Here is a 137559-nt window from a genome sequence, read left to right on the forward strand (position 1 = left end):
CCTCCTCCTGGGTTGGGCTCTGCTCGCTACTGGGTGAGTCTGCACCAGCCTCCCCCTGGGTGGGCTCTGCTCGCTACTGGGGGAGTCTGTGCCCACCTCTCCCTGGGTTGGGCTCTGCTTGCTACTGGGTGAGTCTGTGCCTGCCTCCCTCTGGGTTGAGTTCTGCTTGCTACTGGGTGAGTCTGTGCCAGCTTCCCTCTGGGTTCGGCTCTGCTTGCTACTGGGTGAGTCTGTGCCAGATTCCCCCTGAGTTGGGCTCTGCTTGCTTCTGGGTGAGACAGTGCATGACTTACTCTGGGTTGAGCTCTGCTTGCTACTGGGTGAGTCTGTGCCAGCTTCCCCCTGGGTTGGGCTCTGCTTGCTACTGGGTGAGTCTGTGCCAGTTTTACCCTGAGTTGGGCTTTGCTTGCTTCTAGGTGAGACAGTGCCTGACACCCTCTGGGTTGGGCTCTGCTCACTACTGGGTGAGTCTGTGCCTTCCTCTACGTGATTTGGGATCTGCTCACTGCTGGGCGATTATGCGGCTGCCTCCCACTGGGTTGCGCTTTTCTCGGTGCTGGGTGAGTCTGCCCTTGCCTCCTCCTGGGTTGGGCTCTGCTCGCTACTGGGTGAGTCTGCACCAGCCTCCCCCTGGGTGGGCTCTGCTCGCTACTGGGGGAGTCTGTGCCCACCTCCACCTGGTTGGGGAATCGCTCACCTCTAGGTGAGAGAGCGCCTGCCTCCCTCTGGGTTGGGCTCTGCTCACTACTGGGTGAGTCTGTGCCTTCCTCTACGTGATTTGGGCTCTGCTCACTGCTGGGCGATTATGCGGCTGCCTCCCACTGGGTTGGGCTTTTCTCGGTGCTGGGTGAGTCTGCGCTTGCCTCCTCCTGGGTTGGGCTCTGCTCGCTACTGGGTGAGTCTGCACCTGCATCCCCCTAGTTTTGGCTTTGCTTGCTACTGGGTGAGTCTGCGCCTGCCTCCCCCTGGGTTGTGCTCTGCTCGCTACTGGGTGAGTAAGCGCCTGCCTCCCTCTGGTTTGGGCTCTGCTCATTACTGGGTGAGTCTGCGCCTGCATCCCCCTAGTTTTGGTTGTGCTTGCTACTGGGTGAGTCTATGCCAGCTTCCCCCTGGGTTGGGTTCTGCTCGCTAATCGGTGAGTCTGTGCAGCCTACCCCTGTGTTGGGCTCTGTTCGCTTCTGGGTGAATCAGCGTCTGCCTCCCTCTGGGATGAGCTCTGCTTGCTACTGGGTGAGTCTGTGCCAGCTTCCCCCTGGGTTGGGCTCTGCTTGCTACCTGGTGAGTCTGGTGCCAGCTTTCCCCTGAGTTGGGCTTTGCTCGCTACTGGGTGGGTCTGTGCCAGCCTACCCCTGTGTTGGGCTCTGTTTGCTTCTGGGTGAGACAGTGCATGACTTCCTCTGGGTTGGGCTCTGCTTGCTACTGGGTGAGTCTGCGCCTGCCTCCCTCTGGGTGGGCTCTGCTCGCTACTGGGTGAGTAAGCGCCAGCCTCCCCCTGGGTGGGCTCTGCTCGCTACTGGGGGAGTCTGCGCCTGCCTCCCTCTGGGTTGAGTTCTGCTTGCTACTGGGTGAGTCTGTTCCAGCTTCCCCCTGGGTTGGGCTCTGCTCACTAATCGGTGAGTCTGTGCAGCCTACCCCTGTGTTGGGCTCTGTTTGCTTCTGGGTGAGACAGGGCATGACTTCCTCTGGGTTTGGCTCTGCTTGCTACTGGGTGAGTCTGCGCCTGCCTCCCTCTGGGTGGGCTCTGCTCGCTACTGGGTGAGTAAGCGCCAGCCTCCCCCTGGGTGGGCTCTGCTCGCTACTGGAGGAGTCTGTGCCCCCCTCTCCCTGGGTGGGGCTCTGCTCACTTCGAGATGAGACAGCGCCTTCCTCCCTCTGGGCTGGGCTCTGCTCATTACTGGCTGAGTCTGCGCCTGCATCCCCCTAGTTTTGGCTTTGCTTGCTACTGGGTGAGTCTGTGCCAGCCTCCCCTTGGGTTGGGCTCTGCTCGCTGCTGGGTGAGTCTACGCCTACCTTCCCCTGGGTTTGGCTCTGTTCGCTTCTGGGTGAGTCAACGTCTGCCTCCCTCTGGGATGAGCTCTGCTTGCTACTGGGTGAGTCTGTGCCAGCTTCCCCCTGGGTTGGGCTCTGCTCGCTACTGGGTGGGTCTGTGCCAGCCTATCCCTGTGTTGGGCTCTGTTTGCTTCTGGGTGAGACAGTGCATGACTTCCTCTGGGTTGGGCTCTGCTTGCTACTGGGTGAGTCTGCGCCTGCCTCCCTCTGGGTGGGCTCTGCTCGCTACTGGGTGAGTAAGCGCCAGCCTCCCCCTGGGTGGGCTCTGCTCGCTACTGGAGGAGTCTGTGCCCCCCTCTCCCTGGGTGGGGCTCTGCTCACTTCTAGATGAGACAGCGCCTTCCTCCCTCTGGGCTGGGCTCTGCTCATTACTGGCTGAGTCTGCGCCTGCATCCCCCTAGTTTTGGCTTTGCTTTCTACTGGGTGAGTCTGTGCCAGCCTCCCCTTGGGTTGGGCTCTGCTCGCTGCTGGGTGAGTCTACGCCTACCTTCCCCTGGGTTTGGCTCTGTTCGCTTCTGGGTGAGTCAGCTACTGCCTCCCTCTGGGTTGAGCTCTGCTTGCTGCTGGGTGAGTCTGTGCCAGCTTCCCCCTGGGTTTGGCTCTGCTCACTACTGGGTGAGTCTGTGCCGTCCTCTACGTGATTTGGGCTCTGCTCACTGCTGGGCGATTATGCGGCTGCCTCCCACTGGGTTGGGCTTTTCTTGGTGCTGGGTGAGTCTGCGCTTGCCTCCTCTTGTGTTGGGCTCTGCTCGCTACTGGGTGAGTCTGCACCAGCCTCCCCCTGGGTGGGCTCTGCTCGCTACTGGGGGAGTCTGTGCCCACCTCTCCCTGGGTGGTGCTCTGCTCACTTCTAGGTGAGACAGCGCCTGCCTCCCTCTGGGCTGGGGTCTGCTCATTACTGGCTGAGTCTGTGCCTGCATCCGCCTAGTTTGGCTTTGCTTGCTACTGGGTGAGTCTGTGCCAGCTTCCCCCTGGGTTGGGCTCTGCTCGCTACTCGGTGAGTCTGTGCAGCCTACCCCTGTGTTGGGCTCTGTTCGCTTCTGGGTGAGTCAGCGTCTGCCTCCCTCTGGGTTGAGCTCTGCTTGCTACTCGGTGAGTCTGTGTCAGCTTCCCCCTGGGTTGAGCTCTGCTTGCTACTCGGTGAGTCTGTGTCAGCTTCCCCCTGGGTTGGGCTCTGCTTGCTACCGGGTGAGTCTGGTGCCAGCTTCCCCCTGAGTTGGGCTCTGCTCGCTACTGGGTGGGTCTGTGCCAGCCTACCCCTGTGTTGGGCTCTGTTTGCTTCTGGGTGAGACAGTGCATGACTTCCTCTGGGTTGGGCTCTGCTTGCTACTGGGTGAGTCTGCACCAGCCTTCCTCTGGGTTGAGCTCTGCTTGCTACTGGGTGAGTCTGTGCCAGCTTCCCCCTAGGTTGGGCTCTGCTAGCTACTCGGTGAGTCTGTGCAGGCAACCCCTGTGTTGGGCTCTGTTCGCTTCTGGGTGAGTCAGCGCCTGCCTCCATCTGGGTTGAGCTCTGCTTGCTACTGGGTGAGTCTGTGCCAGCTTCCCCCTGGGTCGGGCTCTGCTTGCTACCGGGTGAGTCTGGTGCCAACTTCCCCCTGAGTTGGGCTCTGCTTGCTTCTAGGTGAGACATTGCCTGACTCCCTCTGGGTTGGGCTCTGCTTGCTACTGTGGGAGTCTGTGCCCACCTACCTCTGGGTGGGGCTTTGCTCACTTCTAGGTGAGACAGCGCCTGCCTCCCTCTGGGTTGGGCTCTGCTTATTACTGGGTGAATCTGCGCCTGCATCCCCCTGGTTTTGGCTTTGCTTGCTACTGGGTGAGTCTGCACCAGCCTCCCCCTGGGTTGTGTTCTCCTCTCTGCTGGATGAGTCTGTGCCTGCCTTCCCCTGGGTTTGGCTCAGTTCGCTTCTGGGTGAGTCAGCACCTGCCTCCCTCTGGTTCGAGCTCTGCTTGCTACTGGGTGAGTCTGTGCCAGCTTCCCCCTGGGTTGGGCTCTGCTCGCTACTGGGTGAGTCTGTGCCAGCTTCCCCCTGAGTTGGGCTTTGCTTGCTTCTAGGTGAGACAGTGCCTGACACCCTCTGGGTTGGGCTCTGCTCACTACTGGGTGAGTATGTGCCTTCCTCTACGTGATTTGGGCTCTGCTCACTGCTGGGCGATTATGCGGCTGCCTCCCACTGGGTTGGGCTTTTCTCGGTGCTGGGTGAGTCTGCGCTTGCCTCCTCCTGGGTTGGGCTCTGCTCGCTACTGGGTGAGTCTGCACCAGCCTCCCCCTGGGTGGGCTCTGCTTGCTACTGGGGGAGTCTGTGCCCACCTCCCCCTGGTCGGGGAATCGCTCACTTCTAGGTGAGAGAGCGCCTGCCTCCCTCTGGGTTGGGCTCTGCTTATTACTGGGTGAGTCTGCACCTGCATCCCCCTAGTTTTGGCTTTGCTTGCTACTGGGTGAGTCTGCGCCTGCCTCCCCCTGGGTTGGGCTCTGCTCGCTACTGGGTGAGTAAGCGCCTGCCTCCCTCTGGTTTGGGCTCTGCTCATTACTGGGTGAGTCTGCACCTGCATCCCCCTAGTTTTGGCTTTGCTTGCTACTGGGTGAGTCTGTGCCAGCTTCCCCCTGGGTTGGGCTCTGCTCGCTACTCGGTGAGTCTGTGCAGCCTACCCCTGTGTTGGGCTCTGTTCGCTTCTGGGTGAGTCAGCGTCTGCCTCCCTCTGGGATGAGCTCTGCTTGCTACTGGGTGAGTCTGTGCCAGCCTTCCCTTGGGTTGGGCTCTGCTTGCTACCGGGTGAGTCTGGTGCCAGCTTCCCCCTGAGTTGGGCTCTGCTCGCTACTGGGTGGGTCTGTGCCAGCCTACCCCTGTGTTGGGCTCTGTTTGCTTCTGGGTGAGACAGTGCATGACTTCCTCTGGGTTGGGCTCTGCTTGCTACTGGGTGAGTCTGCGCCTGCCTCCCTCTGGGTGGGCTCTGCTCGCTACTGGGTGAGTAAGCGCCAGCCTCCCCCTGGGTGGGCTCTGCTCGCTACTGGAGGAGTCTGTGCCGACCTCTCCCTGGGTGGGGCTCTGCTCACTTCTAGGTGAGACAGCGCCTTCCTCCCTCTGGGCTGGGCTCTGCTCATTACCGGCTGAGTCTGCGCCTGCATCCCCCTAGTTTTGGCTTTGCTTGCTACTGGGTGAGTCTGTGCCAGCCTCCCCTTGAGTTGGGCTCTGCTCGCTGCTGGGTGAGTCTACGCCTACCTTCCCCTGGGTTTGGCTCTGTTCGCTTCTGGTGAGTCAGCGACTGCCTCCCTCTGGGTTGAGCTCTGCTTGCTACTGGGTGAGTCTGTGCCAGCTTCCCCCTGGGTTGGGCTCTGCTTGCTACTGGGTGAGTCTGTGCCAGCTTCACCCTGAGTTGGGCTTTGCTTGCTTCTAGGTGAGACAGTGCCTGACACCCTCTGGGTTCGGCTCTGCTCACTACTGGGTGAGTCTGTGCCGTCCTCTACGTGATTTGGGCTCTGCTCACTGCTGGGCGATTATGCTGCTGCCTCCCACTGGGTTGGGCTTTTCTTGGTGCTGGGTGAGTCTGCGCTTGCCTCCTTCTGGGTTGGGCTCTGCTCGCTACTGGGTGAGTCTGCACCAGCCTCCCCCTGGGTGGGCTCTGCTCGCTACTGGGGGAGTCTGTGCCCACCTCTCCCTTGGTGGGGCTCTGCTCACTTGTAGGTGAGACAGCGCCTGCCTCCCTCTGGGCTGGGCTCTGCTCATTACTGGCTGAGTCTGCGCCTGCATCCCCCTAGTTTTGGCTTTGCTTACTACTGGGTGAGTCTGTGCCAGCCTCCCCCTGGGTTGGGCTCTGCTCGCTACTGGGTGGGTCTGTGCAGCCTACCCCTGTGTTGGGCTCTGTCCGCTTCTGGGTGAGTCAGCGCCTGCCTCCCTCTGGGTTGAGCTCTGCTTGCTACTGGGTGAGTCTGTGCCAGCTTCCCCCTGGGTTGGGCTCTGCTTGCTACTGGGTGAGTCTGGTGCCAGCTTCCCCCTGAGTTGGGCTCTGCTTGCTTCCAGGTGAGACAGTGCCTGACTCCCTCTGGGTTGGGCTCTGCTTGCTACTGGGTGAGTCTGTGCAAGCTTCCACGTGATTTGGACTCTGCTCGCTACTGGGAGAGTCTGTGCCCACCTCTCCCTGGGTGGGGCTCTGCTCACTTCTAGGTGAGACAGCGCCTGCCTCCTCTGGGTTGGGCTCTGCTCATTACTGGGTGAATCTGCGCCTGCATCCCCCTAGTTTTGGCTTTGCTTGCTACTGGGTGAGTCTGTGCCAGTCTCCCCTTGGGTTGGGCTCTGCTCGCTGCTGGGTGAGTCTGCGTCTGCCTTCCCCTGGGTTTGGCTCTGTTCGCTTCTGGGTGAGTCAGCACCTGCCTTCCTCTGGGTTGAGCTCTGCTTGCTACTGGGTGAGTCTGTGCCAGCTTCCCCCTAGGTTGGGCTCTGCTAGCTACTCGGTGAGTCTGTGCAGGCTACCCCTGTGTTGGGCTCTGTTCGCTTCTGGGTGAGTCAGCGCCTGCCTCCCTCTGGGTTAAGCTCTGCTTGCTACTGGGTGAGTCTGTGCCAGCTTCCCCCTGGGTTGGGCTCTGCTTGCTACCGGGTGAGTCTGGTGCCAGCTTCCCCCTGAGTTGGGCTCTGCTTGCTTCTAGGTGAGACATTGCCTGACTCCCTCTGGGTTGGGCTCTGCTTGCTACTGTGGGAGTCTGTGCCCACCTACCTCTGGGTGGGGCTTTGCTCACTTCTAGGTGAGACAGCGCCTGACTCCCTCTGGGTTGGGCTCTGCTTGCTACTGGGTGAGTCTGTGCCAGCTTCCACATGATTTGGGCTCTGCTTGCTACTGGGAGAGTCTGTGCCCACCTCTCCCTAGGTGGGGCTCTGCTCACTTCTAGGTGAGACAGCGCCTTCCTCCCTCTGGGCTGGGCTCTGCTCATTACTGGCTGAGTCTGTGCCTGCATCCCCCTAGTTTTGGCTTTGCTTGCTACTGGGTGAGTCTGTGCCAGCCTCCCCTTGGATTGGGCTCTGCTCACTGCTGGGTGAGTCTGCGTCTGCCTTCCCCTGGGTTTGGCTCTGTTCGCTACTGGGGGAGTCTGTGCCCACCTCTCCCTGGGTGGGGCTCTGCTCACTTCTAGGTGAGACAGCGCCTGCCTCCCTCTGGGCTGGGCTCTGCTCATTACTGGCTGAGTCTGCGCCTGCATCCCCCTAGTTTTGGCTTTGCTTGCTACTGGGTGAGTCTGGTGCCAGCTTCCCCCTGAATTGGGCTCTGCTTGCTTCTAGGTGAGACATTGCCTGACTCCCTCTGGGTTGGGCTCTGCTTGCTACTGTGGGAGTCTTGGCCCACCTACCTCTGGGTGGGGCTTTGCTTGCTTCTAGGTGAGACATTGCCTGACTCCCTCTGGGTTGGGCTCTGCTCACTACTGGGTGAGTCTGTGCCTTCCTCTACGTGATTTGGGCTCTGCTCACTGCTGGGCGATTATGCGGCTGCCTCCCACTGGGTTGGGCTTTTCACGGTGCTGGGTGAGTCTGCGCTTGCCTCCTACTGGGTTGGGCTCTGCTCGCTACTGGGTGAGTCTGCACCAGCCTCCCCCTGGGTGGACTCTGCTCGCTACTGGGGGAGTCTGTGCCCACCTCCCCCTGGTTGGGGAATAGCTCACTTCTAGGTGAGAGAGCGCCTGCCTCCCTCTGGTTTGGGCTCTGCTCATTACTGGGTGAGTCTGCGCCTGCATCCCCCTAGTTTTGGCTTTGCTTGCTACTGGGTGAGTCTGTGCCAGCTTCCCCCTGGGTTGGGCTCTGCTCGCTAATCGGTGAGTCTGTGCAGCCTACCCCTGTGTTGGGCTCTGTTCGCTTCTGGGTGACTCAGCGTCTGCCTCCCTCTGGGATGAGCTCTGCTTGCTACTGGGTGAGTATGTGCCAGCTTCCCCCTGGGTTGGGCTCTGCTTGCTACCGGGTGAGTCTGGTGCCAGCTTCCCCCTGAGTTAGGCTCTGCTCGCTACTGGGTGGGTCTGTGCCAGCCTACCCCTGTGTTGGGCTCTGTTTGCTTCTGGGTGAGACAGTGCATGACTTCCTCTGGGTTGGGCTCTGCTTGCTACTGGGTGAGTCTGCGCCTGCCTCCCTCTGGGTGGGCTCTGCTTGCTACTGGGTGAGTCTGTGCCAGCCTCCCCTTGGGTTGGGCTCTGCTCACTGCTGGGTGAGTCTACGCCTACCTTCCCCTGGGTTTGGCTCTGTTCGCTTCTGGGTGACTCAGCGTCTGCCTCCCTCTGGGATGAGCTCTGCTTGCTACTGGGTGAGTCTGTGCCAGCTTCCCCCTGGGTTGGGCTCTGCTTGCTACTGGGTGAGTCTGTGCCAGCTTCACCCTGAGTTGGGCTTTGCTTGCTTCTAGGTGAGACAGTGCCTGACACCCTCTGGGTTGGGCTCTGCTCACTACTGGGTGAGTCTGTGCCGTCCTCTACGTGATTTGGGCTCTGCTCACTGCTGGGCGATTATGCGGCTGCCTCCCACTGGGTTGGGATTTTCTCGGTGCTGGGTGAGTCTGCACTTGCCTCCTCCTGGGTTGGGCTCTGCTCGCTACTGGGTGAGTCTGCACCAGCCTCCCCCTGGGTGGGCTCTGCTCGCTACTGGGGGAGTCTGTGCCCACCTCTCCCTGGATGGGGCTCTGCTCACTTCTAGGTGAGACAGCGCCTGCCTCCCTCTGGGTTGAGCTCTGCTTGCTACTGGGTGAGTCTGTGCCAGCTTCCCCCTGGGTTGGGTTCTGCTTGCTACTGGGTGAGTCTGGTGCCAGCTTCCCCCTGAGTTGGGCTCTGCTTGCTTCCAGGTGAGACAGTGCCTGACTCCCTCTGGGTTGGGCTCTGCTTGCTACTGGGTGAGTCTGTGCCAGCTTCCACATGATTTGGGCTCTGCTTGCTACTGGGAGAGTCTGTGCCCACCTCTCCCTGCGTGGGGCTCTGCTCACTTCTAGGTGAGACAGCGCCTGCCTCCTCTGGGTTGGGCTCTGCTCATTACTGGGTGAATCTGCGCCTGCATCCCCCTAGTTTTGGCTTTGCTTGCTACTGGGTGAGTCTGTCCCAGCCTCCCCTTGGATTGGGCTCTGCTCACTGCTGGGTGAGTCTGCGTCTGCCTTCCCCTGGGTTTGGCTCTGTTCGCTACTGGGGGAGTCTGTGCCCACCTCTCCCTGGGTGGGGCTCTGCTCACTTCTAGGTGAGACAGCGCCTGCCTCCCTCTGGGCTGGGCTCTGCTCATTACTGGCTGAGTCTGTGCCAGCTTCCCCCTGGGTTGGGCTCTGCTTGCTACTGGGTGAGTCTGGTGCCAGCTTCCCCCTGAGTTGGGCTCTGCTTGCTTCCAGGTGAGACAGTGCCTGACTCCCTCTGGGTTGGGCTCTGCTTGCTACTGGGTGAGTCTGTGCCAGCCTCCCCTTGGATTGGGCTCTGCTCGCTGCTGGGTGAGTCTGCGTCTGCCTTCCCCTGGGATTGGCTCTGTTCGCTTCTGGGTGAGTCAGCACCTGCCTTCCTCTGGGTTGAGCTCTGCTTGCTACTGGGTGAGTCTTTGCCAGCTTCCCCCTAGGTTGGGCTCTGCTCGCTACTCGGTGAGTCTGTGCAGCCTACCCCTGTGTTGGGCTCTGTTCGCTTCTGGGTAAGTCAGCACCTGCCTTCCTCTGGGTTGAGCTCTGCTTGCTACTGGGTGAGTCTCTGCCAGCTTCCCCCTAGGTTGGGCTCTGCTCGCTACTCGGTGAGTCTGTGCAGCCTACCCCTGTGTTGGGCTCTGTTCGCTTCTAGGTGAGACATTGCCTGACTCCCTCTGGGTCTGGGTTGGGCTCTGCTTGCTACTGTGGGAGTCTGTGCCCACCTACCTCTGGGTGGGGCTTTGCTCACTTCTAGGTGAGACAGCGCCTGCCTCCCTCTGGGTTGGGCTCTGCTTATTACTGGGTGAATCTGCGCCTGCATCCCCCTGGTTTGGGCTTTGCTTGCTACTGGGTGAGTCTGCGCCAGCCTCCCCCTGGGTTTGGCTCTGTTCGCTTCTGGGTGAGTTAGCTCCTGCCTCCCTCTGGTTCGAGCTCTGCTTGCTACTTGGTGAGTCTGTGCCAGTTTCCCCCTGGGTGGGCTCTGCTCGCTACTGGGTGAGTCTGTGCCAGCTTCCCCCCTGAGTTGGGCTCTTCTTGCTTCTAGGTGAGACAGTGCATGACTTCCTCTGGGTTGGGCTCCGCTTGCTACTGGGTGAGTCTGCGCCTGCCTCCCTCTGGGTTGAGTTCTGCTTGCTACTGGGTGAGTCTGTGCCAGCTTCCCCCTGGGTTGGGCTCTGCTTGCTACCGGATGAGTCTGGTGCCAGCTTCCCCCTGAGTTGGGCTCTGCTCGCTACTGGGTGGGTCTGTGCCCGCCTACCCCTGTGTTGGGCTCTGTTTGCTTCTGGGTGAGACAGTGCATGACTTCCTCTGGGTTGGGCTCTGCTTGCTACTGGGTGAGTCTGTGCCTGCCTCCCTCTGGGTGGGCTCTGCTCGCTACTGGGTGAGTAAGCGCCAGCCTCCCCCTGGGTGGGCTCTGCTCGCTACTGGAGGAGTCTGTGCCCACTTCTCCCTGGGTGAGGGTCTGCTCACTGCTACGTGAGACAGCGCCTTCCTCCCTCTGGGCTGGGCTCTGCTCATTACTGGCTGAGTCTGTGCCTGCATCCCCCTAGTTTTGGCTTTGCTTGCTACTGGGTGAGTCTGTGCCATCCTCCCCTTGGGTTGGGCTCTGCTCGCTGCTGGGTGAGTCCACGCCTACCTTCCCCTGGGTTTGGCTCTGTTCGCTTCTGGGTGAGTCAGCGACTGCCTCCCTCGGGGTTGAGCTCTGCTTGCTACTGGGTGAGTCTGTGCCAGCTTCCCCCTGGGTTGGGCTCTGCTTGCTACTGGGTGAGTCTGTGCCAGCTTCACCCTGAGTTGGGCTTTGCTTGCTTCTAGGTGAGACAGTGCCTGACACCCTCTGGGTTGGGCTCTGCTCACTACTGGGTGAGTCTGTGCCGTCCTATACGTGATTTGGGCTCTGCTCACGGCTGGGCGATTATGCGGCTGCCTCCCACTGGGTTGTGCTTTTCTCGGTGCTGGGTGAGTCTGTGCTTGTCTCCTCCTGGGTTGGGCTCTGCTCGCTACTGGGTGAGTCTGCACCAGCCTCCCCCTGGGTGGGCTCTGCTCGCTACTGGGGGAGTCTGTGCCCACCTCTCCCTGGGTGGGGCTCTGCTCACTTCTAGGTGAGACAGCACCTGCCTCCCTCTGGGCTGGGCTCTGCTCATTACTGGCTGAGTCTGCGCCTGCATCCCCCTAGTTTTGGCTTTGCTTGCTACTGGGTGAGTCTGTGCCAGCCTCCCCCTGGGTTGGCCTCTGCTCGCTACTGGGTGGGTCTGTGCAGCCTTCCCCTGTGTTGGGCTCTGTTAGCTTCTGGGTGAGTCAGCGCCTGCCTGCCTCCCTCTGGGTTGAGCTCTGCTTGCTACTGGGTGAGTCTGTGCCAGCTTCCCCCTGGGTTGGGCTCTGCTTGCTACTGGGAGAGTCTGGTGCCAGCTTCCCCCTGAGTTGGGCTCTGCTTGCTTCCAGGTGAGACAGTGCCTGACTCCCTCTGGGTTGGGCTCTGTTTGCTACTGGGTGAGTCTGTGCCAGCTTCCACGTGATTTGGGCTCTGCTAGCTACTGGGAGAGTCTGTGCCCACCTCTCCCTGGGTGGGGCTCTGCTCACTTCTAGGTGAGACAGCGCCTGCCTCCTCTGGGTTGGGCTCTGCTCATTACTGGGTGAATCTGCGCCTGCATTCCCCTAGTTTTGGCTCTGCTTGCTACTGGGTGAGTCTGTGCCAGCCTCCCCTTGGATTGGGCTCTGTTCACTGCTGGATGAGTCTGTGCCTGCCTTCCCCTGGGTTTGGCTCTGTTCGCTTCTGGGTGAGTCAGCACCTGCCTCCCTCTGGTTCGAGCTCTGCTTGCTACTGGGTGAGTCTGTGCCAGCTTCCCCCCTGAGTTGGGCTCTGCTTGCTTCTAGGTGAGACAGTGCATGACTTCCTCTGGGTTGGGCTCCGCTTGCTACTGGGTGAGTCTGCGCCTGCCTCCTACTGGGTTGGGCTCTGCTCGCTACTGGGTGAGTCTGCACCAGCCTCCCCCTGGGTGGACTCTGCTCGCTACTGGGGGAGTCTGTGCCCACCTCCCCCTGGTTGGGGAATAGCTCACTTCTAGGTGAGAGAGCGCCTGCCTCCCTCTGGTTTGGGCTCTGCTCATTACTGGGTGAGTCTGCGCCTGCATCCCCCTAGTTTTGGCTTTGCTTGCTACTGGGTGAGTCTGTGCCAGCTTCCCCCTGGGTTGGGCTCTGCTCGCTAATCGGTGAGTCTGTGCAGCCTACCCCTGTGTTGGGCTCTGTTCGCTTCTGGGTGACTCAGCGTCTGCCTCCCTCTGGGATGAGCTCTGCTTGCTACTGGGTGAGTATGTGCCAGCTTCCCCCTGGGTTGGGCTCTGCTTGCTACCGGGTGAGTCTGGTGCCAGCTTCCCCCTGAGTTAGGCTCTGCTCGCTACTGGGTGGGTCTGTGCCAGCCTACCCCTGTGTTGGGCTCTGTTTGCTTCTGGGTGAGACAGTGCATGACTTCCTCTGGGTTGGGCTCTGCTTGCTATTGGGTGAGTCTGCGCCTGCCTCCCTCTGGGTGGGCTCTGCTTGCTACTGGGTGAGTCTGTGCCAGCCTCCCCTTGGGTTGGGCTCTGCTCACTGCTGGGTGAGTCTACGCCTACCTTCCCCTGGGTTTGGCTCTGTTCGCTTCTGGGTGAGTCAGCGACTGCCTCCCTCTGGGTTCAGCTCTGCTTGCTACTGGGTGAGTCTGTGCCAGCTTCCCCCTGGGTTGGGCTCTGCTTGCTACTGGGTGAGTCTGTGCCAGCTTCACCCTGAGTTGGGCTTTGCTTGCTTCTAGGTGAGACAGTGCCTGACACCCTCTGGGTTGGGCTCTGCTCACTACTGGGTGAGTCTGTGCCGTCCTCTACGTGATTTGGGCTCTGCTCACTGCTGGGCGATTATGCGGCTGCCTCCCACTGGGTTGGGATTTTCTCGGTGCTGGGTGAGTCTGCACTTGCCTCCTCCTGGGTTGGGCTCTGCTTGCTACTGGGTGAGTCTGCGCCAGCCTCCCCCTGGTTTTGGCTCTGTTCGCTTCTGGGTGAGTCAGCTCCTGCCTCCCTCTGGTTCGAGCTCTGCTTGCTACTGGGTGAGTCTGTGCCAGTTTCCCCCTGGGTGGGCTCTGCTCGCTACTGGGTGAGTCTGTGCCAGCTTCCCCCCTGAGTTGGGCTCTTCTTGCTTCTAGGTGAGACAGTGCATGACTTCCTCTGGGTTGGGCTCCGCTTGCTACTGGGTGAGCCTGCGCCAGATTCCCCCTGGGTTGGGCTCTGCTTGCTACCGGGTGAGTCTGGTGCCAGCTTCCCCCTGAGTTGGGCTCTGCTCGCTACTGGGTGGGTCTGTGCCAGCCTACCCCTGTGTTGGGCTCTGTTTGCTTCTGGGTGAGACAGTGCATGACTTCCTCTGGGTTGGGCTCTGCTTGCTACTGGGTGAGTCTGTGCCTGCCTCACTCTGGGTGGGCTCTGCTCGCTACTGGGTGAGTAAGCGCCAGCCTCCCCCTGGGTGGGCTCTGCTCGCTACTGGAGGAGTCTGTGCCCACCTCTCCCTGGGTGAGGGTCTGCTCACTGCTACGTTAGACAGCGCCTTCCTCCCTCTGGGCTGGGCTCTGCTCATTACTGGCTGAGTCTGTGCCTGCATCCCCCTAGTTTTGGCTTTGCTTGCTACTGGGTGAGTCTGTGCCATCCTCCCCTTGGGTTGGGCTCTGCTCGCTGCTGGGTGAGTCCACGCCTACCTTCCCCTGGGTTTGAATCTGTTCGCTTCTGGGTGAGTCAGCGACTGCCTCCCTCGGGGTTGAGCTCTGCTTGCTACTGGGTGAGTCTGTGCCAGCTTCCCCCTGGGTTGGGCTCTGCTTGCTACTGGGTGAGTCTGTGCCAGCTTCACCCTGAGTTGGGCTTTGCTTGCTTCTAGGTGAGACAGTGCCTGACACCCTCTGGGTTGGGCTCTGCTCACTACTGGGTGAGTCTGTGCCGTCCTCTACGTGATTTGGGCTCTGCTCACGGCTGGGCGATTATGCGGCTGCCTCCCACTGGGTTGTGCTTTTCTCGGTGCTGGGTGAGTCTGTGCTTGTCTCCTCCTGGGTTGGGCTCTGCTCGCTACTGGGTGAGTCTGCACCAGCCTCCCCCTGGGTGGGCTCTGCTCGCTACTGGGGGAGTCTGTGCCCACCTCTCCCTGGGTGGGGCTCTGCTCACTTCTAGGTGAGACAGCACCTGCCTCCCTCTGGGCTGGGCTCTGCTCATTACTGGCTGAGTCTGCGCCTGCATCCCCCTAGTTTTGGCTTTGCTTGCTACTGGGTGAGTCTGTGCCAGCCTCCCCCTGGGTTGGCCTCTGCTCGCTACTGGGTGGGTCTGTGCAGCCTACCCCTGTGTTGGGCTCTGTTCGCTTCTGGGTGAGTCAGCGCCTGCCTCCCTCTGGGTTGAGCTCTGCTTGCTACTGGGTGAGTCTGTGCCAGCTTCCCCCTGGGTTGGGCTCTGCTTGCTACTGGGAGAGTCTGGTGCCAGCTTCCCCCTGAGTTGGGCTCTGCTTGCTTCCAGGTGAGACAGTGCCTGACTCCCTCTGGGTTGGGCTCTGTTTGCTACTGGGTGAGTCTGTGCCAGCTTCCACGTGATTTGGGCTCTGCTCGCTACTGGGAGAGTCTGTGCCCACCTCTCCCTGGGTGGGGCTCTGCTCACTTCTAGGTGAGACAGCGCCTGCCTCCTCTGGGTTGGGCTCTGCTCATTACTGGGTGAATCTGCGCCTGCATTCCCCTAGTTTTGGCTCTGCTTGCTACTGGGTGAGTCTGTGCCAGCCTCCCCTTGGATTGGGCTCTGTTCACTGCTGGATGAGTCTGTGCCTGCCTTCCCCTGGGTTTGGCTCTGTTCGCTTCTGGGTGAGTCAGCACCTGCCTCCCTCTGGTTCGAGCTCTGCTTGCTACTGGGTGAGTCTGTGCCAGCTTCCCCCCTGAGTTGGGCTCTGCTTGCTTCTAGGTGAGACAGTGCATGACTTCCTCTGGGTTGGGCTCCGCTTGCTACTGGGTGAGTCTGCGCCTGCCTCCCTCTGGGTTAAGTTCTGCTTGCTACTGGGTGAGTCTGTGCCAGCTTCCCCCTGGGTTGGGCTCTGCTTGCTACCGGGTGAGTCTGGTGCCAGCTTCCCCCTGAGCTGGGCTCTGCTCGCTACTGGGTGGGTCTGTGCCAGCCTACCCCTGTGTTGGGCTCTGTTTGCTTCTGGGTGAGACAGTGCATGACTTCCTCTGGGTTGGGCTCTGCTTGCTACTGGGTGAGTCTGTGCCTGCCTCCCTCTGGGTGGGCTCTGCTCGCTACTGGGTGAGTAAGCGCCAGCCTCCCCCTGGGTGGGCTCTGCTCGCTACTGGAGGAGTCTGTGCCCACCTCTTCCTGGGTGAGGCTCTGCTCACTGCTAGGTGAGACAGCGCCTTCCTCTCTCTGGGCTGGGCTCTGCTCATTACTGGCTGAGTCTGTGCCTGCATCCCCCTAGTTTTGGCTTTGCTTGCTACTGGGTGAGTCTGTGCCATCCTCCCCTTGGGTTGGGCCCTGCTCGCTGCTGGGTGAGTCCACGCCTACCTTCCCCTGGGTTTGGCTCTGTTCGCTTCTGGGTGAGTCAGCGACTGCCTCCCTCGGGGGTTGAGCTCTGCTTGCTACTGGGTGAGTCTGTGCCAGCTTTCCCCTGGGTTGGGCTCTGCTTGCTACTGGGTGAGTCTGTGCCAGCTTCACCCTGCGTTGGGCTTTGCTTGCTTCTAGGTGAGACAGTGCCTGACACCCTCTGGGTTGGGCTCTGCTCACTACTGGGTGAGTCTGTGCCGTCCTCTACGTAATTTGGGCTCTGCTCACTGCTGGGCGATTATGCGGCTGCCTCCCACTGGGTTGTGCTTTTCTCGGTGCTGGGTGAGTCTGCGCTTGCCTCCTCCTGGGTTGGGCTCTGCTCGCTACTGGGTGAGTCTGCACCAGCCTCCCCCTGGGTGGGCTCTGCTCGCTACTGGGGGAGTCTGTGCCCACCTCTCCCTGGGTGGGGCTCTGCTCACTTCTAGGTGAGACAGCACCTGCCTCCCTCTGGGCTGGGCTCTGCTCATTACTGGCTGAGTCTGCGCCTGCATCCCCCTAGTTTTGGCTTTGCTTGCTACTGTGTGAGTCTGTGCCAGCCTCCCCCTGGGTTGCCCTCTGCTCGCTACTGGGTGGGTCTGTGCAGCCTACCCCTGTGTTGGGCTCTGTTCGCTTCTGGGTGAGTCAGCGCCTGCCTCCCTCTGGGTTGAGCTCTGCTTGCTACTGGGTGAGTCTGTGCCAGCTTCCCCCTGGGTTGGGCTCTGCTTGCTACTGGGTGAGTCTGGTGCCAGCTTCCCCCTGAGTTGGGCTCTGCTTGCTTCCAGGTGAGACAGTGCCTGACTCCCTCTGGGTTGGGCTCTGTTTGCTACTGGGTGAGTCTGTGCCAGCTTCCACGCGATTTGGGCTCTGCTCGCTACTGGGAGAGTCTGTGCCCACCTCTCCCTGGGTGGGGCTCTGCTCACTTCTAGGTGAGACAGCGCCTGCCTCCTCTGGGTTGGGCTCTGCTCATTACTGGGTGAATCTGCGCCTGCATTCCCCTAGTTTTGACTCTGCTTGCTACTGGGTGAGTCTGTGCCAGCCTCCCCTTGGATTGGGCTCTGCTCACTGCTGGGTGAGTCTGCGTCTGCCTTCCCCTGGGTTTGGCTCTGTTCGCTACTGGGGGAGTCTGTGCCCACCTCTCCCTGGGTGGGGCTCTGCTCACTTCTAGGTGAGACAGCGCCTGCCTCCCTCTGGGCTGGGCTCTGCTCATTACTGGCTGAGTCTGCGCCTGCATCCCCCTAGTTTTGGCTTTGCTTGCTACTGGGTGAGTCTGGTGCCAGCTTCCCCCTGAATTGGGCTCTGCTTGCTTCTAGGTGAGACATTGCCTGACTCCCTCTGGGTTGGGCTCTGCTTGCTACTGTGGGAGTCTGTGCCCACCTACCTCTGGGTGGGGCTTTGCTCACTTCTAGGTGAGACAGCGCCTGCCTCCCTCTGGGTTGGGCTCTGCTTATTACTGGGTGAATCTGCGCCTGCATCCCCCTGGTTTGGGCTTTGCTTGCTACTGGGTGAGTCTGCGCCAGCCTCCCCCTGGGTTGTGTTCTCCTCTCTGCTGGATGAGTCTGTGCCTGCCTTCCTCTGGGTTGGGCTCTGCTTGCTACTGGGTGAGTCTGCGCCTGCCTCCCTCTGGGTTGAGTTCTGCTTGCTACTGGGTGAGTCTGGGCCAGCTTCCCCCTGGGTTGGGCTCTGCTTGCTACTGGGTGAGTCTGTGCCAGATTACCCCTGAGTTGGGCTCTGCTTGCTTCTAGGTGAGACAGTGCATGACTTACTCTGGGTTGAGCTCTGCTTGCTACTGGGTGAGTCTGTACCAGCTTCGCCCTGGGTTGGGCTCTGCTTGCTACTGGGTGAGTCTGTGCCAGCTTCACCCTGAGTTGGGCTTTGCTTGCTTCTAGGTGAGACAGTGCCTGACACCCTCTGGGTTGGGCTCTGCTCACTACTGGGTGAGTCTGTGCCTTCCTCTACGTGATTTGGGCTCTGCTCACTGCTGGGCGATTATGCGGCTGCCTCCCACTGGGTTGGGCTTTTCTCGGTGCTGGGTGAGTCTGTGCCAGCTTCCCCCTGGGTTGGGCTCTGCTTGCTACCGGGTGAGTCTGGTGCCAGCTTCCCCCTGAATTTGGCTCTGCTTGCTTCTAGGTGAGACATTTCCTGACTCCCTCTGGGTTGGGCTCTGCTTGCTACTGTGGGAGTCTGTGCCCACCTACCTCTGGGTGGGGCTTTGCTCACTTCTAGGTGAGACAGCGCCTGCCTCCCTCTGGGTTGGGCTCTGCTTGCTTCTAGGTGAGACAGTGCATGACTTACTCTGGGTTGAGCTCTGCTTGCTACTGGGTGAGTCTGTGCCAGCTTCCCCCTGGGTTGGGCTCTGCTTGCTACTGGGTGAGTCTGTGCCAGCCTCCCCTTGGATTGGGCTTTGCTCGCTGCTGGGTGAGTCTGCGTCTGCCTTCCCCTGGGTTTGGCTCTGTTAGCTTCTGGGTGAGTCAGCACCTGCCTTCCTCTGGGTTGAGCTCTGCTTGCTACTGGGTGAGTCTGTGCCAGCTTCCCCCTAGGTTGGGCTCTGCTCGCTACTCGGGGAGTCTGTGCAGCCTACCCCTGTGTTGGGCTCTGTTCGCTTCTGGGTGAGTCAGCGCCTGCCTCCCTCTGGGTTGAGCTCTGCTTGCTACTGGGTGAGTCTGTGCCAGCTTCCCCCTGGGTTGGGCTCTGCTTGCTACCGGGTGAGTCTGGTGCCAGCTTCCCCCTGAATTGGGCTCTGCTTGCTTCTAGGTGAGACATTGCCTGACTCCCTCTGGGTTGGGCTCTGCTTGCTACTGTGGGAGTCTGTGCCCACCTACCTCTGGGTGGGGCTTTGCTCTCTTCTAGGTGAGACAGCGCCTGCCTCCCTCTGGGTTGGGCTTTGCCTATTACTGGGTGAATCTGCGCCTGCATCCCCCTGGTTTGGGCTATGCTTGCTACTGGGTGGGTCTGCGCCAGCCTCCCCCTGGGTTGTGTTCTCCTCTCTGCTGGATGAGTCTGTGCCTGCCTTCCCCTGGGTTTGGCTCTGTTCGCTTCTGGGTGAGTCAGCACCTGCCTCCCTCTGGTTCGAGCTCTGCTTGCTACTGGGTGAGTCTGTGCCAGTTTATCCCTGGGTTGGGCTCTGCTCGCTACTGGGTGAGTCTGTGCCAGTTTCCCCCCTGAGTTGGGCTCTGCTTGCTTCTAGTTGACAGTGCATGACTTCCTCTGGGTTGGGCTCTGCTTGCTACTGGGTGAGTCTGCGCCTGCCTCCCTCTGGGTTGAGTTCTGCTTGCTACTGGGTGAGTCTGTACCAGCTTCCCCTTGGGTTGGGCTCTGCTCGCTGCTGGGTGAGTCTACGCCTACCTTCCCCTGGGTTTGGCTCTGTTCGCTTCTGGGTGAGTCAGCGACTGCCTCCCTCTGGGTTGAGCTCTGCTTGCTACTGGGTGAGCCTGTGCCAGCTTCCCCCTGGGTTGGGCTCTGCTTGCTACTGGGTGAGTCTGTGCCAGCTTCACCCTGAGTTGGGCTTTGCTTGCTTCTAGGTGAGACAGTGCCTGACACCCTCTGGGTTGGGCTCTGCTCACTACTGGGTGAGTCTGTGCCGTCCTCTACGTGATTTGGGCTCTGCTCACTGCTGGGCGATTATGCGGCTGCCTCCCACTGGATTGGGCTTTTCTCGGTGCTCGGTGAGTCTGCGCTTGCCTCCTCCTGGGTTGGGCTCTGCTCGCTACTGGGTGAGTCTGCACCAGCCTCCCCCTGGGTGGGCTCTGCTCGCTACTGGGGGTGTCTGTGCCCACCTCTCCCTGGGTTGGGCTCTGCTTGCTACTGGGTGAGTCTGCGCCTGCCTCCCTCTGGGTTGAGTTCTGCTTGCTACTGGGTGAGTCTGTGCCAGCTTCCCCCTGGGTTGGGCTCTGCTTGCTACTGGGTGAGTCTGTGCCAGCTTCACCCTGAGTTGGGCTTTGCTTGCTTCTAGGTGAGACAGTGCCTGACACCCTCTGGGTTGGGCTCTGCTCACTACTGGGTGAGTCTGTGCCTTCCGCTATGTGATTTGGGCTCTGCTCACTGCTGGGCGATTATGCGGCTGCCTCCCACTGGGTTGGGCTTTTCTCGGTGCTGGGTGAGTCTGCGCTTGCCTCCTCCTGGGTTGGGCTCTGCTCGCTTCTGGGTGAGTCTGCACCAGCCTCCCCCTGGGTGGGCTCTGCTCGCTACTGGGGGAGTCTGTGCCCACCTCCCCCTGGTTGGGGAATCGCTCACTTCTAGGTGAGAGAGCGCCTGCCTCCCTCTGGGTTGGGCTCTGCTTATTACTGGGTGAGTCTGCACCTGCATCCCCCTAGTTTTGGCTTTGCTTGCTACTGGCTGAGTCTGTGCCAGCCTCCCCCTGGGTTGGGCTCTGCTCGCTACTGGGTGGGTAAGCGCCTGCCTCCCTCTGGTTTGGGCTCTGCTCATTACTGGGTGAGTCTGCGCCTGCATCCGCCTAGTTTTGGCTTTGCTTGCTACTGGGTGAGTCTGTGCCAGCTTCCCCCTGGGTTGGGCTCTGCTCGCTACTCGGTGAGTCTGTGCAGCCTACCCCTGTGTTGGGCTCTGTTCGCTTCTGGGTGAGTCAGCGTCTGCCTCCCTCTGGGTTGAGCTCTGCTTGCTACTGGGTGAGTCTGTGTCAGCTTCCCCCTGGGTTGGGCTCTGCTTGCTACCGGGTGAGTCTGGTGCCAGCTTCCCCCTGAGTTGGGCTCTGCTCGCTACTGGGTGGGTCTGTGCCAGCCTACCCCTGTGTTGGGCTCTGTTTGCTTCTGGGTGAGACAGTGCATGACTTCCTCTGGGTTGGGCTCTGCTTGCTACTGGGTGAGTCTGCACCAGCCTTCCTCTGGGTTGAGCTCTGCTTGCTACTGGGTGAGTCTGTGCCAGCTTCCCCCTAGGTTGGGCTCTGCTAGCTACTCGGTGAGTCTGTGCAGGCAACCCCTGTGTTGGGCTCTGTTCGCTTCTGGGTGAGTCAGCGCCTGCCTCCATCTGGGTTGAGCTCTGCTTGCTACTGGGTGAGTCTGTGCCAGCTTCCCCCTGGGTCGGGCTCTGCTTGCTACCGGGTGAGTCTGGTGCCAACTTCCCCCCGAGTTGGGCTCTGCTTGCTTCTAGGTGAGACATTGCCTGACTCCCTCTGGGTTGGGCTCTGCTTGCTACTGTGGGAGTCTGTGCCCACCTACCTCTGGGTGGGGCTTTGCTCACTTCTAGGTGAGACAGCGCCTGCCTCCCTCTGGGTTGGGCTCTGCTTATTACTGGGTGAATCTGCGCCTGCATCCCCCTTGTTTTGGCTTTGCTTGCTACTGGGTGAGTCTGCACCGGCCTCCCCTGGGTTGTGTTCTCCTCTCTGCTGGATGAGTCTGTGCCTGCCTTCCCCTGGGTTTGGCTCAGTTCGCTTCTGGGTGAGTCAGCACCTGCCTCCCTCTGGTTCGAGCTCTGCTTGCTACTGGGTGAGTCTGTGCCAGCTTCCCCCCTGAGTTGGGCTCTGCTTGCTTCTAGTTGAGACAGTGCATGACTTCCTCTGGGTTGGGCTCTGCTTGCTACTGGGTGAGTCTGCGCCTGCCTCCCTCTGGGTTGAGCTTTGCTTGCTACTGGGTGAGTCTGCACCAGCCTCCCCCTGGATTGTGTTCTCCTCTCTGCTGGATGAGTCTGTGCCTGCCTTCCCCTGGGTTTGGCTCAGTTCGCTTCTGGGTGAGTCAGCACCTGCCTCCCTCTGGTTCGAGCTCTGCTTGCTACTGGGTGAGTCTGTGCCAGCTTCCCCCTGGGTTGGGCTCTGCTCGCTACTGGGTGAGTCTGTGCCAGCTTCCCCCCTGAGTTGGGCTCTGCTTGCTTCTAGGTGAGACACTGCATGACTTCCTCTGGGTTGGGGTCTGCTTGCTACTGGGTGAGTCTGCGCCTGCCTCCTTCTGGGTTGGGCTCTGCTTGCTACTGGGTGAGTCTGTGCCAGCTTCCCCCTGGGTTCGGCTCTGCTTGCTACTGGGTGAGTCTGTGCCAGCTTCACCCTGAGTTGGGCTTTGCTTGCTTCTAGGTGAGACAGTGCCTGACACCCTCTGGGTTGGGCTCTGCTCACTGCTGGGTGAGTATGTGCCTTCCTCTACGTGATTTGGGCTCTGCTCACTGCTGGGCGATTATGCGGCTGCCTCCCACTGGGTTGGGCTTTTCTCGGTGCTGGGTGAGTCTGCGCTTTCCTCCTCCTGGGTTGGGCTCTGCTCGCTACTGGGTGAGTCTGCACCAGCCTCCCCCTGGGTGGGCTCTGCTCGCTACTGGGGGAGTCTGTGCCCACCTCCCCCTGGTTGGGGAATCGCTCACTTCTAGGTGAGAGAGCGCCTGCCTCCCTCTGGGTTGGGCTCTGCTTATTACTGGGTGAGTCTGCACCTGCATCCCCCTAGTTTTGGCTTTGCTTGCTACTGGGTGAGTCTGCGCCTGCCTCCCCCTGGGTTGGGCTCTGCTCGCTACTGGGTGAGTAAGCGCCTGCCTCCCTCTGGTTTGGGCTCTGCTCATTACTAGGTGAGTCTACGCCTGCATCCCCCTAGTTTTGGCTTTGCTTGCTACTGGGTGAGTCTGTGCCAGCTTCCCCCTGGGTTGGGCTCTGCTCGCTACTCGGTGAGTCTGTGCAGCCTACCCCTGTGTTGGGCTCTGTTCGCTTCTGGGTGAGTCAGCGTCTGCCTCCCTCTGGGATGAGCTCTGCTTGCTACTGGGTGAGTCTGTGCCAGCCTTCCCTTGGGTTGGGCTCTGCTTGCTACCGGGTGAGTCTGGTGCCAGCTTCCCCCTGAGTTGGGCTCTGCTCGCTACTGGGTGGGTCTGTGCCAGCCTACCCCTGTGTTGGGCTCTGTTTGCTTCTGGGTGAGACAGTGCATGACTTCCTCTGGGTTGGGCTCTGCTTGCTACTGGGTGAGTCTGCGCCTGCCTCCCTCTGGGTGGGCTCTGCTCGCTACTGGGTGAATAAGCGCCAACCTCCCCCTGGGTGGGCTCTGCTCGCTACTGGAGGAGTCTGTGCCGACCTCTCCCTGGGTGGGGCTCTGCTCACTTCTAGGTGAGACAGCGCCTTTCTCCCTCTGGGCTGGGCTCTGCTCATTACCGGCTGAGTCTGCGCCTGCATCCCCCTAGTTTTGGCTTTGCTTGCTACTGGGTGAGTCTGTGCCAGCCTCCCCTTGGGTTGGGCTCTGCTCGCTGCTGGGTGAGTCTACGCCTACCTTCCCCTGGGTTTGGCTCTGTTCGCTTCTGGGTGAGTCAGCGACTGCCTCCCTCTGGGTTGAGCTCTGCTTGCTACTGGGTGAGTCTGTGCCAGCTTCCCCCTGGGTTGGGCTCTGCTTGCTACTGGGTGAGTCTGTGCCAGCTTCACCCTGAGTTGGGCTTTGCTTGCTTCTAGGTGAGACAGTGCCTGACACCCTCTGGGTTCGGCTCTGCTCACTACTGGGTGAGTCTGTGCCGTCCTCTACGTGATTTGGGCTCTGCTCACTGCTGGGCGATTATGCTGCTGCCTCCCACTGGGTTGGGCTTTTCTTGGTGCTGGGTGAGTCTGCGCTTGCCTCCTTCTGGGTTGGGCTCTGCTCGCTACTGGGTGAGTCTGCACCAGCCTCCCCCTGGGTGGGCTCTGCTCGCTACTGGGGGAGTCTGTGCCCACCTCTCCCTGGGTGGGGCTCTGCTCACTTCTAGGTGAGACAGCGCCTGCCTCCCTCTGGGCTGGGCTCTGCTCATTACTGGCTGAGTCTGTGCCTGCATCCCCCTAGTTTTGGCTTTGCTTACTACTGGGTGAGTCTGTGCCAGCCTCCCCCTGGGTTGGGCTCTGCTCGCTACTGGGTGGGTCTGTGCAGCCTACCCCTGTGTTGGGCTCTGTCCGCTTCTGGGTGAGTCAGTGCCTGCCTCCCTCTGGGTTGAGCTCTGCTTGCTACTGGGTGAGTCTGTGCCAGCTTCCCCCTGGGTTGGGCTCTGCTTGCTACTGGGTGAGTCTGGTGCCAGCTTCCCCCTGAGTTGGGCTCTGCTTGCTTCCAGGTGAGACAGTGCCTGACTCCCTCTGGGTTGGGCTCTGCTTGCTACTGGGTGAGTCTGTGCCAGCTTCCACGTGATTTGGACTCTGCTCGCTACTGGGAGAGTCTGTGCCCACCTCTCCCTGGGTGGGGCTCTGCTCACTTCTAGGTGAGACAGCGCCTGCCTCCTCTGGGTTGGGCTCTGCTCATTACTGGGTGAATCTGCGCCTGCATCCCCCTAGTTTTGGCTTTGCTTGCTACTGGGTGAGTCTCTGCCAGTCTCCCCTTGGATTGGGCTCTGCTCGCTGCTGGGTGAGTCTGCGTCTGCCTTCCCCTGGGTTTGGCTCTGTTCGCTTCTGGGTGAGTCAGCACCTGCCTTCCTCTGGGTTGAGCTCTGCTTGCTACTGGGTGAGTCTGTGCCAGCTTCCCCCTAGGTTGGGCTCTGCTAGCTACTCGGTGAGTCTGTGCAGGCTACCCCTGTGTTGGGCTCTGTTCGCTTCTGGGTGAGTCAGCGCCTGCCTCCCTCTGGGTTAAGCTCTGCTTGCTACTGGGTGAGTCTGTGCCAGCTTCCCCCTGGGTTGGGCTCTGCTTGCTACCGGGTGAGTCTGGTGCCAGCTTCCCCCTGAGTTGGGCTCTGCTTGCTTCTAGGTGAGACATTGCCTGACTCCCTCTGGGTTGGGCTCTGCTTGGTACTGTGGGAGTCTGTGCCCACCTACCTCTGGGTGGGGCTTTGCTCACTTCTAGGTGAGATAGCGCCTGCCTCCCTCTGGGTTGGGCTCTGCTTATTACTGGGTGAATCTGCGCCTGCATCCCCCTTGTTTTGGCTTTGCTTGCTACTGGGTGAGTCTGCACCGGCCTCCCCTGGGTTGTGTTCTCCTCTCTGCTGGATGAGTCTGTGCCTGCCTTCCCCTGGGTTTGGCTCTGTTCGCTTCTGGGTGAGTCAGCAGCTGCCTCCCTCTGGTTCGAGCTCTTCTTGCTACTGGGTGAGTCTGTGCCAGCTTCCCCCTGGGTTGGGCTCTGCTCGCTACTGGGTGAGTCTGTGCCAGCTTTCCCCCTGAGTTGGGCTCTGCCTGCTTCTAGGTGAGACAGTGCATGACTTCCTCTGGGTTGGGCTCTGCTTGCTACTGGGTGAGTCTGCGCCTGCCTCCCTCTGGGTTGGGCTCTGCTTGCTACTGGGTGAGTCTGTGCCAGCTTACCCCTGGGTTGGGCTCTGCTTGCTACTGGGTGAGTCTGTGCCAGCTTCACCCTGAGTTGGGCTTTGCTTGCTTCTAGGTGAGACAGTGCCTGACACCCTCTGGGTTGGGCTCTGCTCACTACTGGGTGAGTCTGTGCCTTCCTCTACGTGATTTGGGCTCTGCACACTGCTGGGCGATTATGCGGCTGCCTCCCACTGGGTTGGGCTTTTCTCGGTTCTGGGTGAGTCTGCGCTTGCCTCCTCCTGGGTTGGGCTCTGCTCGCTACTGGGTGAGTCTGCACCAGCCTCCCCCTGGGTGGGCTCTGCTCGCTAGTGGGGGAGTCTGTGCCCACCTCCCCCTGGTTGGGGAATCGCTCACTTCTAGGTGAGAGAGGGCCTGCCTCCCTCTGGGTTGGGCTCTGCTTATTACTGGGTGAGTCTGCACTTGCATCCCCCTAGTTTTGGCTTTGCTTGCTACTGGGTGAGTCAGCGCCTGCCTCCCTCTGGGTTGTGTTCTCCTCTCTGCTGGATGAGTCTGCGCCTGCCTTCCCCTGGGTTTGGCTCTGTTCGCTTCTGGGTGAGTCTGCACCTGCATCCCCCTAGTTTTGGCTTTGCTTGCTACTGGGTGAGTCTGCGCCTGCCTCCCCCTGGGTTGGGCTCTGCTCGCTACTGGGTGAGTAAGCGGCTCCCTCCCTCTGGTTTGGGCTCTGCTCATTACTGGGTGAGTCTGCGCCTGCATCCCCCTAGTTTTGGCTTTTCCTGGTACTGGTTGAGTCTGTGCCAGCTTCCCCCTGGGTTGGGCTCTGCTCGCTAATCGGTGAGTCTGTGCAGCCTACCCCTGTGTTGGGCTCTGTTCGCTTCTTGGTGAGTCAGCGTCTGCCTCCCTCTGGGATGAGCTCTGCTTGCTACTGGGTGAGTCTGTGCCAGCCTCCCCCTGGGTTGGGCTCTGCTTGCTACCGGGTGAGTCTGGTGCCAGCTTCCCCCTGAGTTGGGCTCTGCTCGCTACTGGGTGGGTCTGTGCCAGCCTACCCCTGTGTTGGGCTCTGTTTGCTTCTGGGTGAGACAGTGCATGACTTCCTCTGGGTTGGGCTCTGTTCGCTTCTGGGTGAGTCAGCGCCTGCTTCCCTCTGGGTGTAGCTCTGCTTGCTACTGGGTGGGTCTGCGCCAGCCTCCCTCTGGGTTGTGTTCTCCTCTCTGCTGGATGAGTCTGTGCCTGCCTTCCCCTGGGTTTGGCTCTGTTCGCTTCTGGGTGAGTCAGCACCTGCCTCCCTCTGGTTCGAGCTCTGCTCATTACTGGGTGAGTCTGCGCCTGCATCCCCCTAGTTTTGGTTTTGCTTGCTACTGGGTGAGTCTGTGCCAGCCTACCCCTGTGTTGGGCTCTGTTTGCTTCTGGGTGAGACAGTGCATGACTTCCTCTGGGTTGGGCTCTGCTTGCTACTGGGTGAGTCTGCGCCTGCCTCCCTCTGGGTGGTCTCTGCTCGCTACTGGGTGAGTAAGCGCCAGCCTCCCCCTGGGTGGGCTCTGCTCGCTACTGGAGGAGTCTGTGCCGACCTCTCCCTGGGTGGGGCTCTGCTCACTTCTAGGTGAGACAGCGCCTTCCTCCCTCTGGGCTGGGCTCTGCTCATTACCGGCTGAGTCTGCGCCTGCATCCCCCTAGTTTTGGCTTTGCTTGCTACTGGGTGAGTCTGTGCCAGCCTCCCCTTGGGTTGGGCCCTGCTCGCTGCTGGGTGAGTCTACGCCTACATTCCCCTGGGTTTGGCTCTGTTCGCTTCTGGGTGAGTCAGCGACTGCCTCCCTCTGGGTTGAGCTCTGCTTGCTACTGGGTGAGTCTGTGCCAGCTTCCCCCTGGGTTGGCCTCTGCTTGCTACTGGGTGAGTCTGTGCCAGCTTCACCCTGAGTTGGGCTTTGCTTGCTTCTAGGTGAGACAGTGCCTGACACCCTCTGGGTTCGGCTCTGCTCACTACTGGGTGAGTCTGTGCCGTCCTCTACGTGATTTGGGCTCTGCTCACTGCTGGGCGATTATGCTGCTGCCTCCCACTGGGTTGGGCTTTTCTTGGTGCTGGGTGAGTCTGCGCTTGCCTCCTTCTGGGTTAGGCTCTGCTCGCTACTGGGTGAGTCTGCACCAACCTCCCCCTGGGTGGGCTCTGCTCGCTACTGGGGGAGTCTGTGCCAGCTTCCCCCTGGGTTGGGCTCTGCTTGCTACTGGGTGAGTCTGGTGCCAGCTTCCCCCTGAGTTGGGCTCTGCTTGCTTCCAGGTGAGACAGTGCCTGACTCCCTCTGGGTTGGGCTCTGCTTGCTACTGGGTGAATCTGTGCCAGCTTCCACATGATTTGCGCTCTGCTCGCTACTGGGGGAGTCTGTGCTCACCTCTCCCTGGGTGGGGCTCTGCTCACTTCTAGAGGAGACAGCGCCTGCCTCCTCTGGGTTGGGCTCTGCTCATTACTGGGTGAATCTGCGCCTGCATCCCCCTAGTTTTGGCTTTGCTTGCTACTGGGTGAGTCTGCCAGTCTCCCCTTGGATTGGGCTCTGCTCGCTGCTGGGTGAGTCTGCGTCTGCCTTCCCCTGGGTTTGGCTCTGTTCGCTTCTGGGTGAGTCAGCACCTGCCTTCCTCTGGGTTGAGCTCTGCTTGCTACTGGGTGAGTCTGTGCCAGCTTCCCCCTAGGTTGGGCTCTGCTAGCTACTCGGTGAGTCTGTGCAGGCTACCCCTGTGTTGGGCTCTGTTCGCTTCTGGGTGAGTCAGCGCCTGCCTCCCTCTGGGTTAAGCTCTGCTTGCTACTGGGTGAGTCTGTGTCAGCTTCCCCCTGGGTTGGGCTCTGCTTGCTACTGGGTGAGTCAGCGCCTGCCTCCCTCTGGGTTGAGCTCTGCTTGCTACTGGGTGAGTCTGTGCCAGCTTCCCCCTGGGTTGGGCTCTGCTTGCTACCGGGTGAGTCTGGTGCCAGCTTCCCCCTGAATTGGGCTCTGCTTGCTTCTAGGTGAGACATTGCCTGACTCCCTCTGGGTTGGGCTCTGCTTGCTACTGTGGGAGTCTGTGCCTGCCTCCCTCTGGGTTGGGCTTTGCTTATTACTGGGTGAATCTGCGCCTGCATCCCCCTGGTTTGGGCTATGCTTGCTACTGGGTGAGTCTGCGCCAGCCTCCCCCTGGGTTGTGTTCTCCTCTCTGCTGGATGAGTCTGTCCCTGCCTTCCCCTGGGTTTGGCTCTGTTCGCTTCTGGGTGAGTCAGCACCTGCCTCCCTCTGGTTCGAGCTCTGCTTGCTACTGGGTGAGTCTGTGCCAGTTTATCCCTGGGTTGGGCTCTGCTCGCTACTGGGTGAGTCTGTGCCAGCTTCCCCCCTGAGTTGGGCTCTGCTTGCTTCTAGTTGAGACAGTGCATGACTTCCTCTGGGTTGGGCTCTGCTTGCTACTGGGTGAGTCTGCGCCTGCCTCCCTCTGGGTTGAGTTCTGCTTGCTACTGGGTGAGTCTGTACCAGCTTCCCCTTGGGTTGGGCTCTGCTCGCTGCTGGGAGAGTCTACGCCTACCTTCCCCTGGGTTTGGCTCTGTTCGCTTCTGGGTGAGTCAGCGACTGCCTGCCCCTAGTTTTGGCTTTGCTTGCGACTGGGTGAGTCTGTGCCAGCCTCCCCTTGGGTTGGGCTCTGCTCGCTGCTGGGTGAGTCTACACCTACCTTCCCCTGGGTTTGGCTCTGTTCGCTTCTGGGTGAGTCAGCGACTGCCTTCCTCTGGGTTGAGCTCTGCTTGCTACTGGGTGAGCCTGTGCCAGCTTCCCCCTGGGTTGGGCTCTGCTTGCTACTGGGTGAGTCTGTGCCAGCTTCACCCTGAGTTGGGCTTTGCTTGCTTCTAGGTGAGACAGTGCCTGACACCCTCTGGGTTGGGCTCTGCTCACTACTGGGTGAGTCTGTGCCGTCCTCTACGTGATTTGGGCTCTGCTCACTGCTGGGCGATTATGCGGCTGCCTCCCACTGGATTGGGCTTTTCTCGGTGCTCGGTGAGTCTGCGCTTGCCTCCTCCTGGGTTGGGCTCTGCTCGCTACTGGGTGAGTCTGCACCAGCCTCCCCCTGGGTGGGCTCTGCTCGCTACTGGGGGTGTCTGTGCCCACCTCTCCCTGGGTTGGGCTCTGCTTGCTACTGGGTGAGTCTGCGCCTGCCTCCCTCTGGGTTGAGTTCTGCTTGCTACTGGGTGAGTCTGTGCCAGCTTCCCCCTGGGTTGGGCTCTGCTTGCTACTGGGTGAGTCTGTGCCAGCTTCACCCTGAGTTGGGCTTTGCTTGCTTCTAGGTGAGACAGTGCCTGACACCCTCTGGGTTGGGCTCTGCTCACTACTGGGTGAGTCTGTGCCTTCCGCTATGTGATTTGGGCTCTGCTCACTGCTGGGCGATTATGCGGCTGCCTCCCACTGGGTTGGGCTTTTCTCGGTGCTGGGTGAGTCTGCGCTTGCCTCCTCCTGGGTTGGGCTCTGCTCGCTTCTGGGTGAGTCTGCACCAGCCTCCCCCTGGGTGGGCTCTGCTCGCTACTGGGGGAGTCTGTGCCCACCTCCCCCTGGTTGGGGAATCGCTCACTTCTAGGTGAGAGAGCGCCTGCCTCCCTCTGGGTTGGGCTCTGCTTATTACTGGGTGAGTCTGCACCTGCATCCCCCTAGTTTTGGCTTTGCTTGCTACTGGGTGAGTCTGCGCCTGCCTCCCCCTGGGTTGGGCTCTGCTCGCTACTGGGTGAGTAAGCGCCTGCCTCCCTCTGGTTTGGGCTCTGCTCATTACTGGGTGAGTCTGTGCCTGCATCCCCCTAGTTTTGGCTTTGCTTGCTACTGGGTGAGTCTGTGTCAGCTTCCCCCTGGGTTGGGCTCTGCTCGCTAATCGGTGAGTCTGTGCAGCCTACCCCTGTGTTGGGCTCTGTTCGCTTCTGGGTGAGTCAGCGTCTGCCTCCCTCTGGGATGAGCTCTGCTTGCTACTGGGTGAGTCTGTGCCAGCTTCCCCCTGGGTTGGGCTCTGCTTGCTACCGGGTGAGTCTGGTGCCAGCTTCCCCCTGAGTTGGGCTCTGCTCGCTACTGGGTGGGTCTTTGCCAGCCTACCCCTGTGTTGGGCTCTGTTTGCTTCTGGGTGAGACAGTGCATGACTTCCTCTGGGTTGGGCTCTGTTCGCTTCTGGGTGAGTCAGCGCCTGCCTCCCTCTGGGTTGAGCTCTGCTTGCTACTGGGTGGGTCTGCGCCAGCCTCCCCCTGGGTTGTGTTCTCCTCTCTGCTGGATGAGTCTGTGCCTGCCTTCCCCTGGGTTTGGCTCTGTTCGCTTCTGGGTGAGTCAGCACCTGCCTCCCTCTGGTTCGAGCTCTGCTTGCTACTGGGTGAGTCTGTGCCAGTTTCCCCCTGGGTTGGGCTCTGCTCGCTACTGGGTGAGTCTGTGTCAGCTTCCCCCCTGAGTTGGGCTCTGCTTGCTTCTAGTTGAGACAGTGCATGACTTCCTCTGGGTTGGGCTCTGCTTGCTACTGGGTGAGTCTGCGCCTGCCTCCATCTGGGTTGAGTTCTGCTTGCTACTGGGTGGGTCTGTACCAGCTTCCCCCTGGGTTGGGCTCTGCTTGCTACTGGGTGAGTCTGTGCCAGATTCCCCCTGAGTTTGGCTCTGCTTGCTTCTAGGTGAGACAGTGCATGACTTACTCTGGGTTGAGCTCTGCTCGCTACTGGGTGAGTAAGCGCCAGCCTCCCCCTGGGTGGGCTCTGCTCGCTACTGGAGGAGTCTGTGCCCACCTCTTCCTGGGTGGGGCTCTGCTCACTTCTAGGTGAGACAGCGCCTTCCTCCCTCTGGGCTGGGCTCTGCTCATTACTGGCTGAGTCTGCGCCTGCATCCCCCTAGTTTTGGCTTTGCTTGCTACTGGGTGAGTCTGTGCCAGCCTCCCCTTGGGTTCGGCTCTGCTCGCTGCTGGGTGAGTCTACGCCTACCTTCCCCTGGGTTTGGCTCTGTTCGCTTCTGGGTGAGTCAGCGACTGCCTCCCTCTGGGTTGAGCTCTGCTTGCTACTGGGTGAGTCTGTGCCAGCTTCCCCCTGGGTTGGGCTCTGCTTGCTACTGGGTGAGTCTGTGCCAGCTTCACCCTGAGTTGGGCTTTGCTTGATTCTAGGTGAGACAGTGCCTGACACCCTCTGGGTTGGGCTCTGCTCACTACTGGGTGAGTCTGTGCCGTCCTCTACGTGATTTGGGATCTGCTCACTGCTGGGCGATTATGCGGCTGCCTCCCACTGGGTGGGCTCTGCTCGCTACTGGGGGAGTCTGTGCCCACCTCTCCCTGGGTTGGGCTCTGCTTGCTACTGGGTGAGTCTGCGCCTGCCTCCCTCTGGGTTGAGTTCTGCTTGCTACTGGGTGAGTCTGTGCCAGCTTCCCCCTGGGTTCGGCTCTGCTTGCTACTGGGTGAGTCTGTGCCAGATTCCCCCTGAGTTGTGCTCTGCTTGCTTCTAGGTGAGACAGTGCATGACTTACTCTGGGTTGAGCTCTGCTTGCTACTGGGTGAGTCTGTGCCAGCTTCCCCCTGGGTTGGGCTCTGCTTGCTACTGGGTGTGTCTGTGCCAGTTTTACCCTGAGTTGGGCTTTGCTTGCTTCTAGGTGAGACAGTGCCTGACACCCTCTGGGTTGGGCTCTGCTCACTACTGGGTGAGTCTGTGGCTTCCTCTACGTGATTTGGGCTCTGCTCACTGCTGGGCGATTATGCGGCTGCCTCCCACTGGGTTGGGCTTTTCTCAGTGCTGGGTGAGTCTGCGCTTGCCTCCTCCTGGTTTGGGCTCTGCTCGCTACTGGGTGAGTCTGCACCAGCCTCCCCCTGGGTGGGCTCTGCTCGCTACTGGGGGAGTCTGTGCCCACCTCCACCTGGTTGGGGAATCGCTCACCTCTAGGTGAGAGAGCGCCTGCCTCCCTCTGGGTTGGGCTCTGCTTATTACTGGGTGAGTCTGCACCTGCATCCCCCTAGTTTTGGCTTTGCTTGCTACTGGGTGAGTCTGCGCCTGCCTCCCCCTGGGTTGGGCTCTGCTCGCTACTGGGTGAGTAAGCGCCTGCCTCCCTCTGGGCTGGGCTCTGCTCATTACTGGGTGAGTCTGCGCCTGCATCCCCCTAGTTTTGGTTTTGCTTGCTACTGGGTGAGTCTGTGCCAGCTTCCCCCTGGGTTGGGTTCTGCTCGCTAATCGGTGAGTCTGTGCAGCCTACCCCTGTGTTGGGCTCTGTTCGCTTCTGGGTGAATCAGCGGCTGCCTCCCTCTGGGATGAGCTCTGCTTGCTACTGGGTGAGTCTGTGCCAGCTTCCCCCTGGGTTGGGCTCTGCTTGCTACCGGGTGAGTCTGGTGCCAGCTTTCCCCTGAGTTGGGCTCTGCTCGCTACTGGGTGGGTCTGTGCCAGCCTACCCCTGTGTTGGGCTCTGTTTGCTTCTGGGTGAGACAGTGCATGACTTCCTCTGGGTTGGGCTCTGCTTGCTACTGGGTGAGTCTGCGCCTGCCTCCCTCTGGGTGGGCTCTGCTCGCTACTGGGTGAGTAAGCGCCAGCCTCCCCCTGGGTGGGCTCTGCTCGCTACTGGAGGAGTCTGTGCCCCCCTCTCCCTGGGTGGGGCTCTGCTCACTTCTAGATGAGACAGCGCCTTCCTCCCTCTGGGCTGGGCTCTGCTCATTACTGGCTGAGTCTGCGCCTGCATCCCCCTAGTTTTGGCTTTGCTTGCTACTGGGTGAGTATGTGCCAGCCTCCCCTTGGGTTGGGCTCTGCTCGCTGCTGGGTGAGTCTACGCCTACCTTCCCCTGGGTTTGGCTCTGTTCGCTTCTGGGTGAGTCAGCGTCTGCCTCCCTCTGGGATGAGCTCTGCTTGCTACTGGGTGAGTCTGTGCCAGCTTCCCCCTGAGTTGGGCTCTGCTCACTACTGGGTGGGTCTGTGCCAGCCTACCCTTGTGTTGGGCTCTGTTTGCTTCTGGGTGAGACAGTGCATGACTTCCTCTGGGTTGGGCTCTGCTTGCTACTGGGTGAGTCTGCGCCTGCCTCCCTCTGGGTGGGCTCTGCTCGCTACTGGGTGAGTAAGCGCCAGCCTCCCCCTGGGTGGGCTCTGCTCGCTACTGGAGGAGTCTGTGCCCCCCTCTCCCTGGGTGGGGCTCTGCTCACTTCTAGATGAGACAGCGCCTTCCTCCCTCTGGGCTGGGCTCTGCTCATTACTGGCTGAGTCTGCGCCTGCATCCCCCTAGTTTTGGCTTTGCTTGCTACTGGGTGAGTCTGTGCCAGCCTCCCCTTGGGTTAGGCTCTGCTCGCTGCTGGGTGAGTCTACGCCTACCTTCCCCTGGGTTTGGCTCTGTTCGCTTCTGGGTGAGTCAGCTACTGCCTCCCTCTGGGTTGAGCTCTGCTTGCTGCTGGGTGAGTCTGTGCCAGCTTCCCCCTGGGTTTGGCTCTGCTCACTACTGGGTGAGTCTGTGCCGTCCTCTACGTGATTTGGGCTCTGCTCACTGCTGGGCGATTATGCGACTGCCTCCCACTGGGTTGGGCTTTTCTCGGTGCTGGGTGAGTCTGCGCTTGCCTCCTCTTGTGTTGGGCTCTGCTCGCTACTGGGTGAGTCTGCACCAGCCTCCCCCTGGGTGGGCTCTGCTTGCTACTGGGGGAGTCTGTGCCCACCTCTCCCTGGGTGGGGCTTTGCTCACTTCTAGGTGAGACAGCGCCTGCCTCCCTCTGGGCTGGGCTCTGCTCATTACTGGCTGAGTCTGCGCCTGCATCCCCCTAGTTTTGGCTTTGCTTGCTACTGGCTGAGTCTGTGCCAGCCTCCCCCTGGGTTGGGCTCTGCTCGCTACTGGGTGGGTAAGCGCCTGCCTCCCTCTGGTTTGGGCTCTGCTCATTACTGGGTGAGTCTGCGCCTGCATCCGCCTAGTTTTGGCTTTGCCTGCTACTGGGTGAGTCTGTGCCAGCTTCCCCCTGGGTTGGGCTCTGCTCGCTACTCGGTGAGTCTGTGCAGCCTACCCCTGTGTTGGGCTCTGTTCGCTTCTGGGTGAGTCAGCGTCTGCCTCCCTCTGGGTTGAGCTCTGCTTGCTACTGGGTGAGTCTGTGTCAGCTTCCCCCTGGGTTGGGCTCTGCTTGCTACCGGGTGAGTCTGGTGCCAGCTTCCCCCTGAGTTGGGCTCTGCTCGCTACTGGGTGGGTCTGTGCCAGCCTACCCCTGTGTTGGGCTCTGTTTGCTTCTGGGTGAGACAGTGCATGACTTCCTCTGGGTTGGGCTCTGCTTGCTACTGGGTGAGTCTGCACCAGCCTTCCTCTGGGTTGAGCTCTGCTTGCTACTGGGTGAGTCTGTGCCAGCTTCCCCCTAGGTTGGGCTCTGCTAGCTACTCGGTGAGTCTGTGCAGGCAACCCCTGTGTTGGGCTCTGTTCGCTTCTGGGTGAGTCAGCGCCTGCCTCCATCTGGGTTGAGCTCTGCTTGCTACTGGGTGAGTCTGTGCCAGCTTCCCCCTGGGTCGGGCTCTGCTTGCTACCGGGTGAGTCTGGTGACAACTTCCCCCCGAGTTGGGCTCTGCTTGCTTCTAGGTGAGACATTGCCTGACTCCCTCTGGGTTGGGCTCTGCTTGCTACTGTGGGAGTCTGTGCCCACCTACCTCTGGGTGGGGCTTTGCTCACTTCTAGGTGAGACAGCGCCTGCCTCCCTCTGGGTTGGGCTCTGCTTATTACTGGGTGAATCTGCGCCTGCACCCCCCTGGTTTTGGCTTTGCTTGCTACTGGGTGAGTCTGCACCAGCCTCCCCCTGGATTGTGTTCTCCTCTCTGCTGGATGAGTCTGTGCCTGCCTTCCCCTGGGTTTGGCTCAGTTCGCTTCTGGGTGAGTCAGCACCTGCCTCCCTCTGGTTCGAGCTCTGCTTGCTACTGGGTGAGTCTGTGCCAGCTTCCCCCTGGGTTGGGCTCTGCTCGCTACTGGGTGAGTCTGTGCCAGCTTCCCCCCTGAGTTGGGCTCTGCTTGCTTCTAGGTGAGACACTGCATGACTTCCTCTGGGTTGGGGTCTGCTTGCTACTGGGTGAGTCTGCGCCTGCCTCCTTCTGGGTTGGGCTCTGCTTGCTACTGGGTGAGTCTGTGCCAGCTTCCCCCTGGGTTCGGCTCTGCTTGCTACTGGGTGAGTCTGTGCCAGCTTCACCCTGAGTTGGGCTTTGCTTGCTTCTAGGTGAGACAGTGCCTGACACCCTCTGGGTTGGGCTCTGCTCACTACTGGGTGAGTATGTGCCTTCCTCTACGTGATTTGGGCTCTGCTCACTGCTGGGCGATTATGCGGCTGCCTCCCACTGGGTTGGGCTTTTCTCGGTGCTGGGTGAGTCTGCGCTTTCCTCCTCCTGGGTTGGGCTCTGCTCGCTACTGGGTGAGTCTGCACCAGCCTCCCCCTGGGTGGGCTCTGCTCGCTACTGGGGGAGTCTGTGCCCACCTCCCCCTGGTTGGGGAATCGCTCACTTCTAGGTGAGAGAGCGCCTGCCTCCCTCTGGGTTGGGCTCTGCTTATTACTGGGTGAGTCTGCACCTGCATCCCCCTAGTTTTGGCTTTGCTTGCTACTGGGTGAGTCTGCGCCTGCCTCCCCCTGGGTTGGGCTCTGCTCGCTACTGGGTGAGTAAGCGCCTGCCTCCCTCTGGTTTGGGCTCTGCTCATTACTAGGTGAGTCTGCGCCTGCATCCCCCTAGTTTTGGCTTTGCTTGCTACTGGGTGAGTCTGTGCCAGCCTTCCCTTGGGTTGGGCTCTGCTTGCTACCGGGTGAGTCTGGTGCCAGCTTCCCCCTGAGTTGGGCTCTGCTCGCTACTGGGTGGGTCTGTGCCAGCCTACCCCTGTGTTGGGCTCTGTTTGCTTCTGGGTGAGACAGTGCATGACTTCCTCTGGGTTGGGCTCTGCTTGCTACTGGGTGAGTCTGCGCCTGCCTCCCTCTGGGTGGGCTCTGCTCGCTACTGGGTGAGTAAGCGCCAACCTCCCCCTGGGTGGGCTCTGCTCGCTACTGGAGGAGTCTGTGCCGACCTCTCCCTGGGTGGGGCTCTGCTCACTTCTAGGTGAGACAGCGCCTTTCTCCCTCTGGGCTGGGCTCTGCTCATTACCGGCTGAGTCTGCGCCTGCATCCCCCTAGTTTTGGCTTTGCTTGCTACTGGGTGAGTCTGTGCCAGCCTCCCCTTGGGTTGGGCTCTGCTCGCTGCTGGGTGAGTCTACGCCTACCTTCCCCTGGGTTTGGCTCTGTTCGCTTCTGGGTGAGTCAGCGACTGCCTCCCTCTGGGTTGAGCTCTGCTTGCTACTGGGTGAGTCTGTGCCAGCTTCCCCCTGGGTTGGGCTCTGCTTGCTACTGGGTGAGTCTGTGCCAGCTTCACCCTGAGTTGGGCTTTGCTTGCTTCTAGGTGAGACAGTGCCTGACACCCTCTGGGTTCGGCTCTGCTCACTACTGGGTGAGTCTGTGCCGTCCTCTACGTGATTTGGGCTCTGCTCACTGCTGGGCGATTATGCTGCTGCCTCCCACTGGGTTGGGCTTTTCTTGGTGCTGGGTGAGTCTGCGCTTGCCTCCTTCTGGGTTGGGCTCTGCTCGCTACTGGGTGAGTCTGCACCAGCCTCCCCCTGGGTGGGCTCTGCTCGCTACTGGGGGAGTCTGTGCCCACCTCTCCCTGGGTGGGGCTCTGCTCACTTCTAGGTGAGACAGCGCCTGCCTCCCTCTGGGCTGGGCTCTGCTCATTACTGGCTGAGTCTGCGCCTGCATCCCCCTAGTTTTGGCTTTGCTTACTACTGGGTGAGTCTGTGCCAGCCTCCCCCTGGGTTGGGCTCTGCTCGCTACTGGGTGGGTCTGTGCAGCCTACCCCTGTGTTGGGCTCTGTCCGCTTCTGGGTGAGTCAGCGCCTGCCTCCCTCTGGGTTGAGCTCTGCTTGCTACTGGGTGAGTCTGTGCCAGCTTCCCCCTGGGTTGGGCTCTGCTTGCTACTGGGTGAGTCTGGTGCCAGCTTCCCCCTGAGTTGGGCTCTGCTTGCTTCCAGGTGAGACAGTGCCTGACTCCCTCTGGGTTGGGCTCTGCTTGCTACTGGGTGAGTCTGTGCCAGCTTCCACGTGATTTGGACTCTGCTCGCTACTGGGAGAGTCTGTGCCCACCTCTCCCTGGGTGGGGCTCTGCTCACTTCTAGGTGAGACAGCGCCTGCCTCCTCTGGGTTGGGCTCTGCTCATTACTGGGTGAATCTGCGCCTGCATCCCCCTAGTTTTGGCTTTGCTTGCTACTGGGTGAGTCTGTGCCAGTCTCCCCTTGGATTGGGCTCTGCTCGCTGCTGGGTGAGTCTGCGTCTGCCTTCCCCTGGGTTTGGCTCTGTTCGCTTCTGGGTGAGTCAGCACCTGCCTTCCTCTGGGTTGAGCTCTGCTTGCTACTGGGTGAGTCTGTGCCAGCTTCCCCCTAGGTTGGGCTCTGCTAGCTACTCGGTGAGTCTGTGCAGGCTACCCCTGTGTTGGGCTCTGTTCGCTTCTGGGTGAGTCAGCGCCTGCCTCCCTCTGGGTTAAGCTCTGCTTGCTACTGGGTGAGTCTGTGCCAGCTTCCCCCTGGGTTGGGCTCTGCTTGCTACCGGGTGAGTCTGGTGCCAGCTTCCCCCTGAGTTGGGCTCTGCTTGCTTCTAGGTGAGACATTGCCTGACTCCCTCTGGGTTGGGCTCTGCTTGCTACTGTGGGAGTCTGTGCCCACCTACCTCTGGGTGGGGCTTTGCTCACTTCTAGGTGAGATAGCGCCTGCCTCCCTCTGGGTTGGGCTCTGCTTATTACTGGGTGAATCTGCGCCTGCATCCCCCTTGTTTTGGCTTTGCTTGCTACTGGGTGAGTCTGCACCGGCCTCCCCTGGGTTGTGTTCTCCTCTCTGCTGGATGAGTCTGTGCCTGCCTTCCCCTGGGTTTGGCTCTGTTCGCTTCTGGGTGAGTCAGCAGCTGCCTCCCTCTGGTTCGAGCTCTTCTTGCTACTGGGTGAGTCTGTGCCAGCTTCCCCCTGGGTTGGGCTCTGCTCGCTACTGGGTGAGTCTGTGCCAGCTTTCCCCCTGAGTTGGGCTCTGCTTGCTTCTAGGTGAGACAGTGCATGACTTCCTCTGGGTTGGGCTCTGCTTGCTACTGGGTGAGTCTGCGCCTGCCTCCCTCTGGGTTGGGCTCTGCTTGCTACTGGGTGAGTCTGTGCCAGCTTCCCCCTGGGTTGGGCTCTGCTTGCTACTGGGTGAGTCTGTGCCAGCTTCACCCTGAGTTGGGCTTTGCTTGCTTCTAGGTGAGACAGTGCCTGACACCCTCTGGGTTGGGCTCTGCTCACTACTGGGTGAGTCTGTGCCTTCCTCTACGTGATTTGGGCTCTGCACACTGCTGGGCGATTATGCGGCTGCCTCCCACTGGGTTGGGCTTTTCTCGGTGCTGGGTGAGTCTGCGCTTGCCTCCTCCTGGGTTGGGCTCTGCTCGCTACTGGGTGAGTCTGCACCAGCCTCCCCCTGGGTGGGCTCTGCTCGCTAGTGGGGGAGTCTGTGCCCACCTCCCCCTGGTTGGGGAATCGCTCACTTCTAGGTGAGAGAGGGCCTGCCTCCCTCTGGGTTGGGCTCTGCTTATTACTGGGTGAGTCTGCACTTGCATCCCCCTAGTTTTGGCTTTGCTTGCTACTGGGTGAGTCAGCGCCTGCCTCCCTCTGGGTTGTGTTCTCCTCTCTGCTGGATGAGTCTGCGCCTGCCTTCCCCTGGGTTTGGCTCTGTTCGCTTCTGGGTGAGTCTGCACCTGCATCCCCCTAGTTTTGGCTTTGCTTGCTACTGGGTGAGTCTGCGCCTGCCTCCCCCTGGGTTGGGCTCTGCTCGCTACTGGGTGAGTAAGCGGCTGCCTCCCTCTGGTTTGGGCTCTGCTCATTACTGGGTGAGTCTGCGCCTGCATCCCCCTAGTTTTGGCTTTGCCTGGTACTGGGTGAGTCTGTGCCAGCTTCCCCCTGGGTTGGGCTCTGCTCGCTAATCGGTGAGTCTGTGCAGCCTACCCCTGTGTTGGGCTCTGTTCGCTTCTTGGTGAGTCAGCGTCTGCCTCCCTCTGGGATGAGCTCTGCTTGCTACTGGGTGAGTCTGTGCCAGCCTCCCCCTGGGTTGGGCTCTGCTTGCTACCGGGTGAGTCTGGTGCCAGCTTCTCCCTGAGATGGGCTCTGCTCGCTACTGGGTGGGTCTGTGCCAGCCTACCCCTGTGTTGGGCTCGGTTTGCTTCTGGGTGAGACAGTGCATGACTTCCTCTGGGTTGGGCTCTGTTCGCTTCTGGGTGAGTCAGCGCCTGCTTCCCTCTGGGTGTAGCTCTGCTTGCTACTGGGTGGGTCTGCGCCAGCCTCCCTCTGGGTTGGGCTCTGCTCGCTACTGGGTGAGTAAGCGGCTGCCTCCCTCTGGTTTGGGCTCTGCTCATTACTGGGTGAGTCTGCGCCTGCATCCCCCTAGTTTTGGCTTTGCCTGGTACTGGGTGAGTCTGTGCCAGCTTCCCCCTGGGTTGTGCTCTGCTCGCTAATCGGTGAGTCTGTGCAGCCTACCCCTGTGTTGGGCTCTGTTCGCTTCTTGGTGAGTCAGCGTCTGCCTCCCTCTGGGATGAGCTCTGCTTGCTACTGGGTGAGTCTGTGCCAGCCTCCCCCGCTACTGGGTGGGTCTGTGCCAGCCTACCCCTGTGTTGGGCTCTGTTTGCTTCTGGGTGAGACAGTGCATGACTTTCTCTGGGTTGGGCTCTGTTCGCTTCTGGGTGAGTCAGCGCCTGCTTCCCTCTGGGTGTAGCTCTGCTTGCTACTGGGTGGGTCTGCGCCAGCCTCCCTCTGGGTTGTGTTCTCCTCTCTGCTGGATGAGTCTGTGCCTGCCTTCCCCTGGGTTTGGCTCTGTTCGCTTCTGGGTGAGTCAGCACCTGCCTCCCTCTGGTTCGAGCTCTGCTTGCTACTGGGTGAGTCTGTGCCAGCTTCCCCCCTGAGTTGGGCTCTGCTTGCTTCTAGTTGAGACAGTGCATGACTTCCTCTGGGTTGGGCTCTGCTTGCTACTGGGTGAGTCTGCGCCTGCCTCCCTCTGGGTTGAGTTCTGCTTGCTACTGGGTGAGTCTGTGCCAGCTTCCCCCTGGGTTGGGCTCTGCTTGCTCCTGGGTGAGTCTGTGCCAGATTCCCCCTGAGTTGGGCTCTGCTTGCTTCTAGCTGAGACAGTGCATGACTTACTCTGGGTTGAGCTCTGCTTGCTACTGGGTGAGTCTGTGCCAGCTTCCCCCTGGGTTGGGCTCTGCTTGCTACTGGGTGAGTCTGTGCCAGTTTTACCCTGAGTTGGGCTTTGCTTGCTTCTAGGTGAGACAGTGCCTGACACCCTCTGGGTTGGGCTCTGCTCACTACTGGGTGAGTCTGTGCCTTCCTCTACGAGATTTGGGCTCTGCTCACTGCTGGGCGATTATGCGGCTGCCTCCCACTGGGTTGGGCTTTTCTCGGTGCTGGGTGAGTCTGCGCTTGCCTCCTCCTGGGTTGGGCTCTGCTCGCTACTGGGTGAGTCTGCACCAGCCTCCCCCTGGGTGGGCTCTGCTCGCTACTGGGGGAGTCTGTGCCCAACTCCACCTGGTTGGGGAATCGCTCACCTCTAGGTGAGAGAGCGCCTGCCTCCCTCTGGGTTGGGCTCTGCTTATTACTGGGTGAGTCTGCACCTGCATCCCCCTAGTTTTGGCTTTGCTTGCTACTGGGTGAGTCTGCGCCTGCCTCCCCCTGGGTTGGGCTCTGCTCGCTACTGGGTGAGTAAGCGCCTGCCTCCCTCTGGTTTGGGCTCTGCTCATTACTGGGTGAGTCTGCGCCTGCATCCCCCTAGTTTTGGTTTTGCTTGCTACTGGGTGAGTCTGTGCCAGCCTACCCCTGTGTTGGGCTCTGTTTGCTTCTGGGTGAGACAGTGCATGACTTCCTCTGGGTTGGGCTCTGCTTGCTACTGGGTGAGTCTGCGCCTGCCTCCCTCTGGGTGGTCTCTGCTCGCTACTGGGTGAGTAAGCGCCAGCCTCCCCCTGGGTGGGCTCTGCTCGCTACTGGAGGAGTCTGTGCCGACCTCTCCCTGGGTGGGGCTCTGCTCACTTCTAGGTGAGACAGCGCCTTCCTCCCTCTGGGCTGGGCTCTGCTCATTACCGGCTGAGTCTGCGCCTGCATCCCCCTAGTTTTGGCTTTGCTTGCTACTGGGTGAGTCTGTGCCAGCCTCCCCTTGGGTTGGGCCCTGCTCGCTGCTGGGTGAGTCTACGCCTACATTCCCCTGGGTTTGGCTCTGTTCGCTTCTGGGTGAGTCAGCGACTGCCTCCCTCTGGGTTGAGCTCTGCTTGCTACTGGGTGAGTCTGTGCCAGCTTCCCCCTGGGTTGGGCTCTGCTTGCTACTGGGTGAGTCTGTGCCAGCTTCACCCTGAGTTGGGCTTTGCTTGCTTCTAGGTGAGACAGTGCCTGACACCCTCTGGGTTCGGCTCTGCTCACTACTGGGTGAGTCTGTGCCGTCCTCTACGTGATTTGGGCTCTGCTCACTGCTGGGCGATTATGCTGCTGCCTCCCACTGGGTTGGGCTTTTCTTGGTGCTGGGTGAGTCTGCGCTTGCCTCCTTCTGGGTTAGGCTCTGCTCGCTACTGGGTGAGTCTGCACCAACCTCCCCCTGGGTGGGCTCTGCTCGCTACTGGGGGAGTCTGTGCCCACCTCTCCCTGGGTGGGGCTCTGCTCACTTCTAGGTGAGACAGCGCCTGCCTCCCTCTGGGCTGGGCTCTGCTCATTACTGGCTGAGTCTGCGCCTGCATCCCCCTAGTTTTGGCTTTGCTTACTACTGGGTGAGTCTGTGCCAGCCTCCCCCTGGGTTGGGCTCTGCTCGCTACTGGGTGGGTCTGTGCAGCCTACCCCTGTGTTGGGCTCTGTCCGCTTCTGGGTGAGTCAGCGCCTGCCTCCCTCTGGGTTGAGCTCTGCTTGCTACTGGGTGAGTCTGTGCCAGCTTCCCCCTGGGTTGGGCTCTGCTTGCTACTGGGTGAGTCTGGTGCCAGCTTCCCCCTGAGTTGGGCTCTGCTTGCTTCCAGGTGAGACAGTGCCTGACTCCCTCTGGGTTGGGCTCTGCTTGCTACTGGGTGAGTCTGTGCCAGCTTCCACATGATTTGCGCTCTGCTCGCTACTGGGGGAGTCTCTGCTCACCTCTCCCTGGGTGGGGCTCTGCTCACTTCTAGAGGAGACAGCGCCTGCCTCCTCTGGGTTGGGCTCTGCTCATTACTGGGTGAATCTGCGCCTGCATCCCCCTAGTTTTGGCTTTGCTTGCTACTGGGTGAGTCTGTGCCAGTCTCCCCTTGGATTGGGCTCTGCTCGCTGCTGGGTGAGTCTGCGTCTGCCTTCCCCTGGGTTTGGCTCTGTTCGCTTCTGGGTGAGTCAGCACCTGCCTTCCTCTGGGTTGAGCTCTGCTTGCTACTGGGTGAGTCTGTGCCAGCTTCCCCCTAGGTTGGGCTCTGCTAGCTACTCGGTGAGTCTGTGCATGCTACCCCTGTGTTGGGCTCTGTTCGCTTCTGGGTGAGTCAGCGCCTGCCTCCCTCTGGGTTAAGCTCTGCTTGCTACTGGGTGAGTCTGTGCCAGCTTCCCCCCTGGGTTGAGCTCTGCTTGCTACCGGGTGAGTCTGGTGCCAGCTTCCCCCTGAGTTGGGCTCTGCTTGCTTCTAGGTGAGACATTGCCTGACTCCCTCTGGTTTGGGCTCTGCTTGCTACTGTGGGAGTCTGTGCCCACCTACCTCTGGGTGGGGCTTTGCTCACTTCTAGGTGAGATAGCGCCTGCCTCCCTCTGGATTGGGCTCTGCTTATTACTGGGTGAATCTGCGCCTGCATCCCCCTGGTTTTGGCTTTGCTTGCTACTGGGTGAGTCTGCGCCGGCCTCCCCTGGGTCGTGTTCTCCTCTCTGCTGGATGAGTCTGTGCCTGCCTTCCCCTGGGTTTGGCTCTGTTCGCTTCTGGGTGAGTCAGCACCTGCCTTCCTCTGGTTCGAGCTCTTCTTGCTACTGGGTGAGTCTGTGCCAGCTTCCCCCTGGGTTGGGCTCTGCTCGCTACTGGGTGAGTCTGTGCCAGCTTTCCCCCTGAGTTGGGCTCTGCTTGCTTCTAGGTGAGACAGTGCATGACTTCCTCTGGGTTGGGCTCTGCTTGCTACTGGGTGAGTCTGCGCCTGCCTCCCTCTGGGTTGGGCTCTGCTTGCTACTGGGTGAGTCTGTGCCAGCTTCCCCCTGGGTTGGGCTCTGCTTGCTACTGGGTGAGTCTGTGCCAGCTTCACCCTGAGTTGGGCTTTGCTTGCTTCTAGGTGAGACAGTGCCTGACACCCTCTGGGTTGGGCTCTGCTCACTACTGGGTGAGTCTGTGCCTTCCTCTACGTGATTTGGGCTCTGCTCACTGCTGGGCGATTATGCGGCTGCCTCCCACTGGGTTGGGCTTTTCTCGCTGCTGGGTGAGTCTGCGCTTGCCTCCTCCTGGGTTGGGCTCTGCTCGCTACTGGGTGAGTCTGCACCAGCCTCCCCCTGGGTGGGCTCTGCTCGCTAGTGGGGGAGTCTGTGCCCACCTCCCCCTGGTTGGGGAATCGCTCACTTCTAGGTGAGAGAGGGCCTGCCTCCCTCTGGGTTGGGCTCTGCTTATTACTGGGTGAGTCTGCACTTGCATCCCCCTAGTTTTGGCTTTGCTTGCTACTGGGTGAGTCAGCGCCTGCCTCCCTCTGGGTTGAGCTCTGCTTGCTACTGGGTGAGTCTGTGCCAGCTTCCCCCTGGGTTGGGCTCTGCTTGCTACTGGGTGAGTCTGGTGCCAGCTTCCCCCTGAGTTGGGCTCTGCTTACTTCCAGGTGAGACAGTGCCTGACTCCCTCTGGGTTGGGCTCTGCTTGCTACTGGGTGAGTCTGTGCCAGCTTCCACGTGATTTGGGCTCTGCTCGCTACTGGGAGAGTCTGTGCCCACCTCTCCCTGGGTGGGGCTCTGCTCACTTCTAGGTGAGACAGCGCCTGCCTCCTCTGGGTTGGGCTCTGCTCATTACTGGGTGAATCTGCGCCTGCATCCCTCTTGTTAGACCCGAAATCGTAGCATGGCTCTTCCTGTCCTCGCACTACCTAACCTGGTACCAGGGACCCCAAGCACACGGCCCAGCCGATCCTTCCCACCAGAACACACACACGCGACCCGGGCCTCCCCGTCCATGGCCTCTCTCCTTTCGGCCACCCCGGGCACGTGTGCCCACTTCGTGCACCAAGATGGCCGCCCGGCCCCAGCACAACCCGGGCCTAGAGGCGCCACTCCGGCTGGAGGACATCACGCTTCCAGGGGATGAGAAAGGGAGAAGCAGTTTCTATCGCACCTCTGAACTCCCCTGGGACGATGGGTTTCGATCGGCCCTCCGGCCTCCCTGAGTGCTGGCTCCACGCCTGCTGGGTGTCTGGGACTCCTCCCGACCCGGCCCTGAAAGGATCAAAAGACAATGGCAGGAAACCTCGGCAAGCGAGCCTCAGGTGACAAGACCCCTGCCTACACAGACTCCGGACATCAAAGAGGGGTCGACCTATAACAAGGGGTGCTCTGGGACTGTCCGGCAGATTCGCCTTGGAACATCTGAGCCCTGCTGAGTGACTCGCGGCTCCCTGAAGATCGTAAGACCTCCGAACTTGTGCTTGGGCCCTGCTGAGTGACTCGCGGCTCTCTGAAGATCGTAAGACCTCCGAACTTGTGCTTGAGCCCTGCTGAGTGACTCGCGGCTCCCTGAAGATCGTAAGACCTCCGAACTTGTGCTGGAGCCCTGCTGAGTGACTCGCGGCTCTCTGAAGATCGTAAGACCTCCGAACTTGTGCTTGAGCCTGCTGAGTGACTCGCGGCTCCCCCAGACTCTCTTTGGTCCCGCCGGACCCCACGACGACAAGCGTATCCCCCAGCTCGAGGATTGTGAGCTGTGCGCCGGGTACGCTCCTGCATTTGATCCATATCCCCCCAAAGACTGTCCCTCTACCTCCTACCCCCGCCAAGACTCTGTGAGCCCACGCTCTGCTTGTAAATATCTGCCTTGCTGATCATAAAGATCCTACCACTTCGATTTGATAAAGCTTGAATCCTAAGAACCCTCGGTGTGGTGTCTCTTTGTCATGTGGTGCCAAGTGTACGATCCTAGATATGAGATTCCTCCCCTGCGGAATCTCCCGCCAGTGCCCGGCTACGATACTTTGAGGGTGGGTCTCAGGACAGTCAGGGCCCCCTCCGGGCTCCTCTGAGGTCGCCTTCTAACATTGGTGGCAAGCGACGGGATTCGGGCCCATAACCTAGAGATCGTACCATGAACGACTGACACACTACCGACAAAGAGGGCAGAAGGAAGCGCCATGAGCCCCGCAGAAACCAACACCAACAAGTAGAAGAATACACGCACAAAGAACTGAAGCAATTCTGCAAAGAACTTAAAATCGCTACCACCGGTCTCAACACCAAAGAAGATTTGCAGAAAGCACTGAAAGCTTGGGTGGATGCCGGGGCCTCCCGCCCAGAAGGCATGGGGGAGCGACACGACGAAGCAGAACCCACCCAAGGCGAAAGCAGCAGCAATCAGGTGCGAGGCTTCGTGCCAGACGGGGGCCTTTCCCCGGAAGAGCTCGCAGACAGAGAGAGAAGTCGCAATCACGAAATCGAGTTAGCCAAACTCAAAATCGAAGGTGAATTGAAGTTAGCGGAAAAAAAGCTAGCAGTAGAACAAATGCGCGTACAAGGCGAATTGGAAGAGAAGAAGCTCCAACGGGAGCACGAAGGAAGGAAGCTCCAACTAGAGCACGAACGCAGCTTGAAGGAGATCGAGCTCAAAGCCAGAAACGAGGAAGGGAGGCCCCCGGGGAACCGAGAGGCGGCCTCCCCGGCGGAACAGAAGGTCCACATCCCCAAGGACGTGGTCAAAGAATATTATAAAAATGATGACATTCAACAATGGTTCAGGGCCTACGAGGTCGCCATGACCTCTCATCGGGTCCCGCAGAAGGACTGGGGGGCAGGGCTGTGGGGACGGTTTCTGAGCGAAGGAAGGGACACCCTGCTCGACCTACCCCTCTCCCTGCAGACCTCCTACAGCCACATGAAAGAGGCTCTCCTCACTAGGTACGGCCTCACCCCAGAGATGTACCGTCAGCGATTCCGGGACTGCAGGAAGATCCCGGGCACCACCTGGGTGGAGTATGTAAACTTTTTCAGTCGGGCCTTCGATGGGTGGATCAAGGGCAGCAAGGTCACCACCCTCGAGGAACTCACCGACCTCATGTTGTGGGAACACCTGGCGGCGAACTGCTTTGTGGAACTACGCCAGCATCTGCTCGACAGCAAACTCACCGATCCCCGGAAGCTGGCTGTGGAAGCAGACCGCTGGACCAACACCCGGGTCCCCCGGAGCAGTGTAGGAGAATACCCCCGAGCCAGTCAGGGACCACCCCGCCGGAGAGGGGGAGGGAACCAGGGAGGGCAGAGAGAGTCCCAGTCGAGTCCCCCGAAGGCCCAACCTCCACCTTTCCCGGCGCCCCCCCCACCAGTCTCCGGACCCCCCGGGAGACAGGGGCACCGGGTAACCATCACTTGTTTCCGTTGTCAAAGGCCCGGGCACTACGCCAATGACCCGGAGTGCCCCATGGCCCCCCAGGTCCCCCCTGCTGCAAACCCTGCTAGACAGATAGCCAACGTAGCCCTGGGGGAGGAGGTTGAGGACACCGGGGATTGGGAACCCGCAGCTATGGCCCTAGTATCCCTGGGAGATAGAGAGATGGTCCCTGGTAGCCTCCTGCCCTCCAACACGAAGAAGTACGGGCAGCTCGTCAAAATCAATGGCCACCAAATAGAAGCCCTGCGAGACACCGGGGCCAGCATCACCGGTGTCCTCAGGCACTTAGTCCCCGAGGAGCAGATCCTAACCAACGTCTTTTGCCCCGTAATTTCCGCAGATAATAGAGAGAGTATGTGTCAGGTAGCCCTGGTGCCGTTTGAGTGGGGAGGGGTGATAGATAAACTGAGGGTTGCCGTAAGAACCTCCCAGCCGGTCGACTGCCTCTTAGGGAACGACCTGGAGAGTTCTCCCTGGAAGTACGTCGAGCGCAAGGCCCACCTAGGGATGATGGGACTCCCCGAGTGGGTGTGCGCCACCACTCGATCTATGTCCGCCCGACTCACCCCCCTGGGGGAAGTCGAGGACCCCCCGACCGAGGGAGTCAGAGCAGTCCCCGCCGAGGGTCCTCCCGTCCCCCCATCGGGAGGGTCAGTCGCCAGCGACGAACCCTCACCGTCCGACACCACCCCGGTCCCCGAGTTAGGCGATCTGGCCGAATTGGCCCCGTGGCGCCACGAGGGCGGGCCCACCCGGGAGGAGTTCTGCCGGGAGCAAGCCACCTGTCCTTCCCTGGTCGGACTGCGGCACCAGGCCGAGGGCCAAGCCGCAGGCGACCAAACCGGAACGCACCGAGTTTATTGGGAGAATAACCTCTTGTACAGTGAGCAGAAGTTGGTGGAGCTAGGATCCGGCCGGGTGCTGGTAGTACCCCTACGCTTCCGAGACTTCCTCCTGGGCTTGGCACACGACGTCCCCCTCGCCGGCCACCTGGGTCAAGACAAAACCTACAGCCGTCTCGTGACTCACTTTTACTGGCCTAGGATGAGAGTAGCTGTAGAAGCCCACTGCAAGTCCTGTCCCACGTGCCAGGCTAGTGAGAAGAGTGGGGGGAAGCGCAAGGCTCCCCTCCAACCCTTCCCGGTCATCAGTACCCCATTCGAAAGAGTCGGAATCGACATCGTGGGGCCCCTGGATCCCCCCATCTCCCAAGGTCACCGTTTCATTCTGGTCCTAGTGGATCACGCCACCCGATACCCTGAGGCGATCCCCCTACGCACCGTCACGGCTCCCGTGGTGGGCCGAGCCCTGATGGGGATCTTTTCCTGGGTGGGTTTTGCCCGCGAGGTGGTGAGCGATCGCGGCACTAATTTTATCTCAAAATACATGACGTCCCTGTAGCAACAATGTGGGGTGTCCTATAAGTTCACCACCCCGTACCATCCCCAAGGGAACGGCCTAGTAGAAAGGTTTAACCGGACTCTGAAAGGGATGATCAACGGCCTAGAAGAACCCCTCCGGCGTAAGTGGGACGTCCTGCTCCCCTGCCTCCTGTTCGCTTACCGGGAAGTCCCACAGAAGTCCTTGGGGTTCAGCCCGTTTGAATTACTATATGGGCACCCCGTCCGAGGTCCCCTCAGTTTGGTTAAGGAAGGGTGGGAGACAGCACCCCAGACCACCCCCCGAGATGTGTTCCAATACGTTCTGGCCCTCCGGAACCAGACCAGGAAGTTCCGAGAGCTGGCCGAGGCCAACCTGGAGGCAAGCCAAGAAGAGATGAAGCGCTGGTACGACCAGAATGCCACTCTGGTCGAGTTCCAGCCGGGCCAGCAGGTATGGGTCATGGCCCCCGTGAAGCCTGGCGCCCTCCAGGACAAGTGGACCGGGCCCTTCAAAGTGATTGAGCGGAAGAGTCCAGTCACGTACTTGGTGGACGTCCAGTCGCCCCGGGATCCCCTGCGGGTCCTACACGTGAACCGCCTCAAGCCTCACTTCGTACGGACAGAACTGAGCCTCCTGCTGGCCACCGATGACGGGCCGAAGATGAGTCCGATCCCCTCCCGGACCTCCTGTGTGTCAAGGAGAAGGATGGCTCCGTGGAAGGAGTGAACCTCTCCCCATCCCTCACTGACCAGCAACAAGCGGACTGTCGCCAGCTCCTAGGACAATTCTCCGACCTCTTCTCCCTGATCCCCCGAGTCACCGACTGGTGTGTCCATGACGTGGACACCGGGGACAGCCCGCCAGTAAGACACCGAGCCTACCGAGTCCCTGACCGAGTCCGGTCCTGCATTCAAGCTGAAGTCTCGAAGATGTTGACCCTGGGGGTGATCGAGCCATCCGATAGTCCCTGGGCCAGCCCCGTGGTCCTAGTTCCGAAGGCAGCGGCCCCCGGTGTCGCCCCCGAGCTCCGATTCTGCGTGGACTACCGGGGGCTCAATGACGTCACCCGGGCCGATGCCCACCCCATCCCCCGAGCCGACGAGCTCATTGACCGACTCGGGGCGGCCCGGTTCCTCAGCACATTCGACCTCACCTGCGGATACTGGCAGATTGCGCTCACAGAGGAAGCCAAGGAGCGGTCCGCCTTCTCCACCCCAGATGGGCATTATCGCTTCCGCGTAATGCCCTTCGGAATGAAAAATGCCCCGGCCACCTTCCAGCGACTGGTGAATAGGGTCCTGGCCGGGATGGAACAGTTCAGTGCGGCCTATCTAGACGACATCGCCGTTTTCAGTTCCGGATGGAGTGAGCACCTCCAGCACCTCCGGAGAGTGCTAACCGCCCTGCGCCAGGCAGGCCTCACAGTAAAAGCCAGCAAGTGCCAGATTGGGCAAGGATCAGTAGTCTACCTGGGGCACCAGGTCTGGAGCGGTCAGGTCGCCCCTCTACAACCAAAGATCGACGCCATCCTAGCCTGGGAACCACCCACCACCCAAACGGAGGTCCGAGCCTTCCTGGGCCTCACTGGCTACTACCGAAGATTCATCCGGGGGTATGGCAGCCTGGTTGGCCCCCTCACCGAACTCACATCAAAAAAACAGCCCAAGAGGGTGCAGTGGACGACTGCCTGCCAGGAAGCGTTCGATGCCCTAAAGAAGGCCATGTGCACGGCCCCCGTCCTCCAGGCTCCCGACTACTCCAAGGAGATGGTAGTCCAGACCGATGCCTCCGAGCATGGCATTGGAGCCGTCCTGTCCCAGGTGAATGACCAAGGCCTAGACCAGCCCATCGCCTTCCTCAGCCGGCGGCTGTTGCCCAGAGAACAGAGGTGGAGCACCATTGATCGCGAAGCATTTGCCGTAGTCGGGGCCCTCAAAAAGCTGCGCCCTTACCTGTTTGGCACCCATTTCAAAGTACAAAGCGACCATCGGCCCTTGCGATGGCTCATGCAGATGAGAGGAGAAAACCCCAAGCTACTGCGGTGGTCAATCTCCCTCCAGGGGATGGATTTCACCGTAGAACATCGCCCTGGTACGGACCACGCCAACGCTGACGGCCTCTCCCGGTTCTTCCGCCTCAGCGAAGAGAACCCCCCAAGATGATGGGTAGTTCTCTCCGGCTTTCAGCTGGGGGGGACGCGTGTTAGACCCGGCCTCGTAGCATGGCTCTTCCTGTCCTCGCACTACCTAACCTGGTACCAGGGACCCCAAGCACACGGCCCAGCCGATCCTTCCCACCAGAACACACACACACGCGACCCGGGCCTCCCCGTCCATGGCCTCTCTCCTTTCGGCCACCCCGGGCACGCGTGCCTACTTCATGCACCAAGATGGCCGCCCGGCCCCAGTACAACCCGGGCCTAGAGGCGCCACTCCGGCTGGAGGACATCACGCTTCCAGGGGATGAGAAAGGGAGGAGCAGTTTCTATCGCACCTCTGAACTCCCCTGGGACGATGGGTTTCGATCGGCCCTCCGGCCTCCCTGAGGGCTGGCTCCACGCCTGCTGGGTGTCTGGGACTCCTCCCGACCCGGCCCTGAAAGGATCAAAAGACAATGGCAGGAAACCTCGACAAGCGAGCCCCAGGTGACAAGACCCCTGCCTACACAGACTCCGGACATCAAAGAGGGGTCGACCTATAACAAGGGGTGCTCTGGGACTGTCCGGCAGATTCGCCTTGGAACATCTGAGCCCTGCTGAGTGACTCGCGGCTCCCTGAAGATCGTAAGACCTCCGAACTTGTGCTTGGGCCCTGCTGAGTGACTTGCGGCTCTCTGAAGATCGTAAGACCTCCAAACTTGTGCTTGAGCCCTGCTGAGTGACTCGCGGCTCCCTGAAGATCGTAAGACCTCCGAACTTGTGCTGGAGCCCTGCTGAGTGACTCGCGGCTCTCTGAAGATCGTAAGACCTCCGAACTTGTGCTTGAGCCTGCTGAGTGACTCGCGGCTCCCCCAGACTCTCTTTGGTCCCGCCGGACCCCACGACGACAAGCGTATCCCCCAGCTCGAGGATTGTGAGCTGTGCGCCGGGTACGCTCCTGCATTTGATCCATATCCCCCCAAAGACTGTCCAGCTACCTCCTACCCCCGCCAAGACTCTGTGAGCCCACGCTCTGCTTGTAAATATCTGCCTTGCTGATCATAAAGATCCTACCACTTCGATTTGATAAAGCTTGAATCCTAAGAACCCTCGGTGTGGTGTCTCTTTGTCGTGTGGTGCCAAGTGTACGATCCTAGATACGAGATTCCTCCCCTGCGGAATCTCCCGCCAGTGCCCGGCTACGATACTTTGAGGGTGGGTCTCAGGACAGTCAGGGCCCCCTCCGGGCTCCTCTGAGATCGCCTTCTAACACCCCTAGTTTTGGCTTTGCTTGCTACTGGGTGAGTCTGTGCCAGTCTCCCCTTGGATTGGGCTCTGCTCCCTGCTGGGTGAGTCTGCGTCTGCCTTCCCCTGGGTTTGGCTCTGTTCGCTTCTGGGTGAGTCAGCACCTGCCTTCCTCTGGGTTGAGCTCTGCTTGCTACTGGGTGAGTCTGTGCCATGTTCCCCCTAGGTTGGGCTCTGCTAGCTACACGGTGAGTCTGTGCGGGCTACCTCTGTGTTGGGCTCTGTTCGCTTCTGGGTGAGTCAGCGCCTGCCTCCCTCTGGGTTGAGCTCTGCTTGCTACTGGGTGAGTCTGTGCCAGCTTCCCCCTGGGTTGGGCTCTGCTTGCTACCGGGTGAGTCTGGTGCTAGCTTCCCCCTGAGTTGGGCTCTGCTTGCTTCTAGGTGAGACATTGCCTGACTCCCTCTGGGTTGGGCTCTGCTTGCTACTGTGGGAGTCTGTGCCCACCTACCTCTGGGTGGGGCTTTGCTCACTTCTAGGTGAGACAGCGCCTGCCTCCCTCTGCGTTGGGCTCTGCTTATTATTGGGTGAATCTGCGCCTGCAACCCCCTGGTTTTGGCTTTGCTTGCTACTGGGTGAGTCTGCACCAGCCTCCCCCTGGGTTGTGTTCTCCTCTCTGCTGGATGAGTCTGTGCCTGCCTTCCCCTGGGTTTGGCTCTGTTCGCTTCTGGGTGAGTCAGCACCTGCCTCCCTCTGGTTCGAGCTCTTCGTGCTAGTGGGTGAGTCTGTGCCAGCTTCCCCCTGGGTTGGGCTCTGCTTGCTACTGGGTGAGTCTTTGCCAGCTTCCCCCTGAGTTGGGCTCTGCTTGCTTCTAGGTGAGACAGTACATGACTTCCTCTGGGTTGGGCTCTGCTTGCTACTGGGTGAGTCTGCGCCTGCCTCCCTCTGGGTGGGCTCTGCTCGCTACTGGGTGAGTAAGCGCCAGCCTCCCCCTGGGTGGGCTCTGCTCGCTACTGGGGGAGTCTGTGCCCACCTCTCCCTGGGTGGAGTTCTGCTCACTTCTAGGTGAGAAAGCGCCTGCCTCCTCTGGGTTGGGCTCTGCTCATTACTCGGTGAATCTGCGCCTGCATTCCCCTAGTTTTGGCTTTGCTTGCTACTGGGTGAGTCTGTGCCAGCCTCCCCTTGGGTTGGGCTCTGCTCGCTGGTGGGTGAGTCTGCGTCTGCCTTCCCCTGGGTTTGGCTCTGTTCGCTTCTGGGTGAGTCAGCACCTGCCTTCCTCTGGGTTGAGCTCTGCTTGCTACTGGGTGAGTCTGTGTTAGACCTGGCACCTTGGCGTGAGTCTCCCTTCCTCTTTTTGTCGCTGTGCCTCATGTGTTTTTATGGTGTCGGCCGCTCAGCGCGCTGTGCCACTGCCAACCAGTGTTGCGGTGCGAGTGCTCCCTATATAAAATTGTATATGTTGGTTGGATTCCATGATTGGATTGTTTGGTTTACTATCAGACCCCAGTAAAATGCGCCAGGGGCGCCAGGGCATGTAAATACGAACACCGCTGGTGGGCTTGCAGCACGGGTTGTGCCACCCACAGAAGCGGCCGGTAAAATACGTCTAAGGTCTGCCACCGCAGAACCTGCGTGCAGTCTGGTACTGACACGCCGACCGACAAGTGCCCACACTTGCCAGTCCCTAAAAACCTTCCCTTAGCTGCATGTTAGTCACCCCTCTGGTAGGCCCACGGGCAGGGTGCGTTGTAAGCCTAAGGTAGGACAAGCCCGGATGCGTGGCATGTCCTAGTAGTGAATTACCGCCATCTTGTTGTTCACTACTGCAAGGCTACCCTGTTCTCATAGGCCAGTATGGGCGGCCTGGATTATTACACCCTATGATCCTAACCGACCCAGGGAACATGGTAGAAGATCGAGTTTAGTATGCCTGAACTCGGAATAATAAGGTACATCTTTTCGCAAGGTTTATTTTAATATTCCGGGTTTGCAAATGCCGCTTTTAGAAAGTCGGCCTTTGCTTGCCTAAACCTTTCAGCCGCCTCTGCGTGTTGTGTATCTGATGTCTGGCTGGTGTGAGTGACAGGGCTGGGGGGACCCAGATGGGCAGGGCTAGGTAGCCTGGTATGAATAGGACGATCGACAGGTAGATGGGTGGGAGGAGTGCTCCTAGGTTCTGAATAGGACAGTGCTCCGCTACCTCGATGCCGGCTCCACCCCCTGTGGAGCGTCTGATGACTCTGCCCTGCACTCTGAAAGAAGAAGCCTGCATCACGTAAACAAAGTGCTCAGAAACCGGACTGAACTAGGCAAGGGCCCCCCTGGCCTGGGAGAACAAAAGATTTGTGGTATAAATGGAGGAGCCCTGCTCCTAAGAAACTAGATCCGCTTTTGACCAAGAAGAATCTCTGCCTGAGGAGGAGGCACCGGGAAAGCTGTAGGAGGAAGACTGTCCCTATCATGGGGGATTGGCCTGCAGTGGTGACCTTGCTGCCAAAGGAGAGAAGAGAAACTGTTGCAGAAGACTTTTACCTTACTTTTACTTTCAAGACTTGTGCTTTTCCAAAACGATCTCCAAGGGCTTGGAACTGAGCTTGCCCCCTGAACTGAGCCCCAGGACCATTGGGCTCTACCTGATCTTCACTCGCCTGCTGCTGGACTGTGGTGTCCTTTCCCTCGCCGGAGCTGTGACCCTCGTGCCCAGTCCCTCCCTGAGCCGTGACCAGGACTGCTTAGCCGCCCCCGCCTTGGGAAGAGCCTCGCTCGATCGGAGCCGCTCCCCCTACGCTGTGCTGGGCTGCCCCGTCACCTCGCTCGTGGAGGCTCGCTGTGCACCTTCACCCTCCCGCCGGAATCGGCGTTTGTGAGCATCTCCAAGCCTCGGACGGCCCGGACGCATCTGCGTGCCCGGCTGCCCCGCTTTGTTCACCCGCCACCTGCAACACCCCGCTCTTGCCGTGAGCCTGAGGATCAGACACCCTCGTGAAGTGTGGGAGCCCCGGACGCCGCCTCGCTCTTCTGTCGAAGAGCCGCTGAAATCCCGCACCCGCCTTTGCGTCAAGAAACAAGGTACTGTACTTACGAACTCGACCGCGAGCTCGCATCGGATCCAGGGTCCGCAACGTTCTTATTTCCCTGTCATCTGCTGTGTGCTCCCTGGGCGCTGCCTCAGCCCGAAGTGCGCTGAGGCCTACCGTTACCTTGTGCCCGCCTAAAGAACTTTCCGTAAAACCAAGAGAACTTGACCGTATTTCCAAGAATTGTGGCCCCATCAGTTCAACGTTACTGGGCCTTGTATTTGAATCTGCTGAATCTACATAAAAGCTTATTTTTATATACTTCCTGATTGGTGTCCGTTTGTGGTGCATGCAAGGGGTTTACTGTATGTGTAATTGCATTTGCTTAACCGTGTACGCCTGAGACTTAGCCTAGACTGCTCGCGCCACGCACCTAGAGGGTGAGCAGGGGTTATTCTGGGGAGTCATCCTTCGCCCTGACAAGAAGTAAAGGGTCCCTGCTTGTTGTGGGTTCACACCTGCGTCAACCAGAGCCCCCTCATTTCTAACAGTCTGTGCCAGCTTCCCCCTGGGTTGGGCTCTGCTCGCTACTCGGTGAGTCTGTGCAGTCTACCCCTGTGTTGGGCTCTGTTCTCTTATGGGTGAGTCAGCGCCTGCCTCCCTCTGGGTTGAGCTCTGCTGGCTACTGGGTGAGTCTGTGCCAGCTTCCCCCTGGGTTGGGCTCTGCTTGCTACTGGGTGATTCTGGTGCCAGCTTCTTCCTGAGTTGGGCTCTGCTTGCTTCTAGGTGAGACATTGCCTGACTCCTTCTGGGTTGGGCTCTGCTTGCTACTGTGGGAGTCTGTGCCCACCTACCCCTGGGTGGGGCTTTGCTCACTTCTAGGTGAGAGAGCGCCTGCCTCCCTCTGGGTTGGGCTCTGCTTATTACTGGGTGAATCTGTGCCTGCATCCCCCTGGTTTAGGCTTTGCTTGCTACTGGGTGAATCTGCGCCAGCCTCCCCCTGGGTTGGGTTCTCCTCGCTGCTGGATGAGTCTGTGCCTGCCTTCCCCTGGGTTTGGCTCTGTTCGCTCCTGGGTGAGTCAGCACCTGCCTCCCTCTGGTTTGAGCTCTGCTTGCTGCTGGGTGAGTCTGGGCCAGCTTCCCCCTGGGTTGGGCTCTACTTGCTACAGGGTGAGTCTGTGCCAGCCTACCCCAGTGTTGGGCTCCGTTCGCTTCTGGGTGAGTCAGCGCCTGTCTCCCTCTGGCTTGAGCTCTGCTTGCTATTGGGTGAGTCTGTGCCAGCTTTCCCCTGGGTAGGGCTCTGCTTGCTACTGGGTGAGTCTGTGCCAGGTTCCCCCTGAGTTGGGCTCTGCTTGCTTCTAGGTGAGACAGTCCATGACTTCCTCTGGGTTGGACTCTGCTTGCTACTGGGTGAGTCTGCGCCTGCCTCCCTCTGGGTTGAGTTTTGCTTGCTACTGGGCGAGTCTGTGCCAGCTCCCCCTGGGTTGGGCTCTGCTTGCTACTGGGTGAATCTGTGCCAGCTTCCCCCTGAGTTGGGCTCTGCTTGCTTCTAGGTGAGACAGTGCATGACTTCCTCTGGGTTGGGCTCTGCTTGCTACTAGGTGAGTCTGTGCCAGCTTCCCCCTGGGTTGGGCTCTGCTTGCTACTGGGTGAGTCTGGTGCCAGCTTCCCCCTGAGTTGGGCTCTGCTTGCTTCTATGTGAGACAGCGCCTGCCTCCCTCTGGGTTGGGCTCTGCTTATTACTCGGTGAATCTGCGCCTGCATCCCCCTGGTTTTGGCTTTGCTTGCTACTGGGTGAGTCTGCGCCAGCCTCCCCCTGGGTTGGGTTCTCCTCGCTGCTGGATGAGTCTGTGCCTGCCTTCCCCTGGGTTTGGCTCTGTTCGCTTCTGGGTGAGTCAGTGCCTGCCTCCCTCTGGGTTGAGCTCTGCTTGCTACTGGGTGAGTCTGTGCCAGCTTCCCCCTGGGTTGGGCTCTGCTTGCTACTGGGTGAGTCTCTGCCAGCTTCCCCCTGGGTAGGGCTCTGCTTGCTACTGGGTGAGTCTGTGCCAGGTTCCCCCTGAGTTGGGCTCTGCTTGCTTCTAGGTGAGACAGTCCATGACTTCCTCTGGGTTGGGCTCTGCTCGCTACTGGGTGAGTCTGTGCGAGCTTCCACGTGATTTGGGCTCTGCTTGCTACTGGGCGAGTCTGGTGCCAGCTTCCCCCTGAGTTGGGCTCTGCTTGCTTCTAGGTGGGACATTGCCTGACTCCCTCTGGGTTGGGCTCTGCTTATTACTGGGTGAATCTGCGCCTGCATCCCCCTGGTTTTGGCTTTACTTGCTACTAGGTGAGTCTGCGCCAGCCTTCCCCTGGGTTGGGCTCTCCTCGTTGCTGGATGAGTCTGCGCCTGCCTTCCCCTGGGTTTGGCTCTGTTCGCTTCTGGGTGAGTCAGCACCTGCCTCCCTATGGTTTGAGCTCTGCTTGCTACAGGGTGAGTCTGTGCCAGCTTCCCCCTGGGTTGGGCTCTGCTCGCTACTGGGTGGGTCTGTGCCAGCCTACCCCTGTGTTGGGCTCTGTTTGCTTCTGGGTGAGTCAGCGGCTGCCTCCCTCTGGGTTGAGTTCTGCTTGCTACTGGGGGAGTCTGTGCCTGCTTCCCCCTGGGTGGGCTCTGCTCGCTACTGGGTGAGTAAGCGCCAGCCTCCCCCTTTGTGGGCTCTGCTTGCTACTGGGTGAGTCTGTGCCAGCTTCCCTCTGGGTTGGGCTCTGCTCACTACTGGGTGAGTCTGTGCCAGCCTCCACGTGATTTGGGTTCTGCTCACTGCTGGGCGATTATGCGCCTACCTCCCACTGGGTTGGGCTTTTCTTGTTGCTGGGTGAGTGCGTGCTTGCCTCCTCCTGGGTTGGGCTCTGCTCGCTAGTGGGTGAGTCTACACCAGCCTCCCCATGGGTGTGCCCTGTTCGCTAGTGGGGGAGTCTGTGCCCACCTCCCCCTGGTTGGGGAATCGCGCACTCCTAGGTGAGAGAGCGCCTGCCTCCCTCTGGGTTGGGCTCTGCTTATTACTGGGTGAGTCTGCGCCAGCCTACCCCTGGGTTTGGCTCTGTTAGCTTCTGGGTGAGTCAGCACATGCCTCCCTCTGGTTTGACCTCTGCTTTCTACTGGGTGAGTCTGTGCCAGCCTACCCCTGTGTTGGGCTCTGTTTGCTTCTCGGTGAGTCAGCGCCTGCCTCCCTCTGGGTTGAGCTCTGCTTGCTACTGGGTGAGTCTGAGCCAGCTTCCCCCTGGGTTGGGCTCTGCTTGCTACTGGGTGAGTCTGGTGCCAGCTTCCCCCTGAGTTGGGCTCTGCTTGGTTCTAGGTGAGACAGTGCCTGACTTCCTCTGGGTTGGGCTCTGCTCGCTACTGGGTGAGTCTGTGCAAGCTTCCACGTGATTTGGGCTCTGCTTGCTACCGGGTGAGTCTGGTGCCAGCTTCCCCCTGAGTTGGGCTCTTCTTGCTTCTAGGTGAGACATTGCCTGACTCCCTCTGGGTTGGGCTCTGCTTATTACTGGGTGAATCTGCGCCTGCATCCCCCTGGTTTTGGCTTTACTTGCTACTAGGTGAGTCTGCGCCAGCCTCTCCCTGGGTTGGGCTCTCCTCGTTGCTGGATGAGTCTGCACCTGCCTTCCCCTGGGTTTGGCTCTGTTCGCTTCTGGGTGAGTCAGCACCTGCCTCCCTATGGTTTGAGCTCTGCTTGCTACAGGGTGAGTCTGTGCCAGCTTCCCCCTGGGTTGGGCTCTGCTAACTACTGGGTGGGTCTGTGCCAGCCTACCCCTGTGTTGGGCTCTGTTTGCTTCTGGGTGAGTCAGCGGCTGCCTCCCTCTGGGTTGAGTTCTGCTTGCTAATGGGGGAGTCTGTGCCTGCTTCCCCCTGGGTTGGGCTCTGCTTGCTACTGGGTGAGTCTGTGCCAGCTTCCCCCTGAGTTGGGCTCTGCTTGCTTCTAGGTGAGACAGTGCATGACTTCCTCTGGGTTGGGCTCTCCTTACTACTGGGTGAGTCTGCGCCTGCTTCCCTCTGGGTGGGCTCTGCTCGCTACTGGGTGAGTAAGCGCCAGCCTCCCCTGGGTGGGCTCTGCTCACTACTGGGGGAGTCTGTGCCCACCTCTTCCTGGGTGGGGCTCTGCTCACTTCTAGGTGAGACAGCGCCTGCCTCCCTCTGGGCTGGGTTCATTACTGGCTGAGTTTGCGCCTGCATCCCCCTAGTTTTGGCTTTGCTTGCTACTGGGTGAGTCTGCATCTGCCGTCCCCTGGGTTTGGCTCTGTTCGCTTCTGGGTGAGTAAGCGCCTGCCTCCCTCTGGGTTGAGCTCTGCTTGCTACTGGGTGAGTCTGTGCCAGCTTCCCCCTGGGTTGGGCTCTGCTTGCTACTGGGTGCGTCTGGTGCCAGCTTCCCCCTGAGTTGGGCTCTGCTTGCTTCTAGGTGAGACAGTGCCTGACTCCCTCTGGTTTGGGCTCTGCTTGCTACTGGGTGAGTCTGTGCCAGCTTCCACATGATTTGCGCTCTGCTCGCTACTGGGGGAGTCTGTGCTCACCTCTCCCTGGGTGGGGCTCTGCTCACTTCTAGAGGAGACAGCGCCTGCCTCCTCTGGGTTGGGCTCTGCTCATTACTGGGTGAATCTGCACCTGCATCCCCCTAGTTTTGGCTTTGCTTGCTACTGGATGAGTCTGTGCCAGCTTCCCCCTAGGTTGGGCTCTGCTCGCTACTCGGTTTGTCTGTGCAGCCTACCCCTGTGTTGGGCTCCGTTCGCTTCTGGGTGAGTCAGCGCCTGCCTCTCTCTGGGTTGAGCTCTGCTTGCTACTGGGTGAGTCTGTGCCAGCTTCCCCCTGGGTTGGGCTCTGCTTGCTACCGGGTGAGTCTGGTGCCAGCTTCCCCCTGAGTTGGGCTGTGCTTGCTTATAGGTGAGACATTGCCTGACTCCCTCTGGGTTGGGCTCTGCTTGCTACTGTGGGAGTCTGTGCCCACCTACCTCTGGGTGGGGCTTTGCTCACTTCTAGGTGAGACAGCGCCAGCCTCCCTCTGGGTTGGGCTTTGCTTATTACTGGGTGAATCTGCACCTGCATCCCCTTGGTTTTGGCTTTGCTTGCTACTGGGTGAGTCTGTGCCAGACTCCCCCTGGGTTGGGTTCTCCTCGCTGCTGGATGAGTCTGTGCCTGCCTTCTCCTGGGTTTGGCTCTGTTCGCTTCTGGGTGAGTCAGCACCTGCCTCCCTCTGGTTCGAGCTCTGCTTGCTACTGGGTGAGTCTGTGCCAGCTTCCCCCTGAGTTGGGCTCTGCTTGCTTCTAGGTGAGACAGTACATGACTTCCTCTGGGTTGGGCTCTGCTTGCTACTGGGTGAGTCTGCGCCTGCCTCCCTCTGGGTGGGCTCTGCTCGCTACTGGGTGAGTAAGCGCCAGCCTCCCCCTGGGTGGGCTCTGCTCGCTACTGGGGGAGTCTGTGCCCACCTCTCCCTGGGTGGACTTCTGCTCACTTCTAGGTGAGGAAGCGCCTGCCTCCTCTGGGTTGGGCTCTGCTCATTACTCGGTGAATCTGCGCCTGCATTCCCCTAGTTTTGGCTTTGCTTGCTACTGGGTGAGTCTGTGCCAGCCTCCCCTTGGGTTGGGCTCTGCTCGCTGGTGGGTGAGTCTGCGTCTGCCTTCCCCTGGGTTTGGCTCTGTTCGCTTCTGGGTGAGTCAGCACCTGCCTTCCTCTGGGTTGAGCTCTGCTTGCTACTGGGTGAGTCTGTGCCAGCTTCCCCCTGGGTTTGGCTCTGCTCGCTACTCGGTGAGTCTGTGCAGCCTACCCCTGTGTTGGGCTCTGTTCTCTTATGGGTGAGTCAGCGCCTGCCTCCCTCTGGGTTGAGCTCTGCTGGCTACTGGGTGAGTCTGTGCCAGCTTACCCCTGGGTTGGGCTCTGCTTGCTACTGGGTGATTCTGGTGCCAGCTTCTTCCTGAGTTGGGCTCTGCTTGCTTCTAGGTGAGACATTGCCTGACTCCTTCTGGGTTGGGCTCTGCTTGCTACTGTGGGAGTCTGTGCCCACCTACCCCTGGGTGGGGCTTTGCTCACTTCTAGGTGAGAGAGCGCCTGCCTCCCTCTGGGTTGGGCTCTGCTTATTACTGGGTGAATCTGTGCCTGCAACCCCCTGGTTTAGGCTTTGCTTGCTACTGGGTGAATCTGCGCCAGCCTCCCCCTGGGTTGGGTTCTCCTCGCTGCTGGATGAGTCTGTGCCTGCCTTCCCCTGGGTTTGGCTCTGTTCGCTCCTGGGTGAGTCAGCACCTGCCTCCCTCTGGTTTGAGCTCTGCTTGCTACTGGGTGAGTCTGGGCCAGCTTCCCCCTGGGTTGGGCTCTACTTGCTACAGGGTGAGTCTGTGCCAGCCTACCCCAGTGTTGGGCTCCGTTCGCTTCTGGGTGAGTCAGCGCCTGTCTCCCTCTGGCTTGAGCTCTGCTTGCTATTGGGTGAGTCTGTGCCAGCTTTCCCCTGGGTAGGGCTCTGCTTGCTACTGGGTGAGTCTGTGCCAGGTTCCCCCTGAGTTGGGCTCTGCTTGCTTCTAGGTGAGACAGTCCATGACTTTCTCTGGGTTGGGCTCTGCTTGCTACTGGGTGAGTCTGCGCCTGCCTCCCTCTGGGTTGAGTTTTGCTTGCTACTGGGCGAGTCTGTGCCAGCTTCCCCCTGGGTTGGGCTCTGCTTGCTACTGGGTGAATCAGTGCCAGCTTCCCCCTGAGTTGGTCTCTGCTTGCTTCTAGGTGAGACAGTGCATGACTTCCTCTGGGTTGGGCTCTGCTTGCTACTAGGTGAGTCTGTGCCAGCTTCCCCCTGGGTTGGGCTCTGCTTATTACTCGGTGAATCTGCGCCTGCATCCCCCTGGTTTTGGCTTTGCTTGCTACTGGGTGAGTCTGCGCCAGCCTCCCCCTGGGTTGGGTTCTCCTCGCTGCTGGATGAGTCTGTGCCTGCCTTCCCCTGGGTTTGGCTCTGTTCGCTTCTGGGTGAGTCAGTGCCTGCCTCCCTCTGGGTTGAGCTCTGCTTGCTACTGGGTGAGTCTGTGCCAGCTTCCCCCTGGGTTGGGCTCTGCTTGCTACTGGGTGAGTCTCTGCCAGCTTCCCCCTGGGTAGGGCTCTGCTTGTTACTGGGTGAGTCTGTGCCAGGTTCCCCCTGAGTTGGGCTCTGCTTGCTTCTAGGTGAGACAGTCCATGACTTCCTCTGGGTTGGGCTCTGCTCGCTACTGGGTGAGTCTGTGCGAGCTTCCACGTGATTTGGGCTCTGCTTGCTACTGGGTGAGTCTGGTGCCAGCTTCCCCCTGAGTTGGGCTCTGCTTGCTTCTAGGTGGGACATTGCCTGACTCCCTCTGGGTTGGGCTCTGCTTATTACTGGGTGAATCTGCGCCTGCATCCCCCTGGTTTTGGCTTTACTTGCTACTAGGTGAGTCTGCGCCAGCCTCCCCCTGGGTTGGGCTCTCCTCGTTGCTGGATGAGTCTGCGCCTGCCTTCCCCTGGGTTTTGCTCTGTTCGCTTCTGGGTGAGTCAGCACCTGCCTCCCTATGGTTTGAGCTCTGCTTGCTACAGGGTGAGTCTGTGCCAGCTTCCCCCTGGGTTGGGCTCTGCTCGCTACTGGGTGGGTCTGTGCCAGCGTACCCCTGTGTTGGGCTCTGTTGCTTCTGGGTGAGTCAGCGGCTGCCTCCCTCTGGGTTGAGTTCTGCTTGCTACTGGGGGAGTCTGTGCCTGCTTCCCCCTGGGTGGGCTCTGCTCGCTACTGGGTGAGTAAGCGCCAGCCTCCCCCTTTGTGGGCTCTGCTTGCTACTGGGTGAGTCTGTGCCAGCTTCCCTCTGGGTTGGGCTCTGCTCACTACTGGGTGAGTCTGTGCCAGCCTCCACGTGATTTGGGTTCTGCTCACTGCTGGGCGATTATGCGCCTACCTCCCACTGGGTTGGGCTTTTCTTGTTGCTGGGTGAGTGCGTGCTTGCCTCCTCCTGGGTTGGGCTCTGCTCGCTAGTGGGTGAGTCTGCACCAGCCTCCCCATGGGTGTGCCCTGTTCGCTACTGGGGGAGTCTGTGCCCACCTCCCCCTGGTTGGGGAATCGCGCACTTCTAGGTGAGAGAGCGCCTGCCTCCCTCTGGGTTGGGCTCTGCTTATTACTGGGTGAGTCTGCGCCAGCCTACCCCTGGGTTTGGCTCTGTTAGCTTCTGGGTGAGTCAGCACATGCCTCCCTCTGGTTTGACCTCTGCTTTCTACTGGGTGAGTCTGTGCCAGCCTACCCCTGTGTTGGGCTCTGTTTGCTTCTCGGTGAGTCAGCGCCTGCCTCCCTCTGGGTTGAGCTCTGCTTGCTACTGGGTGAGTCTGAGCCAGCTTCCCCCTGGGTTGGGCTCTGCTTGCTACTGGGTGAGTCTGGTGCCAGCTTCCCCCTGAGTTGGGCTCTGCTTGGTTCTAGGTGAGACAGTGCCTGACTTCCTCTGGGTTGGGCTCTGCTCGCTACTGGGTGAGTCTGTGCAAGCTTCCACATGATTTGGGCTCTGCTTGCTACCGGGTGAGTCTGGTGCCAGCTTCCCCCTGAGTTGGGCTCTGCTTGCTTCTAGGTGAGACATTGCCTGACTCCCTCTGGGTTGGGCTCTGCTTATTACTGGGTGAATCTGCGCCTGCATCCCCCTGGTTTTGGCTTTACTTGCTACTAGGTGAGTCTGCGCCAGCCTCCCCCTGGGTTGGGCTCTCCTCGTTGCTGGATGAGTCTGCGCCTGCCTTCCCCTGGGTTTGGCTCTGTTCGCTTCTGGGTGAGTCAGCACCTGCCTCCCTATGGTTTGAGCTCTGCTTGCTACAGGGTGAGTCTGTGCCAGCTTCCCCCTGGGTTGGGCTCTGCTCGCTACTGGGTGGGTCTGTGCCAGCCTACCCCTGTGTTGGGCTCTGTTTGCTTCTGGGTGAGTCAGCGGCTGCCTCCCTCTGGGTTGAGTTCTGCTTGCTACTGGGGGAGTCTGTGCCTGCTTCCCCCTGGGTTGGGCTCTGCTTGCTACTGGGTGAGTCTGTGCCAGCTTCCCCCTGATTTGGGCTCTGCTTGCTTCTAGGTGAGACAGTGCATGACTTCCTCTGGGTTGGGCTCTGCTTACTACTGGGTGAGTCTGCGCCTGCCTCCCTCTGGGTGGGCTCTGCTCGCTACTGGGTGAGTAAGCGCCAGCCCCCCCTGGGTGGGCTCTGCTCGCTACTGGGGGAGTCTGTGCCCACCTCTTCCTGGGTGGGGCTCTGCTCACTTCTAGGTGAGACAGCGCCTGCCTCCCTCTGGGCTGGGTTCATTACTGGCTGAGTCTGCGCCTGCATCCCCCTAGTTTTGGCTTTGCTTGCTACTGGGTGAGTCTGCATCTGCCGTCCCCTGGGTTTGGCTCTGTTCGCTTCTGGGTGAGCAAGCGCCTGCCTCCCTCTGGGTTGAGCTCTGCTTGCTACTGGGTGAGTCTGTGCCAGCTTCCCCCTGGGTTGGGCTCTGCTTGCTACTGGGTGCGTCTGGTGCCAGCTTCCCCCTGAGTTGGGCTCTGCTTGCTTCTAGGTGAGACAGTGCCTGACTCCCTCTGGTTTGGGCTCTGCTTGCTACTGGGTGAGTCTGTTGCAGCTTCCACATGATTTGGGCTCTGCTCGCTACTGGGGGAGTCTGTGCTCACCTCTCCCTGGGTGGGGCTCTGCTCACTTCTAGGTGAGACAGCGCCTGCCTCCTCTGGGTTGGGCTCTGCTCATTACTGGGTGAATCTGCACCTGCATCCCCCTAGTTTTGGCTTTGCTAGCTACTGGATGAGTCTGTGCCAGCTTCCCCCTAGGTTGGGCTCTGCTCGCTACTCGGTTTGTCTGTGCAGCCTACCCCTGTGTTGGGCTCAGTTCGCTTCTGGGTGAGTCAGCGCCTGCCTCTCTCTGGGTTGAGCTCTGCTTGCTACTGGGTGAGTCTGTGCCAGCTTCCCCCTGGGTTGGGCTCTGCTTGCTACTGGGCGAGTCTGTGCCCACCTACCTCTGGGTGGGGCTTTGCTCACTTCTAGGTGAGTCAGCTGTGGTAAATATTTAAATTACCTGTACTATTTTTTATGCGGTAAAGTCTAGTAAGAATAACTCAGTCAAAATAAGAGGCAGAATCCGTGGTATTAGAGGTTCTGAAAAGGGCTTTATTCCTTACAAAGGAATTATAGTTCGAACCAGGCAATCTTATTCCATCACCACGAGGGTTCAGGAAGGGATAGGCAATACATTATTGACAAGTAACAATATATATATGAAAAGCATTGCATTAAGACAGATGCAGGAGGCGTAACAGCTGATAATACAGATAAGAATACACATACGTAATGAAAATGGGCGTAATAACAGGCGTATACTAGAAACGTCATTTAAAATGATGTCACAAGTGGGTGGATCCATAAGAGAATCCTGCAGTGTCAGCAGAAATGTTTGGCAGAGATGCGCGCGCAGCCGCATGACGTGTGATTGACGTGCAACTAGAGGGTGAAGGGGAATTGACATTTAGCTCTACATGTGGAGACAATAAGTCTGGGGGGTCAGGTCAACCTAATCCCAAATCGTATCTAATATCTTTGTTTAAGGAACTGTGTTATCCAAAAGGAAAGGTCTCTCGGACGGAATCTATTCTATACTGACTGTTAGTGCATGTACAAGCGTCTATGTGTCTACATGAGATGCGAGGGGGCAGGAATCTTCCATGGTAACAGGGGCTATGAATTACTTGCATAAAGACAGCGAGGCCAAGCTCTTTGCTCGGTAGCTGGAAGGATGTTTACCTAAACTACTAGACAGGAATGCATTGGATGAGGAGCGGAGCAGATAACTTGAAGGCTGAATACAGTTTTTGGCAGGCAACAGGCCGCGTCAGGCACCGTTAGCCGCGCAGGGAGTAGGACAAAGTTCATGGATACAGATGCAGGTCCAAGCTGGAGCATTTCAGAGGCAGAAGTAGAAAAAGGCTTGATGGCAGAATTCAGGGCCTGCTTGCCTGAACTGTAAAACGTGAAAAGTGAACCATATAAAGTCGGTGGCCAATCATACTTAGGAATGGAATATTCGACCCATTCATGGCGGAGCAGAAAGAGAACATGTTGACGTTGGACACACATGTATTTGCGTCTTCATAGCTGGAACTGGAGGGAACATACATGTACTTGTAGCATGTACATGGAGCCGTTGGGGTCTAAGATAGGTGACACAATTGACCATAAAAATTCATATTTCCTCATTCCCTCCTTGTCCCCTACGGACCCTTATGAAATATCCATCTTCATCAATCCATCAATCTGTTCATATAGCATCATTTGTTCTTCTTTCTTCTTCCGGGATCTTGAATGAAAATTCGAAGGCGGGATACACGATGTGGCACACAGACCACAAATCGCTGGCCCACATTGTAGACACAAGCAGCAACTGAATAGAATGAGAAAGCCAATACCTAGGAAGGATAGGATCCTCCATCCCCAGGCTGACAACACGCTCCAGAACCAACCGGACCAAGTCCAGGTGCCTGGATTCTGGTGTATCTGGCTTACGATCTTATGAAGTCGAGTTATGGCTTTATATACTGACGGCGCGTTTTCTGGTATGAAAATACAGCAACTTGATCCGATGACCCTACAAGCTCCGCCCCTATCGGCTAGGATGACGTCAAGGACAAGACGATTTTGAAGAACAACAATCCGCATCGCAGACTGCTCCTCTGTTAAGTTGCCTAAGGCGGAAGTAGTTTCATTCACTACTGCTTCAAGGGTTCTAGTTAATCTACGTATCAACTTACTATTAGTGACTGTACCTATGTAGGGAAAAAAACCTTTATTAAAATCTGTGTATTGCTCCCATGCTGTTTCGGTGTAGTCGACAATCGGGAGATCTCTCTGCTGTCTATTGTGTACTAAATGGGTATTCCTATGGTAATCAGGCGGGGCTAGGAAAACAGGTGGCAGAAGGAATGCAATGTAACAGGTACCATCCCAATCTAGGGGTAGGCGTATGTATGCGGTGTGACCACAGATGAAGTAGGAGTGACGAGAAGCTCTAAACGTAGATTTGCCTTTATCACTGAATTCTATTACAGTGGTACATTTACTATGGCCCATGTGAATTGAACCATTCTTTCTTACACATAATTCGCCTCTAACTGGAAATACTGACATAGCGGGCAAGATTGGTGTAGCTTCAGATTCAACATTCAGGATCATGAGATTAAGTGTAAAGTTACCTAATCCATATACTTCATTTTCTAGATCAGTTCCTGTTCTTTTGGGAAGTCCCTCCTTGTTAGGGTAGCAGACTTTAAGTAAAACTAGGTTCAGGTTTCCCCAAACCCAGTTGTCTTGATAAACTACTGAATTTGAATCTAGGGAATTAATCAAACTGATCAGTTTGTTTAAGAATCGGAATTATCGGGGAATTACATATATTGGAGTCCGTTTCTACAACCACTCCTTGTGCAATGAGCTCGTCAATGATTTGCAGTAAAGCCACAACAGCATCCGGCGGTAACTTGTATTGTCGTATTCGTGGTAATACTACTCCTGATTTGAGTGTGACTCGATATGGTGTAATGTGCATACAACCTACATCAGTGGGGCCTTGTGCCCATAAATGTGCAGGTAGATTCTGTAACCGATGATCCATGTCTCTAGACACATAGTGACCTTTAAAGTCACGCAAAAATAGTCGTACTCCTTCCGGAGAACAACATATTACAGCTCCTAGAGCCTTCAATGTTTTTATACCTAACAAGTTTTCTGGACATGATTTCGTAAGCAATAGATCTGTAGTTCGTGTTAATGGACCGACTGTGAATGCAAGCGGTTGCGATACTTCGTTAATAGTGGGCTTTCCTGAAAAACCAAGGGAAATATTTTGTAAGCCTGAGAGGGGTACCCCTGGGACTTCGCTGTGACGGATAGTGGTTCTGCTTGCCCCTGTATCGAGTAGAAACTTTCTGTCTTTCCCTAATACTTGACTCTGTACGTAAGGACCTTCTTGATCTACGGGAACCTCAATAAGGGGTAGGCCAACTTCCCTCTCTAGGCTATTTCATGTGTAGCGCTGATACTCTGGATAGTCATTTTGTGCATACTGGTACATCTGTTGTGTCGTGTTTTGTGTTGCAGCAATAGGCTGTGGCTGTTGTTGTGGTTGTTGTTGTGGTTGTGGTGCGGTCTGTTGTGGAACTGGCATAGGTTGCGCATGCTGAGGGACTTGTTGTTGGATCTGATCCTGTCTAGGCGGACGTGGTCTCTCTTTTGTTATACCCGTAGAGATATTATGTTTTAGAACTGCGCAATCGTGTATATAATGACCTGGCTGTTTACAATAGTTGCATGTCCCTCTAACAGGACCTACTGAATCATTGGACTGTGTTGTACCCTTTTTATGACCGTCAGCTGGAACTGACTGAGCAACAAGCATTTTCATTTTCGTGTCTTTCATACGTCTTTGTTCATGTTCTTGTTCTTCTCTAATTCTATTGTGATGATATTGTAACATTTGTAACATCTGTGACGGTGTGTTACCTTGCCAGGTACTCTCGAATTTTAATACTCTACCTTTAACTTGGGGCAGGGAATTCTCAACTAATTTTGTCACAAACAGATGTGGATACGACTCACTACTTGCTTTTATGCCACTATTAATACCAAAACATTTTTCAAATCGGGAATAGAAATCACTAGTGTCTTCATCTTGTTTTTGTTTACAGGCTGAAATTGCACCCCAGTCTTCCTTTTTCGTAGTCAATAGACGTGGTAGTACCTGCACTAATAATCCTGGTAATGCTGTAGTCTTTTCCCCAAGCCCTGAACCTGCAGCTCGGGCTTTTTCTTCGTTTTCTAATGCTGTCCACTCTATCTTTTGGTCTCCCACCTCCCATTCCTTTTCTTTGAGTTTCTCGTAAATACCGGCAGGCAATAAAACTTTCAATATTTTCATAATGTCAGGATAAGTATATTCTCCCATGAGTAACATGTCTTTTATTTCACGGTGGAAACCTGCTGGGTCTTTGTCATGGCTAGGTACTACTTTCTTCATTTCTAATAATTCAATTTTAGTTATGGGCGTGTACACAAACACGCGTTTAAAAGTATTGTCTTCACCTCTGATTGGGTGTACTTCGCGTAAGGGATTCTGTCTGTCTATGTGATACGTTTTTCTTTCCAACTTGGGGGGAACTGAAACATGTTCTGGGCATACGAAGACAATGTACTGGTGTCGATATTCTAGAATTTCTTTAATTAAATCAGTACCTGAACCTCTCCATTTATTCGTGAGTAATTCTATCAATATATCAGGTAGGGGACCAGGATCGGAACGTTGGCTTCTATACAATATAACGAGGTGTTGTATCATGTATATACCAGCTAAACGCTGTTCGTCTGGGGTAAGATTCAAAAACGTGTGTGCTAACGCATCATCACTGTATTTTTCAGAACTGTCAGCCCATTGTACTGCTGACCTGGCTAATTCTTGTTCATCCATAGAATCGAGCATATGATACCCCCTTCGGTCTCGGAGTAATTTATCAGCAGCCTGGAATAAGTGTTCAGGGGACTTCGCATTTAGCATAGGGGCTTGAAAATGTCTGTTACATTCTGGACATATCGGACGTATCGGGTCATTAAAGTATCTGGTATTGTTACAAGGTCTTCCCCTACCTACATAAGCAATCGTTTCTAATTGTCCTGTGGGCATTTCTGAGTCTTCCTCCTCCTCTCCCTCTGATTCAGTTTTGTCTGCCTCCGATCTGGCTTTATGTGTTCGTTCTACTTCCTTGCGGATCTTTCGGCACATAGCTACTATACATGTCTGTTTATCGTGTTTTCCCTCTGATATATTCTGACCCCATCTGGTAAGGACTTGCATTTTATCCTGATCTACCTCGGACCTATCTCTGTCTCTGATCAAGCAGTTTATGAAGAAGCGTAACAGTAGTCTCTGTACATCCACTTTCTGGTATTCCATGGCTTCGTCAATACTTTCAGGGCCTTGCCCTGTTTGGACAAAGCGATATATATTGTCTAAATGTTTAATCATTCCTGGTAATGTCGTTAAATACGTTGAAGCTCGTCGTATACGTAGTGATGATAGCAGCATTCTGTCATTTTTACCGGGCACTGAATCATATCTACAATCTACAAGATGTTCCTTAAACATGTCGGACGTTGCTATTTGTGGTGTACGTTGGTTTGCTAAATCTCTAAGAGACGATTTGCTTCGTAATGGTGGTGTGGCGAAAATTGCTGCTGCACCTCCTGTCGCACCTTCTGAGGTGCTAGGCATAAAAGGGTTTGTGGGATGTAAGGTAGAAACTGTGGATGCAGGAAAAGTTGGATTGTGCGGAGGAGTTTGTGGTTGCGGAGTTGGGGGCGGATGATCTCGGCGTTGAGCACCATCGACAGGTGGTGTGTGTGGTGGAACATTAACATATTCGGGAGCTACATCGTCTAAATAGGAGGAAAGGAAAATATCTTTTGCGGTCTTGGGATGTGCTTTAATCGGGAGTAAAGGGGGTGGCAAATCTTTCGGTATTTCCGGGGTGGCCTTAGGTAAACCTTCGGCCAAAAGAGGATACATACCATTCATAAGAGTGTTTCGTTGTCTGTCTACTTGTTCTGTTTTTACTCGGATACCTTCCTCAACTAATACGTTTTCTCGGGCTCTATTTGAGTTCTCCCTACTTTTCTCTTCCAGTCTGAGCGCTTTCTCTGTGCGCCTATGCGATTCTTTACGCCATAACTCAATAGCATCTTTCTGTGACTGTCTGGCTTTCTTTTTCCATAATTCTTCTTCTACTCTCATGATGCAATCTGCATCCCATGTCCCAGCTGCGGGCCATCTCTGACTCTCTGCTAAATCCTTGGTGTAGTCCACCCATAAATCAAGATATAATACGGCATCTAGGCCATGCTTATGGTACATAAAATACCCTGGAGTATCCCTAGGTGGAATGGGAACAGCTTCTTCGAGTACTCCTTTTCTAGTTTTGATCTGTCTTAATTTTGAAAAGAACGGCATCTTTAAATCTTGCTACTTGATTCTTACTTGAACCGGACTTGAACACAATTAATACAATAAACACAATAATGAACACTCATTCATACCACAATTTTTGAACACAGTAAAACATTTAACATTTAACATTTAACATTTAACGAACAATGATAATTAGAAGAAAACTAGTTACTGACATAATACTAATACTAGATACTACTGAATTATATACATGAACATACTGGATATACTGCTAAACAGTACAGATACACTGCTAAAACAGTGCAGACCGGATCTGTGTACCCAAACCCGTCAGGACCGGCACAAACCAATGTGCACGTCTAACTGCCTCCCCAGCAATGGTACTCACCGGGTAGCACGGAACGGAAGGCCTCGGAACTGAACTGAACTGGACCGGACTGGACTCGACTCGACTCGGAAACTTCGGAACCTGGTGGGCCTCTGTATACCTCGGATCTTGCTCTCTCAGCTAGGCTCTGGTCGGGATACTTCGCACTTCTCACCGCCTCGTCTGGGTGTTGATCGCAGCCTCAGTCACCCCCGCTTGGCCGGAGGGAGATACAGGAAATCCTGCGGGTACGCGTTTTTGTCCGTTCAGCTGTGGCAGGGGACCGGGCCTGCAACGCACCTCCGGCGCGTGAGATGAGAAAGTGTCCCTGTTCGGGCGCCAATTTATGTGGTAAATATTTAAATTACCTGTACTATTTTTTATGCGGTAAAGTCTAGTAAGAATAACTCAGTCAAAATAAGAGGCAGAATCCGTGGTATTAGAGGTTCTGAAAAGGGCTTTATTCCTTACAAAGGAATTATAGTTCGAACCAGGCAATCTTATTCCATCACCACGAGGGTTCAGGAAGGGATAGGCAATACATTATTGACAAGTAACAATATATATATGAAAAGCATTGCATTAAGACAGATGCAGGAGGCGTAACAGCTGATAATACAGATAAGAATACACATACGTAATGAAAATGGGCGTAATAACAGGCGTATACTAGAAACGTCATTTAAAATGATGTCACAAGTGGGTGGATCCATAAGAGAATCCTGCAGTGTCAGCTGAAATGTTTGGCAGAGATGCGCGCGCAGCCGCATGACGTGTGATTGACGTGCAACTAGAGGGTGAAGGGGAATTGACATTTAGCTCTACATGTGGAGACAATAAGTCTGGGGGGTCAGGTCAACCTAATCCCAAATCGTATCTAATATCTTTGTTTAAGGAACTGTGTTATCCAAAAGGAAAGGTCTCTCGGACGGAATCTATTCTATACTGACTGTTAGTGCATGTACAAGCGTCTATGTGTCTACATGAGATGCGAGGGGGCAGGAATCTTCCATGGTAACAGGGGCTATGAATTACTTGCATAAAGACAGCGAGGCCAAGCTCTTTGCTCGGTAGCTGGAAGGATGTTTACCTAAACTACTAGACAGGAATGCATTGGATGAGGAGCGGAGCAGATAACTTGAAGGCTGAATACAGTTTTTGGCAGGCAACAGGCCGCGTCAGGCACCGTTAGCCGCGCAGGGAGTAGGACAAAGTTCATGGATACAGATGCAGGTCCAAGCTGGAGCATTTCAGAGGCAGAAGTAGAAAAAGGCTTGATGGCAGAATTCAGGGCCTGCTTGCCTGAACTGTAAAACGTGAAAAGTGAACCATATAAAGTCGGTGGCCAATCATACTTAGGAATGGAATATTCGACCCATTCATGGCGGAGCAGAAAGAGAACATGTTGACGTTGGACACACATGTATTTGCGTCTTCATAGCTGGAACTGGAGGGAACATACATGTACTTGTAGCATGTACATGGAGCCGTTGGGGTCTAAGATAGGGGACACAATTGACCATAAAAATTCATATTTCCTCACAGCGCCTGCCTCTCTCTGGGTTGAGCTCTGCTTGCTACTGGGTGAGTCTGTGCCAGCTTCCCCCTGGGTTGGGCTCTGCTTGCTACCGGGTGAGTCTGGTGCCAGCTTCCCCCTGAGTTGGGCTCTGCTTGCTTATAGGTGAGACATTGCCTGACTCCCTCTGGGTTGGGCTCTGCTTGCTACTGTGGGAGTCTGTGCCCACCTACCTCTGGGTGGGGCTTTGCTCACTTCTAGGTGAGACAGCGCCAGCCTCCCTCTGGGTTGGGCTCTGCTTATTACTGGGTGAATCTGCACCTGCATCCCCTTGGTTTTGGCTTTGCTTGCTACTGGGTGAGTCTGTGCCAGCCTCCCCCTGGGTTGGGTTCTCCTCGCTGCTGGATGAGTCTGTGCCTGCCTTCTCCTGGGTTTGGCTCTGTTCGCTTCTGGGTGAGTCAGCACCTGCCTCCCTCTGGTTCGAGCTCTGCTTGCTACTGGGTGAGTCTGTGCCAGCTTCCCCCTGAGTTGGGCTCTGCTTGCTTCTAGGTGAGACAGTACATGACTTCCTCTGGGTTGGGCTCTGCTTGCTACTGGGTGAGTCTGCGCCTGCCTCCCTCTGGGTGGGCTCTGCTCGCTACTGGGTGAGTAAGCGCCAGCCTCCCCCTGGGTGGGCTCTGCTCCCTACTGGGGGAGTCTGTGCCCACCTCTCCCTGGGTGGAGTTCTGCTCACTTCTAGGTGAGAAAGCGCCTGCCTCCTCTGGGTTGGGCTCTGCTCATTACTCGGTGAATCTGCGCCTGCATTCCCCTAGTTTTGGCTTTGCTTGCTACTGGGTGAGTCTGTGCCAGCCTCCCCTTGGGTTGGGCTCTGCTCGCTGGTGGGTGAGTCTGCGTCTGCCTTCCCCTGGGTTTGGCTCTGTTCGCTTCTGGGTGAGTCAGCACCTGCCTTCCTCTGGGTTGAGCTCTGCTTGCTACTGGGTGAGTCTGTGCCAGCTTACCCCTGGGTTGGGCTCTGCTCGCTACTCGGTGAGTCTGTGCAGCCTACCCCTGTGTTGGGCTCTGTTCTCTTATGGGTGAGTCAGCGCCTGCCTCCCTCTGGGTTGGGCTCTGCTTATTACTGGGTGAATCTGCGCCTGCATCCCCCTGGTTTTGGCTTTGCTTGCTACTGGGTGAGTCTGCGCCAGCCTCCCCCTGGGTTGGGTTCTCCTCGCTGCTGGATGAGTCTGTGCCTGCCTTCCCCTGGGTTTGGCTCTGTTTGCTTCTGGGTGAGTCAGCCCCTGCCTCCCTCTGGTTCGAGCTCTGCTTGCTACTTGGTGAGTCTGTGCCAGCTTCCCCCTGGGTTGGGCTCTGCTCGCTACTGGGTGAGTCTGTGCCAGCTTCCCCCCTGAGTTGGGCTCTGCTTGCTTCTAGGTGAGACAGTGCATGACTTCCTCTGGGTTGGGCTCTGCTTGCTACTGGGTGAGTCTGCGCCTGCCTCCCTCTGGGTTGAGTTCTGCTTGCTACTGGGTGAGTCTGTGCCAGCTTCCCCCTGGGTTGGGCTCTGCTTGCTACTGGGTGAGTCTGTGCCAGCTTCTCCCTGAGTTGGGCTTTGCTTGCTTCTAGGTGAGACAGTGCCTGACACCCTCTGGGTTGGGCTCTGCTCACTACTGGGTGAGTCTGTGCCTTCCTCTACGTGATTTGTGCTCTGCTCACTACTGGGTGAGTCTGTGCCTTCCTCTACGTTATTTGGGCTCTGCTCACTGCTGGGCGATTATGCGGCTGCCTCCCACTGGGTTAGGCTTTTCTCGGTGCTGGGTGAGTCTGCGCTTGCCTCCTCCTGGGTTGGGCTTTGCTCGCTACTGGGTGAGTCTGCATCAGCCTCCCCCTGGGTGGGCTCTGCTCACTACTGGGGGAGTCTGTGCCCACCTCCCACTGGTTGGGGAATCGCTCACTTCTAGGTGAGAGAGCGCCTGCCTCCCTCTGGGTTTGGCTCTGCTTGCTACTGGGTGAGTCTGCGCCTGCCTCCCTCTGGGTTGGGCTCTGCTCGCTACTGGGTGAGTAAGCGCCTGCCTCCCTCTGGTTTGGGCTCTGCTCATTACTGGGTGAGTCTGCGCCTGCATCCCCCTAGTTTTGGCTTTGCTTGCTACTGGGTGAGTCTGTGCCAGCTTCCCCCTGGGTTGGGCTCTGCTCGCTACTCTGTGAGTCTTTGCAGCCTACCCCTGTGTTGGGCTCTGTTCGCTTCTGGGTGAGACAGTGCCTGACTCACTCTGGGTTGGGCTCTTGTTGCTACTGGGTGAGTCTGTGCCAGCTTCCACGTGATTTGGGTTCTGCTCGCTACTGGGGGAGTCTGTGCCCACCTCTCCCTGGGTGGGGCTCTGCTCACTTCTAGGTGAGACAGCGCCTGCCTCCTCTGGGTTGGGCTCTGCTCATTACTGGGTGAATCTGCGCCTGCATCCCCCTAGTTTTGGCTTTGCTTGCTACTGGGTGAGTCTGTGCCAGCCTCCCCTTGGATTGGGCTCTACTCGCTGCTGGGTGAGTCTGCGTCTGCCTTCCCCTGGGTTTGGCTCTGTTCGCTTCTGGGTGAGTCAGCACCTGCCTTCCTCTGGGTTGAGCTCTGCTTGCTACTGGGTGAGTCTGTGCCAGCTTCCCCCTAGGTTGGGCTCTGCTCGCTACTCGGTGACTCTGTGCAGCCTACCCCTATGTTGGGCTCTGTTCTCTTCTGGGTGAGTCAGCGCCTGCCTCCCTCTGGGTTGAGCTCTGCTTGCTACTGGGTGAGTCTGTGCCAGCTTCCCCCTGGGTTGGGCTCTGCTTGCTACCGGGTGAGTCTGGTGCCAGCTTCCCCCTGAGTTGGGCTCTGCTTGCTTATAGGTGAGACATTGCCTGACTCCCTCTGGGTTGGGCTCTGCTTGCTACTGTGGGAGTCTGTGCCGACCTACCTCTGGGTGGGGCTTTGCTCACTTCTAGGTGAGACAGCGCTAGCCTCCCTCTGGGTTGGGCTCTGCTTATTACTGGGTGAATCTGCACCTGCATCCCCTTGGTTTTGGCTTTGCTTGCTACTGGGTGAGTCTGTGCCAGCCTCCCCCTGGGTTGGGTTCTCCTCGCTGCCGGATGAGTCTGTGCCTGCCTTCCCCTGGGTTTGTCTCTGTTCGCTTCTGGGTGAGTCAGCACCTGCCTCCCTCTGGTTCGAGCTCTGCTTGCTACTGGGTGAGTCTGTGCCAGCTTCCCCCTGGGTTGGGCTCTGCTTGCTACTGGGTGAGTCTGTGCCAGCTTCCCCCTGAGTTGGGCTCTGCTTGCTTCTAGGTGAGACAGTGCATGACTTCCTCTGGGTTGGGCTCTGCTTGCTACTGGGTGAGTCTGCGCCTGCCTCCCTCTGGGTGGGCTCTGCTCGCTACTGGGTGAGTAAGCGCCAGCCTCCCCCTGGTTGGCCTCTGCTCGCTACTGGGGGAGTCTGTGCCCATCTCTCCCTGGGTGGGGCTCTGCTCACTTCTAGGTGAGACAGCGTCTGCCTCCCTCTGGGTTGGGCTCTGCTTATTACTGGGTGAATCTGCACCTGTATCCCCCTGATTTTGGCTTTGCTTGCTACTGGGTGAGTCTGCACCAGCTTCCCCCTGGGTTGGGCTCTCCTCGTTGCTGGATTAGTCTGCGCCTGCCTTCCCCTGGGTTTGGCTCTGTTCGCTTCTGGGTGAGTCAGCGCCTGCCTCCCTCTGGGTTGTGTTCTACTTGCTACTGGGTGAGTCTGTGCCAGCTTCCCCCTGGGTTGGGCTCTGCTTGCTACTGGGTGAGTCTGTGCCAGCTTCCCCCTGGGTTGGGCTCTGCTCACTACTGGGTGAGTCTGTGCCTTCCTCTACGTGATTTGGGCTCTGCTCACTGCTAGGCGATTATGCGCCTGCCTCCCACTGGGTTGGGCTTTAATCGGTGCTAGGTGAGTCTGCGCTTGCCTCCTCCTGGGTTGTTCTCTGCCCGCTACTGGGTGAGTCTGCATCAGCCTCCCCCTGGGTGGGCTCTGCTCGCTACTGGGGGAGTCTGTGCCCACCTCCCCCTGTTTGGGGAATCGCTCACTTCTAGGTGAGACAGCGCCTGCCTCCATCTGGGTTGGACTCTGCTTATTACTGGGTGAGTCTGCGCTTGCATCCCTCTGGGTTGAGTTCTACTTACTACTGGGTGAGTCTGTGCCAGCTTCCCACTGGGTTGGGCTCTGCTTGCTACTGGGTGAGTCTGTACCAGCTTCCCCCTGAGTTGGGCGCCTGCTTGCTTCTAGGTGAGACAGTGCATAACTTCCTCTGGCTTGGGCTCTGCTTGCTACTGGGTGAGTCTGCGCCTGCCTCCCTCTGGGTGGGCTCTACTCGCTACTGGATGAGTAAGCACCTGCCTCCCTCTGGGTTGGGCTCTGCTCATTACTGGGTGAGTCTGCGACTGCATCCCACTAGTTTGGGCTTTGCTTGCTACTGGGTAAGTCTGCGCCAGCCTCCCCTTGGGTTGGGCTCTGCTCGCTGCTGGGTGAGTCTGCTCCTGCCTTCCCCTGGGTTTGGCTCTGTTTGCTTCTTTGTGAGTCAGCGCCTGCCTCCCTCTGGGTTGAGCTCTGATTGCTACTGGGTGAGTCTGTGCCAGCTTCCCCCTGGGTTGGGCTCTGCTTGCTACTGGGTGAGTCTGTGTCAGCTTCCCCCTGAGTTGGGCTCTGCTTGCTTCTAGGTGAGACAGTGACTGACACCCTCTGGGTTGGGCTGTGCTCACTACTGGGTGAGTCTGTGCCAGCCTCCACATGATTTGGGCTCTGCTCCCTGCTGGGCGATTATGTGTCTGCCTCCCACTGGGTTGGGCTTTTGTTGGTGCTGGGTGAGTCTGCGCTTGCCTCCCCCTGGGTTGGGCTCTGCTCGGTACTGGGTGGGTCTGTGCCAGCCTACCCCTGTGTTGGGCTCTGTTTGCTTCTGGGTGAGTCAGCGGCTGCCTCCCTCTGGGTTGAGTTCTGCTTGCTACTGGGGGAGTCTGTGCCTGCTTTCCCTTGGGTTGGGCTCTGCTTGCTACTGGGTGAGTCTGTGCCAGCTTCCCCCTGAGTTGGGCTCTGCTTGCTTCTAGGTGAGACAGTGCATGACTTCCTCTGGGTTGGGCTCTGCTTGCTACTGGGTGAGTCTGCGCCTGCCTCCCTCTGGGTGGGCTCTGCTCGCTACTGGGTGAGTAAGCGCCAGCCTCCCCCTGGGTGGGCTCTGCTCGCTACTGGGGGAGTCTGTGCCCACCTACCTCTGGGTGGGGCTTTGCTCACTTCTAGGTGAGACAGCGCCTGCCTCCCTCTGGCTTGGGCTCTTCTATTACTGGGTAAATCTGCGCCTGGATCCCCCTGGTTTTGACTTTGCTTGCGACTGGGTGAGTCTGCGCCAGCCTCCCCCTGGATTGGGCTCTCCTCGTTGCTGGATGAGTCTGCTCCTGCCTTCCCCTGGGTTTGGGTCTGTTCGCTTCTGGGTGAGTCAGCACCTGCCTCCCTCTGGTTTAAGCTCTGCTTGCTACTGGGTGATTCTGTGCCAGCTTCCCCCTGGGTTGGGCTCTGCTCGCTACTGGGTGAGTCTGTGCCAGCCTACCCCTGGGTTGGGCTCTGCTTGCTACTGGGTGAGTCTGTGCCAGCTTCCCTCTGGGTTAGGCTCTGCTCACTACTGGGTGAGTCTGGGCCAGCCTCCATGTTAGACCTGGCACCTTGGCGTGAGTCTCCCTTCCTCTTTTTGTCGCTGTGCCTCATGTGTTTTTATGGTGTTGGCCGCTCAGCGCGCTGTGCCACTGCCAACCAGTGTCGCGGTGCGAGTGCTCCCTTTGTAAATTGTATATGTTGGTTGGATTCCATGATTGGATTGTTTGGTTTACTATCAGACCCCAGTAAAGTGCGCCAGGAGCGCCAGGGCATGTAAATGCAAACACCGCTGTTGGGCTCGCAGCACGGGTTGTGCCACCCACAGAAGCGGCCGGTAAAATACGTCTAAGGTCTGCCATCGCAGAACCTGCGTGCAGTCTGGTACTGACATGCTGACTGGCAAGTGCCCACACTTGCCGGTCCCTGAAACCTTCCCTTAGCTACATGTTAGTCACCCCTCTGGTAGGCCCACGGGAAGGGTGCGTTGTGAGCAGAAGGTAGGACAAGCCTAGATGCGTGGCATGTCCTAGTAGTGAATTACCGCCATCTTGTTGTTCACTACTGCAAGGCTACCCTGTTCTCATAGACCAGTATGGGCGGCCTGGATTATTACACCCTATGATCCTAACCGACCCAGGGAACATGGTAGAAGATCGAGTTTAGTATGCCTGAACTCGGAATAATAAGGTACATCTTTTCGTAAGGTTTATTTTAATATTCCGGGTTTGCAAATGCCGCTTTTAGAAAGCTGGCCTTTGCTTGCCTAAACATTTCAGCCCGCCTCTGCGTGATGTGTATCTGATGTCTGGCTGGTATGAGTGACAGGGCTGGGGGAACCCAGATGGGCAGGGCTAGGTAGCCTGGTGGTGAATAGGACGATCGACAGGTAGACGGGTGGGAGGAGTACTCCTAGGCTCTGAATAGGACAGTGCTCTGCCACCTCAATGCCGGCTCCGCCCCCTGTGGAGCGTCTGAGGACTCTGCCCTGCACTCTGAAAGAAGAAGCCTGCATCGCGTAAACAAAGTGCTCAGAAACCGGACTGAACTAGGCAAGGGCCCCCCTGGCCTGGGAGAACAAAAGATTTGCTGTATAAATGTCGGAGCCCTGCTCCTAAGAAACAAGATCCGCTTTTGACCAAGGAGAATCTCTGCCTGAGGAGGCGGCACCGGGAAAGCTGTAGGAGGAAGACTGTCCCTATCCTGGGGGATTGGCCTGCAGTGGTGACCTTGCTGCCAAAGGAGAGAAGAGAAACTGTTGCTGAAGACTTTTACTTTACTTTTACTCTCAAGACTTGTGCTTTTCCAAAACGATCTCCAAGGGCTTGGAACTGAGCTTGCCCCCTGAACTGAGCCCCAGGACCATTGGGCTCTACCTGATCTTCACTCGCCTGCCGCTGGACTGTGGTGTCCTTTCCCTCGCCGGAGCTGTGACCCTCGTGCCCCAGTCCCTCCTTGAGCCGTGACCAGGACTGCTTAGCCGCCCCCGCCTTGGGAAGAGCCTCGCTCGATCAGAGCCGCTCCCCCTACGCTGTGCTGGGCTGCCCCTGTCACCTCGCTCGTTGGAGGCTCGCTGTGCACCTTCACCCTCCCGCCGGAATCGGCGTTTGTGAGCATCTGTCGAAGAGCCGCTGAAATCCCGCACCCACCTTCGCGTCAAGAAACAAGGTACTGTACTTACGAACTCGACCGCGAGCTCGCATCGGATCCAGGGTCCGCAACGTTCTGATTTCCCTGTCATCTGCCGCGTGCTTCCTGGGCGCTGCCTCAGAGCGAAGTACGCTGAGGCCTACAGTCACCTTGTGCCCGCCTAAAGAAACTTTCCGTAACAAAGAGAACTTTACCGTATTTCCAAGAATTGTGGCCCCATCAGTTCAACGTTACTGGGCCTTGTATTTGAATCTGCTGAACCTACATAAAAGCTTATTTTTATATACTTCCTGATTGGTGTCCGTTTGTGGTGCATGCAAGGGGTTTACTGTATGTGTAATTGCATTTGCTTAACCGTGTACGCCTGAGACTTAGCCTAGACTGCTCGCGCCATGCACCTAGAGGGTGAGCAGGGGTTATTCTGGGGAGTCATCCTTCGCCCTGACAAGAAGTAAAGGGTCCCTGCTTGTTGTGGGTTCACACCTGCGTCAACCAGAGCCCCCTCATTTCTAACATTGGTGGCAGCGGTGAGGATTTACGGATTTGCATTTGTGGTTTGCGTATAGTGGATCACTGATCACCACATAGTGAGAGCAGACCAGTAACACAGCCACAAGGCTAGCATTTGCTTTTGTTTTGCCAAGAATCTCCGTGTTAAAGCCATGCCTGGTTCACTTTCCGCCGGAAGGGCAGCTTCTATAATCTCTGGATTTGAGGACGTAGATTGGGAAGAAGACGCCCTTCAGAATCATACCAATGAAGAATTGAAAGGTTTTTGCTCCAAGTTCAGGATTGCCCAAACTGGATTAAAAAACAAGGCTCAACTCGTGAAGGCGCTGAGGGCCTGGTATGAGTCAAAGGCACCAGAGAATCAGGTGGAAGTGGTTCCACCAGAAAGTGTCCATGAGTTTGGCAGAGGCCTGTCGCCAGAAGAGTTGGCAGACAGGGCAGCAACCCGGGCACACGAAGTAGAGATGGCAAAACTTCATGGGCAGATGGATATGGAAAAACAAAGATTAGCCATGGAAGAAAAGAGACTACAATTAGAGCATGACATGAAGCTGAGGGAGCTGGAGCTGAAAGCAAAAAGTTTGGAGCTTAATCCCTCTGGTGGCAGCACACCGCCAGTACCGGCGGAACCAAGAGTTTATATTCCCAAGGATGTAGTGAAGGAGTTCTTCAAGAATGACGACATCGGGCAGTGGTTCAGAGCCTACGAGGTAGCCATGTCTTACCACCGGGTCCCTGAGAGAGATTGGGGAGCGGGGTTGTGGGGACGGTTCCTGAGTGAAGGGCGGGACGCACTGTTAGATTTACCTGCTGATGTTCATAATTCTTATGCCCATATGAAGGAAGCATTGATGGCTAGGTATGGGTTGACCCCTGAGTTGTATAGACAGAGGTTCAGGGGTTGCACTAAGATTCCCAATAGTACGTATGTGGAGTATGTGACTTTCTTTTGCAGAGCGCTGGATGGTTGGGTAAAGGGTAGTAAGGTTAATGATTATCAAGGGCTTCTTGATTTAATGGCATGGGAGCACTTGTCCAGTAATTGTTTTCCTGAGCTACGCCAGCACCTGATAGATAGTAGGCTGACTAACCCTAGGAAGCTTGCTGAGGAGGTGGACCGCTGGGTCAGTACCAGGGTCCACAAGGGTACCGTGGGAGCTTCCGCCAAAGGTGGGCAGGGTCCCCAGCAGAAGAGTGGGGGGGACAGGGGTAAACAGAAGCAGTTCCAAAAAGGGCCCCAAAATAGTCCCCAAGGGAACCAAGGGAAGGGTTCTCAGCCTCCCCCCACCCCAGAAACCTACCGGGGCCCCGACAGGTCCTCCTGTTCAGAAGGGGCCCGTCAGATGTTACAGGTGTAACAATTTGGGGCATTTTGCCTCTGATGTAAAGTGTCCATTGTTTGGTAAACCCGCACCCACTGGTGCTCCACCCCGGCAGGTGACGAGTGTAGCCTTGGGGGAGGAGAGGGATGTCCAAGGTGGGTGGGGTCCCACAGAGATGTCCCTGGTCTCGCTAGGAGACCGTGAAGTGGTCCCTCCAACCCAGCTGCCTGAGAACACTAAGAAGTACAGGCAGTGGGTGACCATAAATGGCCATAGGGTGGAAGCTCTTAGAGATACAAGAGCCAGTGTGACAGCTGTCAGGTGTCACCTGGTGTCTCAAGAGCAGGTGGTCCCCAATGCATTCTACCCCGTTGTTGCCGCTGACAACACAGAGAGACACTGCAAGGTGGCTCGGGTTCCCTTTGAGTGGGGGGGGTCTCTGGTACTCTTCAGGTAGCTGTGAGGCCCGCCATGCCTGTAGACTGTTTGTTAGGGAACGATTTGGAGAGCTCACCTTGGGCTAAGGTGGAGCGGAGTGCTCACCTGGAGATGTTGGGTATGCCGGATTGGGCGTGTGTCACCACACGGTCCATGGCAGCCAGTAGAGGTACTCAAGAGGTCCTGGAGCCTGAGAGGGAGGCCCAGGAACCGGCCTCAGAGAGAAGGAGCAAGGGGCGCGGGAAGACGGCCCCTGAAGTTCCCACGGTCCAGGAGGAAGCAGACCTTGAGGGGGATGCCCTGGAGCCTACAGGGGAGCAGATAGCTGAACTGGGAGACCTGCCGGAGCTGACCCATTGGCAGCAGGAAGGGGGTCCCACCAGGGAGGACTTTTGCAAGGCACAGAAGGAGTGCCCTTCTCTCGTGGGTATGCGGCAGCAGGCTGCAGACCAGGCCGCAGGTGATCAGTCAGGATCACATTTCGTTTACTGGGAGAACGACCTCCTATATACAGAGCCTAAGGTTGCTGAGCCTGGGTCAGCCCGTGCGCTGGTGGTACCCCAGGACTTCAGAGCCTTCCTACTGGGGCTGGCTCACGATGTGCCATTGGCAGGGCATTTGGGGCAGGACAAGACCTTTGAAAGGCTTGTCACCCACTTTTATTGGCCTCAAATGCGCAGGAGTTCAGATACTCACTGCAGGACATGCCAGACTTGCCAGGCAAGTGGAAAGAGTGGAAGGAAGCAGAAGGCTCCACTCCAGCCATTCCCTGTGGTCGGTACCCCATTCCAGCGAGTGGGGATTGACATTGTAGGGCCACTGGACCCCAGGACAGCGATGGGCAATAGGTTCATCCTGGTCGACCATGCCACCCGGTACCCGGAAGCCATTCCTCTGAGGACAGTGACGGCCCCCGTGGTGGGACGGGCACTGATGGGAATTTTCTCCCGAGTGGGATTCCCTCTAGAGGTGGTGTCTGACCAAGGTACCAATTTCATGTCCAAGTACATGAAATCTCTTTGGCAAGAGTGTGGTGTAACCTACAAGTTCACCACCCCTTACCACCCCCAAGGAAACGGGTTGGTTGAGAGATTCAACCGAACCCTCAAAGGCATGATAATGGGCCTAGAAGGACCCATGAGGCGTAAGTGGGGCGTCCTCTTACCATGCCTTCTCTTCGCTTACCGTGAGGTGCCACAGAAGTCTCTGGGGTTCAGTCCCTTTGAGCTTCTGTATGGTCACCCAGTCAGAGGACCTCTAAGTCTGGTCAAAGAAGGCTGGGAGCAATCTCCCAGGAAACCTCCCCAGAATGTATATAGTTACATGCTGGCCTTCAGGAATCAGACTAGGCGATTCAGGCAACTTGCTGAGGCAAATCTGGAAGCCAGCCAGGAGGAGATGAAGCGGTGGTACGACCAGAACGCCACTCTGGTAGAGCTTCAGCCTGGGCAGAAAGTATGGGTCTTGGCCCCCGTGGAGCCGTGTGCGCTCCAGGATAAGTGGACCGGTCCCTTTGAGGTGGTGGAGCGCAAGAGTCCTGTTACCCACGTGGTGGACCTGAAGTCTCCTAGGAACCCCTTAAGGGTCCTGCATGTCAACCGCCTCAAGCCCCACTTGGAGAGGTCCCAAGTGGGCATGCTCTTGGCAACAGATGCTGGGATGGAAGAGGAGACAGAACCTCTTCCTGACCTCCTGTCAGCCAAGGAGCAAGATGGGTCAGTGGATGGTGTCATCCTCTCTTCCACCCTGACCCCTGAGCAACAGAATGATTGTCGCCAGTTGCTGGGACAATTTTCTGATCTGTTTTCCCTGGTCCCTGGTGTCGCTGATTGGTGCGTCCATGATGTGGACACTGGGGATAGTCCACCTGTGCGGCACAAGGCCTACAGGGTGACTGACAGGGTGAGGACATGCATCAAGGAGGAGGTCTCCAAGATGTTTGCACTCGGGGTAATTGAGTCTTCTAGCAGTCCTTGGGCCAGCCCCGTGGTCTTGGTCCCAAAGGCTGCAGCGCCGGGAGCCACACCCGAACTCTGGTTCTGTGTGGACTACAGAGGGCTCAATTCAGTCACTAGGACTGACGCACACCCCATCCCCCGAGCTGATGAGCTCATCGATCGGCTAGGGGCTGCCGACTACCTCAGCACGTTTGATTTAACGTCTGGGTATTGGCAGATCGCCTTGACCGAGGAGGCCAAAGAGAGGTCAGCATTTTCCACCCCAGATGGGCACTACCAGTTCCGGGTTATGCCATTTGGGATGAAGAATGCCCCTGCCACCTTCCAGAGATTGGTCAACCAGGTGTTGGCTGGGCTGGATTCGTTCAGTGCAGCCTACCTGGATGACATCGCGGTGTTCAGCTCCACTTGGGAAGAACACCTTCGACACCTCTGGGAAGTGTTGATGGCGCTGCGCAAGGCAGGCCTCACGATCAAGGCAAGTAAGTGCCAGATCGGGCAGGGTTCCGTGGTGTACTTGGGACACCAAGTTGGGAGTGGCCAGGTGGCACCCCTTCAGCCCAAGATAGAAACCATCCTGAATTGGGAGGCGCCCAAAACCCAGACGGAGGTGAGAGCCTTCCTAGGTCTCACTGGGTACTACAATCAATCAATCAATCAAAGAAATTTATAGAGCGCACTACCTACCCGTAGGGTCTCGAGGCGCTTGGGGGGGGGGGGGGGGGGGGTGCCGCTACTGCTCGAACAGCCAGGTCTTGAGCTTCTTCCTGAAGGAGGGGTGGTCTTGGGTCAGGCGCAGGTCGGCCGGGAGGGAGTTCCAGGTCTTGGCGGCCAGGTAGGAGAAGGACCTTCCTCCAGCAGTGGTTCTGCGGATGCGTGGGACGGTGGCGAGGGTGTGGCTGGCGGATCGGAGATGGCGTTTGGGAGCGTAGAAGTTGATTCGGTTGTTGAGGTAGCTCGGGCCTTGGTCGTGGAGAGCTTTGTGTGCGTGGGTAAGGAGACGGAAGGTGATTCTCTTGTTGACCGGGAGCCAGTGCAGGTCTCTTAGATGTCCGGAGATGTGGCTGTGACGTGGGATGTCGAGGATGAGTCTGGCTGAGGCGTTCTGGATGCGCTGGAGTCTCTTCTGGATCTTGGCGGTGGTTCCGGCGTAGAGTGCATTGCCGTAGTCCAGTCGGCTGGTGACGAGGGCCTGGGTGACGGTCTTCCTGGTCTCTGTGGGGATCCACCAGAAGATTTTCCGAAGCATGCGCAGGATGTTGAAGCACGATGAGGAGACGGCGTTGACTTGCCTGGTCATGGAGAGGGAGGAGTCCAGGATGAAACCCAGGTTGCGTGCGTGGTCTGTCGGTTTGGGTGCGGTGCCCAGGGCGGGGGGCCACCAGGAGTCGTCCCAGGCGGAGGGCGAGGAGCCCAGGATGAGGACCTCCGTCTTATCTGAGTTCAGCTTCAGGCGGCTCGTCGTCATCCACTCGGCTACCTCTCTCATCCCTTCGTGCAGGTTGGCTCTGGCGGCGGCGGGGTCGTCGTTGGTCAGGGAGAGGATCAGCTGGGTGTCGTCGGCGTAGGAGATTATGTTGAGGTTGTGTTGGCGTGCGATGGCCGCGAGAGGGCTCATGTAGACGTTGAAGAGAGTCGGGCTCAGTGAGGATCCCTGAGGGACGCCGCAGATGACTTCGGTGGCCTCTGACTTGTACGGTGGTAGGCGGACTCTTTGTGTTCTTCCGTCGAGAAAGGAGACGATCCATTCCAGCGCCTTCTCCTGGATTCCGACGTTGCTGAGGCGTTGTACTAGGGTGCGGTGGCAGACCGTGTCGAAAGCCGCGGAGAGGTCTAGGAGGATGAGGGCCGCTGTTTCCCCGTTGTCCATCAGGGCTCGGATGTCGTCAGTGGCGGCGATGAGGGCGGTCTCGGTGCTGTGGTTGGCACGGAATCCGGACTGCGATGGGTCGAGGGATCCATTCGTCTCGAGGAAGGCGGCCAGCTGTTTGTTGACGGCTTTCTCGATGACTTTGGCTGGAAACGGGAGTAGAGAGATGGGGCGGTAATTCTTGAGTTCGGTGGGGTCTGCTGTAGGTTTCTTGAGTAGAGCGCTGAGTTCGGCGTGCTTCCAGCTCTCGGGGAAGGTGGCGGTGTCGAATGAGGTGTTGATGATGTCCCGCAGGTGGGGTGCGATGACAGCGTCGGCTTTGTTGAAGACGTGGTGAGGGCAGGGGTCGGTCGGAGATCCGGAGTGGACGGAGTTCATCGTGTGGACGTTGTCTTCGGTGTTGACCGGGGTCCAGGCGCGGAGGGTGGTCAAGGGGTATGGCAACATGGTTGCCCCCTTGACAGCGCTGACTTCGAAGAAGCAGCCCAGGAAAGTGATTTGGACTGACACCTGTCAGAAAGCTTTTGAGGCCTTGAAAACTGCTATGTGCACGGCGCCCGTGCTCTTGGCTCCCAACTTCTCCAAAGAGTTTATCGTTCAGACAGATGCTTCAGAGCATGGTGTGGGGGCTGTTCTTTCACAGATTAATGAGGAGGGCCTAGATCAACCCGTAGCCTTTCTTAGCAGGAGGTTACTTCCACGGGAACAGAGGTGGAGTGCTATTGAGCGTGAGGCATTTGCTGTGGTCTGGGCGCTGAAGAAGCTAAGACCCTACTTGTTTGGGTCTCACTTCCGGGTTCAGACGGACCACAGGCCCCTCAGATGGTTGATGCATATGAGGGGTGAGAATCCAAAGCTGTTGAGGTGGTCCATTTCCCTACAGGGTATGGATTTCACGGTGGAACATCGCCCTGGTACAGATCACGCCAATGCTGACGGTCTGTCCAGATTTTTCCGCCTTAGTGATGAGGAACTCCCTGGGGTAGGGTAGTTCTCCCCACTTTTCAGCTGGAGGGGACTCGTGTTAGACCTGGCACCTTGGCGTGAGTCTCCCTTCCTCTTTTTGTCGCTGTGCCTCATGTGTTTTTATGGTGTTGGCCGCTCAGCGCGCTGTGCCACTGCCAACCAGTGTCGCGGTGCGAGTGCTCCCTTTGTAAATTGTATATGTTGGTTGGATTCCATGATTGGATTGTTTGGTTTACTATCAGACCCCAGTAAAGTGCGCCAGGAGCGCCAGGGCATGTAAATGCAAACACCGCTGGTGGGCTCGCAGCACGGGTTGTGCCACCCACAGAAGCGGCCGGTAAAATACGTCTAAGGTCTGCCATCGCAGAACCTGCGTGCAGTCTGGTACTGACATGCTGACTGGCAAGTGCCCACACTTGCCGGTCCCTGAAACCTTCCCTTAGCTACATGTTAGTCACCCCTCTGGTAGGCCCACGGGCAGGGTGCATTGTGAGCATAAGGTAGGACAAGCCTAGATGCGTGGCATGTCCTAGTAGTGAATTACCGCCATCTTGTTGGTCACTACTGCAAGGCTACCATGTTCTCATAGGCCAGTATGGGCGGCCTGGATTATTACACCCTATGATCCTAACCGACCCAGGGAACATGGTAGAAGATCGAGTTTAGTATGCCTGAACTCGGAATAATAAGGTACATCTTTTCGTAAGGTTTATTTTAATATTCCGGGTTTGCAAATGCCGCTTTTAGAAAGCTGGCCTTCGCTTGCCTAAACATTTCAGCCCGCCTCTGCGTGATGTGTATCTGATGTCTGGCTGGTATGAGTGACAGGGCTGGGGGAACCCAGATGGGCATGGCTAGGTAGCCTGGTGGTGAATAGGACGATCGACAGGTAGATGGGTGGGAGGAGTACTCCTAGGCTCTGAATAGGACAGTGCTCTGCCACCTCAATGCCGGCTCCGCCCCCTGTGGAGCGTCTGAGGACTCTGCCCTGCACTCTGAAAGAAGAAGCCTGCATCGCGTAAACAAAGTGCTCAGAAACCGGACTGAACTAGGCAAGGGCCCCCCTGGCCTGGGAGAACAAAAGATTTGCTGTATAAATGTAGGAGCCCTGCTCCTAAGAAACTAGATCCGCTTTTGACCAAGGAGAATCTCTGCCTGAGGAGGAGGCACCGGGAAAGCTGTAGGAGGAAGACTGTCCCTATCCTGGGGGATTGGCCTGCAGTGGTGACCTTGCTGCCAAAGGAGAGAAGAGAAACTGTTGCTGAAGACTTTTACTTTACTTTTACTCTCAAGACTTGTGCTTTTCCAAAACGATCTCCAAGGGCTTGGAACTGAGCTTGCCCCCTGAACTGAGCCCCAGGACCATTGGGCTCTACCTGATCTTCACTCGCCTGCCGCTGGACTGTGGTGTCCTTTCCCTCGCCGGAGCTGTGACCCTCGTGCCCCAGTCCCTCCTTGAGCCGTGACCAGGACTGCTTAGCCGCCCCCGCCTTGGGAAGAGCCTCGCTCGATCGGAGCCGCTCCCCCTACGCTGTGCTGGGCTGCCCCTGTCACCTTGCTTGTTGGAGGCTCGCTGTGCACCTTCACCCTCCCGCCGGAATCGGCGTTTGTGAGCATCTCCAAGCCTCGGACGGCCCGGACGTAATCTGCGTACCCGGCTGCCCCGCTTTGTTCACCCGCCACCTGCAACACCCCGCTCTTGTCGTGAGCCTGAAGATCAGACACCCATCGTGAAGTGTGGGAGCCTCGGACGCCGCCTCGCCCTTCTGTCGAAGAGCCGCTGAAATCCCGCACCCACCTTCGCGTCAAGAAACAAGGTACTGTACCTACGAACTCGACCGCGAGCTCGCATCGGTTCCAGGGTCCGCAACATTCTGATTTCCCTGTCATCTGCCGCGTGCTTCCTGGGCGCTGCCTCAGAGCGAAGTACGCTGAGGCCTACAGTCACCTTGTGCCCGCCTAAAGAAACTTTCCGTAACAAAGAGAACTTTACCGTATTTCCAAGAATTGTGGCCCCATCAGTTCAACGTTACTGGGCCTTGTATTTGAATCTGCTGAACCTACATAAAAGCTTATTTTATATACTTCCTGATTGGTGTCCATTTGTGGTGCATGCAAGGGGTTTACTGTATGTGTAATTGCATTTGCTTAACCGTGTACGCCTGAGACTTAGCCTAGACTGCTCGCTCCACGCACCTAGAGGGTGAGCAGGGGTTATTCTGGGGAGTCATCCTTCGCCCTGACAAGAAGTAAAGGGTCCCTGCTTGTTGTGGGTTCACACCTGCGTCAACCAGAGCCCCCTCATTTCTAACACTCCACGTGATTTGGGTTCTGCTCACTGCTGGGCGATTATGCTCCTGCCTCCCACTGGGTTGGGCTTTTCTTGGTGCTCGGTGAGTCTGCGCTTGCCTCCTCCTGGGTCGGGCTCTGCTCGCTACTGGGTGAGTCTGCACCAGCCTCCCCATGGGTGGGCTCTGCTCGCTACTGGGGGAGTCTGTGCCCACCTCCCCCTGGTTGGGGAATCGCTCACTTCTAGGTGAGGGAGCGCCTGCCTCCCTCTGGGTTGGGCTCTGCTTATTACTGGGTGAGTCTGCGCCAGCCTACCCCTGGGTTTGGCTCTGTTAGCTTCTGGGTGAGTCAGCACCTGCCTTCCTCTGGTTTGAGCTCTGCTTGCTACTGGGTGAGTCTGTGCCAGTCTACTCCTGTGTTGGGCTCTGTTTGCTTCTGGGTGAGTCAGCACCTGCCTCCCTCTGGTTTGAGCTCTGCTTGCTACTGGGTGAGTCTGTGCCAGCTTCCCCCTGGGTTGGGCTCTGCTCGCTGCTGGGTGAGTCTACGCCTACCTTCCCCTGGGTTTTGCTCTGTTCGCTTCTTTATGAGTCAACGACTGCCTCCCTCTGGGTTGAGCTCTGCTTGCTACTGGGTGAGTCTGTGCCAGCTTCCCCCTGGGTTGGGCTCTGCTTGCTACCTGGTGAGTCTGGTGCCAGATTTCCCCTGAGTTGGGCTCTGCTTGCTTCTAGGTGAGACAGTGCCTGACTCCCTCTGGGTTGGGCTCTGCTTGCTACTGTGGGAGTCTGTGCCCACCTACCCCTGGGTGGGGATTTGCTCACTTCTAGGTGAGACAGCGCCTGCCTCCCTCTGGCTTGGGCTCTGCTTATTACTGGGTGAATCTGTGCCTGCATCCCCCTGGTTTTGGCTTTGTTTGCTACTGGGTGAGTCTGTGCCAGCTTCCCCCTGGGTTGCGCTCTGCTTGCTACTGGGTGAGTCTGTGCCAGCTTCCCTCTGGGTTGGGCTCTGCTCACTACTGGGTGAGTCTGTGCCAGCCTCCACGTGATTTGGGTTCTGCTCACTGCTGGGCGATTATGCGCCTACCTCCCACTGGGTTGGGCTTTTCTTGGTGCTGGGTGAGTGCGTGCTTGCCTCTGCCTGGGTTGGGCTCTGCTCGCTAGTGGGTGAGTCTGCACCAGCCTCCCCATGGGTGTGCTCTGTTCGCTACTGGGGGAGTCTGTGCCCACCTCCCCCTGGTTGTGGAATCGCGCACTTCTAGGTGAGAGAGCGCCTGCCTCCCTCTGGGTTGGGCTCTGCTTATTACTGGGTGAGTCTGCGCCAGCCTACCCCTGGGTTTGGCTCTGTTAGCTTCTGGGTGAGTCAGCACATGCCTCCCTCTGGTTTGAGCTCTGCTTTCTACTGGGTGAGTCTGTGCCAGCCTACCCCTGTGTTGGGCTCTGTTTGCTTCTCGGTGAGTCAGCGCCTGCCTCCCTCTGGGTTGAGCTCTGCTTGCTACTGGGTGAGTCTGAGCCAGCTTCCCCCTGGGTTGGGCTTTGCTTGCTACTGGGTGAGTCTGGTGCCAGCTTCCCCCTGAGTTGGGCTCTGCTTGGTTCTAGGTGAGACAGTGCCTGACTTCCTCTGGGTTGGGCTCTGCTCGCTACTGGTGAGTCTGTGCGAGCTTCCACGTGATTTGGGCTCTGCTTGCTACCGGGTGAGTCTGGTGCCAGCTTCCCCCTGAGTTGGGCTCTGCTTGCTTCTAGGTGAGACATTGCCTGACTCCCTCTGGGTTGGGCTCTGCTTATTACTGGGTGAATCTGCGCCTGCATCCCCCTGGTTTTGGCTTTACTTGCTACTAGGTGAGTCTGCGCCAGCCTCCCCCTGGGTTGGGCTCTCCTCGTTGCTGGATGAGTCTGCGCCTGCCTTCCCCTGGGTTTGGCTCTGTTCGCTTCTGGGTGAGTCAGCACCTGCCTCCCTCTGGTTTGAGCTCTGCTTGCTACAGAGTGAGTCTGTGCCAGCTTCCCCCTGGGTTGGGCTCTGCTCGCTACTGGGTGGGTCTGTGCCAGCCTACCCCTGTGTTGGGCTCTGTTTGCTTCTGGGTAAGTCAGCGGCTGCCTCCCTCTGGGTTGAGTTCTGCTTGCTACTGGGGGAGTCTGTGCCTGCTTCCCCCTGGGTTGGGCTCTGCTTGCTACTGGGTGAGTCTGTGCCAGGTTCCCCTTGAGTTGGGCTCTGCTTGCTTCTAGGTGAGACAGTCAATGACTTCCTCTGGGTTGGGCTCTGCTTGCTACTGGGTGAGTCTGCGCCTGCCTCCCTCTGGGTTGAGTTTTGCTTGCTACTGGGCGAGTCTGTGCCAGCTTCCCCCTGGGTTGGGCTCTGCTTGCTACTGTGTGAATCTGTGCCAGCTTCCCCCTGAGTTGGGCTCTGCTTGCTTCTAGGTGAGACAGTGCATGACTTCCTCTGGGTTGGGCTCTGCTTGCTACTGGGTGAGTCTGCGCCTGCCTCCCTCTGGGTGGGCTCTGCTCGCTACTGGGTGAGTAAGCGCCTGCCTCCCTTTGGGTTGGGCTCTGCTCGCTGCTAGGTGAGTCTGCGCCTGCCTTCCCCTGGCTTTGGCTCTGTTCGCTTCTGGGTGAGTCAGCGCCTGCCTCCCTCTGGGTTGAGCTCTGCTTGCTACTGGGTGAGTCTGTGCCAGCTTCCCCCTGAATTGGGCTTTGCTTGCTTCTAGGTGAGACAGTGCCTGACTCCCTCTGGGTTGGGCTCTGCTTGCTTCTAGGTGAGACAGTGCCTGACTCCCTCTGGGTTGGGCTCTGCTCACTACTGGGTGAGTCTCTGCCTTCCTCTACGTGATTTGGGTTCTGCTCACTGCTGGGCGATTATGCACCTGCCTCCCACTGGGTTGGGCTTTTCTCGGTGCTGGGTGAGTCTGCACTTGCCTCCTCCTGGGTTGGTCTCTGCTCGCTACTGGGTGATTCTGCACCAGCCTCCCCCTGGGTGGGGTCTGCTCGCTACTGGGGGAGACTGTGCCCACCTCCCCCTGTTTGGGGAATCGCTCACTTCTAGGTGATTCAGCGCCTGCTTCCCCCTGGGTTTGGCTCTGCTTGCTACTGGGTGAGTCTGTGCCAGGTTCCCCTTGAGTTGGGCTCTGCTTGCTTCTAGGTGAGACAGTCAATGACTTCCTCTGGGTTGGGCTCTGCTTGCTACTGGGTGAGTCTGCGCCTGCCTCCCTCTGGGTTGAGTTTTGCTTGCTACTGGGCGAGTCTGTGCCAGCTTCCCCCTGGGTTGGGCTCTGCTTGCTACTGTGTGAATCTGTGCCAGCTTCCCCCTGAGTTGGGCTCTGCTTGCTTCTAGGTGAGACAGTGCATGACTTCCTCTGGGTTGGGCTCTGCTTGCTACTGGGTGAGTCTGCGCCTGCCTCCCTCTGGGTGGGCTCTGCTCGCTACTGGGTGAGTAAGCGCCTGCCTCCCTTTGGGTTGGGCTCTGCTCGCTGCTAGGTGAGTCTGCGCCTGCCTTCCCCTGGCTTTGGCTCTGTTCGCTTCTGGGTGAGTCAGCGCCTGCCTCCCTCTGGGTTGAGCTCTGCTTGCTACTGGGTGAGTCTGTGCCAGCTTCCCCCTGAATTGGGCTTTGCTTGCTTCTAGGTGAGACAGTGCCTGACTCCCTCTGGGTTGGGCTCTGCTTGCTTCTAGGTGAGACAGTGCCTGACTCCCTCTGGGTTGGGCTCTGCTCACTACTGGGTGAGTCTCTGCCTTCCTCTACGTGATTTGGGTTCTGCTCACTGCTGGGCGATTATGCACCTGCCTCCCACTGGGTTGGGCTTTTCTCGGTGCTGGGTGAGTCTGCACTTGCCTCCTCCTGGGTTGGTCTCTGCTCGCTACTGGGTGATTCTGCACCAGCCTCCCCCTGGGTGGGGTCTGCTCGCTACTGGGGGAGACTGTGCCCACCTCCCCCTGTTTGGGGAATCGCTCACTTCTAGGTGATTCAGCGCCTGCCTCCCTCTGGGTGGGCTCTGCTCGCAACTGGGTGAGTAAGCGCCTGCCTCCCTCTGGGTTGTGCTGTGCTCATTACTGGGTGAGTCTGCGCCTGCATCCCCCTAGTTTTGGCTTTACTTGCTACTGGGTGAGTCTGTGCCAGCCTCCCCTTGGGTTGGGCTCTGCTCGCTGCTGGGTGAGTCTACGCCTACCTTCCCCTGGGTTTTGCTCTGTTCGCTTCTTTATGAGTCAACGACTGCCTCCCTCTGGGTTGAGCTCTGCTTGCTACTGGGTGAGTCTGTGCCAGCTTCCCCCTGGGTTGGGCTCTGCTTGCTACCGGGTGTTGGACAGGCCACATGAAGGGCTTGCTCCCTCCCCGCACGACAGGGCCCAAACCCCGGACTCCCAGGTTTTGCCCCCAAGGGCAACCCGCACCCCGTCTCCCAACGGAACTCCTGCCCCCGGACATCCATGTATCATGGGGCCGAACCACTACCGGCTCCCCCGGCCGGATCAGCCGCCATCTTGGACACTGCGCCACGAGGCCGCGCGGCCTCAGCCCGACCCTAACCCTGGGCCTGGCCGGCCCCGACATCCCGGCACCACCATCCACCCAGGAGGTGAACGGACCACTTGGCAGGTCAATGGGAGAAAGAAGCGTCGAGGGCTCTCCCCCGCCAGGTGCCAATCACCCTCCAGCTCCCCCAGGCGCTGGCTCCACCCCCTGCTGGGTGTCTGGACTCCCTCATCCCGGACCCCCCGACCTCCAAGTGCGAGGGTCCGGACATCAAAGGGCGCCAGACCTATAACTAGGGCAGCTCCAGAGCAGGAAGGCAGTTGTATCCTGGAGTCGAGAGACACCGAGAGAACTCATCCTTGACGGACTACTGGCGCTGCCGTAGCCCTGCCTTGTGAACTATCGTCCTGCCTGCTGGCGCTGCCGTGGCCTTCTGCAACATCCATCCTCGTCGGGACCTGCTGGCGCTGCCGCGGACCGTTGTAACGACCACCTTCATCGGGACCTGCTGGCGCTGCCGCGGACCGTGTAATGACCATCTTCACCGGGACCTGCTGGCGCTGCCGCGGACCGTGTAACGACCATCTTCACCGGGACCTGCTGGCGCTGCCGCGGCCCGTCCAAGCTAGAACACCGAGCTCGAGGATTGTGAGCTATCCACCATACCACCTCAACTACCAGACTGGTAACCAGACTGTCCCGCTACCCCCTTTCCCCAAACCAAGAGACTCGAATCGAGGGGACCCCTGAGTCCAGACCTCCTTGTACCATTTCATCGTACCTTAAGAAATCACCTATAAAGAACGCTGAATCTTATCCTTGTGTGGTGTATATCTGTGGGGGGGAAGTTATTCATCTGTACGATCGCTGGAGACGGCTCTCCCCGGAGACCTCTCCCCTTGTCCTCGGCCGACCCTCCCGGTCCGTCTAACATTGGTGGCCAGCGGCGCGATCCGAATCAACGCGTAATCGTACAGAGAGTAGCTCACCCCACGACAAAACCACGATGTCAACCAAAGAGAGCGGTTCCACCGAGAAATTCCAGATGGATAAATTGGAAGAGTATAGCCATCGCGAACTTAAACAATTCTGCATGGAACTAGGCATTGCTACCACCGGCCTGAGTACCAAAGACGATTTGAAGCACGCCCTTGAGTCGTGGGCGGAAACCGGGGTCGCCGGATCCCCCGACCAAAACGGTGTAACACCAGAGGGGAACGCCACAGCTCCCGAGGAGCGAGGAACGGGCCTCTCGCAGGGAGAGATCCAAGAAAGAGAAAGAACCAGATTACATGAGTTGGAAATGGCACGACTCAAGATGGACGGTGAACTAAAGTTAGCCGAGCAAAAACTAAATCTAGAACATCTGCGGCTCCGAGAAGAACGGGAAGAAAAACAGAGGCAGAGAGAGCTCGAAGAAAAAAGACTAACATTCGAACACGAGCGCAAACTGGCAGAAATAGAACTTCGGAAACAGAATAAAGAACCGGGGGTGCCTGAGCGACCGCACACCCCGGGAGCAACCGAGAAGAAAGTCCACATCCCCAAGGATGTTGTCCGAGAGTATGTCCGAGAGGACGACATACAACAGTGGTTCAAAGCCTACGAGATCGCCATGACCTCCCACCGGATCGATCGGAGTGACTGGGGAGCCGGCCTATGGGGGAGGTTCGTCAACGAAGGCCGCGATGCCCTACTACAGCTCCCAGATCATCAGATGTCATCCTATGACCACATGAAGGCTGCCCTCCTCACCCGATATGGGCTCACACCCGAAATGTACCGCCAGAGGTTCCGAGACTGCACCCGGATCCCGGGTACAACTTGGGTGGAATACGTCAACTATTTCAGCCGAGCCTTCGAGGGTTGGATCAAGGGAAGCCACGTAACGACCTACGAGCAACTCTTTAATCTTATGGTGTGGGAGCACCTGTCTAACAACTGCTTCGTCGAGCTCAGGCAGCACCTCCTCGACAGTAAATTGACTGACCCACGGCAACTCGCCGCCGAAGCTGACCGGTGGGAAAGCACCCGAGTGGGCCGGAGAGGGCCACACGAGCAAAACCGAAACCACCAAGGTCAGCACCGTCCCCGAGGAGGAGGAGGAGGCCAGGGGCGAGGGAGAGACACCATCCCGGCCACTCCCGCGGCCAGCACCCCGCCCCCGGCCGGCCGGGGCAACCCCCCATGCGCCCGGGGTTCCGAGCCAACGTCACGTGTCACCGATGCCAGCGAGTCGGCCACTACGCCAATGACCCGAGCTGCCCGCAGAACCAAACGCCAAAGCCCCGCCAGGTAGCTGCCGCCGCCCTGGGGGGAGAACAAATCTCCGAGGAACAGGAAGAATATGAGCAGGCACAACAAGAGTGGGAACCGGCCGCCATGGTTCTAGCGTGCCTAGGGGGAAAAGACATGGTCCCGCGGGCTCCCCTACCCGCCAACACCCGGAAATATGGCCAGTGGGTGAACATTAATGGGCGCCGGGCCGAAGCCCTACGTGACACAGGGGCCAGTGTGACGGCCGTCCGCTGTCACCTGGTGAAACCAGAGCAGATCCTGCCGAACATTCTCTGCCCCGTCCGCTCAGCCGACAATTCCGAAAGTCTGTGTCGGATGGCCTGCGTCCCCTTCGAATGGGGAGGGGTCTCCGGCATGTTGAAGGTGACGGTCCGGGATGATGCCCCCGTGGACTGTCTCCTGGGGAATGACCTTGAGAGTTCCCCGTCGGCTGCCGTCGAAAGAAGAGAGCACCTGGGGATGCTGGGCCTCCCGGACTGACCCTGCGTAACCACCCGGTCCATGGCCGCCCGTGCCGTCCCCCGACCAGAAGAACCAGAATGGCCAGCACCTCCTCCCCCGGTCGCTCCATTAGAGGACAACGGCTATACCGACCCCCCAGAGCCAACGCCCGAAGGGGTCGCCCAGCCCCAGGACCTTCCCGGCCTGGCTCAGTGGCGTCAAGAAGGGGGACCCACCCAGGAACAGTTCCGCCAGGAACAGAAGACCTGCCCCTCCCTCGAGGGACTCCGCCAGCAAGCCAGCGCCCAGAGCGCAGGGGACTCCACCGGAACCCATTGGGTCTATTGGGATAACGACCTGCTATACAGTGAACAAAGAATCGCGGAGTTAGGGGCCAGTCGAGTGCTGGTGGTGCCCCTCCGTTTCAGAGACTTCCTACTAACTTTGGCCCACGATGTTCCCCTGGCTGGACACCTGGGCCAGGACAAAACCTACAGTCGCCTGGTGACCCACTTTTTCTGGCCGAAGATGCGGAACGACGTCCTCAACCACTGCCGGTCCTGCCCCACGTGCCAGGCCAGCGGGAAGAGCGGCCGTAAGCTCAAAGCCCCTCTGCAACCCTTCCCAGTGGTCACCACCCCGTTCGAGAGGGTAGGAATAGACATTGTGGGGCCCCTGGACCCCCGCACAGCACAAGGACATCGGTTCATCCTGGTACTGGTGGACCACGCCACCCGCTACCCCGAGGCTGTGCCCCTGCGAACTGTAACAGCTCCGGTGGTCGGCCGGGCCCTAATGGGGATCTTCTCCCGGGTGGGCTTCCCCCGAGAAGTCGTCAGCGACCGAGGCACAATCTTTATCTCGAAATATATGAAGTCCCTCTGGCAACAGTGCGGGGTCACCTACCGATTCACGACCCCCTATCACCCTCAAGGGAACGGACTAGTTGAGCGATTCAATCGCACACTCAAGGGAATGATTGGGGGATTGGAAGAGCCCCTCCGTCGCCAGTGGGATGTACTTCTCCCGTGCCTCCTCTTCGCCTATCGAGAAGTTCCCCAGGAGTCCCTCGGCTTTAGCCCTTTCGAACTCCTGTACGGGCATCCTGTGCGAGGGCCCCTCAGCCTAGTCAAAGAAGGTTGGGAGATGGCCCCCCTAAAGACCCCCCCAGACGTCTTCAAGTACCTCCTGGCACTACGCAATCAGACCCGGCGCTTCAGGGAAATGGCAAAAGCGAACCTCGAGGCCAGTCAGGAGGACATGAAAAAATGGTACGATCAGAATGCCTCCTCCGTCGAATTCGAACCTGGTCAACAAGTGTGGGTGATGTCCCCCACCGAACCATGTGCCTTGCAAGATAAGTGGACGGGGCCCTTCAAAGTGGTCGAACGCAAGAGCCCCGTCACCTACCTCATCGACATGGAGTCCCCCCGGAACCCCCTCCGGGTCCTCCACACCAACAGACTCAAACCCCACTTTGTGCGCTCGGAACTCAGCCTCCTGATGGCTACAGACAGTGGGGCGGAAGAAGACTCCGAGCCCCTCCCTGATCTCCTGAAGACCCAGGAGAACGACGGTTCCGTGGACGGGGTCCGGCTCTCCGATGCCCTCACCCCAGAGCAACGCCAGGGCTGCCGGGACCTCCTGCTGCAGTTTGCTACACTGTTTTCCCTCACCCCAGGGATCACCCCTTGGTGCTTGCACGACGTGGACACCGGGGACAGTCCCCCTATCCGGCACCGGGCCTACCGCGTACCAGATCGGGTGCGGGCCTGCATCCAAGAGGAAGTATCCAAGATGCTCACGCTCGGGGTCATCGAACCCTCGGACAGCCCCTGGGCCAGCCCGGTCGTGCTGGTCCCCAAAGCCGCTGCCCCCGGCACCACTCCTGAACTCCGATTCTGCGTCGACTATCGGGGCTTGAACGCTGTCACCCGGACCGACGCTCATCCTATCCCCCGAGCGGATGAATTGATCGACCGCCTGGGGGCCGCCCGCTACCTCAGCATCTTCGACCTGACAGCGGGCTACTGGCAGATCGGTCTCACACCCCGGGCCCAGGAACGGTCCGCCTTTTCTACCCCCGATGGCCACTACCACTTCAAGGTCATGCCCTTCGGCATGAAGAATGCCCCAGCTACTTTTCAACGTCTAGTGAACCAGGTCTTGGCGGGGCTCGAAGAGTTCAGCGCCGCCTACCTGGACGATATCGCTGTGTACAGCCGCCACTGGTCCGACCACCTCCACCACCTCCAAGAGGTCCTGCAGGCCCTCCAGCGGGCCGGCCTCACGATTAAGGCCGGCAAGTGCCAAATTGGTCAAGGGTCCGTGACCTACCTCGGACACCAGGTGGGAAGCGGTCTGGTGGCCCCTCTGCAACTCAAAATTGCTGCCATCCAGTCCTGGCAACCCCCCGTCACGCAGACCGAGGTCCGAGCCTTCTTGGGACTCACCGGCTACTACCGGCGGTTCGTGAGGGACTATGGCAGCATTGTGGGGCCCCTCACGGGTCTCACGTCCAAAAACCACCCGAAGAAGATTAACTGGACCCCCGACTGTCAAGCGGCCTTCGAGAAGCTGAAGGCCGCCCTGTGCACCGCCCCTGTGCTCCAGGCCCCCGATTACAGTCGGGAATTCATTGTACAAACGGACGCCTCCGACCACGGCATCGGGGCGGTTATTTCCCAGCTGAACCCCGAGGGTCTTGACCAGCCGGTGGCCTTCATCAGCAGACGCCTCCTGGCCCGAGAACAGCGCTGGAGCACAATCGAGAGGGAGGCCTTCGCAGTGGTGTGGGCCCTCAAAAAGCTCCGGCCCTATCTCTTCGGTACCCACTTCCGGGTGCAAACCGATCATCGACCCCTGCAGTGGCTAATGCAGATGCGGGGGGAAAACCCAAAACTATTGCGCTGGTCCATCTCCCTGCAGGGAATGGACTTCACTGTGGAACATCGACCGGGCCAAGACCACGCCAACGCAGATGGCCTGTCACGCTTTTTCCGCCTCGACGAGGAGAGTCCCCAAGAGGATGGGTGACTCTCCCCGCCTTCAGCTGGGGGGGACGCATGTTGGACAGGCCACATGAAGGGCTTGCTCCCTCCCCGCACGACAGGGCCCAAACCCCGGACTCCCAGGTGTTACCCCCAAGGGCAACCCGCACCCCGTCTCCCAACGGAACTCCTGCCCCCGGACATCCATGTATCATGGGGCCGAACCACTACCGGCTCCCCCGGCCGGATCAGCCGCCATCTTGGACACTGCGCCACGAGGCCGCGCGGCCTAAGCCCGACCCTAACCCTGGGCCTGGCCGGCCCTGACATCCCGGCACCACCATCCACCCAGGAGGTGAACGGACCACTTGGCAGGTCAATGGGAGAAAGAAGCGTCGAGGGCTCTCCCCCGCCAGGTGCCGATCACCCTCCAGCTCCCCCAGGCGCTGGCTCCACCCCCTGCTGGGTGTCTGGACTCCCTCATCCCGGACCCCCCGACCTCCAAGTGCGAGGGTCCGGACATCAAAGGGCGCCAGACCTATAACTAGGGCAGCTCCAGAGCAGGAAGGCAGTTGTATCCTGGAGTCGAGAGACACCGAGAGAACTCATCCTTGACGGACTACTGGCGCTGCCGTAGCCCTGCCTTGTGAACTATCGTCCTGCCTGCTGGCGCTGCCGCGGCCTTCTGCAACATCCATCCTCGTCGGGACCTGCTGGCGCTGCCGCGGACCGTTGTAACGACCACCTTCATCGGGACCTGCTGGCGCTGCCGCGGACCGTGTAACGACCATCTTCACCGGGACCTGCTGGCGCTGCCGCGGACCGTGTAACGACCATCTTCACCGGGACCTGCTGGCGCTGCCGCGGCCCGTCCAAGCTAGAACACCGAGCTCGAGGATTGTGAGCTATCCACCATACCACCTCAACTACCAGACTGGTAACCAGACTGTCCCGCTACCCCCTTTCCCCAAACCAAGAGACTCGAATCGAGGGGACCCCTGAGTCCAGACCTCCTTGTACCATTTCATCGTACCTTAAGAAATCACCTATAAAGAACGCTGAATCTTATCCTTGTGTGGTGTATATCTGTGGGGGGGAAGTTATTCATCTGTACGATCGCTGGAGACGGCTCTCCCCGGAGACCTCTCCCCTTGTCCTCGGCCGACCCTCCCGGTCCGTCTAACACCGGGTGAGTCTGGTGCCAGATTTCCCCTGAGTTGGGCTCTGCTTGCTTCTAGGTGAGACAGTGCCTGACTCCCTCTGGGTTGGGCTCTGCTTGCTACTGTGGGAGTCTGTGCCAGCTTCCCCCTGGGTTGCGCTCTGCTTGCTACTGGGTGAGTCTGTGCCAGCTTCCCTCTGGGTTGGGCTCTGCTCACTACTGGGTGAGTCTGTGCCAGCCTCCACGTGATTTGGGTTCTGCTCACTGCTGGGCGATTATGCGCCTACCACCCACTGGGTTGGGCTTTTCTTGGTGCTGGGTGAGTGCGTGCTTGCCTCCCCCTGGGTTGGGCTCTGCTCGCTAGTGGGTGAGTCTGCACCAGCCTCCCCATGGGTGTGCTCTGTTCGCTACTGGGGGAGTCTGTGCCCACCTCCCCCTGGTTGGGGAATCGCGCACTTCTAGGTGAGAGAGCGCCTGCCTCCCTCTGGGTTGGGCTCTGCTTATTACTGGGTGAGTCTGCGCCAGCCTACCCCTGGGTTTGGCTCTGTTAGCTTCTGGGTGAGTCAGCACATGCCTCCCTCTGGTTTGAGCTCTGCTTTCTACTGGGTGAGTCTGTGCCAGCCTACCCCTGTGTTGGGCTCTGTTTGCTTCTCGGTGAGTCAGCCCCTGCCTCCCTCTGGGTTGAGCTCTGCTTGCTACTGGGTGAGTCTAAGCCAGCTTCCCCCTGGGTTGGGCTCTGCTTGCTACTGGGTGAGTCTGGTGCCAGCTTCCCCCTGAGTTGGGCTCTGCTTGGTTCTAGGTGAGACAGTGCCTGACTTCCTCTGGGTTGGGCTCTGCTCGCTACTGGGTGAGTCTGTGCGAGCTTCCACGTGATTTGGGCTCTGCTTGCTACCGGGTGAGTCTGGTGCCAGCTTCCCCCTGAGTTGGGCTCTGCTTGCTTCTAGGTGAGACATTGCCTGACTCCCTCTGGGTTGGGCTCTGCTTATTACTGGGTGAATCTGCGCCTGCATCCCCCTGGTTTTGGCTTTACTTGCTACTAGGTGAGTCTGCGCCAGCCTCCCCCTGGGTTGGGCTCTCCTCGTTGCTGGATGAGTCTGCGCCTGCCTTCCCCTGGGTTTGGCTCTGTTCGCTTCTGGGTGAGTCAGCACCTGCCTCCCTCTGGTTCGAGCTCTGCTTGCTACTGGGTGAGTCTGTGCCAGCTTCCCCCTGGGTTGGGCTCTGCTTGCTACTGGGTGAGTCTGTGCCAGCTTCCCCCTGAGTTGGGCTCTGCTTGCTTCTAGGTGAGACAGTGCATGACTTCCTCTGGGTTGGGCTCTGCTTGCTACTGGGTGAGTCTGCGCCTGCCTCCCTCTGGGTGGGCTCTGCTTGCTACTGGGTGTGTAAGCGCCAGCCTCCCCCTGGGTGGCCTCTGCTCGCTACTGGGGGAGTCTGTGCCCACCTCTCCCTGGGTGGGGCTCTGCTCACTTCTAGGTGAGACAGCGCCTGCCTCCCTCTGGGTTGGGCTCTGATTATTACTGGGTGAATCTGCACCTGTATCCCCCTGGTTTTGGCTTTGCTTGCTACTGGGTGAGTCTGCACCAGCCTCCCCCTGGGTTGGGCTCTCCTCGTTGCTGGATTAGTCTGCGCCTGCCTTCCCCTGGGTTTGGCTCTGTTCGCTTCTGGGTGAGTCAGCGCCTGCCTCCCTCTGGGTTGGGCTCTGCTTGCTACTGGGTGAGTCTGTGCCAGCTTCCCCCTGAGTTGGGTGTCTGCTTGCTTCTAGGTGAGACAGTGCCTGACACCCTCTGGGTTGGGCTCTGCTCACTACTGGGTGAGTCTGTGCCTTCCTCTACGTGATTTGGGCTCTGCTCACTGCTAGGCGATTATGCGCCTGCCTCCCACTGGGTTGGGCTTTAATCGGTGCTGGGTGAGTCTGCGCTTGCCTCCTCCTGGGTTGGACTCTGCTCGCTACTGGGTGAGTCTGCATCAGCCTCCCCCTGGGTGGGCTCTGCTCGCTACTGGGTGAGTCTGTGCCCACCTCCCCGTGTTTGGGGAATCGCTCACTTCTAGGTGAGACAGCGCCTGCCTCCATCTGGGTTGGACTCTGCTTATTACTGGGTGAGTCTGCGCTTGCATCCCTCTGGGTTGAGTTCTACTTGCTACTGGGTGAGTCTGTGCCAGCTTCCCACTGGGTTGGGCTCTGCTTGCTACTGGGTGAGTCTGTACCAGCTTCCCCCTGAGTTGGGCACCTGCTTGCTTCTAGGTGAGACAGTGCATAACTTCCTCTGGCTTGGGCTCTGCTTGCTACTGGGTGAGTCTGCGCCTGCCTCCCTCTGGGTGGGCTCTACTCGCTACTGGATGAGTAAGCACCTGCCTCCCTCTGGGTTGGGCTCTGCTCATTACTGGGTGAGTCTGCGCCTGCATCCCACTAGTTTGGGCTTTGCTTGCTACTGGGTAAGTCTGCGCCAGCCTCCCCTTGGGTTGGGCTCTGCTCGCTGCTGGGTGAGTCTGCTCCTGCCTTCCCCTGGGTTTGGCTCTGTTTGCTTCTTTGTGAGTCAGCGCCTGCCTCCCTCTGGGTTGAGCTCTGCTTGCTACTGGGTGAGTCTGTGCCAGCTTCCCCCTGGGTTGGGCACTGCTTGCTACTGGGTGAGTCTGTGTCAGCTTCCCCCTGAGTTGGGCTCTGCTTGCTTCTAGGTGAGACAGTGACTGACACCCTCTGGGTTGGGCTGTGCTCACTACTGGGTGAGTCTGTGCCAGCCTCCACGTGATTTGGGCTCTGCTCCCTGCTGGGCGATAATGTGTCTGCCTCCCACTGGGTTGGGCTTTTGTTGGTGCTGGGTGAGTCTGCGCTTGCCTCCCCCTGGGTTGGGCTCTGCTCGGTACTGGGTGGGTCTGTGCCAGCCTACCCCTGTGTTGGGCTCTGTTTGCTTCTGGGTGAGTCAGCGGCTGCCTCCCTCTGGGTTGAGTTCTGCTTGCTACTGGGGGAGTCTGTGCCTGCTTTCCCTTGGGTTGGGCTCTGCTTGCTACTGGGTGAGTCTGTGCCAGCTTCCCCCTGAGTAGGGCTCTGCTTGCTTCTAGGTGAGACAGTGCATGACTTCCTCTGGGTTGGGCTCTGCTTGCTACTGGGTGAGTCTGCGCCTGCCTCCCTCTGGGTGGGCTCTGCTCGCTACTGGGTGAGTAAGTGCCAGCCTCCCCCTGGGTGGGCTCTGCTCGCTACTGAGGGAGTCTGTGCCCACCTCCCCCTGTTTGGGGAATCGCTCACTTCTGGGTGAGACAGCGCCTGCCTCCCCTTGGGTTGGGCTCTGCTCGCTGCTGGGTGAGTCTGCTCCTGCCTTCCCCTGGGTTTGGCTCTGTTTGCTTCTTTGTGAGTCAGCGCCTGCCTCCCTCTGGGTTGAGCTCTGCTTGCTACTGGGTGAGTCTGTGCCAGCTTCCCCCTGGGTTGGGCACTGCTTGCTACTGGGTGAGTCTGTGTCAGCTTCCCCCTGAGTTGGGCTCTGCTTGCTTCTAGGTGGGACAGTGACTGACACCCTCTGGGTTGGGCTCTGCTCACTACTGGGTGAGTCTGTGCCTTCCTCTACGTGATTTGGGCTCTGCTCCCTGCTGGGCGATTATGTGTCTGCCTCCCACTGGGTTGGGCTTTTGTTGGTGCTGGGTGAGTCTGCGCTTGCCTCCCCCTGGGTTGGGCTCTGCTCGGTACTGGGTGGGTCTGTGCCAGCCTACCCCTGTGTTGGGCTCTGTTTGCTTCTGGGTGAGTCAGCGGCTGCCTCCCTCTGGGTTGAGTTCTGCTTGCTACTGGGGGAGTCTGTGCCTGCTTTCCCTTGGGTTGGGCTCTGCTTGCTACTGGGTGAGTCTGTGCCAGCTTCCCCCTGAGTTGGGCTCTGCTTGCTTCTAGGTGAGACAGTGCATGACTTCCTCTGGGTTGGGCTCTGCTTGCTACTGGGTGAGTCTGCGCCTGCCTCCCTCTGGGTGGGCTCTGCTCGCTACTGGGTGTGTAAGTGCCAGCCTCCCCCTGGGTGGCCTCTGCTCGCTACTGGGGGAGTCTGTGCTCACCTCTCCCTGGGTGGGGCTCTGCTCACTTCTAGGTGAGACAGCGCCTGCCTCCCTCTGGGTTGGGCTCTGATTATTACTGGGTGAATCTGCACCTGTATCCCATTGGGTTGCGCTCTGCTTGCTACTGGGTGAGTCTGTGCCAGCTTCCCTCTGGGTTGGGCTCTGCTCACTACTGGGTGAGTCTGTGCCAGCCTCCACGTGATTTGGGTTCTGCTCACTGCTGGGCGATTATGCGCCTACCTCCCACTGGGTTGGGCTTTGCTTGGTGCTGGGTGAGTGCGTGCTTGCCTCTGCCTGGGTTGGGCTCTGCTCGCTAGTGGGTGAGTCTGCACCAGCCTCCCCATGGGTGTGCTCTGTTTGCTACTGGGGGAGTCTGTGCCCACCTCCCCCTGGTTGGGGAATCGCACACTTCTGGGTGAGACAGCGCCTGCCTCCCTCTGGGTGGGCTCTGCTCGCTACTGGGTGAGTAAGCGCCTGCCTCCCTCTGGGTTGTGCTCTGCTGATTACTGGGTGAGTCTGCGCCTGCATCCCCCTAGTTTTGGCTTTGCTTGCTACTGGGTGAGTCTGTGCCAGCCTCCCCTTGGGTTGGGCTCTGCTCGCTGCTGGGTGAGTCTACGCCTACCTTCCCCTGGGTTTTGCTCTGTTCGCTTCTGGGTGAGTCAGCGACTGCCTCCCTCTGGGTTGAGCTCTGCTTGCTACTGGGTGAGTCTGTGCCAGCTTCCCCCTGGGTTGGGCTCTGCTTGCTACGGGGTGAGTCTGGTGCCGGCTTTCCCCTGAGTTGGGCTCCGCTTGCTTCTAGGTGAGACAGTGCCTGACTCCCTCTGGGTTGGGCTCTGCTTGCTACTGTGGGAGTCTGTGCCCACCTACCTCTGGGTGGGGCTTTGCTCACTTCTAGGTGAGACAGCGCCTGCCTCCCTCTGGCTTGGGCTCTGCTTATTACTGGGTAAATCTGCGCCTGGATCCCCCTGGTTTTGGCTTTGCTTGCGACTGGGTGAGTCTGCGCCAGCCTCCCCCTGGGTTGGGCTCTCCTCGTTGCTGGATGAGTCTGCTCCTGCCTTCCCCTGGGTTTGGGTCTGTTCGCTTCTGGGTGAGTCAGCACCTGCCTCCCTCTGGTTTAAGCTCTGCTTGCTACTGGGTGATTCTGTGCCAGCTTCCCCCTGGGTTGGGCTCTGCTCGCTACTGGGTGAGTCTGTGCCAGCCTACCCCTGTGTTGGGCTCTGTTTGCTTCTGGCTGAGTCAGCGCCTGCCTCCCTCTGGGTTGAGTTCTACTTGCTTCTGGGTGAGTCTGTGCCAGCTTCCCCTAGGGTTGGGCTCTGCTTGCTACTGGGTGAGTCTGTGCCAGCTTCCCTCTGGGTTGGGCTCTGCTCACTACTGGGTGGGTCTGGGCCAGCCTCCACGTGATTTGGGTTCTGCTCACTGCTGGGCGATTATGCTCCTGCCTCCCACTGGGTTGGGCTTTTCTTGGTGCTCGGTGAGTCTGCGCTTGCCTTCTCCTGGGTCGGGCTCTGCTCGCTACTGGGTGAGTCTGCACCAGCCTCCCCATGGGTGGGCTCTGCTCGCTACTGGGGGAGTCTGTGCCCACCTCCCCATGGTTGGGGAATCGCTCACTTCTAGGTGAGGGAGTGCCTGCCTCCCTCTGGGTTGGGCTCTGCTTATTACTGGGTGAGTCTGCGCCAGCCTACCCCTGGGTTTGGCTCTGTTAGCTTCTGGGTGAGTCAGCACCTGCCTTCCTCTGGTTTGAGCTCTGCTTGCTACTGGGTGAGTCTGTGCCAGCCTACTCCTGTGTTGGGCTCTGTTTGCTTCTGGGTGAGTCAGCACTTGCCTCCCTCTGGTTTGAGCTCTGCTTGCTACTGGGTGAGTCTGTCCCAGCTTCCCCCTGGGTTGGGCTCTGCTCGCTGCTGGGTGAGTCTACGCCTACCTTCCCCTGGGTTTTGCTCTGTTCGCTTCTTTATGAGTCAACGACTGCCTCCCTCTGGGTTGAGCTCTGCTTGCTACTGGGTGAGTCTGTGCCAGCTTCCCCCTGGGTTGGGCTCTGCTTGCTACCTGGTGAGTCTGGTGCCAGATTTCCCCTGAGTTGGGCTCTGCTTGCTTCTAGGTGAGACAGTGCCTGACTCCCTCTGGGTTGGGCTCTGCTTGCTACTGTGGGAGTCTGTGCCCACCTACCCCTGGGTGGGGATTTGCTCAATTCTAGGTGAGACAGCGCCTGCCTCCCTCTGGCTTGGGCTCTGCTTATTACTGGGTGAATCTGCGCCTGCATCCCCCTGGTTTTGGCTTTGCTTGCTACTGGGTGAGTCTGCGCCAGCCTCCCCCTGGGTTGGGTTCTCCTCGCTGCTGGATGAGTCTGTGCCTGCCTTCCCCTGGGTTTGGCTCTGCTTGCTACTGGGTGAGTCTGTGCTAGCTTCCCCCTAGTTTTGGCTTTGCTTGCTACTGGGTGAGTCTGTGCCAGCTTCCCCCTGGGTTGGGCTCTGCTCGCTACTCGGTGAGTCTGTGCAGCCTACCCCTGTGTTGGGCTCTGTTTGCTTCTGGGTTAGTCAGCGGCTGCCTCCCTCTGGGTTGAGTTCTGCTTGCTACTGGGGGAGTCTGTGCCTTCTTCCCCCTGGGTTGGGCTCTGCTTGCTACTGAGTGAGTCTGCGCCTGCCTCCCTCTGGGTGGGCTCTGCTCTCTACTGGGTGAATAAGTGCCTGCCTCCCTCTGGGTTGGGCTCTGCTTGCTGCTGGGTGAGTCTGCGCCTGCCTTCCCCTGGGTTTGGCTCTGTTCGCTTCTGGGTGAGTAAGCGCCTGCCTCCATCTGGGTTGAGCTCTGCTTGCTACTGGGTGAGTCTGTGCCAGCTTCCCCCTGGGTTGCGCTCTGCTTGCTACTGGGTGAGTCTGTGCCAGCTTCCCTCTGGGTTGGGCTCTGCTCACTACTGGGTGAGTCTGTGCCAGCCTCCACGTGATTTGGGTTCTGCTCACTGCTGGGCGATTATGCGCCTACCTCCCACTGGGTTGGGCTTTTCTTGGTGCTGGGTGAGTGCGTGCTTGCCTCTGCCTGGGTTGGGCTTTGCTCGCTAGTGGGTGAGTCTGCACCAGCCTCCCCATGGGTGTGCTCTGTTCGCTACTGGGGGAGTCTGTGCCCACCTCCCCCTGGTTGGGGAATCGCGCACTTCTAGGTGAGAGAGCGCCTGCCTCCCTCTGGGTTGGGCTCTGCTTATTACTGGGTGAGTCTGCGCCAGCCTACCCCTGGGTTTGGCTCTGTTAGCTTCTGGGTGAGTCAGCACATGCCTCCCTCTGGTTTGAGCTCTGCTTTCTACTGGGTGAGTCTGTGCCAGCCTACCCCTGTGTTGGGCTCTGTTTGCTTCTCGGTGAGTCAGCGCCTGCCTCCCTCTGGGTTGAGCTCTGCTTGCTACTGGGTGAGTCTGAGCCAGCTTCCCCCTGGGTTGGGCTCTGCTTGCTACTGGGTGAGTCTGGTGCCAGCTTCCCCCTGAGTTGGGCTCTACTTGGTTCTAGGTGAGACAGTGCCTGACTTCCTCTGGGTTGAGCTCTGCTCGTTACTGGGTGAGTCTGTGCGAGCTTCCACGTGATTTGGGCTCTGCTTCCTACCGGGTGAGTCTGGTGCCAGCTTCCCCCTGAGTTGGGCTCTGCTTGCTTCTAGGTGAGACATTGCCTGACTCCCTCTGGGTTGGGCTCTGCTTATTACTGGGTGAATCTGCGCCTGCATCCCCCTGGTTTTGGCTTTACTTGCTACTAGGTGAGTCTGCGCCTGCCTTCTCCTGGATTTGGCTCTGTTCGCTTCTGGGTGAGTCAGCACCTGCCTCCCTCTGGTTTGAGCTCTGCTTGCTACATGGTGAGTCTGTGCCAGCTTCCCCCTGGGTTGGGCTCTGCTCGCTACTGGGTGGGTCTGTGCCAGCCTACCCCTGTGTTGGGCTCTGTTTGCTTCTGGGTGAGTCAGCGGCTGCCTCCCTCTGGGTTGAGTTCTGCTTGCTACTGGGGGAGTCTGTGCCTGCTTCCCCCTGGGTTGGGCTCTGCTTGCTACTGGGTGAGTCTGTGCCAGCTTCCCCCTGAGTTGGGCTCTGCTTGCTTCTAGGTGAGACATTGCCTGACTCCTTCTGGGTTGGGCTCTGCTTGCTACTGTGGGCGTCTGTGCCCACCTACCCCTGGGTGGGGCTTTGCTCACTTCTAGGTGAGAGAGCGCCTGCCTCCCTCTGGGTTGGGCTCTGCTTATTACTGGGTGAATCTGCGCCTGCATTCCCCTGGTTTAGGATTTGCTTGCTACTGGGTGAATCTGCGCCAGCCTCCCCATGGGTTGGGTTCTCCTCGCTGCTGGATGAGTCTGTGCCTGCCTTCCCCTGGGTTTGGCTCTGTTCGCTCCTGGGTGAGTCAGCACCTGCCTCCCTCTGGTTTGAGCTCTGCTTGCTACTGGGTGAGTCTGGGCCAACTTCCCCCTGGGTTGGGCTCTACTCGCTACAGGGTGAGTCTGTGCCAGCCTACCCCAGTGTTGGGCTCTGTTCGCTTCTGGGTGAGTCAGCGCCTGTCTCCCTCTGGCTTGAGCTCTGCTTGCTATTGGGTGAGTCTGTGCCAGCTTCCCCCTGGGTAGGGCTCTGCTTGCTACTGGGTGAGTCTGTGCCAGGTTCCCCTTGAGTTGGGCTCTGCTTGCTTCTAGGTGAGACAGTCAATGACTTCCTCTGGGTTGGGCTCTGCTTGCTACTGGGTGAGTCTGCGCCTGCCTCCCTCTGGGTTGAGTTTTGCTTGCTACTAGGCGAGTCTGTGCCAGCTTCCTCCTGGGTTGGGCTCTGCTTGCTACTGGGTGAATCTGTGCCAGCTTCCCCCTGAGTTGGGCTCTGCTTGCTTCTAGGTGAGACCGTGCATGACTTCCTCTGGGTTGGGCTCTGCTTGCTACTGGGTGAGTCTGCGCCTGCCTCCCTCTGGGTGAGCTCTGCTCGCTACTGGGTGAGTAAGCGCCTGCCTCCCTTTGGGTTGGGCTCTGCTCGCTGCTAGGTGAGTCTGCGCCTGCCTTCCCCTGGGTTTGGCTCTGTTCGCTTCTGGGTGAGTCAGCGCCTGCCTCCCTCTGGGTTGAGCTCTGCTTGCTACTGGGTGAGTCTGTGCCAGCTTCCCCCTGAATTGGGCTTTGCTTGCTTCTAGGTGAGACAGTGCCTGACTCCCTCTGGGTTGGGCTCTGCTTGCTTCTAGGTGAGACAGTGCCTGACTCCCTCTGGGTTGGGCTCTGCTTGCTACTGTGGAGTCTGTGCCCACCTACCCCTGGTTGGGGATTTGCTCACTTATAGGAGAGACAGCCCCTGCCTCCCTCTGGCTTGGGCTCTGCTTATTACTGGGTGAATCTGCGCCTGCATCCCCCTGGTTTTGGCTTTGCTTGCTACTGGGTGAGTCTGTGCCAGCTTCCCCCTGGGTTGCGCTCTGCTTGCTACTGGGTGAGTCTGTGCCAGCTTCCCTCTGGGTTGGGCTCTGCTCACTACTGGGTGAGTCTGTGCCAGCCTCCACGTGATTTGGGTTCTGCTCACTGCTGGGCGATTATGCGCCTACCTCCCACTGGGTTGGGCTTTTCTTGGTGCTGGGTGAGTGCGTGCTTGCCTCCTCCTGGGTTGGGCTCTGCTCGCTAGTGGGTGAGTCTGCACCAGCCTCCCCATGGGTGTGCTCTGTTCGCTACTGGGGGAGTCTGTGCCCACCTCCCCCTGGTTGGGGAAGCACGCACTTCTAGGTGAGAGAGCGCCTGCCTCCCTCTGGGTTGGGCTCTGCTTATTACTGGGTGAGTCTGCGCCAGCCTACCCCTGGGTTTGGCTCGGTTTGCTTCTGGGTGAGTCAGCACATGCCTCCCTCTGGTTTGAGCTCTGCTTTCTACTGGGTGAGTCTGTGCCAGCCTACCCCTGTGTTGGGCTCTGTTTGCTTCTCGGTGAGTCAGCCCCTGCCTCCCTCTGGGTTGAGCTCTGCTTGCTACTGGGTGAGTCTAAGCCAGCTTCCCCCTGGGTTGGGCTCTGCTTGCTACTGGGTGAGTCTGGTGCCAGCTTCCCCCTGAGTTGGGCTCTGCTTGGTTCTAGGTGAGACAGTGCCTGACTTCCTCTGGGTTGGGCTCTGCTCGCTACTGGGTGAGTCTGTGCGAGCTTCCACGTGATTTGGGCTCTGCTTGCTACCGGGTGAGTCTGGTGCCAGCTTCCCCCTGAGTTGGGCTCTGCTTGCTTCTAGGTGAGACATTGCCTGACTCCCTCTGGGTTGGGCTCTGCTTATTACTGGGTGAATCTGCGCCTGCATCCCCCTGGTTTTGGCTTTACTTGCTACTAGGTGAGTCTGCGCCAGCTTCCCCCTGGGTTGGGCTCTGCTCGCTACTGGGTGGGTCTGTGCCAGCCTACCCCTGTGTTGGGCTCTGTTTGCTTCTGGGTGAGTCAGCACCTGCCTCCCTCTGGTTTGAGCTCTGCTTGCTACTGGGTGAGTCTGTGCCTGCTTCCCCCTGGGTTGGGCTCTGCTTGCTACTGGGTGAGTCTGTGCCAGCTTCCCCCTGAGTTGGGCTCTGCTTGCTTCTAGGTGAGACAGTGCATGACTTCCTCTGGGTTGGGCTCTGCTTACTACTGGGTGAGTCTGCGCCTTCCTCCCTCTGGGTGGGCTCTGCTCGCTACTGGGTGAGTAAGCGCCAGCCTCCCCTGGGTGGGCTCTGCTCGCTACTGGGGGAGTCTGTGCCCACCTCTTCCTGGGTGGGGCTCTGCTCACTTCTAGGTGAGACAGCGCCTGCCTCCCTCTGGGCTGGGTTCATTACTGGCTGAGTCTGCGCCTGCATCCCCCTAGTTTTGGCTTTGCTTGCTACTGGGTGAGTCTGCATCTGCCGTCCCCTGGGTTTGGCTCTGTTCGCTTCTGGGTGAGTAAGCGCCTGCCTCCCTCTGGGTTGAGCTCTGCTTGCTACTGGGTGAGTCTGTGCCAGCTTCCCCCTGGGTTGGGCTCTGCTTGCTACTGGGTGATTCTGGTTCCAGCTTCCCCCTGAGTTGGGCTCTGCTTGCCTCTAGGTGAGACAGTGCCTGACTCCCTCTGGGTTGGGCTCTGCTTGCTACTGGGTGAGTCTGTGCCAGCTTCCACGTGATTTGGGCTCTGCTCGCTACTGGGGGAGTCTGTGCTCACCTCTCCCTGGGTGGGGCTCTGCTCACTTCTAGGTGAGACAGCGCCTGCCTCCTCTGGGTTGGGCTCTGCTCATTACTGGGTGAATCTGCACCTGCATCCCCCTAGTTTTGGCTTTGCTTGCTACTGGATGAGTCTGTGCCAGCTTCCCCCTGAGTTGGGCTCTGCTTGCTTCTAGGTGAGACATTGCCTGACTCCTTCTGGGTTGGGCTCTGCTTGCTACTGTGGGCGTCTGTGCCCACCTACCCCTGGGTGGCGCTTTGCTCACTTCTAGGTGAGAGAGCGCCTGCCTCCCTCTGGGTTGGGCTCTGCTTATTACTGGGTGAATCTGCGCCTGCATCCCCCTGGTTTAGGATTTGCTTGCTACTGGGTGAATCTGCGCCAGCCTCCCCATGGGTTGGGTTCTCCTCGCTGCTGGATGAGTCTGTGCCTGCCTTCCCCTGGGTTTGGCTCTGTTCGCTCCTGGGTGAGTCAGCACCTGCCTCTCTCTGGTTTGAGCTCTGCTTGCTACTGGGTGAGTCTGGGCCAGCTTCCCCCTGGGTTGGGCTCTACTCACTACAGGGTGAGTCTGTGCCAGCCTACCCCAGTGTTGGGCTCTGTTCGCTTCTGGGTCAGTCAGCGCCTGTCTCCCTCTGGCTTGAGCTTTGCTTGCTATTGGGTGAGTCTGTGCCAGCTTCCCCCTGGGTAGGGCTCTGCTTGCTACTGGGTGAGTCTGTGCCAGGTTCCCCTTGAGTTGGGCTCTGCTTGCTTCTAGGTGAGACAGTCAATGACTTCCTCTGGGTTGGGCTCTGCTTGCTATTGGGTGAGTCTGCGCCTGCCTCCCTCTGGGTTGAGTTTTGCTTGCTACTGGGCGAGTCTGTGCCAGCTTCCCCCTGGGTTGGGCTCTGCTTGCTACTGGGTGAATCTGTGCCAGCTTTCCCCTGAGTTGGGCTCTGCTTGCTTCTAGGTGAGACAGTGCATGACTTCCTCTGGGTTGGGCTCTGCTTGCTACTGGGTGAGTCTGCGCCTGCCTCCCTCTGGGTGGGCTCTGCTCGCTACTGGGTGAGTAAGCGCCTGCCTCCCTTTGGGTTGGGCTCTGCTCGCTGCTAGGTGAGTCTGCGCCTGCCTTCCCCTGGGTTTGGCTCTGTTCGCTTCTGGGTGAGTCAGCGCCTGCCTCCCTCTGGGTTGAGCTCTGCTTGCTACTGGGTGAGTCTGTGCCAGCTTCCCCCTGAATTGGGCTTTGCTTGCTTCTAGGTGAGACAGTGCCTGACTCCCTCTGGGTTGGGCTCTGCTTGCTTCTAGGTGAGACAGTGCCTGACTCCCTCTGGGTTGGGCTCTGCTCACTACTGGGTGAGTCTCTGCCTTCCTCTACGTGATTTGGGTTCTGCTCACTGCTGGGCGATTATGCGGCTGCCTCCCACTGGGTTGGGCTTTTCTCGGTGCTGGGTGAGTCTGCACTTGCCTCCTGCTGGGTTGGTCTCTGCTCGCTACTGGGTGATTCTGCACCAGCCTCCCCCTGGGTGGGGTCTGCTCGCTATTGGGGGAGACTGTGCCCACCTCCCCCTGTTTGGGGAATCGCTCACTTCTAGGTGAGACAGCGCCTGCCTCCCTCTGGGTGGGCTCTGCTCGCAACTGGGTGAGTAAGCGCCTGCCTCCCTCTGGGTTGTGCTGTGCTCATTACTGGGTGAGTCTGCGCCTGCATCCCTCTGGGTGGGCTCTGCTCGCTACTGGGTGAGTAAGCGCCTGCCTCCCTCTGGGTTGAGCTCTGCTTGCTACTGGGTGAGTCTGTGTTGGACCCGGCCTCGTAGGATGGCCCTCCGTGCCCCCGCACCACCGAAACCTGGTGCCTGCAACCCTAGCACGCGGCCCAGCCGACCTTTCCCACCAGGACACCTGCGCCAACTCCGGACATCCCCGTCCATGGCCTCTCTCCTTTCGGCCACCCCGGGCCCGCGTGCCCACTCCCTGCAACAAGATGGCCGCCCGGCCCCAGCGCGACCCGGGCCTAGAGGCGCCACTCCGGCTGGAGGACATCACGCTTCCAGGGGATGAGAGAGGGAGGAGCAGTTTCTATCGCACCTCTGAACTCCCCTGGGACGATGGGTTTCGATCGGCCCTCCGGCCTCCCTGCGGGCTGGCTCCGTGCCTGCTGGGTGTCTGGGACTCCTCCCGACCCGGCCCTGAAAGGATCAAAAGACAATAGCAGGAAACCCCGACAAGCGGCCCCCAGGTGACAAGACCCCTGCCTGCGCAGACTCCGGACATCAAAGCAGGGTCGACCTATAACAAGGGGTGCTCTGAGACTGTCCGGCAGATTCGACGCTGGAACAACGAGAGCCTGCTGACGTGGTCGCGGCTCCTGGAACTGGAACTCACCTGAGCCCTGCTGAGTGACTCGCGGCTCCCTGAAGATCGTAAGACCTCCGAACTTGTACCTGAGCCCTGCTGAGTGACTCGCGGCTCCCTGAAGATCGTAAGACCTCCGAACTTGTACCTGAGCCCTGCTGAGTGACTCGCGGCTCCCTGAAGAACGTAAGACCTCCGAACTGGTACCTGAGCCCTGCTGAGTGACTCGCGGCTCCCCCAGACTCTCACGGTCCCGCCGGACCCCAACTCCGACCACGTATCCCCCAGCTCGAGGATTGTGAGCTGTGCGCCGGATACGTCCCTGCTTTGAACCGTTACCAGAGACAGTCCCGCTACCCCCTACCTTTCCGAGACTCTTGAGCCCGTGCTCACCTTGTACATATTTGCAGTGATACCTATTTGATAAAGCTTGTTCTGAGAATACCCAGTGTGGTCTCTCTGTGTCGTGTGGTGCCAGACGTACGATCCTAGTTGCGAGATTCCTCCCCCTGGGGAATCTCCCGCCAGTGCCCGGCTACAATACTACACGGGTGGGACTCAGGGAAGTCAGGACCCCTTTCCGGGCTCCTCTGAGGTCGCCGTCTAACATTGGTGGCAAGCGACGGGATTCGGGCCCATCACCTAGAGATCGTACAGTGAACAACGGACGCACGACCAACAAAGATGGCAGAAGGAAGCGCCACGAGCTCCGCAGAAACCAACGCCAACAGAGTGTTTCAGGTGGAGCATCTGGAAGAATACACACACAAAGAGCTAAAACAATTTTGCAAAGAACTTAAAATCGCTACCACTGGCCTCAACACTAAGGAAGACTTGCAGAAAGCCCTGAAAACTTGGGTGGAGACCGGGGCCTCCCGCCCGGAAGGCACGGGGGAGCGCCCCGACGAAGCCGAACCCCCCCAAAGTGAAAGCAGTAGCAATCAGGTGCGAGGCATCGTACCAGACGGGGGCCTATCCCCGGAAGAGCTCGCGGACAGAGAGAGAAGCCGCAGTCATGAACTCGAGTTAGCCAAACTCAAAATCGAGGGCGAATTGAAGTTAGCGGAGAAAAAGCTAGCAGTAGAGCAAATGCGTGTACAAGGCGAACTGGAAGAAAAGAAGCTCCAACGGGAGCACGAAGGAAGAAAGCTCCAACTGGAGCACGAACGGAGCTTAAAGGAACTCGAGCTCAAGGCCCGAAATGAGGACGGGAGGCCCTCGGGGAACCGAGAGACGGCCCCCCCAGCGGAACAGAAGGTCCACATCCCCAAGGATGTGGTCAAAGAATATTATAAAAACGATGACATTCAGCAATGGTTTCGGGCCTACGAGGTCGCCATGACCTCCCATCGGATTCCACAGAAGGACTGGGGGGCGGGGTTGTGGGGACGGTTTCTGAGCGAAGGAAGGGACACCCTGCTCGACCTACCCCTCTCCCTGCAGACCTCCTACAGCCACATGAAAGAAGCTCTCCTCACAAGATACGGCCTCACCCCAGAAATGTACCGACAACGGTTCCGGGACTGCAGGAAGATCCCGGGCACCACCTGGGTGGAGTATGTAAACTTTTTTAGTCGGGCCTTCGATGGGTGGGTCAAGGGCAGCAAGGTCACCACCCTTGCCGAACTCACTGACCTCATGTTATGGGAACATCTGGCTGCGAACTGCTTCGTAGAGCTACGTCAACATCTGCTGGATAGCAAGCTCACAGATCCCCGGAAGCTGGCCGTGGAGGCCGACCGCTGGACCAACACCCGGGTCTCCCGGGGCATGGTAGGAGAGTACCCCCGAACCAGTCAGGGACCACCCCGCCAGAGAGGGGGAGGGAACCAGGGAGGGCCGAGGGAGTCCCAGCCTAGCCCCCCGAAGACACCACCTCCACCTTTCCCGGCGCCCCCCCCACCAGTAACAGGGCCCCCTGGGAGACGAGGACACCGGGTGACCGTCACATGTTTTCGTTGCCAGAAACCCGGGCACTACGCCAATGACCCAGAGTGCCCCATGGCCACCCAAGTCACCCCTGCGAGACAGATAGCCAACGTAGCCCTGGGGGAGGAGGTTGAGGAAGCCGAGGAGTGGGAACCCGCCGCTATGGCCCTAGTATCACTGGGAGATAGGGAAATGATCCCTGGTAGCCTCCTACCGTCCAACACACAGAAATATGGGCAGCTCGTCAAGATCAATGGCCACCAGGTAGAGGCCCTGCGGGACACCGGGGCCAGTATCACCGGTGTCCTCAGGCACCTAGTCCCCGAGGAGCAGATCCTCCCCAATGTCTTTTGCCCCGTAATATCTGCAGACAATAGGGAAAGTATGTGTCAGGTAGCCCTGGTGCCATTTGAGTGGGGAGGGGTGATAGGTAAACTCAAGGTGGCCGTAAGAACCTCCCAGCCGGTCGACTGCCTCTTAGGGAACGACCTGGAGAGTTCTCCCTGGAAGCACGTAGAGCGCAAGGCCCACCTAGGAATGATGGGACTCCCCGAGTGGGTGTGTGCCACCACCCGTTCTATGACAGCCCGACTCACTCCCCGGAGAGAAGTCGAGAGCACCCCGGTCGAAGTAGCCAGCACCGTCCCCGCCGAGGGTCCTCCCGTTCCCCCATCGGAAGGGTCCGTCGCCAGCGACGAACCCGCACCATCCGACCCCGCCCCGGTCCCCGAGTTGGGGGATCTACCCGAGTTGGCCCATTGGCGCCACGGGGGCGGGCCCACCCGAGAAGAATTTTGCCGGGAGCAAGCCACCTGTCCTTCCCTGGTCGGGCTGCGGCGCCAGGCCGAGGGCCAAGCCGCAGGTGACCAGACCGGAACGCACCGAATCTATTGGGAGAATGACGTCCTGTATAGTGAGCAGAAATCAGTGGAGCTGGGATCCGGACGGGTACTGGTGGTACCCCTCCGCTTCCGGGATTTCCTCCTGGGCTTAGCCCACGATGTCCCCCTCGCCGGTCACCTGGGTCAGGACAAGACCTACAGCCGTCTCGTGACCCATTTTTATTGGCCTAAGATGAAAGCAGCGGTAGAGGCACACTGCAAGTCCTGCCCCACGTGCCAAGCCAGTGGGAAGAGTGGGGGGAAGCGCAAGGCTCCCCTCCAACCCTTCCCGGTCGTCAGTACCCCCTTCGAACGAGTCGGGATCGACATCGTGGGGCCCCTGGACCCCCCCACCTCCCAAGGTCACCGTTTCATCTTGGTTCTAGTGGACCACGCCACCCGCTACCCAGAGGCTATTCCCCTGCGCACCATTACGGCCCCCGTGGTGGGCCGGGCCCTGATGGGGATCTTCTCCAGGGTGGGTTTCCCCCGCGAGGTCGTGAGCGATCACGGCACTAATTTTATATCCAGGTATATGACGTCCCTGTGGCAACAATGTGGGGTGTCCTATAAGTTCACCACCCCGTACCATCCCCAAGGGAACGGCCTAGTAGAGAGGTTTAATAGGACTTTGAAAGGGATGATCGCTGGCCTAGAAGAGCCCCTCCGGCGTAAGTGGGACGTCCTGCTCCCCTGCCTCTTGTTCGCTTACCGGGAGGTCCCCCAGAAGTCCTTAGGGTTCAGCCCGTTTGAATTACTCTATGGGCACCCCGTCCGAGGTCCCCTCAGTTTGGTTAAGGAAGGGTGGGAGGCAGCACCCCAGACCACCCCCCGAGATGTGTTCCAATATGTCCTGGCCCTCCGGAACCAGACCAGGAGGTTCCGAGAACTGGCCGAGGCCAACCTGGAGGCGAGTCAAGAAGAAATGAAGCGCTGGTACGACCAGAATGCTACTCTGGTCGAGTTCCAGCCGGGCCAGCAGGTGTGGGTCATGGCCCCCGTGAAGCCTGGCGCTCTCCAGGACCGATGGACTGGGCCCTACAAAGTGGTCGAGAGGAAGAGCCAAGTCACCTACTTGGTGGACGTCCAGTCGCCTCGGGATCCCCTCCGGGTCCTGCACGTGAACCGCCTCAAGCCTCACTTCGTGCGGACAGAACTGAGCCTCCTGCTGGCCACCGATGACGGGGCCGAAGATGAGTCGGATCCCCTCCCGGACCTCCTGTGTGTCAAGGAGCAGGATGGCTCCGTGGAGGGGGTGAACCTCTCCCCAGCCCTCACTGCCCAGCAACAAGCGGACTGCCGCCAGCTCCTCAGACAATTTTCTGACCTCTTCTCCCTGACCCCCCGGGTCACCAACTGGTGTGTTCACGATGTGGACACCGGGGACAGCCCGCCGGTGAGACACCGAGCCTACCGGGTTCCTGACCGGGTCCGGTCCTGTATTCAAGCCGAATTCTCGAAGATGTTGACCCTGGGGGTGATCGAGCCCTCTGACAGTCCCTGGGCCAGCCCCGTGGTCCTGGTTCCGAAGGCAGCCGCCCCCGGTGTCGCCCCCAAGCTCCGGTTCTGCGTGGATTACCGGGGGCTCAATGACGTTACCCGAGCCGATGCCTACCCCATTCCACGAGCCGACGAGCTCATTGACCGACTAGGGGCCGCCCGGTTCCTCAGCACTTTCGACCTCACCTGCGGCTACTGGCAGATTGCGCTCACCGAAGGGGCCAAGGAGAGGTCTGCTTTCTCCACCCCCGATGGGCACTACCGCTTCCGCGTGATGCCCTTCGGGATGAAAAATGCCCCGGCCACTTTCCAGAGACTGGTAAATAGGGTCCTGGCCGGACAAGAACAGTTCAGCGCGGCCTACCTGGACGACATCGCTGTCTTCAGTTCAGAGTGGAGTGAGCACCTCCAACACCTCCGGAGAGTGCTCACCGCCCTGCGACAGGCAGGCCTCACCGTAAAAGCCAGCAAGTGCCAGATCGGGCAAGGATCCGTAGTCTACCTGGGGCACCAAGTCGGGAGTGGCCAGGTCGCTCCTCTACAGCCAAAGATCGACGCCATCCTGGCCTGGGACCCACCCATCACCCAAACGGAAGTCCGGGCCTTTCTGGGACTCACGGGCTACTACCGCCGATTCATTCGGGGATATGGCAGCCTGGTCGGCCCTCTCACTGAACTCACGTCTAAAAAACAGCCAAAGAAGGTGCAATGGACGGCTGCCTGCCAGGAAGCTTTTGATGCTCTAAAAAAGGCCATGTGCACGGCCCCCGTCCTCCAGGCTCCCGACTACACCAAGGAGTTCATAGTCCAGACCGATGCCTCCGAGCATGGCATTGGGGCCGTCCTGTCCCAAGTGAATGATCAAGGCCTAGACCAGCCCGTCGCCTTCCTCAGTCGGCGGCTGCTACCCCGAGAACAGAAATGGAGCACCATAGAGCGCGAAGCCTTTGCCGTGGTCTGGGCACTCAAAAAACTACGACCCTACTTGTTCGGCGCTCATTTCAGGGTCCAAACTGACCATCGGCCCTTGCGATGGCTCATGCAGATGCGAGGAGAAAACCCCAAGCTACTGCGGTGGTCAATCTCCCTCCAGGGAATGGACTTCACCGTAGAACACCGCCCTGGTACGGACCACGCCAACGCGGACGGCCTCTCCCGGTTCTTCCGCCTCAGCGAAGAGAACCCCCCAAGGTGATGGGCAGTTCTCTCCGGCTTTCAGCTGGGGGGGACGCGTGTTGGACCCGGCCTCGTAGGATGGCCCTCCGTGCCCCCGCACCACCGAAACCTGGTGCCTGCAGCCCTAGCACGCGGCCCAGCCGACCTTTCCCACCAGGACACCTGCGCCAACTCCGGACATCCCCGTCCATGGCCTCTCTCCTTTCGGCCACCCCGGGCCCGCGTGCCCACTCCCTGCAACAAGATGGCCGCCCGGCCCCAGCGCGACCCGGGCCTAGAGGCGCCACTCCGGCTGGAGGACATCACGCTTCCAGGGGATGAGAGAGGGAGGAGCAGTTTCTATCGCACCTCTGAACTCCCCTGGGACGATGGGTTTCGATCGGCCCTCCGGCCTCCCTGCGGGCTGGCTCCGTGCCTGCTGGGTGTCTGGGACTCTTCCCGACCCGGCCCTGAAAGGATCAAAAGACAATAGCAGGAAACCCCGACAAGCGGCCCCCAGGTGACAAGACCCCTGCCTGCGCAGACTCCGGACATCAAAGCAGGGTCGACCTATAACAAGGGGTGCTCTGAGACTGTCCGGCAGATTCGACGCTGGAACAACGAGAGCCTGCTGACGTGGTCGCGGCTCCTGGAACTGGAACTCACCTGAGCCCTGCTGAGTGACTCGCGGCTCCCTGAAGATCGTAAGACCTCCGAACTTGTACCTGAGCCCTGCTGAGTGACTCGCGGCTCCCTGAAGATCGTAAGACCTCCGAACTTGTACCTGAGCCCTGCTGAGTGACTCGCGGCTCCCTGAAGAACGTAAGACCTCCGAACTGGTACCTGAGCCCTGCTGAGTGACTCGCGGCTCCCCCAGACTCTCACGGTCCCGCCGGACCCCAACTCCGACCACGTATCCCCCAGCTCGAGGATTGTGAGCTGTGCGCCGGATACGTCCCTGCTTTGAACCGTTACCAGAGACAGTCCCGCTACCCCCTACCTTTCCGAGACTCTTGAGCCCGTGCTCACCTTGTACATATTTGCAGTGATACCTATTTGATAAAGCTTGTTCTGAGAATACCCAGTGTGGTCTCTCTGTGTCGTGTGGTGCCAGACGTACGATCCTAGTTGCGAGATTCCTCCCCCTGGGGAATCTCCCGCCAGTGCCCGGCTACAATACTACACGGGTGGGACTCAGGGAAGTCAGGACCCCTTTCCGGGCTCCTCTGAGGTCGCCGTCTAACAGTCTGTGCCAGCTTCCCCCTGGGTTGGGCTCTGCTTGCTACTGGGTGATTCTGGTGCCAGCTTCCCCCTGAGTTGGGCTCTGCTTGCTTCTAGGTGAGACAGTGCCTGACTCCCTCTGGGTTGGGCTCTGCTTGCTACTTGGTGAGTCTGTGCCAGCTTCCACGTGATTTGGGCTCTGCTCGCTACTGGGGGAGTCTGTGCTCACCTCTCCCTGGGTGGGGCTCTGCTCACTTCTAGGTGAGACAGCGCCTGCCTCCTCTGGGTTGGGCTCTGCTCATTACTGGGTGAATCTGCACCTGCATCCCCCTAGTTTTGGCTTTGCTTGCTACTGGATGAGTCTGTGCCAGCTTCCCCCTAGGTTGGGCTCTGCTCGCTACTCGGTTTGTCTGTGCAGCCTACCCCTGTGTTGGGCTCCGTTCGCTTCTGGGTGAGTCAGCGCCTGCCTCTCTCTGGGTTGAGCTCTGCTTGCTACTGGGTGAGTCTGTGCCAGCTTCCCCCTGGGTTGGGCTCTGCTTGCTACCGGGTGAATCTGGTGCCAGCTTTCCCCTGAGTTGGGCTCTGCTTGCTTCTAGGTGAGACATTGCCTGACTCCCTCTGGGTTGGGCTCTGCTTGCTACTGTGGAAGTCTGTGCCCACCTACCTCTGGGTGGGGCTTTGCTCACTTATAGGTGAGACAGTGCCTGCCTCCCTCTGGGTTGGGCTCTGCTTATTACTGGGTGAATCTGCGCCTGCATCCCCCTGGTTTTGGCTTTGCTTGCTACTGGGTGAGTCTGCGCCAGCCTCCCCCTGGGTTGGGTTCTCCTCGCTGCTGGATGAGTCTGTGCCTGCCTTCCCCTGGGTTTGGCTCTGTTTGCTTCTGGGTGAGTCAGCCCCTGCCTCCCTCTGGTTCGAGCTCTGCTTGCTACTTGGTGAGTCTGTGCCAGCTTCCCCCTGGGTTGGGCTCTGCTCGCTACTGGGTGAGTCTGTGCCAGCTTCCCTCCTGAGTTGGGCTCTGCTTGCTTCTAGGTGAGACAGTGCATGACTTCCTCTGGGTTGGGCTCTGCTTGCTACTGGGTGAGTCTGCGCCTGCCTCCCTCTGGGTTGAGTTCTGCTTGCTACTGGGTGAGTCTGTGCCAGCTTCCCCCTGGGTTGGGCTCTGCTTGCTACTGGGTGAGTCTGTGCCAGCTTCCCCCTGAGTTGGGCTTTTCTTGCTTCTAGGTGAGACAGTGCCTGACACCCTCTGGGTTGGGCTCTGCTCACTACTGGGTGAGTCTGTGCCTTCCTCTACGTGATTTGTGCTCTGCTCACTACTGGGTGAGTCTGTGCCTTCCTCTACGTTATTTGGGCTCTGCTCACTGCTGGGCGATTATGCGGCTGCCTCCCACTGGGTTAGGCTTTTCTCGGTCCTGGGTGAGTCTGCGCTTGCCTCCTCCTGGGTTGGGCTTTCCTCGCTACTGGGTGAGTCTGTATCAGCCTCCCCCTGGGTGGGCTCTGCTCGCTACTGGGGGAGTCTGTGCCCACCTCCCACTGGTTGGGGAATCGCTCACTTCTAGGTGAGAGAGCGCCTGCCTCCCTCTGGGTTTGGCTCTGCTTGCTACTGGGTGAGTCTGCGCCTGCCTCCCTCTGGGTTGGGCTCTGCTCGCTACTGGGTGAGTAAGCGCCTGCCTCCCTCTGGTTTGGGCTCTGCTCATTACTGGGTGAGTCTGCGCCTGCATCCCCCTAGTTTTGGCTTTGCTTGCTACTGGGTGAGTCTGTGCCAGCTTCCCCCTGGGTTGGGCTCTGCTCGCTACTCTGTGAGTCTTTGCAGCCTACCCCTGTGTTGGGCTCTGTTCGCTTCTGGGTGAGACAGTGCCTGACTCACTCTGGGTTGGGCTCTTGTTGCTACTGGGTGAGTCTGTGCCAGCTTCCACGTGATTTGGGTTCTGTCGCTACTGGGGGAGTCTGTGCCCACCTCTCCCTGGGTGGGGCTCTGCTTGCTACCGGGTGAGTCTGGTGCCAGCTTCCCCCTGAGTTGGGCTCTGCTTGCTTATAGGTGAGACATTGCCTGACTCCCTCTGGGTTGGGCTCTGCTTGCTACTGTGGGAGTCTGTGCCCACCTACCTCTGGGTGGGGCTTTGCTCACTTCTAGGTGAGACAGCGCCAGCCTCCCTCTGGGTTGGGCTCTGCTTATTACTGGGTGTTGGACCCGGCCTCGTGGCATGGTCCTTACCCCCGTGGATTGTGCCCGTTCCCCGCCCCGGCCTTCACGGGCCACCCTTCTGAACTGCACCGAGGCCCTTCCTCCTGAGCGGCACGAGGTCGCATACCCCTCGTGGCTCCGCCATCTTGTTGGCACCCACGTGACTCTGTGCACCAGCCAGCGCGACCCCGCTCAACCCGGCCTCGACCCCAGCGAAGCCCCGACATCGAGGCACCACGAACTGGCCAGGGGGTGCCGCAGGAACCATTCATCGCCCCCGGCGGAGGACAGTATCGATGGGACCCCCAACTGTCCTCCCCTCTCGAGGTGTGATCGCCCTGCAACTCCCTTGGGCCTGGCGCCTCTCCTGCTGGGCGTCTGGCCACCTCCACCCGGCCTCTCCGCCCCCACCGGGCGCCTGGGTCCGGACATCAAAGGGCTCCAGACCTATATCTGGGGAGACCCCGCCACAGATCGGCAGTTGTATCCCGGAGTCGAGAGCCCTGCTGATTGAATCGCAGCTGACCCTACGGAGAAGAACTCTTGTCGGAACCATCACGAGCCCTGCTGACTGCGTCGCGGCTCCTTCTTGTGAACACTTTGAAGCCCCCCGGAACATCGGGGCCCTGCTGACGCTGTCGCGGCCCAACCTCGCTGAAACCTCCCTCGGAGCCCTGCTGACGACGTCGCGGCTCGAGCTGAGCCGAAACCATCTTGAGAGCCCTGCTGATTGGATCGCGGCTCTCCACGAACTGTCCGCCAGAGCCCTGCTGACGCCGTCGCGGCTCGACCCCTCCGAGATCCGGAGGTCCTCCAGCTTGAGAATAAGAACTGGGCCCCAGGTACCCTCGTACCGCACTCCTGCCGAGGACTGTCCCGCTACCCCTACCCTTCCAAAGAGACACTGAGACTTTTGGTGGATCCCTCGATCCCTTCGTGTAAATATTGACCTCGTAACCTTTTTATTGCTGATAAAGAATTGCTTGTCTTGAGACAACCTCCTTGAGTCCTGTGTGGTGGTGTTACTGTGCTAGTACGTGATAGGAGAAGGATCTCTCAGGAGACTTCTCGGCAGCGCTCGGCTACTTCATCCAGTGTGAGGGCCCCCCTTGGTGGTCTCGCCGACTCCTCGGGGTCCGCCTTCCAACACTGGGTGAATCTGCGCCTGCATCCCCCTGGTTTTGGCTTTGCTTGCTACTTGGTGAGTCTGCGCCAGCCTCCCCCTGGGTTGGGTTCTCCTCGCTGCCGGATGAGTCTGTGCCTGCCTTCCCCTGGGTTTGGCTCTGTTTGCTTCTGGGTGAGTCAGCCCCTGCCTCCCTCTGGTTCGCGCTCTGCTTGCTACTTGGTGAGTCTGTGCCAGCTTCCCCCTGGGTTGGGCTCTGCTCGCTACTGGGTGAGTCTGTGCCAGCTTCCCCCCTGAGTTGGGCTCTGCTTGCTTCTAGGTGAGACAGTGCATGACTTCCTCTGGGTTGGGCTCTGCTTGCTACTGGGTGAGTCTGCGCCTGCCTCCCTCTGGGTTGAGTTCTGCTTGCTACTGGGTGAGTCTGTGCCAGCTTCCCCCTGGGTTGGGCTCTGCTTGCTACTGGGTGAGTCTGTGCCAGCTTCCCCCTGAGTTGGGCTTTGCTTGCTTTTAGGTGAGACAGTGCCTGACACCCTCTGGGTTGGGCTCTGCTCACTACTGGGTGAGTCTGTGCCTTCCTCTACGTGATTTGTGCTCTGCTCACTACTGGGTGAGTCTGTGCCTTCCTCTACGTTATTTGGGCTCTGCTCACTGCTGGGCGATTATGCGGCTGCCTCCCACTGGGTTAGGCTTTTCTCGGTGCTGGGTGAGTCTGCGCTTGCCTCCTCCTGGGTTGGGCTTTCCTCGCTACTGGGTGAGTCTGCATCAGCCTCCCCCTGGGTGGGCTCTGCTCGCTACTGGGGGAGTCTGTGCCCACCTCCCACTGGTTGGGGAATCGCTCACTTCTAGGTGAGAGAGCGCCTGCCTCCCTCTGGGTTTGGCTCTGCTTGCTACTGGGTGAGTCTGCGCCTGCCTCCCTCTGGGTTGGGCTCTGCTCGCTACTGGGTGAGTAAGCGCCTGCCTCCCTCTGGTTTGGGCTCTGCTCATTACTGGGTGAGTCTGCGCCTGCATCCCCCTAGTTTTGGCTTTGCTTGCTACTGGGTGAGTCTGTGCCAGCTTCCCCCTGGGTTGGGCTCTGCTCGCTATTCTGTGAGTCTTTGCAGCCTACCCCTGTGTTGGGCTCTGTTCGCTTCTGGGTGAGACAGTGCCTGACTCACTCTGGGTTGGGCTCTTGTTGCTACTGGGTGAGTCTGTGCCAGCTTCCACGAGATTTGGGTTCTGCTCGCTACTGGGGGGAGTCTGTGCCCACCTCTCCCTGGGTGGGGCTCTGCTCACTTCTAGGTGAGACAGCGCCTGCCTCCTCTGGGTTGGGCTCTGCTCATTACTGGGTGAATCTGCGCCTGCATCCCCCTAGTTTTGCTTTGCTTGCTACTGGGTGAGTCTGTGCCAGCCTCCCCTTGGATTGGGCTCTACTCGCTGCAGGGTGAGTCTGCGCCTGCCTTCCCCTGGGTTTGGCTCTGTTCGCTTCTGGGTGAGTCAGCACCTGCCTTCCTCTGGGTTGAGCTCTGCTTGCTACTGGGTGAGTCTGTGCCAGCTTCCCCCTAGGTTGGGCTCTGCTCGCTACTCGGTGACTCTGTGCAGCCTACCCCTATGTTGGGCTCTGTTCTATTCTGGGTGAGTCAGCGCCTGCCTCCCTCTGGGTTGAGCTCTGCTTGCTACTGGGTGAGTCTGTGCCAGCTTCCCCCTGGGTTGGGCTCTGCTTGCTACCGGGTGAGTCTGGTGCCAGCTTCCCCCTGAGTTGGGCTCTGCTTGCTTATAGGTGAGTGTTGGACTAGGCCCTTTTTCCCTCATTTATTTCGTTTTTGTAATGTTAAGGTGCAGGTGCTTACTTCGCCCAAGATGGCTGCCACCGACCCCTGCTACTGCAGGGTGGTCGTTTTTTATAGTAGCACCCTAGCTGCCAGGAGCTGGCTGGGACCCACAACAATGTTGCGACACCAGCCCGCCTTTTTGTCCCATAGTTAGAGTGGGGAAGCTCCTGGAAGATGCTGGAACCTTCTAGAAGGGAGGTGGGGTTTTACTTTTGCCGCCTTGGCTAGAGGTCACCTGACCTAGGGCTACTTAAGGGTGGGAGGGAAACTTTTGTGGTGAGTTGGCCATTGGGGTGAAGCAGAGCTGGAAGAATCCACCAGGAGTGTAGGCGGTAGGGCCTAGCCAGGGACTTATGCCTCTGAGAGTGACAGGATTTAGGTACTGCCTCTTAAGTGAGTGAGGTGCCCTGTGAATTCCACTGATCTTGCCCAGTAGTAGGAGGACCCAGAGACTCTCTGCCAGCCTGACTAGGAAGGATCTAGTCGCCCTCTCCATTCCTACCCCCTGTAACAGAACCCCTTAAGGGCGCCAGATACATCTGCGCCACAAGAATTCATCTGACAACTGAGACCTGAAACCTAACTGCAAGAACTGAGACTGCATGACAAGAGCGAGCTGTAAGCCTTGAATGCCAGAGCTGAGACTGCATGTCCAAGCTAACCTAGTGAACTACTTACTAAATCGATTGTCAAGCCACCGGGGATCGACCAGGTACTAGCGCTGTGACCCCCGCGCTTCCTGCCCTGGTCTGGGACCCCCGGCAGCGTGCTCCGCTGAGCACCATATCCCCATCCTTAACTTGAGCCCCCCCCCTGCAACGACGAAGCCAGCGCACTCACCGCCGCGGCCTGGAGGCCTGGAGAAGTGCCCTGCTGTGTCGTGAGGGCCTGGAGAAGTGCCCTGCTGTGTCGCGAGGCCCAGGAGAAGCCCGGGGCCCCGTCGCTGCCGTCGCAGCCGTGTGAGGAGGTGCGCAAGGTCGGGGCCGAGTTCCCCCATCGTCGTGAGGACGGACGCCTGCTGACGCCGAGACGGAGGTAAGCCCGGAGGCCGAGATCCCCCCTGGTGCGCCCCCTGCTGGTCTGGGAACCACACCGCACTTGGCCCGGGTTGTCCCCTCCGTGGGAGTCCCCTACCCTGCCTGCGCGACGGAGAGACCCCGCCGAGGGATCCTGTCCGTGTCCCCCCTTCCACGATACTGAGCGCGGTGCTCTGTGAACTGCACCGGAGCATAAGGACCCGCTCCTCAAGTCCGGTAACCCTCCCCGCTGGAAGCCGTCCCAAGTACGGACTGACATTACCCTCGTGTGGCGCTTCACACCACCGACTCCGCTTCCCCAGCCGGAGAGACCGGGACTGCGAGTAGCGTGTTATGTTATATGCTCTGCTCGAAAGTATTTACATGCCGATGATCACGAGTAGCGTGTTATGTTATATGCTCTGCTCGAAAGTATTTACATGCCGATGATCACGAGTAGCGTGTTATGTTATATGCTCTGCTCGAACGTAATTACATGCCAAGGAATGCGAGTAGCGCACGGTGATTATATGCTCTGCTCGACAGTAATTGTATGCCAGGGAATGCGAGTAGCGCCTTGTGTTATATGCTCTACTCGAAAGTAATTACATGCCAAAGAGTGCGCGTAGCGCATTGTGTTATATGTTCTGCTCGAAGGTAATTCCATACCAGGGATCACGAGTAACGTGTTGTATTATATGCTCTGCTCAAACGTAATTACCTGCAAATGGTTGCGCGTAGCGCTTTGTTTTATATGCTTTACTTCACAGGATTAGGGGCCATTGATTACGAGGAGCGCTCAGTTCTACAGGCTCCATGTTAATGTACCCAATGTCACCCGTTACGAGTATCGTGCTGTGTTAGACGGCCTGTTCAGGGAAAGACCTCTCTTAGCGCGCACAGCGCTATAATCACCCGCACTTAGCCAACTGGCGTGGGTATACGAATAAGGTTAGGCACTGCATATGTATCGCCAAGATTGCTGTATCTACTGATTGATGGTATTATGATGCATGTATCGCCTTGTTCTTTCCTGAACTGCAGCTGACCAGCTATACTTGGATAAACTTGAAGTATTTGCATAATTTAAACGGTGTGGCGTCACTTATTGTGTGTGTCCCTAGTCCATGAGGAGTGTGTGGTGTATGGTTGCTTAACACATAGCCCTCTGGTTGCCTGACCGGCTCGCGCCACGTTACCGCCCATAGGGCCTGGTGACCTCAGGTTCCTACATTGTTGGCCAGCGCTGCGATCCTTGGGACCTGTGACCATACAGCACCCTTCCGTGAGGCGAAGGGCGCCACAATTAAACGCCTATTGTGTTCCAAAGCTCTAAAAACATTGATTGCTGCATTGTTAGTTCCACTGTCCAGGTTGAGAGTGCAAGAAGCCTGGTGAGCCGTTAACTGTTGCCTATACCCTAGGAATTTTTCTCCTTAGTGTCTAGGTCCCCACCTGCTAGAATGGAATTCCGGTTAGCTGACCTCTAGGGGTACACTGTGAAGCAACTAAGGGAGTTCGGGCAGGGGATGGGGGTGCCTGGGATGCGGAAGGCCAAAGGACCGGAACTCCGCACCGCCATTAGGGCATGGGTAGAAGCCCACCCAGAAGGGAGAGGGGATGAGGGGCAGGAGGCGCCAGATGCACCTCAAGAGGAGAGCGCCCAGGAGGTGGTTGACCTCTGGAACGTGGATATGTCTGAAAATGTGCCCCCAGGGAGACGTTCTGGGGCCAGTAGTAGGACAGGGTCTAGTAGGAGTGCGTCTCCAAAGGAGTATGAGGACAGGAGGGAGGAGAGGCAGTTAAAATGGGAGCTGGCCAAACTGGAACAAGAAAGGGAGAATAAGAAATGGGCAATGGAGGAGAGGAGGATGGCGCACGAGCTTCGGATGAAGGAGTTGGAGCTGCGTGCCCTCCAGATGACTTTGTCCAGTGAGGACACTGGTGGCAGCATACCGGAAGCTCCACAGGAGCTAGGATTTTATTTACCCCAGGATGACATCACTAGGGTGTCTGAGGAGGCATTGGGGTGTGAACCTCAAGGGGGTGGTGCAGGGATCTCCCAACCCAGCGAGGTGGGAGAAGTGGCAGATAGCCCAGCTAGGTCCCAGGGAGAGAGGGTTGTAGGGCCTCACGACCTATCTATAGGAAGGCGTGAGACGGGGAGGTGTCCCGAGGTGCCCCAACCGCAGTCTCAGGGCCTGGAGAGTTCCGCAAGGGAGCCCCAGGTTGGGAGCCTAGGCTGTCCCGATGGGCCATCCAGTGCAGGGGAGCCCCTAGTGTCAGGAGGACCCAGGGCGACTGTAACCAGCGCTCCTGAGGTTCTGGGGTTGGCCCAGTTGCAGGGTTTAGATCCTGGGCTGGGGTGCCAGGCTCAGGGGTTGCCTGACCTGGCGGGTGGGGCCTCTGCTAACAGGGTCCCCCCGAAATTGACTTCCAGGGGCACTTTTCCCGTTAGGAGGGTGCTGAAATCTGGAAGGGGGTGCAGAGGGAGGAAGGTCTCGCCTCGGGCACCAGCTCGGCCTAAGGGTTTAGACCCTAGGTTGAGGAATCAGTTGAAGGGTCAAGGCCCTAGACTGAGGAGGAAGTGGTGGTCTGAGGGTGCCTCGCAGGGTAGGGTGAGGAACCCCAGAAGGAGAGTTAGGGGGAGGAGAGCCTCGCCCCTGAAGGCTGGTCAGCCTAAGGGTGTGAACCCCAGGAGGAAGGACCAGAGGCAGTTTAGGACTGCAAGGAGGAGGACCGGAGTGGTCAACAGGCACTACAGGCCTGGGGCTACTGCCCCCCACTCCGCAAGATCACCCGGGCCAGAGACATCTGGACGGCCCAGGGGCCGGTCCTGGCCACAACTAGCTAGGGAGCCCCAGTGGGGTGGTTTCGTTGGTCCAGGGAGGTTTGTTAGGGAACCATTGGGTTCCAGAGCGGCGGAGAACCTGCGGGTGCTCCTGCCGTTGCGGGCCTGCGTCCACCTTTTCTCGCCCCAAGCAGGGAAGACCATCAAGGCATTGATCGGTCTACCCTGGCTTTCGGCTGGAAGGGGGTTATGTTGGACTTGGCCCTTTTTCCCTCATTTATTTCGTTTTTGTAATGTTAAGGTGCAGGTGCTTACTTCGCCCAAGATGGCTGCCACCGACCCCTGCTACTGCAGGGTGGTCGTTTTTCATAGTAGCACCCTAGCTGCCAGGAGCTGGCTGGGACCCACAACAATGTTGCGACACCAGCCCGCCTTTTTGTCCCATAGTTAGAGTGGGGAAGCTCCTGGAAGATGCTGGAACCTTCTAGAAGGGAGGTGGGGTTTTACTTTTGCCGCCTTGGCTAGAGGTCACCTGACCTAGGGCTACTTAAGGGTGGGAGGGAAACTTTTGTGGTGAGTTGGCCATTGGGGTGAAGCAGAGCTGGAAGAATTCACCAGGAGTGTAGGCGGTAGGGCCTAGCCAGGGACTTATGCCTCTGAGAGTGACAGGATTTAGGTACTGCCTCTTAAGTGAGTGAGGTGCCCTGTGAATCCCACTGATCTTGCCCAGTAGTAGGAGGACCCAGAGACTCTCTGCCAGCCTGACTAGGAAGGATCTAGTCGCCCTCTCCATTCCTACCCCCTGTAACAGAACCCCTTAAGGGCGCCAGATACATCTGCGCCACAAGAATTCATCTGACAACTGAGACCTGAAACCTAACTGCAAGAACTGAGACTGCATGACAAGAGCGAGCTGTAAGCCTTGAATGCCAGAGCTGAGACTGCATGTCCAAGCTAACCTAGTGAACTACTTACTAAATCGATTGTCAAGCCACCGGGGATCGACCAGGTACTAGCGCTGTGACCCCCGCGCTTCCTGCCCTGGTCTGGGACCCCCGGCAGCGTGCTCCGCTGAGCACCATATCCCCATCCTTAACTTGAGCCCCCCCCTGCGACGACGAAGCCAGCGCACTCACCGCCGCGGCCTGGAGGCCTGGAGAAGTGCCCTGCTGTGTCGTGAGGGCCTGGAGAAGTGCCCTGCTGTGTCGCGAGGCCCAGGAGAAGCCCGGGGCCCCATCGCTGCCGTCGCAGCCGTGTGAGGAGGTGCGCAAGGTCGGGGCCGAGTTCCCCCATCGTCGTGAGGACGGACGCCTGCTGACGCCGAGACGGAGGTAAGCCCGGAGGCCGAGATCCCCCCTGGTGCGCCCCCTGCTGGTCTGGGAACCACACCGCACTTGGCCCGGGTTGTCCCCTCCGTGGGAGTCCCCTACCCTGCCTGCGCGACGGAGAGACCCCGCCGAGGGATCCTGTCCGTGTCCCCCCTTCCACGATACTGAGCGCAGTGCTCTGTGAACTGCACCGGAGCATAAGGACCCGCTCCTCAAGTCCGGTAACCCTCCCCGCTGGAAGCCGTCCCAAGTACGGACTGACATTACCCTCGTGTGGCGCTTCACACCACCGACTCCGCTTCCCCAGCCGGAGAGACCGGGACTGCGAGTAGCGTGTTATGTTATATGCTCTGCTCGAAAGTATTTACATGCCGATGATCACGAGTAGCGTGTTATGTTATATGCTCTGCTCGAACGTAATTACATGCCAAGGAATGCGAGTAGCGCACGGTGATTATATGCTCTGCTCGACAGTAATTGTATGCCAGGGAATGCGAGTAGCGCCTTGTGTTATATGCTCTACTCGAAAGTAATTACATGCCAAAGAGTGCGCGTAGCGCATTGTGTTATATGTTCTGCTCGAAGGTAATTCCATACCAGGGATCACGAGTAACGTGTTGTATTATATGCTCTGCTCAAACGTAATTACCTGCAAATGGTTGCGCGTAGCGCTTTGTTTTATATGCTTTACTTCACAGGATTAGGAGCCATTGATTACGAGGAGCGCTCAGTTCTACAGGCTCCATGTTAATGTACCCAATGTCACCCGTTACGAGTATCGTGCTGTGTTAGACGGCCTGTTCAGGGAAAGACCTCTCTTAGCGCGCACAGCGCTATAATCACCCGCACTTAGCCAACTGGCGTGGGTATACGAATAAGGTTAGGCACTGCATATGTATCGCCAAGATTGCTGTATCTACTGATTGATGGTATTATGATGCATGTATCGCCTTGTTCTTTCCTGAACTGCAGCTGACCAGCTATACTTGGATAAACTTGAAGTATTTGCATAATTTAAACGGTGTGGCGTCACTTATTGTGTGTGTCCCTAGTCCATGAGGAGTGTGTGGTGTATGGTTGCTTAACACATAGCCCTCTGGTTGCCTGACCGGCTCGCGCCACGTTACCGCCCATAGGGCCTGGTGACCCCAGGTTCCTACAGTGAGACATTGCCTGACTCCCTCTGGGTTGGGCTCTGCTTGCTACTGTGGGAGTCTGTGCCCACCTACCTCTGGGTGGGGCTTTGCTCACTTCTAGGTGAGACAGCGCCAGCCTCCCTCTGGGTTGGGCTCTGCTTATTACTGGGTGAATCTGCACCTGCATCCCCTTGGTTTTGGCTTTGCTTGCTACTGGGTGAGTCTGTGCCAGCCTCCCCCTGGGTTGGGTTCTCCTCGCTGCCGGATGAGTCTGTGCCTGCCTTCCCCTGGGTTTGTCTCTGTTCGCTTCTGGGTGAGTCAGCACCTGCCTCCCTCTGGTTCGAGCTCTGCTTGCTACTGGGTGAGTCTGTGCCAGCTTCCCCCTGGGTTGGGCTCTGCTTGCTACTGGGTGAGTCTGTGCCAGCTTCCCCCTGGGTTGGGCTCTGCTTGCTACTGGGTGAGTCTGTGCCAGCTTCCCCCTGAGTTGGGCATCTGCTTGCTTCTAGGTGAGACAGTGCCTGACACCCTCTGGGTTGGGCTCTGCTCACTACTGGGTGAGTCTGTGCCTTCCTCTACGTGATTTGGGCTCTGCTCACTGCTAGGCGATTATGCGCCTGCCTCCCACTGGGTTGGGCTTTAATCGGTGCTGGGTGAGTCTGCGCTTGCCTCCTCCTGGGTTGGACTCTGCTCGCTACTGGGTGAGTCTGCATCAGCCTCCCCCTGTGTGGGCTCTGCTCGCTACTGGGGGAGTCTGTGCCCACCTCCCCCTGTTTGGGGAATCGCTCACTTCTAGGTGAGACAGCGCCTGCCTCCATCTGGGTTGGACTCTGCTTATTACTGGGTGAGTCTGTGCTTGTATCCCTCTGGGTTGAGTTCTACTTGCTACTGGGTGAGTCTGTGCCAGCTTCCCACTGGGTTGGGCTCTGCTTGCTACTGGGTGAGTCTGTACCAGCTTCCCCCTGAGTTGGGCGCCTGCTTGCTTCTAGGTGAGACAGTGCATAACTTCCTCTGGCTTGGGCTCTGCTTGCTACTGGGTGAGTCTGCGCCTGCCTCCCTCTAGGTGGGCTCTACTCGCTACTGGATGAGTAAGCACCTGCCTCCCTCTGGGTTGGGCTCTGCTCATTACTGGGTGAGTCTGCGCCTGCATCCCACTAGTTTGGGCTTTGCTTGCTACTGGGTAAGTCTGCGCCAGCCTCCCCTTGGGTTGGGCTCTACTCGCTGCTGGGTGAGTCTGCTCCTGCCTTCCCCTGGGTTTGGCTCTGTTTGCTTCTTTGTGAGTCAGCGCCTGCCTCCCTCTGGGTTGAGCTCTGCTTGCTACTGGGTGAGTCTGTGCCAGCTTCCCCCTGGGTTGGGCTCTGCTTGCTACTGGGTGAGTCTGTGTCAGCTTCCCCCTGAGTTGGGCTCTGCTTGCTTCTAGGTGAGACAGTGACTGACACCCTCTGGGTTGGGCTGTGCTCACTACTGGGTGAGTCTGTGCCAGCCTCCACGTGATTTGGGCTCTGCTCCCTGCTGGGCGATTATGTGTCTGCCTCCCACTGGGTTGGGCTTTTGTTGGTGCTGGGTGAGTCTGCGCTTGCCTCCCCCTGGGTTGGGCTCTGCTCGGTACTGGGTGGGTCTGTGCCAGCCTACCCCTGTGTTGGGCTCTGTTTGCTTCTGGGTGAGTCAGCGGCTGCCTCCCTCTGGGTTGAGTTCTGCTTGCTACTGGGGGAGTCTGTGCCTGCTTTCCCTTGGGTTGGGCTCTGCTTGCTACTGGGTGAGTCTGTGCCAGCTTCCCCCTGAGTTGGGCTCTGCTTGCTTCTAGGTGAGACAGTGCATGACTTCCTCTGGGTTGGGCTCTGCTTGCTACTGGGTGAGTCTGCGCCTGCCTCCCTCTGGGTGGGCTCTGCTTCGCTACTGGGTGAGTAAGCGCCAGCCTCCCCCTGGGTGGGCTCTGCTCGCTACTGGGGGAGTCTGTGCCCACCTCCCCCTGTTTGGGGAATCGCTCATTTCTGGGTGAGACAGCGCCTGCCTCCCTCTGGGTGGGCTCTGCTCGCTACTGGGTGAGTAAGCGCCTCCCTCCCTCTGGGTTGTGCTCTGCTGATTACTGGGTGAGTCTGCGCCTGCATCCCCCTAGTTTTGGCTTTGCTTGCTACTGGGTGAGTCTGTGGCAGCCTCCCCTTGGGTTGGGCTCTGCTCGCTGCTGGGTGAGTCTACGCCTACCTTCCCCTGGGTTTTGCTCTGTTCGCTTCTGGGTGAGTCAGCGACTGCCTCCCTCTGGGTTGAGCTCTGCTTGCTACTGGGTGAGTCTGTGCCAGCTTCCCCCTGGGTTGGGCTCTGCTTGCTACCGGGTGAGTCTGGTGCCGGCTTTCCCCTGAGTTGGGCTCTGCTTGCTTCTAGGTGAGACAGTGCCTGACTCCCTCTGGGTTGGGCTCTGCTTGCTACTGTGGGAGTCTGTGCCCACCTACCTCTTGGTGGGGCTTTGCTCACTTCTAGGTGAGACAGCGCCTGCCTCCCTCTGGCTTGGGCTCTGCTTATTACTAGGTAAATCTGCGCCTGGATCCCCCTGGTTTTGGCTTTGCTTGTGACTGGGTGAGTCTGCGCCAGCCTCCCCCCTGGGTTGGGCTCTCCTCGTTGCTGGATGAGTCTGCTCCTGCCTTCCCCTGGGTTTGGGTCTGTTCGCTTCTGGGTGAGTCAGCACCTGCCTCCCTCTGGTTTAAGCTCTGCTTGCTACTGGGTGATTCTGTGCCAGCTTCCCCCTGGGTTGGGCTCTGCCCGCTACTGGGTGAGTCTGTGCCAGCCTACCCCTGTGTTGGGCTCTGTTTGCTTCTGGCTGAGTCAGCGCCTGCCTCCCTCTGGGTTGAGTTCTACTTGCTTCTGGGTGAGTCTGTGCCAGCTTCCCCTAGGGTTGGGCTCTGCTTGCCACTGGGTGAGTCTGTGCCAGCTTCCCTCTGGGTTGGGCTCTGCTCACTACTGGGTGAGTCTGGGCCAGCCTCCACGTGATTTGGGTTCTGCTCACTGCTGGGCGATTATGCTCCTGCCTCCCACTGGGTTGGGCTTTTCTTGGTGCTCGGTGAGTCTGCGCTTGCCTCCTCCTGGGTCGGGCTCTGCTCGCTACTGGGTGAGTCTGCACCAGCCTCTCCATGGGTGGGCTGTGCTCGCTACTGGGGGAGTCTGTGCCCACCTCCCCCTGGTTGGGGAATCGCTCACTTCTAGGTGAGGGAGCACCTGCCTCCCTCTGGGTTGGGCTCTGCTTATTACTGGGTGAGTCTGCGCCAGCCTACCCCTGGGTTTGGCTCTGTTAGCTTCTGGGTGAGTCAGCACCTGCCTCCCTCTGGTTTGAGCTCTGCTTGCTACTGGGTGAGTCTGTGCCAGCCTACTCCTGTGTTGGGCTCTGTTTGCTTCTGGGTGAGTCAGCACCTGCCTCCCTCTGGTTTGAGCTCTGCTTGCTACTGGGTGAGTCTGTGCCAGCTTCCCCCTGGGTTGGGCTCTGCTCGCTACTGGGTGGGTCTGTGCCAGCCTACCCCTGTGTTGGGCTCTGTTTGCTTCTGGGTGAGTCAGCGGCTGCCTCCCTCTGGGTTGAGTTCTGCTTGCTACTGGGTGAGTATGTGCCAGCTTCCCCCTGGGTTGGGCTCTGCTTGCTACTGGGTGAGTCTGTGCCAGCTTACCCCTGAGTTTGGCTCTGCTTGCTTCTAGGTGAGACAGTGCATGACTTCCTCTGGGTTGGGCTCTGCTTGCTACTGGGTGAGTATGCGCCTTCCTCCCTCTGGGTGGGCTCTGCTCGCTACTGGGGGAGTCTGTACCCACCTCTCCCTGGGTGGGGCTCTGCTCACTTCTAGGTGAGACAGTGCCTGCCTCCCTCTGGGCTGGGCTCTGCTCATTACTGGGTGAGTCTGCGCCTGCATCCCCCTAGTTTTGGCTTTGCTTGCTACTGGGTGAGTCTGTGGCAGCCTCCCCTTGGGTTGGGCTCTGCTCGCTGCTGGGTGAGTCTACGCCTACCTTCCCCTGGGTTTTGCTCTGTTCGCTTCTGGGTGAGTCAGCGACTGCCTCCCTCTGGGTTGAGCTCTGCTTGCTACTGGGTGAGTCTGTGCCAGCTTCCCCCTGGGTTGGGCTCTGCTTGCTACCGGGTGAGTCTGGTGCCGGCTTTCCCCTGAGTTGGGCTCTGCTTGCTTCTAGGTGAGACAGTGCCTGACTCCCTCTGGGTTGGGCTCTGCTTGCTACTGTGGGAGTCTGTGCCCACCTACCTCTTGGTGGGGCTTTGCTCACTTCTAGGTGAGACAGCGCCTGCCTCCCTCTGGCTTGGGCTCTGCTTATTACTAGGTAAATCTGCGCCTGGATCCCCCTGGTTTTGGCTTTGCTTGTGACTGGGTGAGTCTGCGCCAGCCTCCCCCCTGGGTTGGGCTCTCCTCGTTGCTGGATGAGTCTGCTCCTGCCTTCCCCTGGGTTTGGGTCTGTTCGCTTCTGGGTGAGTCAGCACCTGCCTCCCTCTGGTTTAAGCTCTGCTTGCTACTGGGTGATTCTGTGCCAGCTTCCCCCTGGGTTGGGCTCTGCCCGCTACTGGGTGAGTCTGTGCCAGCCTACCCCTGTGTTGGGCTCTGTTTGCTTCTGGCTGAGTCAGCGCCTGCCTCCCTCTGGGTTGAGTTCTACTTGCTTCTGGGTGAGTCTGTGCCAGCTTCCCCTAGGGTTGGGCTCTGCTTGCCACTGGGTGAGTCTGTGCCAGCTTCCCTCTGGGTTGGGCTCTGCTCACTACTGGGTGAGTCTGGGCCAGCCTCCACGTGATTTGGGTTCTGCTCACTGCTGGGCGATTATGCTCCTGCCTCCCACTGGGTTGGGCTTTTCTTGGTGCTCGGTGAGTCTGCGCTTGCCTCCTCCTGGGTCGGGCTCTGCTCGCTACTGGGTGAGTCTGCACCAGCCTCTCCATGGGTGGGCTGTGCTCGCTACTGGGGGAGTCTGTGCCCACCTCCCCCTGGTTGGGGAATCGCTCACTTCTAGGTGAGGGAGCACCTGCCTCCCTCTGGGTTGGGCTCTGCTTATTACTGGGTGAGTCTGCGCCAGCCTACCCCTGGGTTTGGCTCTGTTAGCTTCTGGGTGAGTCAGCACCTGCCTCCCTCTGGTTTGAGCTCTGCTTGCTACTGGGTGAGTCTGTGCCAGCCTACTCCTGTGTTGGGCTCTGTTTGCTTCTGGGTGAGTCAGCACCTGCCTCCCTCTGGTTTGAGCTCTGCTTGCTACTGGGTGAGTCTGTGCCAGCTTCCCCCTGGGTTGGGCTCTGCTCGCTACTGGGTGGGTCTGTGCCAGCCTACCCCTGTGTTGGGCTCTGTTTGCTTCTGGGTGAGTCAGCGGCTGCCTCCCTCTGGGTTGAGTTCTGCTTGCTACTGGGTGAGTATGTGCCAGCTTCCCCCTGGGTTGGGCTCTGCTTGCTACTGGGTGAGTCTGTGCCAGCTTACCCCTGAGTTTGGCTCTGCTTGCTTCTAGGTGAGACAGTGCATGACTTCCTCTGGGTTGGGCTCTGCTTGCTACTGGGTGAGTATGCGCCTTCCTCCCTCTGGGTGGGCTCTGCTCGCTACTGGGGGAGTCTGTACCCACCTCTCCCTGGGTGGGGCTCTGCTCACTTCTAGGTGAGACAGTGCCTGCCTCCCTCTGGGCTGGGCTCTGCTCATTACTGGGTGAGTCTGCGCCTGCATCCCCCTAGTTTTGGCTTTGCTTGCTACTGGGTGAGTCTGTGCCAGCCTCCCCTTGGGTTGGGCTCTGCTCGCTGCTGGGTGAGTCTACGCCTACCTTCCCCTGGGTTTTGCTCTGTTCGCTTCTGGGTGAGTCAGCGACTGCCTCCCTCTGGGTTGAGCTCTGCTTGCTACTGGGTGAGTCTGCGCCTGCATCCCCCTAGTTTTGGCTTTGCTTGCTACTGGGTGAGTCTGCGCCTGCCTTCCCCTGGGTTTGGCTCTGTTCGCTTCTGGGTGAGTCAGCACCTGCCTTCCCCTGGGTTTGGCTCTGTTCGCTTCTGGGTGAGTCAGCACCTGCCTCCCTCTGGTTCGAGCTCTGCTTGCTACTGGGTGAGTCTGTGCCAGCTTCCCCCTGGGTTGGGCTCTGCTCGCTACTGGGTGAGTCTGTGCCAGCTTCCCCCCTGAGTTGGGCTCTCCTTGCTTCTAGGTGAGACAGTGCATGACTTCCTCTGGGTTGGGCTCTGCTTGCTACTGGGTGAGTCTGCGCCTGCCTCCCTCT

The sequence above is a fragment of the Triturus cristatus genome, chromosome 10, assembly GCF_964204655.1.
Source record: "Triturus cristatus chromosome 10, aTriCri1.1, whole genome shotgun sequence".
In the NCBI taxonomy this organism is placed as follows: domain Eukaryota; kingdom Metazoa; phylum Chordata; class Amphibia; order Caudata; family Salamandridae; genus Triturus; species Triturus cristatus.